Raw genomic sequence first — 144,179 nt, 5'->3', positions numbered from 1 at the left:
TGCAAAGTTCACCTGTTATTACAGTAAATGTCTCTTTTACTTTACTGAATTAAAAGAATAAACTGCATTAATGCATTATACAAAAATAAACATATATATATAATGCTTCTATTCCAAATCTTACAAGTTAAAAATATATTAAAACTGCTATTGTTACCAGTAAGCAATCAAACCTGTATTTAGTCATGCAGGGTGAAAAAACAAACAAATTCTAAGTACTGAGGAAAAACTGTGAGTGTGTTTCATGGCAGATGTGTCAGTAAAGTATTTCTGCTTCTCTGGACTCTAAGTTGACTGCAAGATAATTATTAATTTTTTTTCTCTTTTAAATTGTAACTGAACCATTATAGGTAACTTTGATTGCATTAAATTGAATCAAGTAGAAACATTTTAATGAGAATCAATCCTCGTGCTCACAGCTACCATGACCCAGGTGACTAAGAACCTGCAAAGACATTGAATAAGAGGAAACATGTTTATTTATATTTATAGTGGGAATTTTTTTGTGTGTTTGTTTTTGTGAAGGTTTTTTTTTTTTTTCAAATCTGAAATATAAAAAAAAACATTAACCCCAAACAGCAATAAAACATTTTTCATATCAGTTGCTTTATAATATTTTAACTTTCAGTTATTAAGCTTTTTTTTCTTCTGCCAGGTAACCTAATAATAATTAATAGATAAATGTATAAGTGGTATTAACAGTAAAACATGTATTACAGACTCAGATTTAATCATTTCTATTTCTAAAATAGTTCTAAAGTTCTTGGCAGAATTGGTTACATTGTACACTGGAAAAACAAGTTCTATTTTTGCATATATGGCCACAACACATTGCATGTTTTTAATATTCCTAAAGTTTTGCACTTGCAGTGCACAAGAAGCTGCATTATGTCCAAAAATCCCATTAAAATTACTGTATACTGCTATAAACTAGAGCACAAGAGCTCCGTTCATATTACACTGACAAACCAGCTTAACAATAATCTTTATCATCACACAGCAAATGAATATTGTCTAGCTAAATACATCGCAATGTTGTTGCTGCTGATGTTGAGCAGGCCGTTTAATCCAGCACCAGGGTGTTTCCCTGCTTTACCAATCTGCTGCGTGTTGTTCTGACCGAGGTTGTTAAAACCACCACAGTGCTGCTAAAAATACATCCCCCAAAGGGCTTGCAGAGGTCTTAATGTTAAAGTGGGCCAAAAAGCTGTAAGTATCATTTAATAAAAAATCAGTAACAGTGCAAAGATTTCAGCCTATCCTTTTCATTTTCACAACTTGAAGAACATAACTGCAACAGTGCAGTTCTTCTTTAATAAAACAGCACTATTACAAGACATAACATAGAGCGTGATAAGCCGGATAGACTGTCTATTTAAGGAAATAATTATGTTCTATAAACCATTGACCTATAGTTTACATTATGGGATTTATAAATATATATACAGTTCACTTCTTACTTTTCTGTATTTTTAATATCTATTTATGACACGGCTAAAATACCTCAACAACTATTAATTTATACACTTACAGTAATTTGAGAATTAATTGAAATGGCAATAGTTATCCCCTTGATTTTCCCTCTATCGGCAAGAGCAGGCCAGAAATTTTGGTTTTACAAATAAACATCTCAAAAGATTTTTCCTTATGGTTCCCAGAAAATGAGCACCTCCTTCCTTTAGCATTCATTTTTACCACCACTGGTTTTTAGCTAGTTACCCACAAAATTGACATTTCAATTAAACTTAACTGTACTTTGTTTTTACTACTAATCATTAAATAATCATATACTTGCATATTAGTTGCTGAATATGGTACAGTTATAAACATCACCCTCAAAAGAGCTTAACATTAGAATGTGTTCTCATTGTGAGAAAATAACTTTTAGGTGTTCATGCTTTCAATTTATGCTTTGAGTCCTGAAATTGAGTAGAAAGGCACAATATAAGCACCAGTCCATTTTTCATTTAGCATTTGGCTTAGTGCATGGAGGTATAGCCACACAGAACACGAGTACTTCAGTGGTTTTAGTCTTTTGTTCTGCCTCATTAGAAAATACAAGAGAAATCAGTCAAATCCACGGCACGCTGTTTCGGAGAAGTGCCTGCTGCATTTCACTGACATAAAAAGAAGAAACACTGTCTCCGGATAATTTTCTGAAATCTGTTACTCTCACGAGGCACTGGTAAAACTTCTGCTTGAGTGATGGCTCCTAGTTTTACAGACATTTTCAAAATGACTAGCCAGTGTCTCCATGTGTTTACATTGTGGTTCTGCAGCTCGGAGTCAAGGCAAGAGAGGATCTGCTGAGCACCGTGTTTATACTGCCTGTTTCCTGTGTGGCTGTTTGGGAGCCTGTGAGGGAAGAGACACTGCAGTCACAGACCAATCAAACATAAACACCGAACAATGGATGATGAACGCTGAAGGATCTGCTCCAACGACTGACTTTTAGAGTGTCTCTGTTGATGCCATCCAAGCAAGACTGAGTAATTTTAACTCCTTTGCATGGATACAGAAAAATTTAAAACCTCGGCACAATTTTCTCAGACTGCCTAATTGAGCTCTGCCCATTCCGACTGAATTATAGTCATTAAGAAACAATGTGATGTGCTTTACAACCTGTGGAGATTCAGAAATTCTTTTATTGCTGCCATATAACCTGCATTATTATAATTGCATTAATAACATATTTTACAACATTATTCTATTAGTAATATTTTTTACAGGGTTCATATTGTATTGAAGATGTTTGTCATCACATTGACCTTTTCTATTTACAGCTTTAGTTATGATCAATCTATACACATTGCATATTTGTGCTTATTTGGAGTTGATGTTCCATCCAAAAGGGTATCTGGAGTGAAAGTGACTTTCATGACACAGCTCTTTGACTCTCTGGGGTAATTACACTAACATGTGCTTATGTTAGCTAATAGGCCCCATGATGTTTGCTGACTGATAATTTGAGTTATCAAGCAGATCTCCACACTACCAAAGGACTATCCCTCCTTAGAAAAGGCCTGATTTTCTTATCACAATAAGGACCCTGCATCTGCCTTTCACAAGTGGACCACATCTCCTGGGTGGTCTTGGGGCTCAGCTGCGTAATAACTGTGCCTTGCTCTTCCAAGAAGCTGTAGAAAACAGTGAGAATGCCTCATTTAAGCCAGATAGGAATCACCTCATAACCATGATGGGATTGATAAGGTAAGCGGGCGCAAAAGTTTGGCTGTTCAATATGAAGTTCATCAAATGTTTGCAAGGTGAAGACATGTGAACCAAGTAATCTTCCGTATTACCAAAATTAAGGCAATTTTACAGGCATGAGTGTCAAATCCCATCCCATATCTGAATTTTGTGGATGCTTAAGTGAGTCCCACCCTTAAGCGATAATGGGAAAAGGAGTACAACAGAGGGTGAGGAGGATGTGAAAAAAACAGACTCAAGTGGAGGGTTGAATTTTGTGTTTCCAGAGGCGTCCATTGTGCCACTGCCCCGTGTCTCTGACCTGGACCTGGACCTGGATTCATCTCGGGAGTGGAGGCTAGAAAAAGGAGGTGTGGTCTCCTCTTGTCTACCCCATTTCCTGCCTTCAACACAAGCACTAATTGGAAATTTGGGTGGCCTTGTTTATTTACATGGGTGAAATGTGGCGAGGTTGTATTTATATTTTCATGGCGCGTTCTCAGTGGTGCTGCATTACAAAGCGTTCCCCTGAGATCTCTGTGGGAGAGGCGCATAGAGCTGTAGAGTAGCCCAGTGGTTGACTATGCTATGTGCATGTGTGTGTAGAGGTTTTACAACGAAATTCCATCTCGTGATCAATAAAATCAGACTTATTTGTTTTGTCCTCTACATTTAAAAATAACATTCATGAGAAGAAGAGCATGACAGCATTGATTTGTTTTTATTAAAAACAAAGCGGGATCCTATACTTCTCTGAATGTTAAAAACAGGGAACAAATAGAGGAAAAAAGGCAGTTTTAATGACTTTTCTTGTAAATACCGCATGTAAAATCAACCCTCATGCTCGGAAACTGATGTCGTACTTCTACAGGCTGAGCATAAATGAGAGCAAGCATGTGGGCATCACTTATAAGTGCGTATGTTGTTCTGAAAAATGCATGCATGTATACTACAGACCTTCTAACTTAAAGGTTTCTTAGGCCCCATAAGTATACACACAGAAAAAAAATCCTTAGATGAGCCATGTCAAAGTGGTGGCAGTGTGTGTTTATCTTTCAGACCAGGACTTCGAAGTGGTGGAAGGCCCAGCTTTCTACTCAATCCATGGCTACAGAGAGGCTGGTCCTGACTCTGGATAGTGTAAACATATGAGCGCACACACACAAATGCACACAGATAGAAACTCTACAGGGCTCTCCCGTCCTGCTCCCTGCCTGTCAGCTGGAGACCACACACCCAGACCACACAGAGTCTGAGAACAGTCTGGCTCACTCTCACGCAATAAGGCCTACAGGAGCTGTCACTCTGACCACCTCTGTCTCTCTGTCAGCAGTGGACCTGTTTGTCACTTGACACATAAAACAAAGAGTCTCTGCTCAGAGAGCAAGAACATATAAGTGCCTGAACATCAGTAGTTTGTTTTACAAGTTGGCATCAAATCCAGACAGCAGGATTTATTAATTAATCTAAATATAGTGAGGTATTAGACACTTTTGAAAACGTGTACAGAAAATTAATAATCCTGCATACAAATGCATGTGCATTATAACAGTCTCAGGTCCTATAGCTCTATGCAGACAGCAATTAGACAACCAATGATATATCACTCCCTGCTGGTCATGTATTTTACTACATTGTCTTCAGTGCCCAATCATTTTGGAAGCCCCTGCTTTGTTTCAGCTTGAAAACCTTCAGCTTTTCTGTTTATTCTGTGCCTCCGGAGATTACGTTGAAACTGCAGCATTTCCTACTTTGTCTAGTGACATTTTAGTATGACATCCTTTGTATCCAAAGCCTTTGTAAGTTGCCAGCCAAACTAAATAGACAGCACAGTCTTTGCATCACCGCCAGATGCGCCACATTGTTCTGCTTATCCACACTTATCTGTCTGAAGTCATCAGATGATTGTTTTCCATTACTTTGCTGCTCCTTATCCGACAACTGTTATTGCTTTCCTGCCATCATAATATATTGGGTCAAGTGCGTTGTCTGAAGCGACTCACATAAACACAGGCATCTGAAAACAATTCAAACTGATTAATTGCACTGATACAGATTTTATTGAGTGCCAATTCCCATGCCCTCTGTAGCTCAGATGCAAAAATTATTTTAACTATAATATGCTATAATAATCATAACACAAAGAAAAATAAATGGCATGGTAATAGTAACTAACAGCTATATAATGCTCCCCTAACACAGCTTTTCTTTCTTGAGTTGTTCCATGATAAAAAGTGTAATAATCTGTCAACAATTTATCAAAGTATTTGCTACCAACATCACCTGGTTGTCGGCTTGCGACGGCTGTTTAACCCTTACACGCTTATATCTCAAGACTTCACAGTATCACCCCAAGAATGACCTCATAATAGTATTTGTTTTTGGAGAAAAACATCCGCCCTGTTTTACCTGATATAAATATATAACAGACATAATGATTTAAATAGATTTGACTGAACATTCTGGGTCTGGAACTGGGGTTTATTATACAACCGATGTCTCACCACTAACCACCGGGTTAAACACTGCTATATCATAAAAAACCCCAATATATTATTAATTACTATAATTATCAATATTAATTCACAAATTAATTAACAGACCACAAAACTTGCTTATTCCAAACTAGTCTGTACTTTTAAAGCAGTGGTGGTGGGACTGTGTGGGATTTGTGGGACTGTGTGGGATTTGTGGGACTGTGTGGGGCTTGTACATGTGTTTCCCACACTCACTGAAATGGCAGTTCAGGCACATTTACAGTCTTACAACCACTCTTCTGATTTTGTCTGGATCTGATTCTGAATTTGAGCTGAATTTTAGGTTACTTGATTAACATGATTGCATTCATAAAGCACATTTCTAGATCTTCTGTCCACTCAAAGTGTTTTTAACTAAAAGTCAAGCTTCAGCTGTACATTTCAAGCACTTTATCTACCTCATATCGATAGGCAGTGTACAATCCCCCACTGTGATTAACCTACCTGCTGCACAAAGCCAGAAAAACTGAAACACATGCAGGCCCAGGGAGAATATGCTTGCTCTACATGGGGGGGCCCTGAGATTTGAAGCGGGGACTTTCTTGCTGTGAGGTAAGAACAATAACCACTGAACCAACATATTTCAACACTGTCTGTGTCAAGGCACCACGTCTCTAGACACCCTCTGATTTCTGAATATTCTCTTTTCCTTACGTTCCCCATATATGATGATTGTTATTATTTCACTGTTTTGAGATTCGCCCGCAATCCTTCAAACAGCCAAACGGTGTCAATATCTGTCACCACTGTTCCATAAAAAATACAATTTTACATTTTATAATTTTCCTTGATTTGACCCACATGTAGCTGATCTAAAATCAGTCTTAATATATAAAGGTAAAAATTGACCTAGAACAGTTTTGAGAGTTTAAAAAAAATGTAGCATGTTTACAAAAGTAAATACATTTTTAAAATATGTATTTTTGAAAAAAAAAAACTCAGAATTTCAGACTAAAAAAAATGTTTTTAGCCAAAACACACACACACACAAATAGATAGAGCACGTGTGTGTGTGTGTGTGTGTGTGTGTGTGTGTGTGTGTGTGTGCGTGTGTGTGTGTTCTGACTACAGCAACTCTTGGTGAGTAGCCTCATGTCTGCAGTTTGACAGATGTTTAATAGTTACATAGTAATGGAGTGAGATCAAATTTATTTATTTATTTTTAACTGAACCTGCACCAACCAGCAGATGTCAGCAAAACATTGTTAACTTTTAATGGGAGCGGGCCTATTTATTTGTCTTGACTAAATCATGTCTTTTTTCACATAAATTAATAAATAAACCCCAGACGTTGAGACGCAGCCAAAATTCTGTCACTCTGAATAACAGAATCAAAGGATTTCAGATACACACATGTATCACGGATAAATTCACAACAGTGTTACAGTGATTGCTGTGATGTATTTTGCAATGTCATTTTTTAGTATTAGTTTGTGTATATCATGCTCATATTGCATTATTAGCACAGTCTGATTCGTCAAGTCACTGAGTCAAGACGGAACAAACAGAATCACTCTCTTTTGGAGAAAGTGTTGCAGCTGATGTGCAGCATGTGGTTTCATTTTCCTCTATAAAGTCTTTTAAACAATGTCTTGTGCATTAGCTGACTAAACTGTCAGCTCCAGAGCTTCAAGCTGCGAGTTTAGACAATGTCACTTGGAGTAACGGCTCATAAAGGCGGAAAAACTGAAGCCTGACTACAAATTATGTGGCTTCCTGCAAAGGGGGAAACACCATGGCAAATGTGTGAATGTGTTTTTCTTTTCTTTTTTTTTGTTTTTCTAACCAAATGTGACTTTTATTCATCCACCCTTTTTCTGCAAATGTGGGGAGCTCAAACATGAAACAAGCACAGTACACATGAGTAGTTAAAAAGTTTATTCCAAAATAAATTTGTTCTCATGGCAGTTTTTATATTAAAATAATCTCCATGTTAATATCTGATTCTTATCCTTTTTTAATAAAAAAAATGTTTACAATAATAATTAAAGAAAATCGTGTGGTTTTATCTGTAGTTTGCTTTTACTGTAACTGTAACCTGTGACGCGAAAAGGGTGTGTGTCTGTGTTTGAGTCACTGATGCTGTAGGTGGGGGAGTCACATGTTTTATCCTGAGTCCATAAATGTCACTTCCAGATAAGAGTAATTCTGCAACTGTGTGACACACACGTACCCACCTACACACATGGACACATGTGCTTCTTCACACACACAACGGCACGTTGTACATTAGGCCGTCTGATTCTGATTATGTGACATTTCTGACTGTGAAGTAATGTGAAACAAAATTTCATGCAGTGGACAATCGGGCAGTTTCAGGAGATCGATCTTTAAGAGGGAAAATTATTCAAGATTCTTGAAAAAAACAAAAACATTTTGGTCAGACGTTTGAAGCCGTTGTGAAAGTAATGTGGTTTAAGTGTGAAGGAACTAAATGCAGAGATTGAAACTCTGGATCGCAGAAGAAAAACATAACAAAAACTTTCTCCCTCGTCCTTCAGCATGAACCTCTAGGGCTTCAGCAGCATGAGGAATTCCACTCGACTCATTTTGGCATTATTCATCTCATACTGCCCAGCGATTCACAAAGTGCCATCTCGTGTCATGAATATCACTCGTTGGCTACCTTGTGTGTCAGAATCTACCCTCAGGCATGGGAAACAGAGAACTCCTCTCTGTGTAAACCGGCACTTGGACCACAAAGGTAGTTTTCCTTCCTACTTATTAGGCCACTAGTTTCAGGTCAAGAGGAACAGGTATAGTTTCCCTACAACTTACGGGATGAGTGTGATTTTCCAGTCAGCTTCCGTCAGTTCACTTAGTTCAGCGCTAATCATGACCAGCAGTAGAACAGCATATGGACAACAGCATGGTTTGTAAGCCCCGTAATACAGAATGCTGTATCTCTCTACGTTTCAATAGAGCGTTCAAGCGTTCAAGTGATGTTTTGATAGCTTGAAAAAGAAGACAGCGTCCATTGTTACAAAAAGGCTGTTTTGAAACTTAAAAAAAAATAATTCTATAGAAACTCTAATATCAGTAATGAGCTTTTGACCCCTTAGATTATCTTGCAACATCTTGCAGGGGGGTTGCGTGAGAACCAGATTGAGATTGAGAACCAGTGTTCAAAGCTTTTTGTGCATCTGTATTATAATTTTCTCTCACTTTCTTCCAGCTCTATCAATAAAACTACGAATTTGGGAAATACATTGGACTACACTATCTTATGATTCACTTCCCTATCTAGCAACTGTTATTTACTATGTCAAGTATTGTAGTCGAGTGTAGAAATACGTTGCACTAAGAAGTAGAGCTGGCTATTGTCTTCAGTGCCACTTAACTGCATAAGACCAAGAATGACATTTTCAGCTGTTACCTGTAAATAACTAACTAAATGACTATTCATTCATGTTGTTTTATCGCTTAAACATATCAGTGTTTGTCTTAGGGGCCATTCTTCCTGTGCACCTGTGCTAGTACTTCCTGTCTCAGTTGCCCTCCGCTCTCCTCATCCCCCCACCCACAAACCGCATCCTTCACACTGTCACAATAATATTTGTTGAAAAAAAAAAACCTTACTCCACAGTCACAGACACAAAGACTACGATGCATAGGTGTGCAAGTCAAAACAGGGTCTTCCCCATCTCTACCCCTAGCTAACGTGACAGTTTCTACCGCTTACTGTACACAGGACTGCAGTCACAAGCGATGATAAAAAGTTGAAGCATTACATTCACAGTCCTGTACATTTGTGTGCATGTGTAAATATGTATATATGTCTGTGTGTTTGTGTGTGTTTGTTTTTGTATGCATGTCACTCCTGAATATGCTGCAGAGGTCTCTGGGAAGAGGGATAGTCAATTGTAGGAGAGGTGTTTTGTTCCTGGATGTGTTCATAGCTCCGTAGGTAGTGACCATTGTTCTGCTGGTAATAGTACACGAGTTTCCTGGCAAACAAAGGCTCCACCTAAAAGGAGAACATGACGGTGTGTGAAACATGTATGTTAACGTACCTATACAAGCAAAGACTGTTGCTAAAACAGCCAGTGGAAAAAGGAGACTTCATGGCTTTTATTTCTGATTTTTCCCTCCCAAAAATCATGACTATAAACCCTAATTAATATTAAAAATGCCAAAATAATATATCAGTCTGGTTAGCTAACTAGCTAGCTAGCTTGAAAGAAAATGACATTTTTTCTTTTTTTAAAAAACAAATAATGGGAAATTGGGCCCATTTGTTGTAAAACAAAATTAATGACTTATGAAATTGTTAAATTTTTTTTATATATTAATTTTTAAATGGAATATCGCCTTTTCACCATCCATCCCTCTCTCCAGTGGCCGTTATGAATGTACATCTCTCATGTAAAAACATGCTAATCAATCACCAGTAAAAGCCATTTTCTGTTATTTTACGAGTGACGAATGAAAGCTGCTGACCTTAGTTATACATCTAATGGTATAACTAACATGCAACTTCCAAGAAACAGACAGTTTTCAGTTACAAATAAAATCTAAGAAAGCAAGCGAAATTTAGCTTTAGCTCCAGTATCATAAATGGCACACTGACAGGAGTATTTAACTACATTGATGCCATTAAATGATTTTCGTGCTTTCATTTTTAAGCTGTTTGCACATTTCTGTGGAATAAAAAAGATTTGAGGAAGTCAGACGTGTAATGTCAGTACGTTTTTGACCAAATATGTAGCGATACTGCTAGGATGGTATTCAGATCTCTTGTTTTCTGAAAACATGCATTTTCTAATATTAATACAGACTACTTTGATTGATAATTTAAAATCTATTTTCATCACCTACAGTTATTGTTCTTTTTGATTTGTTTTTTGTTTTATTGGGTAAGGTTTTACAGTTTTAAGCAAGTTTTATGTACCTGTGCTGTGATCATCTTCCTAGGGCGTTGTGGGTCAGGATATTCGTCTCCAAAACATAGCACCACCTGGTGTCTTGGTACATGACGACCATTATGGGCAAAATCTTGAAGTTCTGTTAGAAAAAAGAACAGGAGGTGTAATAAACACAAAACCCAGTATGTGCTCGGCCATGTCATGTTTAGATTTCAGGCTACTAAAAAAGACATTAAAACCCCCTTTTTACTAACGTGACATTTTCCTTAATCATGATGACTTTTCTGGAAACTACTGATGAGGATGACGCAAATTTAACGTAAAATGGCACACCAAGCATTATCTTGCAGTGTGGTGGACCACAGGAGGTGGGTGGGGACTCCACATACTTCGGCCCCCTGCTGAGAATGTGAGTGGCTTCTTTATGCTACCTCAAGACTTAAGAGGGACTTACCCAGACACACCACCTGCAGCTATCTCCACCTTCTTCATTGTTATCTCTATTATCAAAACCATTATCAATATGATCAAAAGCCATCGACATGCTTTAAGTAACTGAAGCTGTTTACATTCACAATGTTAATTATTCAAACGGAGCAGAAGATATATTGGCTTAAATAGACACAAATGTCTATTGAAAACAAGTGTGTGTGTAATCTGTATGATCTGAATTGCTAATTGAATGGAAACTCATGAAATCATTTTGTCCTGCAAGAAATATTGTAAAAGCTTGCAATACAGTTCAGCATAATGGAATAAAAACACCTCAAACTATGAGTTTTAAATAAGAAAAATGACCAGTTCTCAAAAATAACACATTTTACTAATATACTTTGGTACATGTTTATAGCACTTATATTTTAATGGCTGTCAGTTTGTGCTATACGTTACGTCTAAATTGCCAACAGTTATGGGGAAATTCTACAGTATAAGGCAGATTTAGTTACTTATTACTTTGACAATTCAGATTTTAGAACCGTAATATTGCTTCATTATAGATCAAACTCCTAAACTATAGAGAAACCTAGGATTTTACATGGTAACCCTTTTACTTAACCTTACCTATTTGGCATTTAAAAGCAGCTGTACAGCCCAGATCTGGGCATATGTTTGTTAAATGGATTTGTCAGTGGGCAACCAGTGTATAAGTATAGAAAATGTTTTTTCATCATAAAACTCAAGGTATTCTGTGCAAATTCTAAAGACTTTTTTTTCCTGTTTCAAAAAAAAAGACATTAATCAGTGAAAAGATTTTCTGACCTAACTTAAATAAAAGCCCTGAAGAGCACTTTCACCATTGTGGTCCACAAACAGAACAGAAAGTTAACATTTACAGTTTCACAAAAGCAGAAATATTGCATTGGACTGCATCACTTTTCATGGGCGTTTTTGTGTACTATAGGTGGAAACACTGTAGCACAGCAGATATCACTTACCAATAAGGAATTGATGGGTGTCAAACAGTTTGCATGACTGCTCCTTCTCCAACTTGTTGGGTTTATCCATATATGGAGCCAGAGGTCCTTCCCAATATACTCTGCCTTGGCACAGGCGCTTAGCATACAGCCCATCGGCTGCCATCCACAGAAGCACTCCCTTGTCTAGTATGTTAGGAAGCATCTCAGCACCCTGTCTCTGAGATTCAGGGTATGGGAATGGGAAAAGAATGACTTCTGCCCCACTGTGAAACTTGTCCTCTGGGCATGGAGAAGAAGAAGAGGAAGAGGAGGGAGAGGAGGAAGAAGTGATCCGGCATCCTTGCTGGCTGGTGGTGGTAACTTCCTTTACCAAAGTCTCTCTGTAGAATAGGGACACGTGCAGGCTAAAATCTGAAGGAAAGAGGAAAGCATACATCAGGAACATAAAAATTTGAGCCTTACTGTTTGATAAAATGTGGCCCCCGAAAATTGTTAAGCTTAAATAAAACCTTTATTTTCACAGTCTTCGCATATAGAGTATTGCTCATTTCCTTCTAACCTTTCCCCAAATATTCTCAACCCTGAGTTTTTGTCTATTTTAAATAGACATGTTTCATGTTCTGAGATTTAGAAAATGGAAATACTAAATGCTTAGAAAATATTTAGAAACAAGCATATGAGTTAGTAAGAGTATCTATTTAAATGGGCCTGAAACAGTTCTTTACCTGTTATGGCATTGTTATGGTCCACTGCATACATGGGCGGTTGAGACTCTGAAAAGTAGGTGTGGAATGAGAGCTGAATACCTGCATGGAATTAATGAAATAAAATAAATGCGTGCAATGATTAGAAGGGGAGCATGCAAAAATTTAAAAGGGCAGGAAGCTTAATTTTGAACTCTGATTTGTAACAAAGGAAGTATGAAGAATGTATCTCATCTAGCGCACCGTAGCATGAGTGTGGAACTGTGGATAATCACTCTTAAAGCCAGGTTTGCCTACAGGTGGTAACATCAAATATATATCTTAATTTGTAAGGAAGATACTGCAGCTAAATAGTTGTTTACATGTTATTTAAGATTTGCTTTTGATTAATGGTATATCAATACGCTTAAAATATAAGTGAAAGTAATTAAACTACTACAACTACGACTGGATAAAAGCATTACATTACAAAATAAAAAGACATGATTGGAAGTTCCCTTCATACTTTATCTTTTACATCATTCAGTCTTGAACAGAAATCACTGAAACTTGTGAAAAATGCAATACGTTTTAAATAAACATGCAGTTTTAGAGTCTAGCCCATTCTGAATGTTATATCTGCAAAGCGTAACATGTATAGGTGAATATTGTACCGTTTTCTGAGTGTGACCCAGGCCAGGCCCGACTGATTGATGATGGATAGTGGCACTGACTATACTGCAGCTCTGGAAGTGGCCCGTGGTGATGTGGAAGAGGCTGTTGTTCTGGAGGTGCGTGGTAATCTCTCCAGTCCCTTCTCTCCTGAGAAACCATAAAACCAGGTACCTGAAAGATCAAACGAGTGGTCACTCAGAAAGTATGTCATTAAACCGAAACATTTCGTTCTTGTGTATGTGCTAGGCTCAGCCACAAAATCTGCTGACCTGATTGTGCAGGGATGTATATGGAGCAATATAGCTAACGGTATTTGCATGTGGTGGGGTCTCCTCCACACTGGTCATCTTCATTCCTGTAAAAAAACAAAAAAAACAAAAATGGTTTCCCAAATAACCAATAAAAATAAAGGAGAAATAATGTTAAAAGAAAGATTCAGAACAACAATGCTTTATTGCACAGTTGTAAAAAACTGCGAAATATGTGAGGTGCAATATGTCACAAACCACACTAATCAAATTTATTTTGGCAGGGCTGAACTGTGAATACGTTTTGCACACTTGTGAAGCTGTGCTATTTTAATTTGAGTGACAGGGTTATTTTCAAAGTTAGTGCAACAGATGATTGAGTTCATCTGAACCTTGTTTATTTGGAGAATTAAGTGTTAGTACAGATAGCAAGAATTGCTCTGGTGTGACAAAAAGCGTTGTATGATGGCAGAGACTTAGTTATGCAAGGCTGGAGGTCGTCTGGTTGTGTTATGTGCACCCTGCACTTAGTAACCGAAGCCCTCTAAAAAAAGCACTACGGCCTTTTTGGTACATGCTTTGGCTTCCTTTGTGCTTCCTGCCTCATCACAACTGCAGTGGTGCATATGTATGTAAAAAAAAATGCCATTGACTATAAACAATATAAGTTGCTGTGTGAAATGTGGCAGTATTCTGTATGTGCAAGTGAATCAATGGTATGGCTATGGCATGCTTGTAGCCTGTACTATTTGCACAGGAATCCAAATGCAATTATTTTACTCCAAGCTACATGTAACATGTCCTACATGGGTAGCTAAAAGTGGTGCTTCATGTAATTCTATACAGCTTTAGAGTATTTTGCATGAACAATATGTAACCATATGTAACACTTACCTTTTTTGGCTCCCTCTGGAATGATTCTGTACACTTTGTATGGCTCAGAGATGTCCAGTTGGCTTCTTTCAACTATTTCATCAAAGTCATTGCTTTTATTAAGGGCACAGCGTAGTCTGGTTTTCCATGTAGGGGGGTCTGGTTTATCTACACCTTCCTTATATTTTCCCTTGAACATCGCCCATGCCTGCATTAATCAGTGAAGAGATTTTTCTTTAAACTTCCTCTTTAGTCATGCCAAAGCAAGTCAGGAGTTTGGAATGAAATAGCACATGTTTAGTAGCTTACATTTTTCATACTTTTTGCTGCAATAATTCATGCAAAGCATTCAAATTGCAATTGTCAGATGTTTTAGGTGCACTGTGAGGAGAAAGATGGGATGGTCTGACCTTAAAGAGTGCAGCATCCTCCTCTCTGTTATAGTCTTGTTTTCCTGCATGCTTCCACGGAATCCTAAAGATGGTTTTTTCATCGTTCTCCCAAACCAGGCCAGGATATCTCCCGCTGTCAATCTGATCGATGAGCCACTGTCTCAGTTTGCCATTGCCGCAACTGACTGAGTGGCCACTGTCTTCATCCAGGTTCATCTGTGCAAACTGAGAAAAAATGAGATCAAACTCGACACATATAAGACCTGTGGGCGCAGTAAACGTTCTAGCTTATTTATTATTTTTGATTCCAAGTTTTAGTCCTCGCCCCAAATCTGATATTATTAACTTGCCGATTCGACCACTTACAACATTTTTTGTTGTAATTGCAATTTTAAACCGAAAAGTTATCTTTTTTTTTATTAATGAAAGATTTGCCCTGTTAGTGAGCTCAAGCTCGCAGATAATTTCCTCATGCAGTCACGTCGTAAGTAAAGGACGTGATCTGGCTCAAGTGAGTAAATATAACAATCACGTTTGGCACAATTTCCTTTTTCTGTCAGAGAAGTGTGACTTATATGAGACGCGTGCATAAATTAAAAAGAAAGAAAGTGTTATGATTCATCTGCAAGAGTTTAATCCTAGGTTTACAGAGGTGTGTAGCGGGGTTTTTTTTTAAAATGCTGTATTGTTTAGGAGCTATAACTCTAATTTAATGCCAAAATTACACAAACTAGTTCATGTTTTTGCCCATGTAGTTAAATGCTGACATTTTCACCTGACTGAAACTTGTGGGGTCTCATCTGAATATTAAATATTTTCATGTATTTTTATGGTGAAAAAATATATAAAGAGCGAGACAGAGAGATTGTGTGAATTTTCTTTATGAAATGCGCTGATCTGGCTTACCTTTGAATATGTCAGGTCCACCGTTGAAATCTGTTTGGAAGCTTTCGGGTTCCAATTCTTCAACGTTATCACATCTTAATTTGTTAAAAGGGAGGAGCCTATCGGGCTCTGAGAAGTTCAAGAGGAGATGTTAAGCGCTCGGGCGTTCATTTCTGTGAAACTCGGCGCCCACACAGCGCTGCGGTGGGGAATCCCTTTAGAGACACCCTGAGCAGACACCGGGACGGAATGGAACAATTACCTGTAAGCTACGCTCACAAAAATATTTCCCCACCAATTTATTCTTGCAAAAGTCCGCACGTCCAACCTATTTTCCACAAATAAAACTGCTGATGGAAACGCCTTTAAAGTCTTTCATGTGCTATTTGTTAACAGAGGTAGATGATGACAGGGTTTAATTAATTATCGTCAAAAGAAATGTGGTTGAATTCAAAATACGTCTCATTATAGGAGGGCTTTGTTAGTAATACCGCCATCAAGTGGCTGCCCATGCTCCTCCCCAGCTATCTGAAGTGTGTAGGAGACTGCTGCATATCTCATAATGGTAAAAGAAAGTGATGTATTTTAGTTTCTTGTATAGTCTCTACGACACCTGCAAAAAAGATCGATTAAAAGAACTCTATCTTGGTGTTTTTGATGCCACCATGCATGACCTCCCCCAAACACAGACAAACAGGAAGACAACCAGGAAACAGAGCTGTAAACTGAGTACAGAGTGTGTCTTATCACCTTCAGCATGACAGCCCACTGACCAAAAACCTCACAAAACACTTAAATTCATTACTTTTATTTGACAATATGAAATCATAACAGCACACAGTTCAGAACATTTATAAGTTAAGAAAACAGTACCAGGAACATCAAGTAATCAACACTAAAAATGACTGTGGACTGTACACAATAATGAATAGTCTTTTGCGGTATTTTATGTCCATGATATTTAAAGAATCCTTCCATCTGCGATACAAACACAGACTTCCAGATGGGTCTGTAACTTGTCTTTCCATAATCCTCCAAAGACCTCATCAAAACAGCTTATCAGATACCTCCAGGTGGGGTGTTTGCAAGTTCTTCTATTGCTTCAGCCTTGACTTTAGATGCCTGATCAAGCAAGTCACGTATATCAGCTTCATCATTAAAAGGATTCTCCTTGTACTCCGTCCGTAGCCACTCTCTGAACTATAGGAAGAAAAGGTTAAGTCTGTTAAAAGCAACGTAGGCAATTTTACTACATATAAAACAACAATGATGTCAGTTTGAATTGCAAGGGTATACTTCCTGTCTTTTCATGCTTCATTTTCAATATGCTCGCTTTGTTACCACCGACCTGTTCGGCTTGAGTTTTTTCAAATTCCTGGAGCTGCCGCTGGAAGCCCAGGTTTGGGCCAGCGCACGGCCGGACCACCTTCACCGCAGCCAGGGCTTCCTGCCAGCCCAATCCTGTCACCGTCATTATGTAAGCTACAACCAACGTGACACTACGGGACACACCAGCCAAACTGTATGAAGAGCGGGATGGAAAACAAACACTACAAGATTTAGCAATTATGAATACATCATTGTCAGTATTCACCCATGACACATTTACTGTAGACAGCAAATGACTTTCTGTCTAAACTGGCTCGTGTTACATTTGCACAAGCAAGCGCAATGTCCTGGTTTGAGCGATTTGTCCTCATTTAGAAAAATGTAGATGAATATTCAGTGTGCAGTTGTTTATTAATAACACAAGCAAATAAAACTATCATGCAAAGAAGTAGTGGTGGTAATAAGGTGGAATGAAAGTCCAATTCTGACAGTAGTCACTGCATTTAACACGGCGCATCTTGTTTAAAAAGGAAGATAAGTTCGGGAAGTCCAGTCCAGCAACTGGAAAAAAAGATTTGTTACCAGGAATTTTTATAATTCTGTATTCTGTGCACAAAATTTATTGCACAATTATACTGCAAGCAAAGGTAAAGGTGAGATACATAAAATAAATGAATAAGTTTTGGCCTTTGCAATGAACAAGGGGCTAAGAATTCATAATTAGAGAAGACATTGTAAAAGCAGCTCTTAAAAATAGCCACTTGTATTTCTGAGAAGACCCTCTGTCTGGCTAAATATAACTTTACCCTGTGAACACTTGGTCAGCTACCCTAGTACACGAACACAATGCAGTCAGACTTGTTACTGTACTCTGTTTTAGGAAGTTCAAGAATAGGTTTTTATCACTTAATCTTTTCTGCAAAGCAGTCACACATGAGTTCATTTGTGCACTTGTTTGTTGTGATATGGGTTTTTTTTTTTCCAGCTTTAGATGAACTACATTTAAACTTCACCATGTCTGCAACTGTATGAGACAGACGGAGTGAATCTATGTAGGTCCGTTATTCAAATTTCACCTCTCAAGCTTGAGTGAATCTAAATTCTAGCTTGCAGGTAAAGATACAAGTAATCTTGGTCTCACCAGTGAACTAGGCAGCCTTCTCCTTTTAGGCGGGACTCGTGCATGAAAACAATACTTTGTTTGAAGTACTGAGATCTGTGGGGTACAAAAAAAGGAATATAAAAATGGCTCCTGACTACCTAAAAACTGCTATGCCAACACAAAATCGCAGACTATATGCTGTTATTTTATCTTTGTCATGTTTTTGTGCAAGGCGAGGGAATGTTTTTGTAACTGGCATGTGAAACTATTGCTCATTCTCTCCCCATGAGGATCGGGGTGTGTTCACCTCAAGTAGCTGGTGTCATATTTCATGCAACAGGTCTCGAACAGCGAATGTCATGTTCTCAAAACCTTAGAGGTATGAGACATATGGGGGTGTTAAAGATGGCAGGTGCGCATGTGTGCATATTTGTAGCATACCACATGTACAGCTCTGTGAAAAGATTTCCTCCCTTCCTGAGTTCTTTTGTGTGTTTTTGTCATACTTGTGTGTTTCAGATTTTTTGAATTTCACTGGCCACATCTAGCCTGGATTACTGCCAGACATGTTAAATTTGTTACATCTGGTGTAAAATTAACAAAAGCATCTCATAAAAAGAATATCATAGCAACCGTCAAACATGGTGGTGGTAGTGTGATGGTCTGGGGCTGCTTTGGCGCTTCAGGACCTGAGCAACTAGTCATAATTGACAGAACCATGAATTCTGCTCTCTGACAAAAAGTCATGAAGGAGAATCTCTGGCTGTCAGTTCTAGAAGTTTAAGCATTTTTGGGTTATGCACACACCAGCAAGTCCACCTCTGAATGGGTCAAAATGAAGGGTTTGGAGTGGTCTAGTCAAATCAGACTGAGATGCTTTGGTATGACCTTAAACAGGCCTTTCATGCTGGAAAACCCGCCAATATGGCTGAATTAAAAGAATTCTGCAACATTTCTCCACAGTGATGCTAAAGGGTGGCAACACCAGTGATTAGTTTTAGGGGCAATTATTTTTTCAATAGGGCGAGGTCAGTTTGGATAACTTTTTCCCTTAATAAATGAAACTATCATTTATAAAAATAAGAAATCAGGAAGCAGGCAAACACTTTTTCACAGCAATGAACATGTCTAGGCGTGTTTGTGTATATCTATGCCAGCTAGCCAGCATAGCACTTGCCAACAATCGTGCTATAATTCAAGGACTGAGCTGCAAGACATTCGTCATTGCTTTTAATGTGAATATAATTAAAGACAATTGTAACACATGCACCACCCTTGGCCATCTTCTCTAGTTTCACATAAAAATAACTGCGTGTATTTGAACATCACACATACCTACCAAAATAAGTGCCAAGAGCTCAGTCCATTTGTGTTACTGTGCTCTTGTCAGAAAATAAATGTTTAGCTTGGGAAAGCATATCATTTACACTTTATCTTGGAGAAAATGAACCTCAGACGCCCACACAAAGAAGCCTCAAATGGATGTAGTACTCTCTCACTCTGCCTCAGCTTTTCATTGTTCTGTGCCGCGCTGCTGTGCTGCACAATTTGGTACTTACAGGTTTTGTGTGGGAAGGTCAGCTGCTGAAATGCAGAGATAGGTCATCTCCTGGTGGACAGAGTATACTAGTCAAATGTCACGTTCTCCTAAATATTTAACACAGATCAGCTAACAGAATGAAGAATATAATAAATGTCACCATCACACCAACACACTCAGTGATTCACGATGTGTGTTGCTTATGGTGAGGGCAGGCTGTGTAACTAAAGCTGATTAGCCACTATACTAAAAACGCCAGCCTAATTGTTCTGTTGTCCCATTAAATTAGCTCTGAGCTGTCAGGTCATGGACGGGGGACCTCTTTGGTGTCCTGCGGCAACCTCAGGCTATCAGGTTTCTTCCAACTTATCCCGATCTTGGAAGTTTAGAAACCAGGACAAGACCGACCGCGGGCTCTCTGTTGCATTTCTCTCTTTGTAAATGGTTTGTGCTCTCTATCCCTGCTGTTCAGGAGGTACCATTGGCAGGGTGGGGGGTGTCTCTACATGTTAAAGCGTCAAAATTAATAATCCAGAAAAAAATAATAATGAAGAGAGACTGCATAGTCCGAGCTGGTTGAGACAAGAACAACCGCCTACTCTGAAACCCACGCAGGCACACAACTCAGCACACTGATAAACCAACTGCTGTTGACTGGCATTTTACATGATACTCTAAAGAATCACATGAGTAAAAAAAAGTCCCCTGTGTATGTTTTACTCGCACGGAAACGAGAGCTGTTTGCTCAAGGAAAAGAGCCACTGATACACAGTGCTTCCTGAACAACCTGACAGACCGGGTCGACTGTGGAGGGTGTCTGACTGCTCTCAGCCAATCAATCTGCTCCGCTTGTTTGCTTGATGACTCTACTTAAAAATTTATTAGAAATTCAATATGTGTACCTCTATGATTCACCTGGGTGCTGAGACATTATAAGACAAAGAGAGCTTCTCACCTGGAGGATAGGAGCTGCACTGTCATGAATGGACAGGATGTGTGTAATGTTGTTTCTGGCTAACTGTTCTCTGTCCCTTGCATCTGACAGAAACACATAACAGCACAGTCGAACAGCGTTATTATATCTGCACACATATAAGAAGTCAATCAATACTAATAATAATAACAATAACAATAATAATAATAATAATAAAGAGAAAATGAGACACACCTTTGAAATTTCCCAGGTATAAATCAGGAAGGACCTATAAGGAAAAAGAATACTGATTGCTATATCAAAAGTAATCATTGATACTGAGGTGGTGCAAACTGATTAAAGACCAATCAGCTATAAAGATAAATGAAACCCTGGCAATATGAAGGTATAATTACAAACGGTGTCCTTTGACGATCTGAATAGATACATATTCAGCCACTAAATGATAATAACTAAAAAAATAATAATAACTATGCCAAAATAATTCAAGTTTGATCACTGAACTAGGCAATGATTAAGTATTCTAACAGCTATACTACATTTCCTAATACTGCAAAGTTAACGAGCAACCAAACTTTTTATTCTATGAAATATCCTAAAATGATAAACACATTTCCTTAAAACACTGAGGACCACTCACACAACAACTCCAACCTGAGGAGCACGGAAGAGAGGATAATCGTACCTTATTGATGCCATTACCCATGCTGAAAGACCCGCCTCACTGGAGAAGAGTTGAAAGAAATGCCCCACGCCGCAGCCTCGGTGCTGGAAAACGCGTATCCGGCGTCTCGATGCCTTCCCAAACCGGCTGAAGGGGAGCAAACGCAGTTGGTCTGCGTGCGAGCGAGCCGAGCACTGCTGCCCGAGGTTCCCGAGGTGGATGCTGGGAGCTGTAGTTTCCTAACGCAAAGGGCGTTGCAGACCTGTAGTAGATGTGTGTGGAGGAGTTAAACAGCCCCACATAAAAAATATAATTAAAGAGATCAACGAAAGGCTCAGTAATTTAATCAATATCGATCATGTTGCATGAAAAAAATGACATTAAAAAGTAATTTGGTTTTGTCTCTCTTGTTAATAATAAAGGCAGTCACAAAATGTATACATATATATATATATATATATATATATATATATATATACACACACAACAATAACAACACAGCCTTTTTGATGCTTTGCAGCCAGGACAAACAGGAAACAAGGCTATGAGTCAAGTACAGAATGGATCTTCTCACCTTCAACCAAAACCTCACAAAATACCTGACTTTATTTCCTTTGATGTCATAATAATAACACAGTGCAATAACACTGAAGATAGCTGTTTCTAAAAAAGCAAAACACAAAGTATTCACAGGTTTGTTTGTTCTGTTCCATACAGACGACCCAGTCTGGATGCCATCACCACCACCAGCAAAATGATGGCACCTGTGGAAAGGCTTTTCAAGCAGGAGAAAACAGGAAACAGATCTGCAAGCTGAATGTGTCTTATCACCCTCAACCAAGAGAACCTTGACTTTATTCCTTTTATCTAACAGGTTGAAATAACTAAAATAGATTGAAAACACAGCAAAAACCACTGTTTGCAACAAAGTGAGTTATAAAATATTTACTGATTTATTTATGTACTGTTTCCCCTCCTACAGACCAGCCAGTGTGGATGCCCTCTCCACCAACAACACAACTTTTATTGTGACACCTCTGGAAAGGCTCTTTCCAGAGGCTTATCCAAATGATTTTCCAAACAACATATGAAGGCACGTTTTGTTAGAAAAAACAACAACTTTAATCTATGCTGCAGACATAATCAACTAGATGCATTCTGGCAGTTAACCAGTCTGAACAGAAATAGAGTGTGACTGCTAAAGGAGGCACTGAGAAACCAACGACAAGTACGGGACTCTACAGTGCTGCTATTACAGAGAAATGATGGCATATGTCAGATCTCTACTGATAATTACTGTGATAAAGACATCAACAGGAAGTGCTGCTACCCACTGCCCAACATTGACAGCACATTTACACCGCAGACACCAGTTCACTTAACTTCCTGGTAATGCGTTGTTTTGCTATGTGGGGCAGCTTGTGACCGCCAGCCTCTACTCTACAGCTTGAATGGGAGGAAAGCATCTGCGACAGAGATGTGATGCACTTACTACACAGAGTAATGCAAGCTGGTTATCAGTCCACCCATCCGGTTTATGCATGAGGGTATGTATACTTTTCCCCTAGTTTTATTGCTTTTAAGAGCTCTGCACACTGGTGAATGTACTCTAATAGTAATCAATCAATCTAAAATGTTACTTGGATTCACAAGAAAACTGGGCAAGAGACAACATTAGATATTTGTATCACTTCTTGTAGTTTTGCCATAAAGTAACTTGAGTTTATACAGATAGTCAACACACTAATGGACCTAGACCCATTTGTAAACTGCCAAAACTGAATGAGGACGCTGCCCCGATACTGTGCCACTAAACAAGGTCATCTATGTGAATCTCCAAGCAGTCATAAGTAGGTGGAATTTAAGCTTGAATTCAGTAATTTCACTCACCAGTTTGGTTTTTGTCTTTTAATTGTTGGTAAGAGCACTCCATTTCTCATCAACTGCTATATAACCTGAAGGTTACCACCAATAAATGTAATTAACAGAAAAAAAGTAGAAGAAAAAAACTTGCAAGCCAATAAAATGGAGACAATATGAGCCAGGTAAATATGATACTGCTTTGATGTGGCTTTGGTGTGCAAAAGGAGGAATTTATAGTGTGGGCGTTCACAGATAGGCTGCCCAAAATGTAGGCCTACTTGTAGTACATCGCCCACATTGTCAGTGGCTACAATTCAGGTGGTTTCCCGCTCTAGTTTCGCATAAATGTTCAATTTATCAATGAACTTGGGTTTTTTTTCAGTCAGTGCGTCATTTTAATTACTCCATCATATTAACTTGTTTTTTGGATTTTTTTGTTATTACTTTAAAAAACAGAAGCAAACAAACAAAAGAAAACGTCAAAGTCCTCATCTTAACTTAGCTTAGCTTACATCTTAATTTTTTAATTCGATGAGAACGTTTTTTCCCCTCTTATGACAGCTGCCGTTTAGATCCAGCTAGAACGATTCAACTGTGTCACCATCATGAAATATGAACAGGCCTCCCCTGCTAACAGTTTCACCACTAGGTGGCGCCAACGTCATACTCAATGATTTACAGCCATTGGCAGAAATTGCAGAATGTTGCTCAAAAAACAAAACAAAAAAACAATGTGAACACAACAGATAAGACAAGTAAACGCACAAAGATTTATAAGTTTTTTATCCCGTATTTCTGCTTTGTGTTAAAGGCATCTCCGACAGTACATACCTGAATCTACTAGCAGCCCTGGATTGTTTCTGTCATCGATTTATAAGCCTGTTTGTAGTTTTTTTTTTTTTTATCTTGCGCGTTTCACTTTTGAAGTAGGTCGTCGAGGAAATCCCGGAAATAGAAATAAACTGCTTTACTTGGACTTTTCCAGCACATTTTCGGTAACTGTTTTGTTTGATACTGGAAGTGAATGGGGGTGTTCCCCCTACACTTTTGTTTCCCGAGTAATTAATTTAGTTATGGAAGTGAAGTCAGTTAAAGATGCCGACACTTTGGGATAGCCTGTGCTGTTAGCTGACCTCTGTGACAGTGTTGTGATTGTTACGGATGGTTGATTAGCCGATTCAGTCATTAACCTGTGTCCTGTGCGCTTTGTTACGGCTTTGTTTGAGCTGTAGGTTTTTTGGTTTTTCCGATGTGACACTGTGAATTCTTCCCAGGGATGGCCACCGCGCCTGAGTACTCACTTCACATGAGGTCGACGGATCTCATTATAAAAGAACCCCTGGATTACGGAGGTTTTGGAGAAGTTTACTTATGTTATCATGTGACGCTGGGACAGGTGGTGTTAAAGACTATGTACACTGGACGTCTGCGCAACGAGTAAGTTGTTGTTGTTGTAGTTGTTGTAATGTGTTACTGCATGTGCTACCCAAGGGTATTCCCCTTCGTCCAATGATAACTTGAATCATGTGTCCCGCGAAGTTTTCCACGCAACCAAGCGAGACACTTTTAGAGCGTGCAGAAAGTATAATAACACAAATGAATACACACGGATGTAAATGAATGTACTCGTTATTACGGTTGTCTATACCAAGGTAGTGTGCTGTGAAAAGGGACACTACCTTGGTATTAAGTCCAACCACTTCCTTTTTGCACAAGGAAATAGAGACAGGTTGATTCAGCTCAATGCCGATGAAGTCCAGCATCCGTTTTTTATATCCGCATATATGAATTAATTATTCTATTAATTATTGACTATTTAGTTGTTTAAAAGTTGTGAAGAATATCTGTTCACTTTTTATTTTTTGAGACAACATTTCAAATGTAGTGCGTTGTCCCCTTAACAGTCTGAATATAAATAAATGCAAAATGTATTTATAATTGTATTTATGTATTTATAAATACAAAATATTAACAGTGATTATAAAAAAATGTTGCTGATACTTTTACTTTGTTTGACCTCTCAGCTTATTGTTTGTATCTCAGATGCACTGTGAGGCACATGCCAATCCAAAGTCTTGCCTCAGTACTTTCAATCAGCTCCACCAAATACCCAATTTTTTTTTTTTACACATTTTTTAAAAATGTTGTCTTTATCTTAATCCTTATCAGTATAAAATGATATATTGATTTTTGTAGCACTAGAAACAGAATCACTGCTCTGGCTTGTCTGTATGATTATAAATGGTAACAGAAAGACAGAATTAAAGACTATATTTCTTACTTATCTGTTACTGCACGCCCACACATGCATAAATATCAGAATTGGGTTATTGAAGTCGGTAAGAATATGCTCACATTGTCCCTTTTACTATGCAAAAGCTTTCTCTTATTACATTTAACAAACTTTCCAGGGAGAGTAAAAAATCACTACTGGAGGAGGGAAAGATCATGGCGAGCCTGAACCACGAGCGAGTGGTCAAGTTGCTGGGTGTGATTATGGAGGATCGAGATTGCTCTCTTGTCATGGAACTCATCCCCAGAGGCAACCTACTGGACATGCTGGAGACCGTTAGTAGGCTTAAATCAATAAATACCTGTAATAAACACAGCTTTTGTGGTTTTCATCTATAGCGTGTAACCTTAAAGAGTTCCACTTTTGTCAGTTTATCATGAACTGAAGCATTATTACACTATAATCTCTCTGTTCTTCAGGTCAGTGTGCCAGTATCTATCAAGGGAAGAATCATCTTAGAGATTTTGGAGGGAATGATGTACCTCACAGAAAAGAATGTCATACACAAGGACATCAAGCCGGAAAACATCTTAGTGGACAAGGATTTTCACATCAAGGTACATTACACTCTCTGGGTCATGACACATGTAGGATTCTGTCTGCTGGCATTCACAGTCATGGTGAAGGATTTCTTGTAGATTGCAGATCTTGGTCTGGCCACCTGCCAAACGTGGAGTAAACTCACCAAGGAGGAATCTCGAAGGAAGAGCCGTATGAGGCAATCGACTGGTGTGAGAGGAGCTGGCACACTGAGCTACATGGCCCCGGAGCACCTGGAGAGTATTCATAATCCCTCCACTGAGAAGTCTGACGTGTACAGTTTTGCCATCGTGGTGTGGGTCATTCTCACAGGGGAAGAGCCATATGCAAGTGAGCTGTGATGTCATGACATGCCAAAGTTTGCCAAAGATTACCAGATGCAGCATATCCTCTTACAGCATGTCATTGCAGCCATTTAAAAAAAGCATCTTTTTATGCCCAGATGCCAGGAGTGAAGACCAAATCAGCCAGTGTGTTCGTAACGGTGACCGACCGGCAGAGGATCTTATTCCAGAGGACACGCCTTCTGAAATAATTCAGCTCATGAAAAGATGCTGGGATCACAATCCTCAGGAACGACCGACTTTTAAAGGTTTCCTTTTTGTGTATTTTAAGCAAAATAGCACTCATTGATGGAACCACGTACACTCATCAGCCATTTCATTAGGTACATTTCCCAGAAATTTTGGTCCATATCAACACGATAGGATCACACAGTTGCTGCAGATCTGTCAGCAGCACATCCAAGATGCAAATCTCCTGTTCCACCACATCCAACAAATGCTCTGTCTGACAGATCTGGCAGTTTGAGTGCAGTGAACTCTGTCTGTGGTCTTATGCTGCTCTAACACATCTGCCACAAGACTCGACTTGTTGCGCATTCAGATGAGATGCTCTTCTGTAATGAGTGGTTATGTGAATTACTCTTGCTGTTGAGTAATTGTTGCCTTCCTGTCAGCTCAAAGCAGTCTGCCCATTGTCCTCTGAGGTCTAGTATCAATAGTATACAATACAATAACAATATTTTCTCTTTTTTAGATCATGTTCTTATGTAAATCTTTGAGTTGGGCGGGTATGAAAATTCCCGTAGATCAGCAGTTTCTGAAATAAACAGACCAGCCGCTTTGGCACCACCAAACACACTAGATTTAAAGTCACTTAAATCATCCTGAGTCTGAACTTCAGCAGGTCATTTTGACCATGTCTACACATCTAAATGCATCGAGTTGCTTGTTGGTGTTCACGAGCAGTTGAATAGATGTAACTAATAAAATGGCCAGTGAGTGTATAAAGTGAATTTAACACTTTTGTTTAAGTTTTATTGAATCGCTTTTCTTTCCTCCTATTTAATGTCTCGCAGAGGCCTACAACATCTTCCGTCCTTTCTACATGGAAAACCTTGAACCACTTGTAGAGAAAGATTTACTTCACCTGAAGGTTGAATTAATGTTTTCTATATGTGATCATTTTTTTAAAATAATCACAGACATTAAGCAGTATTTTAATAAAAACAAATATTATAAATACAGTATAACATATTTTCCTAATGACAGTGTTATTAAAATTTAAGTTTTTTTAATTCTTTTATTTATTCTTGCAGAATTCATACGAAGGCCCAGAGGATCTTGTTGAAAAGATGAAGTCTTTATCAGTGAGCCCTGAAAGTTTTTCAGGAGGTGAGTGTGCTCCGTAAACCCGGTCGTCAGAATAAACCACACTGTATATTTTCTGATGCCCTCCTTTGCATTCTGTGCTCCATTTAATGCTGTTTAGAAATCCTGAAAACATTTGAGCAGCTTTATTGTTTTACTGTCTCTCCTCAACTTGTAGATTGCCCCGCTCCGTTGATAAGTTCAGACAGAAACGTGTCCGTGCCAGTTGAAGCCAGTATCGAGGATCTGCACGGCAACCAATATGAACAATGTGCAGGGCATCTTCAGACAGATGCTAAGGCAAGTAACAGCCCTTCAGAGTTGCAGGAGAAGCTCGATCGGGAGCTTCAGTACCACAAACACGGCAGTTATAACTGTGAGAACCACTCCGATGCTGGCAACTCCTTCCATACCGCAAATCCTTTCCTGCAAAGCAACGTCAGCATTTCGGATTACTCTGCACGGCAACCAGAGCAAGAAAAATCTTCTGTACTTTCCTGGACAAAAGCTGAGCCGTTGCAGCCCACAAACCAGGAAGAGCCTTGGTATCGTCTCCCTGCAGGTGCCTTTGAGACCTCTTCCACACCTACTCCATTCCACTTACCTATCTCTTCGAGCACACCCTCTCTGTCAGCGTTTAACCAGCAACATCCCCACTCCCACTTGGACCGGCAGCAGTCCTGGCCAACTTACCCAGTGTCTGATACGTCTGCCCCTGACCTCACCTCTGGACATCTTTTGACCACTTCAAAGAGTTGCCAGATGCACGATCAGGGTACTATTAAAACATAAGTGTTTGAAGAAATTCTAAATCTAATCCCTGAGGGGTGTTTGCAGCTTTTTGTGTTATCTCCTTGTTTTTGGATCAGTTTTGTTTATGTGTGTTTGTTTTTGTTTTCTGACCAGGATCCCTTTACATTCAGAACGCCAGCGGGATTCAGATTGGAAGCAACAACACAATGAGCATCAGAGGTTATGACCCCTCTCTTAGCTTGTCATCTGTATCTGCTAACAGCTCAACTAACTCTCCCATCAAAGAAGGCATTCAGAAATATGGTAAACCATAACATTTCTGTCTGTTTATGAACTTTTCATGGACTGAAGATCACAAATGCACTTTTAATTTACTAGAGCTGTAGTTGAACACATTGTTGTTGTGATTTTGATTTTTATTGGATCATCTTTCCAAACCCCAGTGATATGTAGTTTTCGGTCACATATGACCATTAGAAACCCATAAGCTTTAATTTGCCCTTCTAAGTTTTTCTGTGGGCAAAAGAAATATTTACAGTGTTACAGTGTTGTGCAAAAGTCTTCAACCACTCTTCATTTCTTTATGGTTTGCTAGAGAAAAATGGTAAATAGGTGCAGAAATGTATTGAAACGTGCAAACATCAAAGGAAATACAGTATATAAGGTACAGTACAAGGTCAGTATTTGGTATTACCATCTTTATTCTTCTGACTGAGCTCTTTTAGGGAAACTTTCTTTCAGTAGTCTTCAGGAGTAGTTCTCCAGGGTTCTCGAAGGACATTCAAAGCTCTTCTTTGGATGTTTACTGCCTTTTCTTCTGTTCTCAAGATGATCCTACACTGCCTTAATCCATGACAGTGTTTTTCTATCCAGGTAGGCCTATGCTGCAGTAATGCAGTGTTTGGGGTCATTGTCATGCTGAAAAATCAGGCGGTTGCAAATTAAGCTGTTGCTTTCCAGATGGTGTTGAATGGCAGATCAAAATCTGATGGTACTTGTTCTAAAACTTTCACATTTTAATTCATCACTCCATTAGAGTGTTGCCATTGGTTTTCAGTCAGTTCTTGTGTAATTTGGAATACCTCGGCCTCATCTTCTGGTTTCCCTTCATTGAGAATGGCTCTAATATATCTCCCAGGTCCTGTGTCAGGCCTCTACTTCAGGTCTGTTTCTTAAGATACTGTTCAGACACTTTTTTAAGGTGTACCACTTCATATTTTGGCCTCCACTTGCCCGGTGTCCTCAAATTACACTGAACATAATGCCAAGATATGCCAAAGTTTTAGAGAATAGGTCTTTAGGAAACATCTTTTTGTGCAAAAATACTGTTTGTTGGCATTTTTCATCAATTCAACTAGAAAAAATTTGAAAAAATAATTTTTTGGAACAGACTGCTAGTAACAAAGAGCCTAGAGATAAAATTTGAAATAAGCTATGTGGAGACACAACACTGGTTCATTCCTTGAGTTATGCATTTAAAGAAAAAAGATTCCTCTGAAAACGGTCAGGTACAAGGAATGCACTGAAAATCTGAAAAAGCAGCCAGTATCCAAAGAAAAACTTAGAAAGACTGCCAGAAAGCCTGGAAAACTATTGATCAAGACCACTTTTTAAAAATTACAGGAAAGTCTGGCTCCTTGGAAGCAAAATACAAATAAAAGAGTGGTGGCTCAAGACTTTTGCACAGTACTGTATTCACCAAAATGCATTTTGTGTGTCCTTGAGTTCTAACAAACATATTGCATTTCCTTCCTCATGAAACTTTTCTTTCTTTTCCTGGATGCAGCATATCCTGTTGCTGCTGGCACCTCTGTAATATATCTATCTTGTGTTTCCGTTAGAGGATCATGCTGTGACGGAGCAGCACCTGGACGTGCTGAGAGAAAACATCGGGACCAAGTGGAAGCGCTGTGCGCGACGTTTGGGTCTGACCAATGTGGATATAGAGACCATAGAGCATGACTGCTATCGTGATGGTCTGCCAGAAATGGTGCACCAGATGCTGGAACGCTGGAAAATGAAGGAGGGCTGTATTGGGTGTACAGTTGGGAAGCTTTGCCGAGCTCTAGACGGAAACATAAAGGTAGATGTCATCCAGAAAATACTGGACATCTGCAATTCGTCTTCCTCACTGGGATAAAACTTACAGCAACTGACGTGTCTCATTCTCTCTGAATGATTTATCATCTACGGTGGCCACAATTATAAACTCTGCTAATGGCTCTGAGCCTGAAGGATCACTTTAGTAGAGGTGGACACACTGAAAACTTATCACCTCATCTGAAATACATTTTTCTGCTTTTCAAAAATGATAAACATAGAGCTTAATGTCAGTCGTTAGGAAATAGTCTTTGACAAGTTACTAAACACTGTTTCGATGAAACTGAATGCCTTTGTGATGGTGATAAGATCCAATTGCATTTTTAAATGGCTATAGCTTCACCTGCCAAGAAGATATTAACTTGGTCGGGTTCATGAAATTTCAATATTGTGGATTTTTGCATTGCTCTATATGTTGACAAGGCTCTAAATATTCATTTCAGGCTAAGGTTTAAATTTGAATATGAACTGTTTTGAGGTTGTTGGGTTTTGGTTGGTATGAAGAAGCCAGTGGGTTTGTGCACATTAACAGAATAATGAATTCATGTACAGGGACTGTCAAATGGTGTGTGGTAAACATTTATTCCAGTCCAACACAAACATAATGACTACAATCACAGAACAGGTAAGGTCAATGAGCCTGTGACAAGCTGAAAACATCAGCAGTCATAAGGAACAATGAAATGCAATTGAAAACGCGTGCTGTCACCAGTAAGCCAAACTGCTACCATTAATCTAATGACGGTAAAGCAAAAGTATGTGTGGGTTGGTGATTAAATTCTTTTAATGTTAATGAAGTGATTCATTCAAACACAATAAGCATTGTGGATTGAAACGTTACTTTCCCTCCGTCAGGATTATAGCATCTTTGCCAAAGACAGAGAGAAGTGTGTCTGCCTAGTTAGAGACAGTATTGAGGGTTTGCATGTCAAATCTCTTTCTTCATCTTCATACAAACTACATTTCAGCATTACAAAAGAACTTCGTGCATGTATGAAAAGTCCTTATATTCACACGTTTCCAAAGCGTAATGTAGTTTTACTTCCAGAATAAACTGTGTATGTGTGTTTCAACGCGACAGTGTGACCTTGAAAAAATCTTGGTTTTTTACATTTTGCACTAATCAATTAAAAACCTCCTTTTTTTTCAAACTTCGAATAATGTTTTAGTTTAGCAGATTCTTCATCATATTCATTACAGCTGTTATCCTCTGACAAATATGTTGATGAAGTTAGTTACTGATAACTAGTCCCGAGCGGTCACTATATCATATGTTTAAAAACAGCAACAGGCTTTAATTTTTAAGTGTGTCATTCTCCAGTGCAGTACTGTGCAAAATTCTTGAGCCACTCTTCATATTGTGCGTCAAAAGAGCCAGACGTTCATGTAATTTTTAAAAATTTGTCCTGAGCTAAAGTTCTCTGGGCTTTCTGAAAGTCTTATTTTGTGTTTCTTTTGCCACGGGCTACTTTTCACTCATTTTCAGTCCAGTCATTGTACCTGACCACTTTCAGAGGAATGTTTTTCTTGTTTTTTAACTCACCTGACGCTGCAGAATGAATAATTCAAGTATAAGAAATGCACCTAACACAAGGGACACATAACAGACACCCTAGGAAAGAAACTATTTTTAGTTGTATCTTTAGGCACATGTGTGTTTTTTACTAGCTGTTTTTTACTAGTTTTTTATAAAATGTTTTTCACATTTTATCTGGATCTGTGAAAAAGACCAAAGATAAAGCAGTTAGACAGGCATAAAATAGTTTTTTGCACCAACGAGGGGATTTCCAAAGAGCAGTTAGCTGAAAACTTATAATATCTCGGTATGATGTGGCATCTGTCCTTAAAAAAATATGAGCAAACTGGATAAATGGAGGACAAACACTGAAGTGGCACGCCTAAAAAATATACATTTACAGCAGATGAATGGGGACAAAAAGGCTGAGGTATGACAAAAACGCAAGAACTGGGTTGAAAATCAGTGGCTCCAAATTTAAAATTTGTGGCTCAAATCAATATGTACCAAGTGAGATGTTTTACAGATGTTTACAGCAATCTATCTCAGTCATGGTTTTAAGATCATTAGAATTGTATAAACTCTGTTTTTGCCTCCTATACTGTATTTCCATGTTTGCACATTTCAGTAAATCGCTCTACACTGTTCTCTTGTTTCTAGCAAAATGTAAAGAATTGAGGGGTGGCTTGAGACTTTTGCACAACACTTTATGTCACAGAAAAACACATTTTCCTTCCAAGTAAATATTGTGTACCGCAGTGTGTGTTTATTTTTCTGTCAGCTTATGCTAAAACTACCCGGTTACATGGTGAGATGTGAAACACAGGTCACTTTCTTAACAATAAAAAATTGTGAGTCAAAGCATTGGACCTGAGTGATCTCTGAGTGAACTGAGCAATCCAGACTATAAAAAGCTAAAAGAAATTCAAACTCATGTTTTGATGGACTTTCTAATGAATTACCGACATGGTGCTAGTGTACTTTTACGACATCAGTCCCTGAAGTCGATGGTTTAGTGATAATGCTCTGAGCTACAAATGCACATATACATACTTATATTACATATAAATGCAGGTTTAGTTTCAGATTTGAAGATGTTTAAATAGTACTCTCAGGGTCGGTAGACTATCTGATTATGTACTTATGTACACAGGTCATAAAAAAGAAACATATATGGGAGGGAGCAAAAAAAAACCAACAACAATATTTTATTTAGATGAAGTTGTTGTAGATTCTTTGGATGACCTCATGTAAAGGAACATCAGCTATGAATCTAAAAACGAAGCTTTATGTAAATGGTCTGTTTGGTCCTGGGTAACTGTCCAGATTCAGATTCATATTAACTTTACAGAACAGATTCAACCACATCCCAACGGTGCTCTACTGGATTGGGATCTGGTGATTATGGAGGTCATTTGAATACAGTGAATTCACTGTCATGTTCAAGAAACCAGCTTGAGATGATCTGGGCTTTTTAACATGGTGCATTATCCTGCTGGATGCAGCCATCAGGAGATGGGTTCACTGTGCTCATAAAGGGATGCACAGTTTTCCATTTTTTAATTTAGGTAAGTGAATTGTAGCCTTTTTCCTGTTCTTAGCTGAAGTGACACACAGTATGATAAGCCCATCTGCTTCAGTGTTCAGAGATTCTCTTCTGCATACCTTGGTTGTAACAAGAGGTTATTTAAGTCACTGTTGCCATAATGTCAGCTCATAGCAGACTGGCTATTCTCCTCTGACAAGGCCTTTTTTCCCCAGAGGACTGCGGCTCACTGGATCCTTTCTCTTTTTCAGACCATTCTCTGTAAACCCTACAGATGGCACCCATCTCTACCATGACACAGTTAAATCACCTGTCTCTCCTATTCTCAAGCTCAGTTTAAACTTCAGCAGGTTGTCTTGACCATGTATTGAATAGCTCCCATGTAACTGGCTTATTGGGTATTTGCATGACAAAGCAGTTGAATACATATACACCTAATGAAGTGGCTCATATACAAGTAAAAAAAAAATATTGTTGCATAAAATATTTTGAGTATTGAGTATTCTCTACTCAGACTGATTTGAAGTTTGTGTTATTGAGATAGACTGTACAATAACTTAAAAACAGTATTCTGCACAAATATTTCATTTTCTAGATCACATACATAGATAGTTCACAAAGCACCATCCACTATTATAGTACCTGCAAGTGGTCAGTGTAAACACTGTTTGTAATGTTACAGTAAAGGAAGTGCTGACTCTCAGTTTCTATCTATACACAGGGGTGTGCTGCTGTGATAAATAATCAAAGGAAAAACAATTACCTTGCAAATCACAGAATACCTTTTATACACAGAGCCATGATTATAAATAGCTTAACTCAATATAGCTATGGGATAACGATACGTAATACATTCATAATAAATGCTTCCCAAACATACTAAAGTAGTATGTTGGACGTGTCATACATACTGAATTTCCAAAGGTCAAACTAAAGTTTTTCTTCTACCTGGAACAAATGACTAATATTTTAATAGTAAAAGGCTGACAGCTATTTGCATAGCACTTCTCTTAGAGTGCATAATTTCACCTTTAACTGGAGAGCACTGTTAGCCAGAAGAATAGTCAAATATGAACACCAAATTCTAGAGATGTAAAGCCTAGAAAATAGAAATGAATTAATGAGGATTTTAAACATTTACAGAGACATTCCACTTGTATTACCTAGCCAATGTGGAATCAAAATGTAGGTGTGTTTTTTCCATCAGTGCTTGGAGGAGTGTTTGAGGTGGAGGAATATTTTAATGCATTTTACATATTTAGCTGCACTGAAACCCAGAGCAACACCTAAAAAGTGCATCGCTATTGACCGAATACCTTCAAAGTATCTGAAACTAATACATTTCCCTGGGAAGTTATTTCAGTTGGTGGAAACCCCCCAAGTAAAGTCATCTGGGCCATGCAGCTTGGCACATTTTTCATGAATAGGAAGAGAAGTTAAAGAAGCATAAATAAATAAATAAATAAATATATGACATGGTTGTTGCTCAAACACTTCAGGTATGTATCATTAATGCCTGAAAATATTGATACAGTTTGTGAATATGCTCAGAAATATAAACAAATATCAGGGCCAGGCCACTTTTGCATGCCTTTGAACCATCTCCAAATTGATACAGAAATTATCCGTTTCTAAAGTTCTTTTCCCCCATGAGGTGGCTATAAGGGATTTCTCTTTTCGGCACTCACTTTTTGCGTCCTGCACGTGCGTTAGAGGAACTGGAATGCCTCGATCCTGTGATAACTCTCCACTGGCAGCTGGCTTAGTGACACCAAATATTTGAGGGCTGTGTTTGAAGCACTCAAACACATCCTTGCCCTTCTCACAGCTCTGACCCTTTAATGTCACTATTGGTGGTTGAGCAGGGGAGTTGGATGAAGCAAAGTGAATGGTCTGTCTTTGGACTGCACGAAGTCTGACCCTGATCTTTGGCTTTAAGCAGCACTTTACTTGGCACTGGCTGCAGATGCAGCCCTTCATAGAGACCTGGCATAGTGCACCCAGATCGCTGCATACCATCCTGCGGAAGTTTGGTCTTAGCATCAGGTAGATGATCGGGTTGTAGATGGTAGAGGACTTTGCAAACATGGCTGGCATGGCAAATGCCATGGGAGGGATGTTTTCGACGTGTCCAAAGGCAGCCCACATGGATACCACAGCATACGGACTCCATGCCGCAAAGAAACCAATGCAGACAGCCACACTCAGCTAGCAGGAGAAAGAACAAGAACAGAAAGTGTAATTCAACATTTCTTTTCACCAAATCCCAATAAAAATAAAAAAAAACAAAACAAACACGACTGTAACACTTGTCACCTTTCCCAACTATCTGAAAAACCTTACCTTATGTCAGACTACTGAATGAAGAAATCACTTAAATACAGGTTGTATCACTTAAATATAATATGTGGGACAAAGTGAAGCAGGCTCAAAGATCCTGAAAGGGTTACAAAGTTCATGATTTAACAATTAGAAAGAGACTGGGAAAAAATGGCATCAATGGGATAGTTCCAAGTTAAAAACCACTACTGACCAAAAGAACAGAAAGACTGTGGGTTGATGAGACAAAAGCTAAGCTTTCTTGAAGGTTTGAGTCTCATTACTGCATAAGAGTAACACAACATGTCAGAAAAGGAAGATAATAACAACAATAAAATTTGGTGGTGGTAGTGTGACGGTCTGTGGCTGTTTTCCTGGACCTGGATGACTTGTTGAAATAGATGGAACCATGAATTCTACTCTATACCAGAAAATCATGAAGGAGAATGTCCAGCCATCTTAAGCAAACTTAGCTTGTGCAGCAGGACATTGATCCAAAACAGCAAGTCCACCTCTGAAGATTTTGGAGTGGCCTAGTCAATGTAAGACTTGGACCCTTTAGCATGACCTTAAGCAGGCTGTTCATGCTTGAAATCCTTCCTGAATTAAAACAGTTTTGCAAAGAAGATTGCTTCACAGCGATGCCAAAAGGCTCATTGCTGACAAGGGTGGCACAGATACACAGATACACATGACAAGGTACATTTGGATAGCTTTCTTCCTTTAATAAATGAAACCATTCATTTAAAAAACAGCGTTTTGTATTTTTTCTGTATTAAAATCTGGTTGATGATCTAAATTTTAGAACATCTAAGTGTCATGGTCCCGGGTCTCTTGGCCCAGTGTTTGAGTTTTCATTTTATATAATTCTGTGTTATTTTTGAGTTCTCTTGTATCCTATGGTTCCTATGTTATTCTGTACAGTATGGTTTATTAGATTTCCCCTCGCATATTTACCCCCTGTGTCTCCCTCTGTGTATCTGAGTTCTTGTGCCTTGTTCCCCTCCTTGTGTTTTATTCCATGTTTCCCCAGCCCGTCGTGTCTGCGCTCTCCCTCGTGCTCCTCAGTGTTCTCTCTCCCCCTCCAGTCTGCGTCTCTGTGTACTTCCTGTTTTACTTTGATAGTCTCCCGTCAGTGTACATCATGTTGTGTTTGCTCTTGCCCTGTCTTGTTATGATTATCAGTGTCAGCTGTGTTCCCCGTGTTCGCCCACGCCCCTCGTTATCCTTCTGTGTATGTCCGCGTCTCCCTCAGTTCCGTGTCGCGTCCTCCCTCATGGTTGTGTGGAATTCTCTGTGTGTTTCCCGAGTGTTTAGCTAACTAGTTCTTCTCAGTTTAGTTTTGTATTGTTTATTTCCCCTTTCTGTAAATAAAGCAGTTTTTTGAGTTACATCCCATTTCCGTGAGTCTGCTTCTGGGTCCTCTCCTGCCTGCACACAGCCGGTTTCATGACACTAAGTATGACAAATATAATATTTTAAAAAACCCCTACAAAATCATGAAGAGAGCAAATACTATTTCACAGCACTGGAAACAAACAGCTATTTGTTGTAAAGACAAATTTGAATAATGGTGTCCTTGGAAGAAAATGAAGACACACTTTTACATTTTGAGATTTTCTCCAATGTGTTTTGTTAGCCTGTGCAATCACTTTGAAACTGCTGGCCCTCCCTGTATTTAATTTTGTGCTTTTGACACCCCCTGCTATTCTCTCCAGACTGTGACGGGAAAAAAAAAATTTAAGAAAAAAGCTGGGTGAGGAGATCTCTACCCCCACATGAACAGTTTGTATTTAAATGCAGAGGCCACAAAGATTTAAAAAGCATTCTTCTCACTCCTCATGATGAGTTTTTTTTTTTTTTTAAATGAATCTCAGATGTTCTTACAGAGAAGAGAATACGATGGTTAATCAGCAAAGGCAGCAGTATCCATCACAGTGAAACCAGAACTTCTCTCTTAATGAGAAACTGCATCATGAGGAGGATATATTGAGGTCACTGTCAATTTCTACAACAAATCGAGGCGAGGAACTCTAAACAGGACTCTTCTCTCTAAGGCAGTGGTTTTATAAGCTACCCATAAACCCCGGCCTTCCCACCAATAACTGGGTGGTCACACTATGCAAGTTTTTTTGTCTTCCTGCACTTTAATTTAAAACTGAAAGTGCAGGTGAAAAAAAACTGCAGGTGAATAAACTGACTAAAACTTTAATTTTCTTACTTATTACTTAGTGATTGGCGAGTACTGTATAATTAATTCAATATAACATATTTAAACACATAAACACACATGTAGCATATTATGGGGACAACATGGTGAAGGAATCCACAGAAGTGTTTAAGTGAAGTTTACCTTAACCCACCTTAACAATAACTATCTGGATGCTGCTCATGTGAGTCGGCCTCAATGCATGTTCCTCCATAGCTCTGCGAGATGCATGCACTGCGACCAGGATTCCTGTGTAGGATGCTAAAATAGCACAGCATGGAAGGATGTAGCAGAAGATGAACAGTGCCACAGTGTAAGATCGTGCTGTGCTGAGTTGATTGGACAGGCGCCAGTCAATGCAACAGGCAGTGCCGTAAGGCTCTGGTCCATACTCCCCCCAGTGGGCCAGTGGGGAGCATGCAAACAGCAGGGCGTAGACCCAAGCGCAGGCAATAAGCAGACGGCCGTGAACAGAGTTAAACCTGTTTCCTGTAAAAACAGACTGTGTTAATAGTTTATGAGATGAAGGAGAATGTGAGTTATTATTTATTTCACTGACACACAACTGCATCTGTGGATCAGTGCATTTTTATACTTTAAATGATGGCATGGTAAATGATGCTTTACCATGTGAAAAATACTCTGTGTGCTCTAAGATGCTTATACTCCATAATCTAGTTCATATACAGCATAGTGCTGAAGAACTGCATCTGAATTCACAAGTGTTTAGCTTTTCCCAATGGCTTTTTTGGACTTCCAAAAAAGGTGTTTTTATTATGTTGCATTCCTTTGCATTCTGCAACTGGCAGAAAGTGATGGGACTACTGTTAAAAGATAACATAAGGCAACCTGAAAGAGTTCAAATTTTTGCAATTTCTACACAGGCTTGTAAGTCATGTCCCCGTCCTTCATTATGAACAGAGATGGGGCAATCATGCCAAACGAAGAGCAGACTATTAAGTCAAAGAAATCCTGCATAAACTGAACCATGTAATAACCTTGTTAACTAAGGGACTCTACTCAAATCCATGCCTTCAAATCTTAGTAAACAAAGTCGCTGAAAGAGCACCTCACGGGAATGCGAGTTCTCCTTCAGGAGGCTAATTATGGCTATTCTCCTTCATTGGCAATGACTTGTTTCTTAAGAAGGGAAAATGGTTAAACATTTTTCAGAGAGAGCTCAGTCCCCAAAGAAGGCTCTGTGCATATCCACAGCATTTTACAGGTCTTTTTTTTATTTTAGTTTGGTGATAAGTAGGCTGTACCAGTTTCACTGGAGTAGTAAAAGTACATTGGGTAATTATACAGACTGCTAATTTCCACACGAGCTCAGGTAGAACATAAAGAGGTTAGGCGACTCATTAAGCTGCAGCAGAAGACAAAAGATGAGCCCTCTAAAGCAATCTAAGTTAGTTAAATGACGAGTGATGTTACGTCAGCCTCATATACTACGCAGATATTATGTCTGTCAGGGACTGAAAATAAAATAAGCACTTATTTAAATATGCAAGGTTAGATATTACAAGTTTAAAGCAATTAATGTGAATATGTCCATTTGTAGGCTCATACTTTAAAATTACTTTTGTCCTACTTTTTTTTAAGGCACTGAAAGAAATGCACTTTTCTGGGATGAGAACCAAATAGAAAACCCGGTTGCACAGTGTTAACCATCATCACAAGCAGTACTTATTGAGCGCAGCCCTTTGACTTGCCACTTAACAAAGAAAAGCTAATGTGCAGTGCTTTACAGAGGGCTCATTTCTTCCCACAGATAAATCAACAATCAGCCACTTGGGGATCTGAGCAAAAACAGCCTCTTTGAAGACTTACCGTAGAGCGGATAACATACTTTCACAAAGCACACCATGCTTAGCAGGGTGAGAGTGGTCAGACTGCAGATGCCAAACAACATGCCACAAAATGCGTATACGGAGCATACTGTTTTCCCATACAGCCACCTGTGTGGGAGGGCAAGGGGGCGTGAGAAAGAGGACAGCTCAAAGCAAAGACATAGCTCAAAGATCAATGATTGAGAAGGAGTAGGCGCCAAGTTTTGTACCTGTGATAGAAACTTGAAGTTATCGCCATGGGGTAGAGGGACAGAGTCAGGCCCAAGTCACTGACAGCAAGGTTGATAATGAAGTACTCAGCGGGTTTCAGGACGTTCTTTTTCTTGTAAGAGATGTACAACAGTGTGCTGTTGCCAAATAGTGAACATACTCCTGCAAAAATAAATCAGAACAAAAACCCTGAATGTGAATCAAATACTGATGGGATGGTGACAATGGGAGGGATTTTGTTTTGGCTTTTCAGAAATTGCCTCATCAAATTCTCTGTCTGTTTAAAACAAGACAAACATATTGGATAATATGTTTTTTGCCTAGAATACATTAGATATGGCTTTTATATCTGTCCAAAAAACATAAGGCCACAAAATAATGTAAATATATGAAGTGAATTAATACAAACAGGACACAAAGGGTGCTATATAAAGTGTACTACAACGAAGCACCAACATGATGTGCTCAAAGTGAATCCATGATGTGAATCTTCCATTCAATCACATCCCAAAGGTGCTCTACTGGATTGAGATCTGATTACAGTGGAGGATATTTCAGCACAGAAAGCTCAGATCATGTTCAAGAAACCAGTTTGACATGATCTGAGCTTTCTGACATGGCAGTTTATCCTCCTGAAAGCAGCCATCAGGAAATGTGCTCATAAGGGGATGGACATAGTCGGCAACAATACTCAGGTACCCTGTGAAGTTTAAACAATGCTCAGTTGGTACTGAGAGGCCCAAGAACAAAAATCTCCCACCCCATTACACCACCTCCAGTATTTAATACAAGGCAGGATGGATGCATGCTTCATGTTCTTTATGCCAAATTGGGACCCATCCATGCCATCTGAATGTTGCAGCGGAAAGCAAGACTTATCAGATCAGGCAGTGTTCCTGTTCTTAGCTGACAGGAGTGACACCTGGTGTGGTCTTCTGCTTCTGTAGCCTATCTGCTTCAAGGTTCAACATGCCGTGTATTCTCCATAAACCATAGAGGTGGTTGTGTGGGTTGTGTCCCAGTAGATCAGCAGTTTGTGAAACACTCAGACTAGCCTGTCCAGCACCAACAACCATGTGACATTCAAAACCATTTAAAACAACTTTCTTCCTCATTCTGATTCTTGGTTTGAGTTTCAGCCATTCATCTTCATCATGCCTACATGCATGAACAAGCACATGAACAGTATCTAATGAAGTGGCCACAAAGTGTATATGTAACTTTCAAAGTATTATAGTTCTACAGAATAATAAGAAACTCACACTTCTACTGTCTTACAGGCATAACACTGTATACTGCTTTTTCATATTTACCTAGCAACATATACAAATACATAGAGTTGCTGATGATTCTCTAAAAATATTAAATGTAGAGTATCTTCATTAATACCAACAAAATCACTGGTTCTACATATATATATATATATATATATATATATATAAACCACACCATGTATGACATCTGTAATACAAACAGTAAATGCAGATGGATGAGTACACAGTGGGTGTGGGTATATATAGGTGGAATTGGAATGCATAACACACAGCAACACAGTTAAAAATAAAAGTGAACTTGCAAGGCTTCGCTGCAGGATGCCTTGCTTCATGCTGCTATTCATTTCAGCTTGAGCAGAACTCAGAGAAAACTCATTGATAGTATTGTAAACTAGATTTAACTCACCAAAAACAGAGTAGACCACGGCCACAGTTATATCCAGTGGTGCCGGTATGCTAGAGTGGAATGCAATGTCTTCATTTAACAACCCCATCTGTAACCAGATTTTAGAAACTTTTCTGTTAACTGTTCTCACATATTGCATGTGCATGTAAAACCTTCAGGATTTGGAAATTTCAGACCTTCTGATTGTGTCTTATCAAAACCTTATCCAAAACTGTAATGTTTTTGTAGAATTTCACATCAAATAATTCAATCTTTCAACATAATAAGTAGATGGTTTTCACACATCACCTTAAAGTAGCTCTTACACTAACTGCTCAGAGCAGACAGGCCCAGGTAGAAAGAGCCATGTGAACACAGGGGAGCTTTTAGCACATTGGACTATTTACTAGATAGCTCCACAGACCACCAGTGATGGAATGGAATCAGGTACATTTACTGTAATGCCATAATGTGAGGTATTGCAGTTTCATAGCGCCTTATACTTACTACCCTACACAGGCAAGTGTACTTTTTATCTCATTATATTCATCTGATTATTTACATATTTCATTATTTCATTTGAAAATAAAAAAATATTCAATACTTTTTAACTATTTTGAAGTATTTCATTAAAACATTGACAATGATTTATATTATAAATGTAAGGTTAATTATACACATGCAATATTCTTCAACTAGAAAAAAGCAGTTTCATATACACATATGGAAATATGTCTTTCATAAGCTTGTGACATAGGGGACTAATAAAACAATAACAAAATGCATGGCTGTGTAATTCCTTTCAGCATCGTGAAATATTTGGAGGACCTGTATATTTACATGCCTGTATAAACTGCCAGTATCATCAGCACTCCCATTTTTCATGCATCCATTCTGCTTCAGCAACCAAAATCAGATAGTGACCGACAGGTCTAAATCAATAGATGAAATCAGGGTCAATAAACAAGTCGTATCAGGAAAATGCACCTCCAACACACCCGTGAACAACACTGCAGAACTTTGTTCTGCGAACCTTAATATGTGCAATTACAAACAATCTACATCAATAATAATAGTGGTTGTGTTCATGCAATCTTGCACGCAACATCCTGATGTTTACTGTTCATGTCAAGAACAACAGTCTGACGCTAGATGGCAGTTGTGCTACAAAAACCTACAGTGTGTAACGTTTAAGGTTTACATCAGGTTATTCGAAAAATAAAATAAAAATAATTAACGTCCATAAACTATTCATTAATTCTTATTTTAATATGAATGCAGTGTCAATACATAATTTGGCGGGTGTATCTTTCTTTTGTGAAACTGCAAGCGGATGGAACACGTGAAAAGACAAATTTAGCGATGGATCAGCAGAGATTCATCACATCCAAAGTACATCAAAATAACACGCCTCCTGCAGCTCAAGTATTGCTCAAGTGATTATTGTCAGTAACAGATCACAGATGTGCCTGAGGCACGGCCGGATAAAAGCAGTAATTATAATCCAGCTCCGTGCGTAAAGGCGCAAACCTCACAGAGGCGCACCGTTATATACGCTTTATTAGCTCGCACAGCTGCAAACCCGTGTTGTTTATCACTGATTTTTTTGAGAGCTTCAAACGATCAAGTCCCACGCATTTACTCACCTAAGAACAGAGCAGAGTTTGCACTGTTAAACTTCTCCATGCTTCCTCCCTTTTTCTCCTCTCAGAGAGAAGGCAGGTGGTTTGAACAGACACAGTTATCTTCATTTACAAGCACTAAGGGTAGTTAATTAGGGTAAATTAGGTAAGTTTAAAGGGAGTGTAGCCTGTAGAATTATATCCATTCATGTTTTTAACCGCAGGGCGGCGGTGGGATGGAGTATGTCCTAGCCGAAATCGAATAAAAGGAAACTGCACCCCTAACGAGTGATGAAAAGCTGAGTGTTGAAAAATCAGCCAGTCTTTCTGTATGAATGTCACCATTTTTCAGTTTCACTTAAACTTTTGCATGCTATTTAAATGCTATTCAAAGAGCATCTAAAGATCGTTCAGCGTCTGTCTCCCAGCCCCGGAGGTCAACCAGTTGCAAATAAACTTTTACAGGTTTGGTGGTTTTCATAACAAATGGAAGTCAACATTGTCACAATTTAGACTTACATTACTGAGAATTTTGTCTTTCGTTTGAGCTAATTACAATACATTTCGTCTTACCTTGCCGAATAAAATTGCCCAAATGTGTGTCCACTAATGTTTGAGCCAATTAAATTCCCATTAAAAAGTTTCGGGCTTCCTTTCACGCACAGTTGCGGAGGCAAAATAATATAGCAGAGATGCTGACTCGTTTCAGCAGCAGTAAGAGCGTCAGCGGCTACAAAACAGCAGGGAGCGTTATCACACAGGCTGGAAATGAGTAGTCAGTGAAACGAGACCAGCTTTATTCACTACAACAGGCTGCAGCGCCAATCTCCAAAACTGCACCAATCAATGACGTCAATACGGTGGGCCCATCGTCAAGGGGGCAAAGGGGGCCACTGGTGCGTCATTAAAGCTGAGCATCTTCCCATATGCAAAAAATAATTTCTCAGTGTAAAAGAAAAAACACTATACTGAGGCAGGTGATGCATCAGCTGGTTAGGTCCAGAGACCGCAAAGGAAAACAGAGTAAGGGGGTGCTAACAGTTTTGCAGCAATATGTTGGGCCATTATTATTAGAATTATATTATATGTTACATCTCCAGCCAGCACACTCTGCACCTGATCTATACAGCACCTCCTGCAGGTGGTGGGCCTACAGGAGGTTGGGCCCATGTCCCTTTTTCGGGATGTGCCAGGTCGGGCTCTATTGACTAAGGACCGGCCATCATACGCTCATTAATGGGCACCCTCCCTGGGCCTGGCTCCAGGGTGGGGCCCTGGTAACCCTATCCTGGGCCCCTCCCTGGGCCTGGCTCCAGCGTGGGGCCCTGGTAACCCTATCCTGGGCATGGTGAACTGTTCCCTGGACCTTTCATTCCTGGGGATTTGTGAATCGTTCTTTGCCTGGTCCCTCACCCAGGACCAATTTGCTATGGGAGACCCTACCATGTGGCAGTTTGCTTGGGTAGGTATCATAGTATCCCCTCGGTTTGCCGCCTGTACATTGGAGTTTTTCCCAGTGGCCGAGACGTTTTATTCCCTGCACCTTTAGGTCAGGGAATGGGTCCTAACTGCCATCTGTGCTTATGCGCTTAACAACAGTTTTGACCTGGCCTTGTTGGAATCCCTGGGTGGGGTGCTTGAAGGTGCTCCACCTGGGGACTCCATCATCTTACTCAAAGACTTTTGTACAAACCACAGTTTGCCCATAACAAACACCATATTTGAACATAAGGGTGTCCATTAGTGCTCGTGACACGAGACACCCTAGGCCGCAAGTCAATGATTGATTTTGTAATCGTACCATCAGATTTGTGGCCATATGTTCTGGACACTCAGGTGAAGAGAGGTGCTGAGCTGTCAACTGATTACCAAGTGTTGGTGAGATGGATCAGCTGGTGGAGAAGAATGCTGGACAGACAGACCTGATAGTAATGGTGCGCTAGGAATAGCAATAGTATGCTGCTTTTAATTAGAAATCAATATCACATGCCCCCCAGAAAAGGAAACAATAATTTTTTTCCACATCTTAAAGGCAGGAATAAATTACCCTCAAAAGAATTACACTCAGTGAAAATGTTGCCTTGCGTGCCAATTGCTCTTCTTCTTTTTTCTTACATTCTTACATGCATGAATTCTCTCTCTCTCTCTCTCACACACACACACACACACACAAGCTGGAGATGAAAGCCTCATTCAAGGTGTAACTGTGTTATAAAAGAATTAATTGAGATGGCCACTGAAAGTAGGGAGAAATTAATGTCCATGATGGAATAAAACATGCCAACATGGACATCAAAGTGGTCAAGAAAGATTACAGAAGAACCATTTAACACAAACTTTACCTGATCACGTAAAGCCACACTCTGCATGCACATTCGCTGACTGCAGAGGACTGAGTAGAATATATTAGGACATTTTGATGACGATGCTGTGTGACTCAAAATGATAATTTTTTATAGTGAAACAACATTTGAGATGTCGCCCCACATGGATATTTTAATTTGTTATTTCAATCTTTTATTGTCCAGTTTTAGGGAGCCGTGTGATTATACCTTCAGTTTCCTGTTCTTAGCTGAAAGGAGTGGCTGCTGTTACCCATCAGCTTCAAGCTTTGATGCACTGTGTATTCAGAGATGCTCTTCTGCATACCTTGTAACAAGTGGTTATATGAATTACCGTTAGCGTTCCTCTGCTCAAAGCCATTTACCCATTTATCTTTGACCTGAGGCATTTTGAACTTTCTTTGTAAACACCAGTGACGGTCGTGTGGGAAAATCTCAGCAAATCAGCAGTTTCTAAAACAGTCAGAGCAGCCCATCTGACATCAACAACCATGACGCATTCAAAGTAATTTAAGTCACTTATCTTCCTCATTCTCACACTGGGTTTGAACTTCAGCGGGTTGTTTTGGCCATGTCTATACACGTCTAAATGCACTGAGTAACTGCCACCTGATTATATATTTGTTAATGAACAGCTAAACAGGTGCACCAAATAAAGTAGTTGGTGAGTGTATATGCAGCAAATATAGATTCTATTCAAGCTTTACAGATACATTATGTCTGGGCAGAAAGCTTAACTCCATTTTAAATTTATAAACATAGAATCTTCTTTATGACAGACAAGAATTTACCACAAAAGACAACTCATACAGTAAACTTTTTTTTAACAGTGCTGTGTAGATACCACCCACATGCGTGCATACACATGAGCCTTTTCTACACAACCAAGAAGCTGTCCACCTACCATCATTTATTGTCTTAATGTCACAAATTAGGCATTTTCTGAGATATAATACAGTGTTAAAATCTTCTGTGGGACATGGCAGCGCTGCAGAATTCTGTGTTATTATTGTTAATTCTCTGCATCCGGGAATATTTTTTGCATACCAAATATTTCCTCTTTGCTGCCTGTAAGTCACAGGACAAATATGGTCTGAGGAGTCTGAGGTGCATCAGTTCAGCTCCATTAGTTCTATCTAACCCACAAACTCCTCTTTTAAGTAATATAAAGCAGCAGCCAAGAAATATCGATATGTAATCACCATAGCTGAAAATATGACACTACCAAAGCACACAAAGGCTGCATGAATGTGACAGCTTTGTGATTGCTTGGCCCTGTTTGGCCTAGTTCCACTGCAATCAAGGACAGTGAAATGCACTCGAAAAGAAACGACCCTTATCAAGAACACATGAATGTGTATGTCCGTACAGCAGTTTCTTTGCTCAATAGTGGTAAAGAAAAACTTTCATTTGGAACTTGCCAAAGTATGTTTTCTTAATGCAAGGAACCACGGTGATCAGAGCAAGGGGTCTTTAGCTAGCTATATCGCCATCTGCAGGACGGTGCAAGTAAAACACCTGCGTTATCTAGTACAACTTGCATCCTTGATTGAACAAAATAAAGCAATCTTGCAGTTTGACCTGCACATACATTTGTAAATATTCAATTTAAAGGTCATGAAATTAATAATTTCTGCCATTTTCATAACTGTTACAATAACTGTGGCAATAGCATTCATTTTTAGTGGTCTGGAAAAGTAATTTTGCCAAAGAAGTAAGATCTTTATGCTTTCTGATAACAATGCAGCACAAAATGATTGTATAATGAAGGTTAATGTGACTGTACAACTAATGATGTGGCAATACTGGGTTTCAGTCACATATTTTAAGAATTTAACTAAACATATACAAAAGATTTACAGCAGCTATTAGAAAGGGAGAAGAAAAAAAGTACTGCATTTGTGACGGTTATTTCAAACAAGTTGCACATTACTGCTTTAAATGTTACCAGTGTTTGCATTTATCACTATAATTTCCCTTTTTAAAAGGGAAAGTGAAAACTATTCATGATTAAACAGTTTGATCTGGTGCAGAAAACACAGCTCGCCGAATATGAAAGAGTGGGCTTATCACTGGTTGCAGCCGGTTACGTGAGGTTTGGTGCATCTTGCTTCTTCACAGCAAAAGCTGCAGACTTTGATCATGACATGACAATAGCTTGCCTGTTCTTACTGGGTCTTTGCGGCTTTTCTTTAGGCTGGTCCGGTTTCCATTCTTGCGAATGGGAAACTTTCAGCGCTTGCAAATGTTTGTCTGTTTAGTCTTGAGATAGGCTGATGATCTGCAGAGGATGTCAGCTATCACTGATACACAATGTAGTTGGGTTTTCCTTGACTATGAACAGGAAAAATTGTGTAGCGTATGAACGAATGCCTATTTATTGTTGAACAGTGGACAAATTATGGAGGTTACTGTTGTTTGAATTGGTCTAACCAGTGTGTACTCATCCCATAATAAGGGTTTAGATTTTGCCACCACACCTAAGAATGAATATATATATGATGTATCAGCTTAAAGGGATTGGTCTCTTAGACTAATTATAGTTTTGAACCACAACACTTGCTTCAGTTCATTCAGTGGATGATAATACGTATTAGGTGCAGACAGTCCACACTGGTTTATATCTATGGGGCTAATTACTGTTGACAACATCCATTCAATGGACTGATAACATCAAAATTGGGTGACCAGATTGTGTAATGAATCAACAGACTGTTAATGTTAAGTTGATTCATTACACAATGTTAAGGTTTCAAGACAGCTGTAGTGTAATCATTATGGCAACCATGCTGTGGTTTGTCCTTAACTGCTGTGTTTGTAAGATGTAGTTTTCAGTGTTTTTCTTTAAATGTACTGTTGCTGTACTGTTCTGATGTAGAGCCTTTGTGTTTCTCTGAAAGTTTACAAGAACAAGAGCCTGCAGTTCTACATTGCTATTCTCAGTGACAATAAAAACCTCAAGACTATTAAGCATTGAGTGTACTAGTATATGTTTAAAACTAGAAGTCTTTTATCACAAAGCTGGAACTTTTTAATGGCAAAGCATGTTAGAAATTTTTAGAAATGCTTTTTTCCTTTGTTTTCTTATGTTTGTTGGTGTGCGTATGTGCATGTGTATGCATATGTGTGTGTATTTTATCCATCAATTTATCACCCATCCATTTTCTGCTTATCCGGGGCCAGTTCGCGGGGGCAGCAGCTCAAGCAGTGAAGCTCAGACCTCCCCAGCCACCTCCTCCAGTTTGTCCGGGAGAACAGGCCAGCCACCCTTCGCAGAAAGCTCATTTCTGAGCTTGTATCCACAATCTCATTCTTTCGGTCACTGCCTAGAGCTCATGACCACTCGTCATGAGTGGTCATGACGAGTGAACAAGACTCGTGAACAAGACCCTGAGATACTTAAACTCCTCAACTCGGGGCAATACCTTCTTCCTGACACGGAGTGGGCACTCCACCCTTTTCCAGCTGAGGACCATGGCCCCAGACTTGGAAGTGCTAATTCACTTGGCTGCAAACCGCTCACGTGCAAGCTGGAGGCCACCACCCAATGAAGCCAACAGAACCACATCATCTGCAAAAAGCAGAGACAATGTCCTGAGACCACTCTGGTGGAAATGTTTTGCAACTTGGCTATGCCCTGAAATTCTGTCCATAAAAATTATGAACAGAAACTGTGGCAAAGGGCAGCCCTGGCAAAGTCCATCACCCACTGGGAATGAGTCTGACTTATTGCCGTCTATGTGAATCAAGCTCTTGCAACAATTGTATAAGTATCAAATGGCTCGTAACAACAAGCCTATACTCCCCGGAACACCTCCCACAGATTACTCTTAGGGACACGGTTGAATGCATTCTCCACAAAAGTCCACAAAACACAAGTAGAGTGGTTGGGTGAATTCCCATGCATCCACAAATATTTTTGAGAGGGTAACGAACTGGTCCTGTCTTCCACAACCGGGACGAAAGCTGCATTGTTCCTCCTGTATCCATCCCAGGGGCCCTGTATCCATCCCAGGGGCCCTGCCACCAAGGAGTTGCTTAATTGCGCTGTGACCTCGCCCTCTGTAATGCATGAGTCAGAACACTTGTCTTCCCACTGACACGTCTTCCTCTATAGAAGACGTGTCAGTGGAATTAAGGAGATCCTCAAAGTATTCCTTCTATCACCCAACAATATCCTCAGTTTAAGTCAGCAGCACTCCACAGTTGCTGACTTTAATGCAGTGCAGATAGAAATCGAGAATAACGGTACATGTCCTGAAAACAGAAATGTACACATAGATCAGGAGGTTGCTATAAATTTCAGCATGTCTTATATCAGGCCTGCTGCTCGCAAATGTGCAAAGATTTATTGGCTGATACCAGAGTGGATTGAAGTTGTAGTTTAACTTGAGCCCATTATAGCTCTGTCAGTTATTGACTTGTGAACACATTTTTTTTTCTCCACCCCAAATGCACTTTTCTGATTTCTTCTTCCTGAATGCCCGTCAGAGCTCAGCACGTCTTACTTGCACACTCTTGTAGAGGGAGATTCTATGGCATGGCAGGAAGGGAACCTACAGGTGTGCTCATCCTTTACATTGCATGGCTCCTTTGTGGTACCACACTCTGCTTGGTGAGAAATCGTCATTTTGTTTAATTTTTATTATCAGACGTGGTCTTAGGAGAACTTGAAAGTTGACTTTTATACACTTGAAAATCAGTAACAATGATTCCTTTTTCATTTATTTTAATATTTAGCCAGCAGCAAAATTATTAGGTAAGTTTTTTTTTCTCAAACAAGCAAAGGCTACTTTAACTGTTTTTGGTACTTTTTTTTTTTTTTTTTTTACTAATTTTCATGTTAAATTACTACTTTGTTTTTACACAGACTATGATGTGGATGGTGGACGGGACCTTGACATTTTTGATATCAATGAAGGTATTTTAGAAAAGGGAAAAAAAGCAGTTTTCTTTTTCATTAGAATAAAATGTTCTCTTTTTCTTCCAAATTCCAAGTTCAGTGCTCTTAAACTTTCTTTGTGCTTTAATCTGATCAGAGGCAGGGTTGAACCTTGCAGAAGGGGACATAGTTCTTGATGAGGTAACTTAATTGAACTTCTTTCCCCAACAACAAAAATAAATGGATTAGATTAAAGTTCAACGTTGGTTCAATATTTTGTTCTTTTGTTTGTGGTTTGTTCTTTGTGGCTGTGGCAGAAGCAACCCCGAAATTCTATAATAGGGGAAGAGCACAGGTGGCCAAAGACGATCCCATACTACATGGAAGATGACTTGGGTAAAAGCGAGTTTGTTCTTTTTCTTTTGTTTGTTTTTTTACAATTTGAAAGCTTCCAGAGTATTTAGCTTCATACTTAAGCCTCTACAGTATATTTGCATATACAGTCATGTGGCATAAATGGAGAAAAATAAATGAGAAAATGTGCATAATTTTTATTAGCTCTGTGTTTACAAGTATTTAATGTTTTTATTTTAATTTTAAAATGAATCTTGTTCCTGTTATTTGTTTTCAAGCACTTGAAAAAAAAAAAAACCATAATCTTTTTAGATTATATTATTGTATTACTTAACAACCCAATGGGATCTGAAGCAGTTAGAATAGAGTAAATAGAATAAAGAATAAAATCTTTTTGACTAAATGCAATGTTATTAATGGCTTTTGGAAACAATATCATTGATAAAATTTAGATTAAAAAAAACAAATGTCATAAATTGGATATTTAAACACATTTTATTATCAATATTTTTGTGCTTTCACAAAAATATATGGGTATGGGTGTCATCTGTAATCATAATTCAGCAGGGGCTTACAGTTGTTCTTAAAAAAAGTACCGTAAAGAACTTTTTTCAACTATAATAAAACAGATTTTTCATTTTGTACACAGAGATCAATGCAAAAGGTGTGATTCTGAAGGCCTTTGAGCAGTACCGGCTCAAGACCTGCATCGACTTTAAGCCGTGGAGCGGAGAAGCAAACTACATTTCTGTCTTTAAAGGGGATGGGTAAGGCAAGAAGAATGTATTCTTCTAAAATTACTTTTAGATGACAGAACCTTTTGAAGTATATACACTCACTGGACACTCTATTAAGTATACGTTGCTTGTACCATGTTGGATCCGCTTTGGCCTTCAGTAGTGCCTTAATTCTTTATTACATAGATTCAATAAGGTTCTAGAAATATTCCTGGCTTTCTAAGTGCAATAAAGACTCATCATACCAGCCAATGTTTTGCCTAGTTTTTTCTATTTTCATGTCCTCTGCTGACAGCAGCGATACTCGGCGTGCTACTGCTGTAGCTCATCTGCTTAAAAGTTCAACATGTTGTCAATTCAGAGATAATTTGATTGTTTAATTGAGTGACCGTTGCCTTTCTCTCAAGTCGAAGATGTCGGGCCATTCTCCTCTGACCTCTGACATCATGGAGGCATTTTTGCCAATCACTGGGTATTTCTCTTTTTTGGATACTTCTCTCTAAACTCTAGAGATGGTTGTGTGGGAAAATCCCAGTAGATCAGCAGTTTCTGGAACACTCATACCAGCCCATCCGGCACCAACTACCACAGGACACTCAAAATCATTTAAATTACCTTTCTACTTTATCCGAATGTTTAGTTCAACTTCAGCTGGTTGACTTGACCATGCATAACTGCACCGAGTTGATACCATTTGATTGGCTGATTAGATATTTGCATTAAGAAGCAGATGATTAGATGTACCTAACAGAGAGGCCAGTGAGTGTATTTATTCTGTACTTTTAGTACAGAAAAGTATTGGAGAGAAGACACTGGGAGTTTATCTGATCTTCACAAAAGCCTCATTTCCTTTCTATAAGCTGTTTCTCCTCTGTTGGCAATCGGCATGTTGGGAAGCAGAGACTGTCTATAGGAACAAACTGTGACCGCATTGCCACCATTGAACATGAGTTCCTTCATGCGCTGGGTTTCTGGCACGAGCAGTCCAGGGCAGACCGTGATGATTATGTCGAAATCATGTGGGACCGCATTACAGAGGGTATTGCTACTGCTATTCATCCAACCAAATTACAGTGTTCAAACACTGGCTGTTCATCCTCTCATGAAGTTTTATCTCTTTATGTGGTGATTTCCTCATGACTTACCTGTTTACCCAAGTATTGTTATATGAGTACTTTGATAAGCAGCATTTATGGTCTGAGTCCTACAGATGATACAGATCAGTAATGCAATGTCACAATAGCTGAAACTACAATGGCACCTTTATTTATGTCCAATTTGCAGGCAAAGGCCACAACTTTAACACCTATGATGACACCACCTCCAGCTCTTTGGGCGTCCCCTACGACTACAGCTCCATGATGCACTACAGTAAAACTGCTTTTCGGAATGGCACCGAGCCCACCATCGTCACCAAGATCCCTGCTTTCAGTGACATCATTGGCCAGCGTATGGAGTTCAGCGACAGTGACCTGCTCAAGCTGAACCGCCTCTATAACTGCAGTAAGATTCAGCAATCAGTGCACAAGTATTATTTTATTTTCTCCAATATAAAAGTCAACTTGTCCTGCACCTGCAGTACTGATCTGTTCAACTTCATGTTTTGCTACATTCATCAATAATGATGTTCATGACATGGCTCGTCCCTTGATTTTTTTCTAGTTTATTGCGGTTCAAAGTGCTGCAACACCTGTTTATGTGTGTTTGTGAAATCTGCTCTGCAGCTCAAGGTTCCACCTTTCTGGACTCATGTGACTTTGAACGTGAAAACATCTGTGGTATGATACAGGGACAAGGGGATCAGGCAGATTGGGACAGGGTTACAACAGCTACTGGAGGGCCTGACACTGATTACTCCCACATGGGCAAATGCAATGGTGAGAACAATCTTACAGTGAATCTACTATGAAATGCATGAAAGGATAGGTTCATATTTTTACAATTCTTTCTAAAAACAATATTCAGATACTTGTTAGTGTGCCAAAATCTCCTCTGCATAGAAGATTTGAAAAAATATCTTCATAGGAACTTGTGAACATATTTAGTGTGGTCTCTTGTTTATGAGATCACACTAAACATTTTTTATGACAGACTTGCAAAATGTGAAACTAGTTTATCTTTCAGTTTTAGCTTTGGATTGGCTTGAGTACTCTTATGTCTTATTATCCACTGTGCAAACATGCTTAGGTACCGGACCTATTAATGAAGTGAAATTTATATCTTTAGGCTCTGGGTATTTTATGCACTTCAGCACCAGCAGAGCCAATACCGGGGACAAAGCTCTGCTGGAAAGTAGATTGCTTTACCCCAAAAGAGGCTACCAATGTCTGCAGTTCTTCTATTACAACAGTGCTGGGTCCAGTGACACACTGAAGGTCTATGTCAGAGAGTATGACAAAGCTAACCCCAATGGAAGTCTGCGCCTTATAAAGACCATAGAAGGTGACTTTTTTGGAAATCTTCCTTCTGTTCACAATCTACTGTCAGAATATTGCTTGAAATATAAGGTTTGTACACTTGCTTTTTAATACATTCAGTGCATTTACCTCATGTGCCATAACAGGGTTCCCTCAGGAGCTTTGGCAACTGCACCACGTCAGTCTAGATGCTAAAATGAAATTCCGCGTAGTCTTTGAAGGGACCAAAGTGGAAGCTGGGCCCCCATCAGGTGGACTGTCTTTGGATGACATCAACGTTTCAGAGACCGCCTGCCCAGAGTTTATTTGGCGAGTTAAAAACTTCAGTCATGTTATGGAAAACACCCCAATAAGCACACCTATATTTAGCCCCCTATTCACCTCTAAAGAAGGTTATACCTTCCAAATGAAGCTTTACCCCAGCGGTGAAGAGGGCTACCAGGGGCAGTTGTCAGCCTATGCTCATCTGGTGGCCCGTGAAGGGGACACAGGACAGATATGGCCATGTCCTTGGAAACAGATAACCATGATGCTAATGGACCAGCACCCACACATTCAAAAGCGCATGTCCAACCAGCGCAGCATCACCACTGACCCCAACATGAAGGCAGCAGGTTCAGTCATTTTAACCTTTTTCAAAAAGAGTCACAGAAATTGTTTGCAAATTACAAACAAATCATGAAATCATGGCTTTTTGCTGTATTACAATTTTTGCACTCTTTTAATATTCTTTTTAACAGGCTCTGATGAATTTTTCTGGGATGATCCTCGTAAGGTCGGCGATGAGGTCACAGATACAGACGGATCAAAGTATTTCCGAGGGCCAGGCTCTGGAACTGCAGCGTATCTCACCCATCTCAGAGCTAAAAGCAGGGATTTTATCAAGGGAGGAGATGCCATCTTCCTCCTCACCATGGAGGGTAAAAGCACCAGATGTACCAGATGCATTTTAATTTTGTAAATGTAACATTTTTTGTAAATCCGAACATATTCTGTAATTTATATTATTATACTTATTAAGTATATCATATTTAGTTATGCTAATTCAGCAAGCAGCACAAGTAGGACTATGTAATTCAGCATACATGATCACATTTAGGATTGATTAACCCTCAGGTCAGGTCACAGCAGGTAATCCAAACAATTAGCTCTTTCACGTGGGTTTCTTTAACCTGCTGTCTCATTTGCTCCTCTTCTTCAGATGTGTCCCATTTAACTGTGAGCCAGCCCCTGCCTTCTACAACTTCACAGCCCATCAGCACCACACCTTCTGAAGTTTGCTACAATGTGCAATGCCAGAATGGCGGTGTCTGTGTCGTGGATGAAGGCAAACCTGCTTGCAGGTGAGCATTTTTGATGTCATCCACTATGCTGAGTAACTTCACGGCATTTATGAAAAAATGTCTGATTAAAATGTTGCACAATTGCTTTTCAAGTATGGACGCTAACACACTTTAATATCATATCAATGTGTCGTCCATTTTTGGCAACAGTTGAACACTTGTTTTAAAAACAGCTTCCAGGCTACTTACTTAAGTGACTGTGGTAACAAAATTTACCTACAGCACCTATTTAAAAAAAAGATTGAGAGGTCCTACTGAACCTCTCATATTGTGTTTTATGTTACTGTGAACTAATTATGTCCTGTCAGTAAGCACATTAAGTGTCAAGCGCTTGATTAGTTTGGAGAGTCAAACAACCTGCTACACATCAAATCAAAATTATATGTCATGCCAGATTTCAGGTTTTATACTGTTTGTTTGCTAGTTCTACTTGTTAACCTTGTTACCTTTGGACAGAGCTCAGGAAGATGTCACTCATTGTTTCTTTGATTCTAGTTACATATTTACAATATGGTCATGAAAGTGGGACCAGATTCATGTAACTCCCTGTAAATGTATGAGCGTATTTCACAAAATGTCTATTTGTATTCCCTTGAAGACCTAATGGTATTCAACATTTAAAATACAAATAACACACAAATGTTTCAGTTGTACCTTTAGCCTTCTCTAATTTCCACCATCAGGATCAGCTATGTGGTGAATACTAGGTAAACCTTCAAGTATGTTTTCTGTCCCTCATGTTCATCCTTTTCCTCTGGTGTCCAGGTGTGACGTGGGTGACGACTGGTGGTACTACGGGGACAGATGTCAGCACAGAGGGTCCAACAGTGACAAAACCACCCTTGCACTTGCCTCTTCTCTATCTGTACTGGGAGTAATGTTGGTGGTTACAGTAGTCAGTGTCATCTGCGTGAAGAAAAAGTATAAAAAACGCATGAATAATAATAATAACGTCGTCATCCTGAACTCACATGCTAGTTAGAGACTTCAAGAGGCAGACCCTAAACTTCACAATGACAACTTGGTGAACAGAAGAACAAAAAAAACTCGCAAAAACCAAAAAAAACCTTTGAGTAAAATAGTTAAAAATGTTTAAAAGTTTTTTTCCCTGCTAAATACTGTATAAACAAGGCTATTGATGATATAGAAATAAGACTTGTATTCTGTACTGGATCAAAGTATTACATTAGACTGCCCCTTACTGGTTGTTCAGTGGAAAAACAGCAGAGCAATGTATCATTATTAGTGTATCAAAAAAATTATTAAAAAATCATAATAATATGGTTTTATGCATGAATTCATTTGTTAAAGAACAGTCCTAGACAACATGAGGTATATTCACAAATTTAAAATTTATTATACCAAAGACAGGAACATTTGTGTTGTTTCTTTTCCATGTGGATATATTTGTTTGTATTACTGAACTTGACACAGTCATGCCGGTGATAACAGTTACTGTAGGAGGGAGGTGGGACTAATATTAACCAAGTGTCTGTGTATGTGTGCATGTCATGTCTGCATGGGTGTGTGTGTGTGCATGCAAAGATCTGTCTATTAGTGTTCAGTAGATGCAGTGATGACTACAGGACATCACAATTGGAGTGGAGCAAACCAGAGCCACTTAGTGTAGTTATACTGCATGGAATGTTGGGTTTTCTGACCTGCTACTGCACATTTACATTTGTGTTTGTGTATCTCTGTGTGTGTATGTGTGTGAGGGCTTACACTGTAAGATAAAGGGGAAAGGGAGGGTGACACCTCCATAACTGCAAAGAAACGCATCCTCCCCGCCACTAAAATCTTCACCGACATACAGGTGCGCAGTTCCTTTAAAAGCCTCAGTATACAACATTTCTCTTATTTACAATCATTGGAGAAAAAAAAATCACCATTTCTCTCAGAGAAGATTAGTAAAAGTGACTGAGTCACCATAAAGAGTATGCAACTCCTAGGAGTTAGTATTGAAAATTTCTACAAAAAAATTTCTATGCCATTTTACAGGCCAAGAGCCATGATTTACTGAAGAAATACAGTATTGTAAGTGCCCTATCTACAACAGTTAGATGTGGTATTATTGGTGTACCATTCAACATAGTTCACTGATAATAAAAAGATTATGTGTCTCTGCTTTTAAAAAGTTCTTCCAGAAACTTCACTGCTTTCACATTAAAAGATATGGTAAGTTCTTTAAAAAACAAACAAACAAACCATTGAATTGTTATTTATATTAACAAGTGTTGTGGCAAGCTAATGCTATAGCAAAGAGACTAGTGTTGATTACATACTCAGCTGGTTGTCTAATGTAAAAATAAATGTTCCACAGTCTGTGAGAAGGGCACGACCATGGACACCTGGAGCTGCGTCCATAGGCTTTTCAAGAGGATTGAGTATCATTAAAGGGCTCATTTGCTTGTTTTATTCTATAAGTGGAGCGGGTTACAGTGCATGTCTCTCCAATGACAGGGCTGCTTGGAGAAGAGAGACTACACAGAAAAAGCTTGATGAAACTTTTCAGTGTGCATTTTACAGCCTCTCGCCGAATCTCATTTGTTTGTGTCTATGTGTAGGAAAATCAGACCAGTTTAGTCCATGTAAAGAAGATGAGGCCAAAGTTGGCACTGCTGTTCAGAGAGGGGTGTCGTAGTAGTCTGTGGGTTGATCTGTCCCAGGAGGCTTCTGCTGTTTCTGCTGATGCTGCTTCATGATTTCCTTCACCTCTTCCTCCAGCTCGGGTGGGATGATGAACTGGTCGTCCGGGTCAGGTTGGGCTGGAGCTGTGAAGTAACCCCCGGACTTCTTGGAGGGAGCATCAGCAGCCACTTCAATAAGGTTGTGGCTCTTTTCCTGCTGTGCCACGGACCCATTAACCCTTCTCTTGCCTGCTAGCTTCCCTCCATCCCCGCATCCCACTCCAGCTCCCGGCCATGACTCATCCCTTTCAAGCCCGTTCTCAGTCTCTCCTTGGCTAATGTCAATCCCTTCCTCTAGGGGCTCTGGGGTGCACGGTGGTGGAGGTGGTGGGGGAAGTGTAAGCAGGTTGCGTTCCTGACTGGAGGATAAGGGTACCGGTGTTTTGGGTGATGAGGACAAGCAGGACTGTGCTTTCAGGCAGTGAACATCTGCCTCTACCTCCACACGGCTACCGTTAGAGAAAACCCCAGCGATGGGCTCTTCATCCTCGCTGTCCAGCCCGTTGTCAGACAGGGCGCTGGAGAAAGTGGCACTAGAGAGCTGCCTCTGAAAGGAGTGTGCTAAGCAGGCAGGGTGGAGAGCACAGCAGCTTCGGGATGAAGGCAGCTCTGAACCCGGGAAAAGATAGTGGCAGGGCTGGGTACTTGTGTGAGCCTGCTGGTGCTGTAGAGGCAGCAGGTGGGCCGGATGGTGCAAGTGAAGGTGAGGGTGGTGGGACTGCTCCTGCAGTAGGACCAAGGAGCTCTGTGGAGGTTCGTCCGATGAGGCGGTAGAGCCCACCTCGCTGCTCATCTCACTGGTGCTAATCTCACTGCTAATTTCACTACAGGAGGAGGGAGGAACAGGTAGGGAGCCATCTGAGGGTCTCTCCTTGATGGCAGAGGACGACGGAGGATAAGGACCCAAGCCTGGACTGGGTGGTGGCTGGGGAGGGTCAGAACAACAGCAGGAACAGCAGTCTTCACTCACATTGAGCTGCACAACGACGGCGCTGAGGCTGTCGGTGCAGCCGTAGCCCTGCGCCAATGTGCAAAGCTTTTTAGCAGCAGCCAGGCCATCTGGGACGTTCCGAACAGCCTCCACAGCCTCTGTGGGGGACACAGCATCCCACAGGCCACGGCTACCGAGAATGAAGAACTCATCCTGAGGGGTGAGAGTGACTGTCTGCACATAGGGACAAGGGATGACAGAAGGGTAGAGGAAGGAGTAGCCCATGATTCGTGTAGAATCAGTTACACCGTTCACTTTGTTGTCCTGTGGAGAAAAGAAAAAAAGAAAAAAATACAAATCAATACAGTGTTCAGGCAGGATGCAAGTAATACTTCATTTACATGAATGTACTTCACACCAATTTTTAAGTACTCTGAAAAAAAAAGATCTCTACCTCAGTGATGATAGCTTTGTGCTGCCTGATCCTGCGGTATTCCTCCTCCAGCCCTACATTGTGAAGGAGTGACAGGGACAACGGCTTTCCATCACGGCACAGAATGGCCTGGCACTTTCCCACATTAGCAGCCGTGAGGGTGAAGCAGCCACCAGGGTCAGTGGGGTCATGGCGAATGTGACACAGAGCTGCCGAGCCACCCAGTTTCTGTCCTGCAGTTCCAAGCTTCCTGCAAGGGCAGAAGAGGGAAAAACGTGAAGAGGATGAGGTTTTTGTGGCATAAAGGAGAAATTTGCTACATACAGTGAAGATGAGGCATGTAGAATCTATTGCAAACCTTTGCATGACAAGGAAGGTGTTGGTCATGTAGTCCTCTTCGCTCTTCGTCTTGTGAATTTCTTCCGCCAGCACATCATTCATTGTGCACTGCAGAAGGTAGGGCACTTCCACATTCCTGTCTCCATCAAACACACCATACAGAGCTTCACGACTCCCACAAAAGCTGTTTACCGAAAGGGCAGCAACACAGAGTCTGAAAGAGGAAAGAATGAGAGCTCTGAGGACCACAACTCCCCTGTGCAACTACTTATCATGTCACTCCATATGCTATGCATAAGCAATGCCTTAAATGACTCCTTTGACTGTAAAGCAGAACCTTGATACAGAAGAACTGCCATCAGAACGCACTTTCAAATGCTGAATTAGCAATTTAGTCCACACAGGATGTGAATGTACACGGTTCTTGCTTTCAACGAGCACCGCTTTAACATTTCCTTCATTTGAGTCGCACGGCTTTAACGATGTGCACTCTCAAGAGCTTGCGATTAGTGCGGCTTCAACGGGCGAGTGTGGTGGTGCTGGTTGTGGTTTCATCATTGATTGAATTGTGCTTACTTGTTCTTGACGCCCGAGGCCTCTGTGTAACCATGACTCCACACAGCGGGCCCACCAGACGCCTCACTCGATGAAAAGGTCGGAGGTGGATCGATACGGAAGCAGCGAATATTGCTGAAAAACAAGAAAACACAAACAAGGTCAAATTCACCGCACTGTTTCGGGGGCATAAAGAAACGAAAACCACTTGAAGTATTTCTAACAGCCATACGTGAAATAAAATGCTAAACATACATCATGTGGTAACTCAGATTCCCTCTCTGCAAAGTACAAATTGAAGCCACATTAATGGGGCTATGATGGCGCATATAAAAAAAAAAAAAAAAAAATACTGCAGGAATAAAAAAACAAACAAAAAAACACCCCCAGACATACTTGAGCTGCTCGAGGGTCTTGTGGTCAAGGTTTAGTCGAGGGTTTCCAGTGAGGTCCAGCTCCTGGAGCTTTGGGGGCAGATTCTCTGGTAGAGTGATCTCACTCAGCTCATTACAGCTCAGGTCCACACACTGACAACAACAAAGAGCAGATGTCAATACTCGGACAAATGCACATGCATTACAAAGTCAGGGCATCAAAGATATGCATTATTGCCACTGACTTACTTTCATCTCCATCAGCTGCATGACCTCAGGAAATACTTCAATGGCATTAGAGTGGGCAATGAGTGTGTGCATTCGCCGGCAGTTCATAATGGTGGTGGGGACAGTCTTCAGCATGTTGCCACTCAGATCCACCTCCTCCAGCTCCTCCAGCTTAGCCATTTTACTGAAAGATCAGAGAGAGCAGTAGGTGAAGTCAAGTGTGTAAAATAGTACTGAAACAATCAATTGCTTAGTCAAAAGACAAAAAAACTTCACAGTACAAATGGCATATTGATCCCGGTTGTGGCAGTCATCTGACCTTCACCTTGCATGTGTTAAGTTAGTGACATCATACAGATCCCAGAGCAGAAATGGTACATGTGAAAACATTGAGCCACACGTCTTAATCTCCGAATTCAGGTGTTTTCGGTTCCAGTGCCACAGGTGTATAACATCAAGCACGTAAGTCATGCAGTCTGACTTGACAGAAAATTTCATTGAGAATGGGTCGTTCTAAAGAGATCACTGAATTCAAGCAAGGTACTGGCAATAGGATGTTTAATTGCAAAAAGTCAGTTGGTGAAATTTCTTTGTTCCTATATCATTACCTGATACTTACTCAACTGTAAGTGGTGTTATTGCAAAGTGCAAGTGTTTAGGAACAACAACAACTAAGTTAACTGTTAGTTGTTGTTTGGGGTGTGGATTGGGGTGCATAAAAATCTTTAAAAATGTTGTGCTGACTCAATGACTGCAGAGTCCCCAACTTCCTCTGGCATTAGCATCAGCCCAAAAACTGTCATGCATCATTATAGCATGGGCATATATGGGTGAGCGGTTTCTGTAGGTGTGTAGGTAGGTGTCACATTGCTTTTGTGCATATAGTATATATGACAGAGATTAAGGAAAAGCATAAGTCCCCTTTAACACATGACTTTTTTACCTGGCCGGGAAGGTCTGGAGATGGTTGTAGGCCATGTGCAAAACTCGTAGGTGTGTATGGCCTGTTAGCATGGGTACACACTTGTCTGTTAGTCGGTTATTGGTCAGGTAGAATTCCTGCAGAATGCTGTGGCTTTCCTCTGACAGACTGGATGGTGGCAGGTGCTCCAGCTTATTAGCTGATGCATTTACGCATCGTAAGCTGAAAGGACAAAAAAAATCTCCTTCAGAGAGGGACGGACAACACTGAGATGATTCATTTTAATTGCAAACTACTCCATAAATTCTTACTTAACACTTCACTGCAAAAAACATGTCCTTCTACAGACTGATTGTTTTTTATTTGCCTGTCATACTTGCCCTTGGTGGTCTTGTCCTTCACAGGAAACTCCTAATTAGAATTTCTGTGCTTTATCTTCATTTACCTGCACTGTCCCTACATTTAATCTTCTTGTCAGGTGAACATTAGTCAAAGAAAAATCACTTTCAGCTGAAAATGAATGCTACCTGTCAGATTTGAGGAACAGGTTGCAGGGCAACTCAACCAGTTGATTGTGCTGTACATCCAAAACCTCCAGCAGAGGGCGCTCAACTCTTTCAGGCAGCTTCTGCAGCTGGTTATGTCCAGCACTGAGCTTCCTCAGACTGTTGCTGCACAACAACCTGCAGCAAGAAGAACATATAGATGGTTAGGTCACAGCTAGAAGATTAAAGACAGACAGGAAGGCCCTTGTAAAAACTTGTAAAAGAGTGTTATACACAGAGATAGCAGGATGGCTATATAGATGAAGATAGATGGATAGATTGGTTGGCGAATAGATAAGGTGACACTTTTTTCCACACTTGTTCTTGAACACCACCACTGTAACCAGGGAAGCCTGAAACAGTATTAAAAATGACAATAGTGCAGAAGGATGATGACAGTATGGATGAGAATGGGGGGAAAAAAAAAAAATCAAAAAATAGCAGTGCCTCTAGTGGAGCCCGCGGCTGAAATTCATCATCCTGACACTTATTGGGTAAAAAATAAATCTACAGACAATGAGGGGGCCAGAGGTAGAGAGAAAGAGGAAGAAAGAGAAAAGGAGCGGAGCAAGTTTGACACAGCCGATGTAAGACATAGAAAAGACGAAGAGGTGCATCTAAACTGACCTTCTAAAAGGGTACGTAAAGGAGAAGAGAATGGATGGATGCTGCAGAGGTTATAGGCTATCTGTGTGATTTATGAGGCCTTTTGGGGGATAAATGACAGGCCAGCAAAGGGCAGGGGGAATAATGCAGCACTGTACAGCATTTACAGGTTTTGCTGTGTGAGACACTCACCGTGCTGGTAGCTCAGCAATGAGGTTGTGGCTCGCGTCCAGGACTTCCAGTTTCTTAGCTTCACATAGCCAGTCTGGCAAGGACTCCATATGGTTCCTGAGGGAAGAGAAGGACAGATGATGATGATGAATCCTAGTAGTCTGCAACGCTCCATATATTAAACTTCAGCTTTGGTTTGTTTGTTTACATTTTACTATCTTTCAGATTCAGTTTACCGAAAGATAAACAGCTAAACAAAAGATTAAAAGAAAAAAGATAAATACAACTTTTAAAAGATGTGATCTTTCCTAAGTGTGACAGTGTCGTAGACACTGACCTTTTAAAAAGTTAAAGACAAAGTGAATGGAAGAGGTTTTAAGCTCTGTGTGATTTATGGGTAAATTCTTTAAGACTAGCATTTTGATTTAAAGGTATTTTAACAAGCAGTGATTAGTTCATGCGTTTATATTGACTACAGCTACGGTAAGTACAGAAGGTCAGGGTTAGCATGGTTAAAAATGACCTCTCTAAGTTTCACTCCACTTGACCGTGTATTTCCTAATTTCGTGTAGTTGCACAATCTTCTAAAGCATCACACTGACCAACTGCTGCCCTTCTGCTCTTGTAGGGCAGATGTTCTGTAAGTGAGCTGTATTTACTTTCAGACGGGACTTCCAAATATTTCTGTTTTATTTATTTATTTATTCATTTTTTAAATTCAGGTACATTTCTGGAATTTCTCTCACCTCGAGATATCCATGTAACTCAGATTGGAGGGCACAGGGCTGACATCCAGCTGTCGGAGCTCTGTAGGGAGAAATCCAAACACATTAACTTACAGCAAGGACAGACAAGGTCTCCTACAAAGGTCTATTATAAATGCAGGTAAATGGAAAATGGGGGAAGCATTAGGCAGGGGGAGGATGGTGATGACATGTTAGAGAGGAATGATGGGAGACTGCTGCACTGATGAGAATTAAGGGTGTATGCAGACAGACATGGAAGTGATATATATAAAAACATGGTGATGTCTGTGAGGTGTTACTTATCCACACATACACACACATACATTATGCGTTGAAATTCAGACAAGAGACATACAAATCAGTGATTTCAGTTTAGAAATGTGTGAGGTCACAGCAAAGCCAAACTCACCATTGTTGGAGGCGTAGATGCCTTTGAGCAAGGAGCCCTTAGCCTTCAGGCTGGTGATGTGGTTCCTCTCGCAGTGAAGCACCTCCAGCCTGGGGAAGACCGAGGCGTCCAGCTCCGTCAGCCTGTTATCCCTCACGTCCAGCTGGGTCACGTGCCTCAGTAGGTCAGGCTCGTCCGGCACCATGATGGAGATTTTATTCAACCTGACAAGAGGAGGCATGAAGGAGGCAAAGGTTCATCCAAATGCACAGGCTTTGGCCTTTACAGCAGGGAACATGCCTAGGGTGACTGCTGATATATTGTGCAGTTTCATCAGTTTGTTTAGTAGTCTGGTCCTGAGAGTCAACGGTTTATCTTGAATTGTTCAAGCGCTCAATCGATAAGAACCCAAGAATGAATAAGAGATAAAACAAACATAAATATGTAACTTTGGTCCAGAACTGGCTCTGCTCAGTTTAACTGGATTAGAAAGTTTACAAAATTTTCCAGCCTTATGAACAACTCAAAATCCACCAAAAGGAGCTTTTTAAATTTATTAAACAGAAATTCCTTTCAGCCAAAGAACATCAAATCATTCATAACTGCACTCCTTTGTTAAGAAAGCAGTTTCACAATGTTGTATGAAATGTAAACTCATCAGTGACACCGAGTGATCTTTGTCCAAAAATGTGTTAATGCTGGACAGAAAACAACTAATTTACAAACCCCGGTCAAGCAAAGTAAGAAAAGGTAAAGTATTAACTGTAAAATAGTGCAAGTCACACTAGCTCTGCACTTTTACAGACGACGGGAGACACGGTAGGCAAATGATTTCCCTGTTTCGTGCTTTCTGGCAGTCTGCTTGTGTTTTGGCTTCCTCCTTGTATTTTTGTTTTCTATTATTTACGCATGTGTGCATGTTCTCACTGTCACATGTGACCCTGCGACAAAGTCTTAGGACATGCTGGTCTGGGAACTTTCCATGGCTCTAGTCATCAAAGTGAACAAATGCGTAATAATTAGGACACCATGTCATACCTTAGATCGATGTGTTTGACATGGAGCAGTCTGAAATTCTGCAGGGTAAGAGTTTCTAGGTGGTTGCCAGCCATGCAGAGCTTCTCCATGGAGGACAGCCGCTCCAGCACCTGGGGCACGTGGTTGAACTGGTTGAAGGAAAGGCCCAAGTAACTCAGCCTCTGCAAGGAACCCAGCTCATTGGGCAGTTCATTTAAGCTGTTTCCATCCAGTAGGAATGTCTGCAAACTGAGACAAATACATGTGATTAGACAGTTGGCATAATTAATGAAAGATCACACAGAAAGACCACAATTGTCTTTCTATATATAGTTAGTGTGCTTGTTGTGACATGTTGTATCAAGTAGGACTAAAAAAAACAATTGCCATTTCCAAAACTCAGTGAACTTGATGCCCAGTAGATGGCAGTAGCTGCATAAATGCACTACAGGCCACTTCAGGAATTTACAGGTATGCTAGATAATTTCCAGAGATTAATTTCTTATGAGCAAACATACCTGTATGTTTTGAAGAAAGGCTGAGCTTAAAGGACCTCTATTATTACCCAGACTGCAAGTTGTGCCCTAGTTACTAGACTGATTCCCGTAATCCCTAAATTCAAAGTGGAGTAAAATCGACCAAACGTGCAAGGATTTTAAAGGTCAAAGTCCTGACTTTATTTTTTAAGTACATGTTTTGTCACCGCTTTAAAGAGCTGGTAATGGGGCTTTTTCTACAGTGAAGGACTAGTAATGGAAAGAAAAGGGGAAAAAAGTGCCATTGAGCTAACAACACTACCTATGTTCCATCCTTTTCAAAATGCTGGCTCAGAATTATGAAATTTTGTACAGCCAAAAAAAGTATTTCTTAGAAACGTAAGTAGCTTGGAATTTTTTAAAAAAACCTAAGGTGTTCACCAAAACAAGAGACGGACAAAACGGCATTCATAATGACAAATCTGCTCAATAATATAGTAAAAGACTCTGGGAACACTTGAGAACTACAGCAAAAATCACAGAATCACATGTACAGCTTATGGTGTTTTCTTACATGTTGGAAGTAGCAATGTATACATCATTGTGGTTGCCATGTCACGTGATTGTTGCCAGGTAACTTTCATATTTGACTATGTAAATGCTTAAAGAGGCAAAAATGTGGTTGGTCTACGAAAAGGTTCATTAGTTAAACTCAAATGGCATCTATGCAAGTAAGCTTTGCCCTAAGTCAGAAACTTCGGTTCTATACAGGACAGAGCTGGGCAAGTCCCAAGGACTCCCAAGAATGCATTGCCACTGCTGTGCATATAGATAACAGGCAAGGTAAACACCAAAAGCAAAACCAAAAGTAAAAAAATCCTTCTGAACTAAAACTCAGGTATATTCATGTTCTGACTCTATGAAATATTTTGATTTTACAGTCATAACTACCCTTGGTTTTCAAAGTTTTGGTAAAAAAACCAAACCAAAACTTCTGTGTTCACAGTATGTTCTTCTCTTTACTTACTTGGTCATGGCACCCACAGAGCTGGGGACAGAGGCCAAGTAGTTACAGCTGAGGTTGACCTCTGTCAGAGTGGGTATGTCACAGATAGCCAGGGGGAACTGGCCAAGGTGGTTGTTGGACAGATTGAGGCTCCGAAGACGAGAAAATCTAGAGACAGTGAATAAAAGTATTAACAAAAAGACAAGGGTGATTGAAGAGTGTGGTTTCATCCTGTTAGTTTTGCAAGAGAGAAAAATCTATACATCTCAACTAAGTGTAGTTTACCCATGCTTTTTAATTAAAGTGAGCACAGAGTGAGATTCAACACACCCATAAACAAACCCTTCCTTCATAGTACAGCTAAACCTTCACGTTTGAATGTTTAGCAAACAAACACAGCAAAGACGCCTGTTGTTCGTTTAAACACCAGTGACCAGTGGCTTTCAGCGTGCTGGCCCTTTGGCAGATCAGTGACCTTCACAGGAGTTGGCTCGCTCTGTCTTTATTTATCCATTTACACACATACCGACACACGCATGCGACCTGTTATCATCTATCACGGAGAGCTCAGCTAGGCATCTGGAGATGAGAAGCGTGCCATATTAGCACCGCACGTTGGAGCAGCTGCTAACAGTGGCACTTGATTTTCCGCGCTATACACATACAGGTTACACACACATACACACAGTATATCACAGTGATATGGGGGGGCAGCCAGCCTAGACGTCGGGCTATTGATTAGAGTGACGGAGAATTTCCAGCTGAGGGTGACTCCTGCAGGCAGGGGATGCGGAGCATGTGGGAAAATGTCATTCCACCATTAAATCAGCCCCTGCAATCTGCTGAGTAACGCTCACACCCCCTCCTCACAGTCCCTACACGTCTTTGTCATGCTGTGACATTGTCTTCTCATGTTACTCTGCTTTGACCTTACTTACATTCTTATTTATTTAAAGCAGCGCTAATTATTTTTAAAAAGCCAGTGAAGCAACTGTTTGCAATATGTTTTTGCTAGAAGTCGCGTCCTCAAAGAGAATGATCAGTTTATACAGTTAGCTATTTATACGTTTAATTATATGTTTGCTACTCATCAACAGAAGTGCACCAGTTGGAACTTTAATCCGGTCACTTGGCCTTCATCGCTTCATTTCAATGACTTTAATGTCCTTCATAACTCGATAAGCTATCATACATATGTAAATAAAAAAGGCCAAAGGTTCAATGAAATTCATGGAACATCAGCCATTCCCCTCAGTGAGTGGTAACCTCTGTCTCAAAAAGAGATGCATGCTGGGAAGGCAGTCCCATGCCAGAGGAGAGCGCTAGTATCCGAGACAACTGATTATGCATATCTGATTGGCAAATCACCCACCAGTTAGTATTTGGCCAGAAAGAAAATAGAAAGGGGCGGAGGGGGGAGCCATGTGGCAGGTTCACGTTCCATTGCTCTTGGAAAAATACAAGACACTATAATATAACCCCACGTCAGATGTCAGAGGAAAGCTAGTGTTTATACAGAAACCAAAACAGACTCTCACACAACAGTCCACACAAAAACATACACACACCCACATTCACAGAGGCTGCATACAGAGTATTATTGTTCTTGAGTCCAGCTTTTTGGACTTCAGTCTCTCTGGGGAAAGTGAGTACTCAAGTAACTCTGCTGCGCGGTTCTGTTAGAACCTCGCTATTTTCAGCTAACTATTCATCTCTTTCTCATTACTGACCTCATTTTCTGTCATGCTGGGTCAAATGCGGATGAGCCTACTTAGATTTGGCAGGGCTAAATTGATGTCTCTCACTTGACCAGTGAGGGGAGCTGTGTTTCACTCAGATATTAAAACTAGCTATTTTCCCTTCACATCATCTTTTTTTAAATATTAGTCATTATGCCAGGGACTGAAGAAAAAAAAAGATGACTCAAAAAAATGACTGTGGTAGGAAAACATAAAATCCTGACCTCATTCATTCACAATATTCTATCAAGAAGACCATGTGTGTGTGTGTGTAGCTGTGCATGTATGATCTTGCTCACTTTTGTGATTCCTTTAGTGCAGCCATGTTAAAATGAAGGAACACGCCATACTATATCAAGACTCTGTATGCGCTGACCCCAAATCAGTAGCCTGCAGCCACTATTTCTGTTGCATGCAACACGCAAGCAGCTCTCACGTACACTGACACTCCACACAGCTAACACATAGCTGTGGCACCAGATTCACACTATTCAAATGGTAAAAATTTTATGGTAATCTCCACAGAGAGACGTTGAAACAAGTGTGCAAATATATTAATTTGTAAATGCATAAGTGCACATACACACGTGAAGACACATATACAGCATCTTGGCTGTGGTCTTTAATCTGCGACCATGATAAGCATGCAGCAGATGGTGCCCACAGAGAGAAAGAGCGAGGGAGGCCAGGCACATTAAAAGCTTCCCTGCAGACACTTCTACCCTTCTGGGCTCTGGGCTGATTTGGCCTAGCCTGGTATAGCCCTGGCTAGCCTCTTTGGTCCCTGTGTGCCAATGGCCCCAGTCCTAGACTGCTCAGGTCGATGGCTTGCAAATTGCAGGCAAAAGCTAAAGCTTTCCAAAACCAGCCAGCCGTGACTTGCTGTTCCCATTGAAGCCTCACTGTGTCGGTGTCTTGTCTCCCCCACATTGTACAAAAGCCTATCTCGACTCCAGCTGTTGTCAAGTTACGCTAAGCTTTTGTAAACCATATCTTTCTTTAGGTTTCATCTTGCCCGAGCCGGCCCATCCAGACCACCTCCTCGACCTATTGTGAATCTTCAGGTCTGTTCTTTCATTCACAGGTGTGTTTACCGTAGTCTTATAATGGCACTGTACCTCTGCAGCTGCTGCAGCCGCTGATCTGCAGGCAGGAAGTTGTGTTTTAGGTTGAGGTGGGTCAGGTCGTGGCTATAAAAGAGATTGGGAGGAAGATGCTCCAGACTGCAGCAGGACAAATCAACTGAGTGGATTCTCTGGGACACCATCTAAAAAAGAGGTGGAGTGGAAAGCAAAGAAGAGAGGAGAGCAGAGGTAACAGGGAGAGAAAAAGAATGTGGAGTTAAAAAGGATTACCCCGACCACATAAGACTGTACTGGTTCATGATGTCTTTGTAGCCTGCTGATAGGGGCTCAAATGTCATTCAGAGGCAATCTTCTTAGGATTAGAGAGTCAGAAGAAGTCAAGGGACAGTCCAACAGCTTGGTAACCTGACATCACGAGTTATAACATTGGGTAATCTAGTTAACTGCAGGTGTAGAGAGTAGTTAGCCTGTGTCCATTTGATAAGTCGGTTTCAAAGAAACGTGGATGATATAAACCGAAACGACATCTGTCATCTTGGAGGAGAAAGTCCACCGTCTGTGAACGGCAGCCTTTCAGAGTTGACTTAGCTAGAGGCTCAGCAGTCGTCACTGCAGCACGTGCTGCTTCTATCCAGGCTTCTATTCTGAGTGGCCCTCAGGGCGCTGGTGACATGCATGTCCCTGTTAATATTTAGAAAAGAGGTTTTCTGGCTATGGCCTACTTGAGTTCAAATGAGAGAGAGGAGAGAGCCATCAGTGGTGTTTATGTGTGTGAGAGCACCCAGACAGGTTATAGAGTACAGACTGCACAGCAGTGAAATATGTGCAGTTTTAACTCCACCGGGCTCATACGACAGCGGGATTGTGGTGGGTGTAGTGCAGTTGAGCATGTTGTAACGTACAGTGCAGCTGACCCGAAAGTAGTGCCCAGGGAGCATATGCTCCTCCTTTTCTTTCTCTAACTCTTTTGCCCACACAATACCTTGGCAGCGTGTCTTTGCCAGCGCAGGTGCTCCGTGAAGCTGTCAAAGCTGACATAGTAGGTTTGACTCTGAGGCCCTGCTGAGCTGAAGGCCAAACAATGATTGTGCTTCTTCACCTCCTCCACCTGGAGACAGACACACACGAGAATGTCACTGGAGTGTAAAATACTGACATCTCTTATCCACCTCTGAATATAAATTAAAAAGCTCATCTTTAGGCATCAGAAAAGAAAAGTGAAAGGAAAACATGAAACACGGAGGTCTACATAGGTTAGTTCTCATGTATATAAAAAAAAGGACTTCAGTTGAAACAAATAACATGCTAAATGTCTGCAGGCTACTCAGATTCAGTCACTTGTAAAAAAGAGAAAAAGCACGCACGTTCGTACAATGAAATAACCAACACACGTGACTGACATTAGAAACAAAACGTGTGTATGTGAAATTGCTTTTCAGTCATGCACAGTCACATACTCCAGCAGGCTCGGTGAATGGCTGACTAGTTATGTTGTTTGAACAGAATACTAGCAGGCGTACACACAAACTCACTATAGACAAACACAGAGGAACAGAAAAGAGGGTTGACTCGAGGTCAATGTGTTGTGTGTGAAATGTTTAAAAATTGGGCGTGGTGACACACTGTGTTCTTTGTATCAGGCAGACAAGCAGATAAGGCTTTTCAGAAGAGCCCTTAGAGCTTGTTTAGCAGATACACACATGCGCACATAAAGCAATAAATGGATAAAGGTCGCTTTTGGGGAGGCAATTTAAAACGCTACAGTGACATAAAGCTGCTTTAATGCCATACTGATCCATTACACTAAATATTAAAGCGTGTCTCGACTCCAAATTAGAAAAGGTGGGAAAAAAAAATACATCAGTGCTTTAGACCTGGCTTGCACACTTTCTGTCTGACCTTGAGAGCTAAAATGAACAAAGCAAGAAGCAGCATTTGATGTCAAACTAAAGGTGACATTTCATCAAGGACAAACTTCCCTGCACAGGGAGGCATTTGCAGAGGGTAATAACACTGACTTTATCAGGTCATTCTCTGATGATATCATGTTATGGGTTTATGATCCAAGGCATAAATTATATAACATCACCATAAAAAGACCAGGGTAAAAGGGAGAGAGAGAAAAGAAAATGATTATGTGACAACAGTAACGCCCTGTCATGGTGTGACTTTTACATACTTTTCCTCCAATGAGGGGCAGGATGTGCATCTTCCCTGTCTGGCTCTCCTTCACAGAGGAGACGATGAGGCAAGTGCCGCACAGGATGACCTGGCGTCTGGTCCAGCGGTTGACTGGTAGTTGAAGCTTCCCTTTCCGAACGTTGTAGGTTCCAGACAGCTGGACCCTCTCTGAGCTCTCAATGCTCTGGGGCTTCCCTGAAACAGAGAAAGAAATGTTTTGTCCAGTTAGCACTGCAGACTTGACGTGAATACAGATTAGACAGAATCAGTTACTGCTGCAGTTAGAATCCACATGAAACCACTGAAGAAACTTTTAGAAAATCAGAGAAAGTTAGGGTAGTGAAGACAGCTATACAAAACCACTCAAAAGCATATATTTCATGGGTCACTTTGTTTGGTACACCATGCATTTAAGCATGCAGACATAGTCAAAATGACATGTCCAAGCTCACACTAAGAATTGGTAAGAAAGGTGATTTAATTGACTATGAACATAGCGAGGTTGCTGGTGCCAGATGGACTAGTCTGAGTATTTCAGGAACTTCTGATCTACTGGGATTTTCCCACACAGCCATCTGTAGGGTTTACAGAAAATGGTCCAAAAGAGAGAAAATATCCAGGAAGCAGCAGTTCTTTGGGCCTCGTTCATGCCAGAGGTCAGAATAGCTTGGCCTGAACTCTTTAAGCTGAAAGGAACGAGAAGTAGCTTAAAGAGAAGTAACTTAAATAACCAACCGAGGTATGCAGAAGAGCATCAATGAATGCACAATGCGTCAAACCTTGAAGCAGCAGAAGACTCTACTGGGTGCCACTAAGAAAATTAAACTGAGGCTACAATTCGCACAGGCTGACCTATGATAACAGAAGGCTGGAAAACATCGCCTGGTCTGATAAGCCTTGATTTTTGTTGCAACATTTGGATTGTAGGGTCAGAGTTGTCTGGTACTAGCAAGGCATAGTGAAAGTTTCCCATGAATATAAAGCACAAGTCAAACCCAGCAAACATGCTATAACCATTCTATTGCTTATTTGAGGCTATATTTTGGTATGACAGTGCTCTGTGCTAAAAGCTCACAATGACACTGGACTCTGTGGACAAGTCACCGCCTGTTGCAGGGCTAATACAGTGAGACATTCATGTTCGCAAGTTTACACCTACGGTCATCGGACTCGAACCACTGTGCCACCAAGCTGTCAAGATGTCACTCAAAAACCAAGCAACCAAACGAAAAACAAACAAACAAAAAACAGCAACTTTTTTTAAGCATTTCATCTTGATGAACATTCAGGCAGCTCAAAATTTACAATATTTATCTGGCTCATCAGAGCTAACATCCCGATGCAGGCTTAGCATGAAGTCTAAATTAGAGATGGCACGATACCACTTTTTTATATCCGATACCGATACCATAAATTTGGATATCTGCCGATACCGATATGAATCCGATACAGTGTGTTTTTTAATCAATAAAACTGTTTTTTTAATATCTTGCTGCATTTTGTATAAGTTCATACTCAAGTTTAAATAAACAACAACACTAAAGCTATTCTGTTATACCTGTATGTAAAAAATACATACAGTAATGGACTTCTATACATTTGACATCAGATTAAAACTTTGGGTGTAAGATTCAGATAATTATTTATTAAAAGCTAGACATTTTAAATGAGAATAAGACAGAAAAGTATGTCTTTGTGCCCTCCTTTTCCCTGTTAATGCCCTATCGGCCCCCCTGGCTAAACTTTGCTAGATCCGCCCCTGCACAGTTACCAGCCGTCAGTTACGTAGAAAAGGATCCTGGTCTAGAAAGTAATATTAAATAAATTCTAACAACAGCTTATCAAGGTTAAACGTGCTGCTGTTGTTCAGCCGCTGGTTTCCTCTTTCTGGTGCAAAGTGGGCCAAAAACAAAGAAGAGAGACGGACTCGCGACAGAAAAGCCGATCAGCTGATCATTAAGCAGTTTCACGATGGAAGTAGCAGCAGGAAGGTGAGGGAGAGAAAGAGGCAGTCGCTCCATATATCCAGTGGCGGTCCTAGCCTGTTTGGTGCCCTGGGCGAACACTCCCTCTGGCGCCCCCCCCACACACACATATGAAGAGAGAGAGAGAGAGAGTATGCATAGTGTGCAAACCGCTACCAAACAGCCATTGGTGGTGTGTGAGAGGCAGATGTTGTCCAAGATAAGGACAATGTTGGATAATACCTCCCACCCACTCCATGACACGCTGGCTAGTCACAGGAGCGTTCAGTGAGAAACTGAGACCAAAAAGCACCACTGACCGACACAGGAAATCATTCCTGCCTGTGGCCATCTCCCTGTACAACTCCATCTAACACACTGTGAACACTGCAATAGTTACACCCTTTTTACACACACTCTTTTCTATTCTGTAATATGCTTGTCAATTTTCTTGATATTTATTTATAATCACCTCTGTTAATCCTTGATATTTAGAACTGAGTGATCTGTATATATTAGTGCTATTTCTTAAATGTGTAAAATCTGTAACATATTGTATTGTTTGGAGTTTAGTCTGTTACTGTTACTATTTTTAGAATTTCATCCTGGAGCAACTGTAACCCACATAATTTCCTTAGGGATTAATAAAGTATTCTGATTCTGATTGTTTCAGGATGACCTGCCATTATCCAATGACACATCTGCTTACCTGTATCTTTTGCTCGTTTCTCCTCCTCTTCTTTTCTATTTTTTCTAAACTGAGCACCTGATGGCTTTGAACTTTTCTTGTCCATCTTCCATTGGTTTTAATTTTGCACTCCAGTATGAACACCCATCCCTCAACCCGAGGATCACCACAACATAACCTAACAGACCTACACCTTAGTTCACAGATTCACTTTGTCTATAGGGTTTATTTCTGGGATTTTGCACAACACAGGATTCAAATCATGAATACATAACGGGCTTGGATTTACAACATTATGAATGAAATGTGCTCTATTTGGAAGAAGCAGGCCCCCCTCCCCTTTCGACGGGTTGTGTGTGAGACTTTAAATCATCAAACTGTAAAATATACATTTTAAATTGTTATTGATCCCTTTACCCCTAGTCCTAAAGTGTATATTTATTTTCTTACTCTTCTTATATTTATTGTTTGTTTACTTGCACTGCTGTAACTGGAGCCTCGTCGTCTCTCTATATACTGGACTGTATGTAGCAATAAAGTTTACTTTGACTTCAGCAGCAAGCAGGCACACCGAGGGCTCTCGCGCTCACTTTTCGCGTATAGAATTTCGAAAAAACATCGGTGCAAATTATAAGTCTGTATCATAATGTCTGGTGGTTTCGTGTTTGTTGTTTTGTTTTTATTTTCTTTTATTTTGCGAGTTGGTTATTAGATGCTGCTCCAGAAAGCCAGAGAATCCCCCGCTGCCCCGGCCTCTCCTCTGTGCCGCAAGCAGCAGGCGCACCTCGCAAACGAGGGCGCCCTTACTCCGAGCAAATGGGCGATAGAAAACCGATTGATGCCTATGACATTCCCAATATGCACTGGCTGACGTCGGGGAAGCATGAGTACGAGCAAAAAAAATTATTTATTTTTTTTGCCAATGTCCGCGATGCCGCCCCCCACCACGATGCCGCCCCGGGCAACCGCCCGTGTCGCCCATATCAAAAATTGCTACTGCATATATCGGTTGTTAAGCTTAACATGGGAACGCTTTACAAACATTCAGAGATGAACTTACACACTTGCTTTACTTCTCTCTGGGATAACTTCCTCGGAGATGAAATGCTGGTTTGGTAGCGAGGCTACAAATACATGCAGCCGCTCTATCACGTGAGCACACTGCTCCGACGTGCTACGGTTATGAGCCGAGTTACGCCATGTCGCAAGTTTTGTGAGGTGTTTTTTTTTTTATATTTAATGGATCGGATTACATTTTTTATTTCTCGCCGATATCCGATCCAGTAATTTAGGTCAGTATCGGACCGATACCGATACGTAATATCGGATCGGTCCATCTCTAGTCTAAATTTATTAGGCACAACTGTCACCATTGGAGGCTTTGCTTTAGACTCAGAATTGAACAGTCCAGATTTACATTCAAAACAGTGCAGCCCACATAATTAGAGTCCCAAATTCAACACCAGGTAAACCTCTTTCAAAATGATGCTTTTACAATATCTGGGTCTCATTTATTCAGTTTTATTCAACTGTCTGCCTTTCCCCCTTGCATGGATCTCTCACTTCACTGCTAGCCTGCCAAACCTGACAGTCAGGCTGCTTATCAGGCGTTCTGTCAGCCAGGCTGTGTTATCGTTCTGTCTAAACATCCACCTGCTTTCTGTCTACCTCCACCTCCGCAAAAATCTCCCTGGGCTGGCGTGTGCTGTCCTCCTCCCCTCTATCATCTCCCCTTTCTATCTGTCCAACTTGCCTGCCTTTGGATTTCCCCCTTCCTATCTGCAGCTTCAATGTTTTGCTTTCGCAGCATGTTTAACCTCATTGTTTTCTAATTTGGCTAAGAGATTTGTGGCATGGCGCAAGAAGTTTTCCTTTCCAAGCGACAGATGGTCATAGAAAAATGTCTTTCGTCCTGTGGCTTGCTGTAAACTATGCACATCTTTCTTGTGGCGTCTCCTTCACACATTATTCACTTCCTTCTAAACACTAAGCAAAGCAGAGGCTGGGGAGGGGCAGTGGAGAGTTTATGGAAGAAAGAGTCAGTAGGGTAAGCAAGTGAGAACTTGCACACACTCTCATGGCTTTAAATAATTCAGGTCTTTCACATGCAGACTGTATCTAGTGTGGCACGGTAGGGTACTGCACACTGTGTTCATCAGCAGGCATTAAAAACATTTTAACCAGAAGTGGCACTGCATGAGCTGGCGTGGTTAAGACGGCGGTCACGAGAATACATACACATTTTAATCTGATGATTATCAGATTATCTTGCGAGAGACGCAGAGTTTCAAACCGACCCAGGATATTTATTTATTTTTTGAAATTAGCAAAGCGCCTGAGCCCTAACATCTCCTCAGTGGTGCAAGCTAATCTTGTGCTCGCAGCAGAATCAATAGTCTCGGTTTGCAAAAGGATATTTGCTCTGACAGAACGCTGAGTATGTAACACAAAACACTGTTGTTAAATGTCAATTACGAGTCGTGCATAACTATAATGGAGAGCTGTATCGGTATTCTTAAAACTACAGGGCTGCTGAGAGAGGGCAAGCCTCTAAAGAAGTTTAAGATAAGAAATGAATCAGCTTGATTTTAAAGAGATGATACACATGATACACTTCTGTGAGCAAAATATGAAGTGAAACATGGTAAACACACGCCACGTTTGCAACTTAACACACTTGACACACACTTCAGAAATGACAGAAATATGTATCAAGCAGAAAAAAAATCTATTTATGTGCATATTATGAGTCATATCTGGTCTGTGGTTCTAGGCAAAAAAGATGACTCTTACTGTTTTAAATGAAGGACTATTTATGTGAAGATCTGCAAAGACAGCTTATTAAACACGGTTTATACTGTGCACAAAGCTCATTATGATCAAAAGAATTTGTTTGTTTATTGTCCAGTGTAGATGACAATATGTTTAACATTTCTTTCAGAATTTCTCTCAGTGCTCTGGCAGCCAGTTTTGACTTCACAGTAGGCATTAAAAGCTGACAGCCTATTGGTGCGAATAAATATGCTTTAATGAGCTTAAAAGATATGAAAAGATATATGTAACATTCTTTTTCTGTTTTCTTACTTTACGTTAAAGCATAAATCCAATTAGATAATTACCAATATTTTCCAAATATGTGAATAAGAGATTAGCTATCTCTGTATGTTTTAAATTATTCAAATCCTCACAGGCATTTTTTTTTTAACCAAATATCTAATATCATGAGTCTGGCATCTGTACTACGTCTCACTCAGCCTGAGATAGTGAATTCGAAATTCAAGGAGCTAAAGATATCCTCTTTTGTGTTAAGTGTAGTGCTTAAATTTATTAGACCAACTGTCATAAAAACAAGAAACACACAAATGTACTTTGTATTTTAAAAAAATAATAATGTGCTTTACTTTTTTAAAAATGTTTTGGGTTCATATTTTTGCGTTAAAAGTCACTCGGATTAAATAGCTTGCACATACTGGTGAGATCCATTATAGAAACACAAAAAAATGATTATGTCAATGAGCAATACTGTTAATTTAGGGCAGCTGTAGCAAAGATCTTACATTGGTGGTGGTCAATAGATTTATTAAGCACTGTAGGTGTTGTTGAAATAATATATATCTGTTAAAAACAAAAACTCAACAAACTGTCTTTGTGACATTTCATGATTGAGAATAAGGCATAAGTGAACATCACTGGATGTTCTGTTTTTGTCATTCATGCTGCCTCCAAAAAGAAAAGAAAAACACAAACTGTTCCCTCTGTGCAACCACCCCACTCCCCCACAACCCCCACTGTTGATCTCCACACTCATTTAATTGTACTTCTGAAACAAGTGGAGTGTGAAAGGAGCAAATGAAACTGAAGGTTTTATCTCTCTTTAAAGAGACATTATTACCATCCACTTTGCAGGAAACGCCATTAATGATTTGTATTATTGTGACTACGTGTAAAAAGTATTTTAGGTACAGACAAGAAAATGCCAGATACTAGGAAAGCGTTCCCTTTCCCTTTTTATTCTTTTCACAGATTTGGAACATCATTCCTGTTGCATATAATTGCAAATAATGATATTGCATGCACAACTTCAAATAAGTCAACAAGTCCTCTTGGTAAGACAAGACACGACAAGCCAAACACTTGTTTATACCTTGATCGCATTTCTAAATCCTAATGCCTCATTCGCATATCTGAGAGGGAAAAAAAGTCTATTACATTTTGCAAAGTTGGTTTCCAATTTAACTTCAGTCCAGTGCATCGAGTGGCACACACAAATAGATTCACAAGGCAACGGACAAACATAACAGGTGTCTACTTTCAATTTCAGCTTGTAATAAATGGTTCGGATAAGCGAGGTAAACTGTAAATACGTGTTTCCTTTAAGAGGAAACGTGGGGAAGGGGAAGATTAGATAAGGAACTGAACTGATAATGTAAAGATATATTTAAAAACTTAAAAGACTGAAAATATAAGTTAAACTAAGACTAGTACATAGTTACTATCAGGTTGGTATCTGTGTTTACTTAACTCGACTACTGTACCTGCTTGACACATATAAAAATGATCTAAATGCCATCCATGAACAGACAGAAAACCCAACTGAGGTACTGAAACAGGCTGGATACAACTTTCCCTTCCAGCCTGCTGGCTGGCAGAGGTTACTAGCAGGAACATGTTTTCATGACAGAGCTTAGGAGGAGAATGTGTTGCATTAGGCAAATTATTCACAAGCTTTTAGCCTCAATATGTCACATGAGCATATTCTTACTATTTTTAGGTCTTTTGTTGGAACATGCTCTCTCCCACACAAGCATATGTGCACACATGCACTCATACACCCCACTCCTCCTCCTACTCTTATCCTCGCTGACATAAACACACACACACACACACACACACACACACACACATGCAGTGTGACAGTGACAGTGATTAACCATCTTCATGCGTGCATCCATCCAATTCTGACCCAAAATCAGAAAGTGTGGTTTTTTTTTTTTCCCTCATAAGGAGAAGACTACAGTCAGCTTGAGTGGGCTGGTTTTGTGCTAAGTTTGATAGCTACTCCTGTACTGACAATGCCGTTTACAACCATCTCACACGGACGTGGGATGACTGGATGGAAGTACATTTCAGTCTAGCCATGGGAATGCACAACATAGGAAACAGAGAAATGGGTGCGACTCTGACGTGAGCATCCTGTTTACAGAGGTAGATCAGAGAAAACCAGGGTCTTTTCCTGGTTTTTGTAGGGGAAGGAACTTATAGGAGGCATCTGTCATTATTCCAAATGCATGAACCACATCCCACTTGCAGTGAAAACATGATAAACAACGATGGTGTTACTCACGGTGGTCAGCTATCCCACATTATATGGGCAATGCATAAGACTGTGAATTTGAAAAATAATAGTCAGGCTCTTTAAGGTGGGTGTGCTCATGTTCAGAAGTCGGTCTATTCCTAGCCCTACTGTATGTAGGAGCTGGAGTAGTACAGTTTGTGTGTGTGTGTTTTTGTGTGTGTGTGTGTGTGTGTGTGTGTGTGTGTGTGTGTGTGTGTGTGTGTGTGTGTGTGTGTGTTGGTATCTAAAGATGGTTTCCTTCCTTTTCCCCAGGCTCAGGAAATAACAGTTTCCCTTCCACATTAGGCTCAAATATCCAAGTGTTTGCACCACTACTGCTTTAACACAAACATAAATATGCACACACTCAACAAACGGCACTATTAGAAACCTGACTTTCTCTCAATGTTGAAAATCTTACTTCTGCAAGAGCTTATAGGTACACTCTGAAATCCGCAACTCAATTAGATCTTTCACTAGAAGCTACTCAATTCATCGGTTTCTGAGACGGCCATATATTTATTTATGTGGTATACGATGCAATGGAAAGAAATAGCACAGCTTATCCAATTTTGCATACTGTGCTAAGCATTTGCATACTTCCCCATAGTTTTATTGCTTCTCTATGTAAGAATAACTTTCTTCCTGTAAGCCCTTGTGGGCTCGGCACCTCTGAGTATAGTTAAAAAAAATTAATCATTAGTAAAAATACTTGTTCTGTTTTTACTGTACATACAAATGAGTCCCTAGAATGCAATCGCAATACTGGGAAAAAAATAACAATAAGACCACAAAAACACATATAAAAACACCACTGGTTAATTTGCAAACTTCTCTTAAAGAACACTTCTCTCTATTTTTGACTGCACAATCTTCCAGTAAATTCCAGCTCTAAGAAGCCTTTGAAAATCCTGTACATCCTAAACATACTGAGACAATCAGAGTTAGCCTGCAAAGGCAAATTTTGGTCAAATAATGGTCCCACTTGCGTCCCGATGATTTGAAATGCAATCGCTGATAAGAGAGAGAAAATATCCAAAGACCATTTTAGTCTACTGCTATGGTAGCACTTCCACTTCTTTAGTTCATTTCAGGACTTCAGCCCTGTGAAACACACATTAATGTTTAATTTAAGATTAAGCACGAAGATGTAACAGCTACTACTGACACTGAGGACCTAGCCCTCTCTGAATACAGACATCTATATTGTATGATATCTACCAGCAAAGAATATAGTGAGTTTTTTGGGCAATAACGTCCAGTGACATGAAATAAAGAGCCCTGAGCTGACTCTGGCACACTAGAAAATCTGACTACCGATGCCCTGATCTCCCCGTCATCTGTCATTGTTAGCAATCAGTCAACTAGGCCAGCCTCTCTACATCCATCTCCTATTTAACAGATCAACACTTCTTTCTTGTGGATCCTCTCGGTAATAATAAGAATACAACCTGACATCAGCACACTATCTGTAAAGGACTGGGCATGCCATACCGTAGGGCATCAATGACCCACATAAGTCACAACTGAGCATGAGCTTGTAAAGACACACTTGTTTATTATAAGCAATGACTAATCCAATTTCATGACTGGCAAGACTCTGGTGATATATAAATGCTTCCAAGTCAGTGCTAGGTACAGTAAGTATATATATATTTTTTTTACTTCTTTGATGAGATGTCTTACACATTTACCAAAAGGAAACTGGAGTTAAGAGGAGTTGTTGGAGAAAGTACATGGAGATGTAAAACAGAAAAGTCAGCTGTTACTCTCCAACACAAATAGATGCTTCTGCTTCAAACATATATAAACACAATAAGTCAAAATATACCTACTCAAAGGTGACTTGTCTCAGGCAAGAGAGTGATATTTGTCCTACATTTTATTTGCTGCGTCTCTCAGTCTGAGTCTTGCTATTCCTTTCTTTATTTCTTCAGCAGTACTTCTTCTCTGTGGAAGACTTGAGGTGATTACTCAGATGAAAAGTGACAGGCAGTGGTTGATGAGCCATGCTCGAAGGTGGCAAAAGCCATCGCGGGTGACAGACTGCTTGCTGTATTCATGTTAAAACTCCACATTTTCCCTTACATTACATTTTTACCTCTCTGTACCTTTCAGAGATATACACAGGGTGAACTGTGAATGCGCGGCAGTGATAAAAAAAACATAGTGCACAATGGAAATTTTTAGGAAGGTCTCAAGCTCGTTTAAACCGCACAGTTTCATCGTTTTTGTAATGAGTAACCCTTAATTTGTAACTTCGTAATCCTACAAACCGCTCTTTAAAACTTTCCAGATGTTACTGCACAAACCGGTCCAAACAGACAGAAGGGGCTGCCTTGGCCTCAGGGACTAAAGAGGTGTTGATGTGTGAAATGTGTCAAGCTGTCCGTTGTGTAAAAAGTGATAAGGAGATGAGGTGGATGTTTGCATGGGAAATAAGTGTTCCTGCATTATCACTGCGTGACACTAAATTTGCACAAGTGCTTAGAGTTGGGCAAATACAGCATCTGTGTATTCTTACTTTAGTTTGTGCTGAGCATGAATGTTCTGCATTTCCCTGTTGTCTTAGGGCTCAAGTTTGAATAATTTTTACTTTTAAAGGGAGGCAAATTTTAATAAAATGTTCAAGAGTCAAAATATGAAACTGTTAAGAATTTAGTTGTTGTTAGATGATCCATTCTTTGATCAAGAGAAGAAAAAAAAAGACCCTCCCTCAGCATCATGTACATTATGCAAATGTTACCAGCATAACATGCTAAACTGATAGGATAAACCTTAAAAATATTACACATTCTCAATATTAACATGTTAGCGTTGTGAGCCTGTTGGGATATGAGGCCAGTGTCTTGTAAATTATGTATGATAACATGTTGGCATACATCAAGTGTTATCGTGCAATGTTATCGTGCTAAGCATATTAACTTAGCATGATAACATGGTGAGCTAATGTGATGATGAGATGAATGTAAAAAACACGAAAATATATACATTAACATATGTGAGCCTATTATGGGAACACTATTGTCTACTTTATGAAAATGTTAGTGTGACAACATACTATACTAATACGATTAACCTGAAAAACATTAAGCCAATATTAACTTGTTAGCATCTCTTATGCTTTATGTAAATAGTAAAATGGCAACATGCTAAGCTAAGCTAACTGGAAAAAGTTCGAGTTAAAAAGTCAAGAGAAAATGCATTTTTAAAATAATATTGTTCTAGTCTAGTTTAAAGTTCGTTTATGAATGCATCAAAAAATTAAAAGCCTAAAATTAATGGGCTATAATGTAAAAGATCGACCTACTGTGGCTAGCATAAAGCTATATTTTTCTAACATTCTGAATTATTCAGATACCTAGTAATACCTTATAAATCAGAGAACAAGAGCCTGCTATAAGTATAAAATTGTCATTTTGATGAGTACTCTGTTATAAGGATATAGGATATGATAGGTAGTCTACTGACTGTGTTCACTTTTTTTCAGTGCTTTAATTACTGGCTCCAATTTGAGTTACATTCAGCTTTGTGCTCCTGTCTGCTGTCAGTGGACATCCTTCAGTCTTAACAGCACAGCCGAGGTGATGCCCCCTCCCCCCAACAGTAGCACAGCAGAGCCAGAGAGACGAGAACTGAGAGTCTAGGGTATTGTAGTGACCCAGGTCCCCATGTGACATCACTCTATCACAACAGAGAGGATGAGGTGGACAATAATTACTGTGAAGGATGCCGTAAAATTCTAAAAGCTCATCTCTTTTAAACTTGTCACCAAGGAGGGCAACATGCACACACACGCAGACACTACACAAAATATCACTCTCTCAAACTCTCAGTCCAGTGAAACACATCCTGAATCCAAATGAGGTCACAGCCTGCGATATCTTCTCCATCAAACCATTATTACCCTTTGCCCCTGGGAAGAAGGGAACTAAACAGTCCTCTGCTATTAAAGGCATTGTACAACTCCAGTTATCAGGTCATTGCATTACCACCCACCACCTGCAGGGATAATGCCGGGATTCAGAGCAGCACTGGGATAAAGGAAGGGTTGTCTTATCTGCAGATGAATTTGTCTTTAACGCTGCCTTTTTTGTCACTTCGATTTTGCCCATTTGCACATTCACTTGCATTTCTGCATTTTTAATTTCTAACGTTAGTTAATGCATGCTGGAAGAAAGAAAAAAAAACTCAGTCCACGTAATATCATTCCATATCAGAACATATTAACCTGATGTAAATCGGTACTGAAAGGCAGACGCAATTGCAAATAATGTATGAATGTGTAACATGTGCCTGACTGTTGGCACGAGGAGTTATAAAGGCTCAATAACTGTTTAGCCAATCATCCTGTGCTGCTATTTAAATGTTAAATATCTAATTTTTGTCCCTTTAAATAAAAGTAAGACAGTCCTTCAAGCCACCCATTACACTGGTAACATGCTTCATCACGTTATTTAAAAAACACTAAACACCACTTAGGTGTGGTGGATAGAATTGTATTATGAATGCTTCAAATTCAGGTGCTGGCATCAGGGTGTGAAAAAAAAGATGTTCCCCAGTGATTTCCTGCCAGTGAAAGGGTTGGATACTGACGTACATGTGTGCTCCCCCTCTCTCTTCCCAGCTCCACTCCTGCTGCTGTTATGTAATGAGTGTGTGTTATGAAACCTTACATTGAAATACACAGGCCTCCCGATCAGCTAGCTCACACATTCATACACAGACACACAAGGGCTGTGGGGATTTTTTCATTTATTAGCTTTTCTATTGTATTCAAGTGAATGCATACAGTTTTTTGCATGGGAGCGTGTACTACAAATGAACAGAAAGCATGGGTGTTATGAGTATATGAGTATAATTTCAAGGCTGTGGAAGTTGGAAGTTTGTTGGACTCCCAAATCAATTATTAGTATGTTTGTGTGCATCATCCTTTTCTACAAATGCAGAAAAAAAATGATGGCCAAAAGGGATGTTAAAAGTATGAATAGTGGAAGCATGGCTGTCTAGTATAAGGCAACAGAGAGAACGATGGAAATAAATGGAGCTTTATGGAGGGAAAGAAAAGTCGACGCTAACAAGGTCAAGATAAAAATTGGCTAAGATGAAGAAGTGAAACGATAATAGATGTAAAGACAAACAGATGCACAATATAAACAGATGGGATGAATTGGCTAGTGGCATGTTCTGTCACCTCAGGCAGAAAGATTCACAAGAGGAAAGTGCAATGAAAATGTTATGGGAGTAAATCTCAGTCAGCAGTAAACCTGAAAATACACAAAATACTGTCGTTTCCAGCTGACAGGTTTAGAAACTGAGCGATAATATAAAATCAGTGAGCTGGGTTTTGGAGTTCGGATGAGTTATGTCTGTAAATTACAGTGGATGATTACCGCTGACGATGAGTATTTATGTTGTTGATCATATTTTGCTTAAAATACTCAAAAAAAGTTTTTGAATAACAAAATAAGTAACAGTAGCTCCAAAAAAACTGTCACTGTGATCTTTTAACTGTAATAAACATCTCACGAAAAACATAACTGAAATGTCACGGTGACTGTTCATCATCTGTTCTGTAAATGATCAGTTCAAGTTATCATTATTATTATTATTATTATTATTATTATTATTATTATTGTTGTTGTTATTATCATTGTTATTATTATGTTAGTAACACAAATGACCCCCCAAAAATGGTCTTTTTTTTAAAGAAATGAGGTGAGAGGAATCAAGAGTCAGTCACTGTCTACTATCTTGCCAGCTAAAAGTCAGATGTAATTCCTGTCAAACCCTTCTTCTAGCCTTTATATAATGTCAATAACATAATGCTGTTTCATGTGGAGCTGGACTGCATGATGAATTTGTCCTCTGGTGTGGAAGAGGTTGGCTAAGTAGGGAAATCATAAATTACCAGCAGGTCATGAACGCGTGAGAAACAAACGGGAGGTTGCTAAGCTTTCACACACAAAATAAAGCAAGCCTGCACACGTGTGAACTGAGTTACTGCTGTGTGATAGTAAACTGGCAGGAAAGCCATGGTGTCCAGTTATGTAATGCGTCTCTGTCTTACTTGCCTTCTCTCTCGCACACACACACACACACACACACACAGGTTTCAGCTCTGTGTGTGCGCTTGCGCGTGCATATGAAATATGTTATAGGACAAGAAGGCCTCAGCAGGACCAAAATTCCTCCTTTTTCCTACACATCTTCCTTCATAAACCATTCCCTTGTATATATAATGTCAGGTTTCAGTATCTCCAGCTGTTATTCACACTCTGTTTTTTCCTCACTTTCCTCTGTCCAGTGGTTCAGTGGCTGTTCATGTGGGCAGGGAATGATTTCTAGCCCAGGTTACTCACAGCCTGACCCCTCTCTTGCTCTCTCTCGCTCTCTCTCATTTTTTGCAAACCTATAAAAACCTTAGCCATCTTTTGAAACATACTAGTACAGGCAGTACCCGAAAGCAAAAAAGAGAATTAAAACAAAAAGAAAGAAATGACTGCATTTATATTAGTGCCTTATTCAGCGCTTCTCTTCATTTACAACTTCCATTTACAACCCCAACTGGCCCACCCATCCCCTGGCCCCACCCACAGACCTCCACATGCCAGTGGTCCCTGCAGTGTGTCCTCAGCACAACCTGTGCCATTATGTTCAAGGATACACTGTTGACAGCTATGGGTCACTGCAGTCTGGGCACAGGGTGGCACACACTCATGAATGATGCAGCACTCGCCTTTGGTCTTAACAGCTCTTTGACAAACACATGAGGAAAGCTAGCACACAGGAAATGCATGCACAATGTAACAAAGGCTGACTGCAGTGTATTATGAAGTTGCAATTAAAGAAAATCCCAAATCAAAGAAAGAATGCCGTGTTAACAGCATCTGCCTCGAGGAGTTTTTACTTAAACCCAATATGAAATCAAGCATACATTCACAAGCTCCTTTATTATGTTGGCTATAATGTTTTTTATAATTACCATAAGAACTCAGTAAATGAGGGGTACGTTAAAATGTGAGACAATATGCTCTTCGGGCTGTGCCAAAAAGTCTACCAAACAAAGGTTTTCTGTCCTAAAAATATAGGGCTGTTTTTAATCCAGTTCAATTCGATTTTATTTAAATAGCGCCAAATCACAACAACAGTTGCCTCAAGGCGCTTTATAGTGTAAGGTAAAGACGCCACAATAATACAAAGAAAACAGTGGGAAGGAAAAACTCCCTTTTAACAGGAAGAAACTCCAGCAGAACGAGGCTCAGGGAGGGCGGACATCTGCCACGACTGGTTGGGGGGAGCAGATGAAGACAGGACAAAGATATGTTGTGGAAGAGAGTCAGAGATTAACAATACCTAATAATTACATGGAGAGAGGTGTGTAAACACATAATGAGTGAAAAAAGTGACTGAAGAAGAAACACTCAATGCATCATGGGAATCCCCCAGCAGCCTAGATTTATTGGAGCATAACTAAGGAGGACTCAGGGTCACCTGATCCAACCCTAGCCATAGACCTTATCAAAAAGGAAAGTTTTAAGCCTAATCTTAAAAGTAGAGAGGGCGTCTGTCTCCCGAATCCAGATTTTTATTTTTTTTTAAACCACAGGAAAGTCTCTCCAAAGCTGCTATAACTGTTTTCACAAGCTGAGAGAGCACTATGTCTCATTAATGACACATCGGGAAAAAAGCCAAGCATTTGCTGGTTTCTGGCTTCTCAAATAGGTGGTGCATCTTCATTTTACTTTACAAATTATACTCAAGAGGCAAGATGTTTACTGTGGCTACAGTTATGCATGTACAAAAGCAAACAAACCTTACAAAGATATTGACCAGGCCTCTAGAAAACTTTTGAGTGCCAATTTTCTCGTCACTGAATCAGAAAAAAATGCTCTCCTTTAGGAGCATTATTTTTAAGATTTACCCAAATCATGCAAGAGCTTTCACAGACACACATATTATGTTATCGTTCGCAACACTGGTTGCTCATCAGCGCTAACACTGTGTCACTTCAGCCTCCGCATTCTGTCACTCAGCAGTTGCTAATGGCCTGCATACAGCAGCAGCAGCCTGTTTCTGCTGCACTCTATACAGCCTTGATAAAGTGCAGTGCCTTATACTGTATGTGGGGCTTAAAGAAAGTGAGGTATGGGTGGGGAGGTGGGTACTGTCATCTTAAGCACAGTACAATAACACCCATCCAAACAGAGAGGTTTAGGCTTACCCACCTCACACTCAACCCCCCTGGGAAGTGCATCAAGGGAGGGTGAAATACGAGAGCTAGGGATGAAGAGACGGCGGCGATAAGGAGCAGGCTGACAACACCTCCTGCTGATACAGAGGCTAAAGAGGCGAGATGAGTATAGTAATTGGTAAGCGAGCGAAGGTTTGATGTTGAGCAAAAGGTTAAAACTGATAGCGGTGGGTTGCACAAGCAAGAAGACACACACTCACACATTTGTGTTTACGTCGGTGACTAATTAGCATACAGGGACTCCCATGTGTTTGTCACCTTGGGCTTCCCTGTTCATTTGTAACACAGCATTAATAATGTAGTTGCTGACAGTAATTAAGATGGGACATTTCACATACACTCTCAGACGCTCCACCCTTCTCTTCTCATCATCATGCCACTGCCCTTTTCAGCAAAACTAATATTTCTTCCTTTCAAATGGCGAGAAACAAGAAAATAATGGTAATGCGTGGATGACAAACTTGACATTTGGGATATTTACACACACACACACACACACACACAGTCAAACAGTACGTGGTATAGGCGCAGAGCACCACGGCTCTAAAAAGAAAAAAAAAAAAATCACTTTAATAACAGCAGAATGAGCCATCAAAGTCAACTGCAGAGTCGAAATCCCCCTCTGCATTTCAGCACGGTCCTCCCGTATTAATGATAATAATAATAATCTTACTTCATATCAGTAAGCCACCAATTTAATTAAATTAACAATCTAAAATAGAGGCTTTTAATTGAGACACCAGAACTTCACTACCACAGCCTGAAGGCCGACACGGACGCCCATTAGAAGGAGAAAATTTAAAGGTCACAAAAGAGCAAAACTGCTACAGATAATCAGGTGGATTGTTTGAGTCATGGCAACACTGGTGACTGCAATTCCATGACATTTGGAGATTTTTAAAAAGGCATAAACAACCTACTTGTTAATTTATGGACAGTGTTCATAATGAAGCTCCAAAGGCCTTAAAAAGTTAATGTGATAATAAGTAAAAATCATAATTACAGGAGCAGGAGGATCGACAACTCTCGGTACATTTATGTATATATTTCACTGTTAACTCCTGCACGGCAGCTAAATCCCTTTTCTTCATATTTTGTTATGATCGAGGCTTTGTGTGTGTAGCTGTCAGCCACTCGCACATGATGCCTTTAAAACTCAAAGGCTGAAGGCATAATAAAGTGAGCAAATGGATTAATGCCTCTAGTGTATGTCAGTTTACAGCCATGTATAATGTTGTTAGCTGCATTATTGGCTTAAACAACATGGCAATGCAGCTTAACAAGTAAGTATAGATCGTTGTGCCTTAAAATGCTGCACAAAATGCTTTGAGGACAACAGCGATGATCACCATCAACAGATGTGATATTATCGACTGTGTGCACTGAGCATGTGCTACAAATCAAAGTGTAGACAGATTCCTGCTTAGAAAAAAGAGGCAGATTTAAGTGGGCGGCAGCAACATTTTCATACGTGCAGAACTAGAATAGCACTGGAGTGAGCTAGAGACTGGGTGAATACCAGAGCAGTGTACAAAATCATGAGGAAAGCGTGTGTGATTGGTGGGGATTAATATTATGCTCGGCAGACTGAAAACTGCAGGCTGCTTGAGGCTCCTGTCTGAACTTGTTTTTCCTCATATGCAACGACATGAAAATATTTGTGCCATTCGATAGCAGAGATACACTGAGCTGACGTGTTTTGACCGTTACTGCAAGAGAACTGTAAATCAAGCTCAGTTAGCCCTGTCTTTATATGAGCAGTGCATAGTGACAAAGACAACTTTTTCATTTCTGATTGATTAGCTGTTAAGCCAAGATGAAACACAATCAAATCACTTTCAGTTCCAAGCATTACCAGCGGGTAAATCAGACATACAGATAACAAGATCACTTCTTATAGTATGTACTTAACCTTTACCGCCATTCATTATCAGAAGCTATAAATGACCCTCACAGCTTGGTTAAATCTGGCACATATCCACCGAGGTACTGCAGGCATTCAAGTTATTCTGGGATAAAATACATTAAGGGTTGCCATGTTGGCAGCATGGATGTGTGGCGTCACAGTAGGAAGGTGCTGGATTTGAATCCACTGGCTGGCTGGGACCCTTCTGTATGGCGTTCTCATGGTTCGGGTCCTCGGGTACTTTCACCCAAAGTCCAACACTATGTCCAACAGTATGCTGCTTGGTAATTATACATTAGCTGTAGGTGTGAATGGTTGTCTGTGTTAGAGCCACAACAGATTGGTGACCTGCACGTGATTTTAAAATAATATAAACATTACATGATTATGACAAAAATATATAAAATGTTGAAACTAAGAAATAGTATTGTTTTGTTGTTTTAAATAAACATTTGGTATTTAATATAAGCGAGCAGACCCTTTCTGTACTCTCTGTATGGCTGCTGTTACAGCTCACTTGGTTGAGCAGGAAAACCACATGCTGAAAGGCTGCAGGTGCAGGTCATTCTCACTACCCTCCTGTCTACTCTCTACTGTGGCTGTCTAAAAATGACCAAGAAATCAAAAACTCTGTATATAAGGGACAACATTTAAAAAGAATAAAGCTTAGCACAGTCTGCGTGGCTTCTTTTTGAAAATCCCGGACTATACATCCTCCTATAGAGAAGATAGATCCAATATAGTTCAAAAGCCAGCACCTGCCACTGTATCATAGTATGACATGGATTACTTGCACAGCTGTGAAGGCACCATTAACACTAAACAACATAGTGTAAATACAGAGAGAGGATCTACATGATGACTTTTTTAGTGAAGTCTTTTTTTTTTTTAATTATCTGTTGGGGGTTTCAGCTTTATTAGATAGTGGAGTAAAGATTAGACAGTGAAGCAGGGAGTGAGAGAGTGTGAGGAAGGCATGGGTCAGGCTGCTGTATTTAGCCTTGCAGTACACAACGCCCTGCTCATATAAGGAAGACCACACTCTGCACGTATCCCAGCAGTATGACTCTCTAGTTACACAATTTGCTGATAAACTGGCCTGACCAGGCCAGGCATCAAAGGAGGCCCAGAACTGCTAATCAGCTGAAACCCCATATCATTCATTAGCTATCAAAACTGCAGCAACTGCTCTTCTTATTTCCCAAACACAGAAGTGGTGATGCAACACAGTAGTAAACATACCCCTGTCCCAACTTTTCAGACATTGTCTGCAAGTCACTGCATTTCACAAAGCTGTGCTCAGGCACTAATAAACCAGTGATTTCTGCTTTTTCTCATCCATATTTATACCTATTTCTATTAAAAAGCCTACTTTTTTAGATAGGCTACTGAAGCTTGTCCATGAAGACTGCAAGTCAGCAAAGCCAGCTGTTCTTTAATACCAAAGAAGGACAGTCCATGAAGTAATCAGACTCCAGATCTTTGGTTGAAGCTACAACTAGTCCGACCCAGAGCAGAGAGAGAGAGGACAGCGACAAGAGAAAGCCTTTCACACCAGTAAATGGACAGAGGGCAAGAATTAAAGGGCTGTGCTCTTGTGATGATGCAGAGGGACAGAACGAGTGAATGAATGAAATTGTGATGTTGTTGCACATTCCCCTGGCCCCACGTGCTCACTTTTCTCTTTCTTCTCATTCTCCCTCCTCCCTCCTTCCCCTGTCCTTTTGTTTTGTTTAAAATTTAACAAGGTCTGGAACAGCGGAGGGCTGAAGCGGGCATCCGGGGTGTTTTGGCTCAGCTTCATGTCACATGCAGGGGCCATGTGAACACAGTGGCACTGAGGGAGAGGGAGGAGGGGTGAGGGGGTGCCAGGGTGGGAGGGCAGTGAGGGAGAGAGAGAGAGCGAGAGAGAAGGGGGAGTAGTGAGAAAACAAAAGAGGGAAAGTCTTTAATCAGAGGAGCTGGGAAAAATAGAAAAGTAAGTGGAGGCCAAGTGAGAGTTGATAAAAGACACCAAGTGTTTATGTGAAAGAAACCACAAATGAAACAGGAACTACTGACAGAATGACACTGGGCAGAATAAGCATGCGCAAGAGAGTAAAATCCACAGGGGAAGGACACGAGAGAAAAGTGAAGGATAACTTCCTGGTGCAGCAGGTGACGCCTTCACTTTTTTCCAGGACCTGGGTAATTATCAAACTGCACAGCTAACAGAAAGAGACTAGCAAATTGCCCTGCTGATGACTGAGATAGGCTGCACACAGGCCACAGTTTCAACTGTCCATTCTCTAAAGGCTGATGTTGAGCCTTCACCTATACAGCTCTCAGACTGTATAGGTGAAGGCTATACAGTTAGGCCCAGAAATAATTGGAGGGTATACCTATACTGTATGGTTGGACACAATAATATTTAAAATTCTTATTTTAAATACTTGAAACCCATGGACTTAAACAAAAAAATAAAATAAAATAAAGGATTTCCTCTTTTGTGATGCTCTACCAATCCTTTAACGCGGCTGTCTTCAGTTGCTGTTTGTTGGCCCCTTTTCTTTGTGCCAGCAGCTAAAATGCATGCTCAAACATTTGCATTTGCTAATGTATGTCTCTCTGATGCATTCCTTATTTGCATGTATTGCTTCCTCAACAGCATGCAGTGGGTTCACAGCAGTGATTTCAAAAGGCAAATGCTACAGCTAGAATCATGGAACAGACCACACCTGTCTATAAAAGGGTTCTGAGACAAGCAGTCACTTGAGAAAGAGTTGTGATTCCTGGATTTCGATGTAATCCCATTCAATTAAAGATGAAATATACCCTTTATACCCTAGGGATGGGTACCGGTGTCTGGTGCCATGATGGCACCGGTTCTGACATAAACGGTAGTAACCAGACCGAAAAGCAGCGCACATTTCGGTGCTTTATTTTGGTGCTTTTGTTTTCCTGAGCCAATTCTAGCCAATCATTTTACGTTTCCGAGGATAGTAGGCGGGGCCAGGTACGTACGTTCTTTTAGAGCAGAGCTACAGATTAAAAATGCCCAAGGCGAAGCGATCAAAAGTCTGGCTGTACTTCACAGCAAAAGATGCAAACTCAGCAGCCTGCAACAAGTGCTTTAAGCTGATACTGTGATACTGTCAAAGGAGGTAACACCTCGAATCTGATGAAACACCTGGCGACGCATAGCGTTTTTTTTAAAGCCGAGAAATGCGCCGTGTTTGATAGCTTGCTGCGAGACCTCACACCGTGCACATCTACTGCCTGTTATCGGACCCGGAGTTAGCAACATCCCCCAAAAACCCGAAGAGGAGAGTCCTGGCCCCTAGCCCTGTCAGCGTAGCAGAAATGATGACGGATGATGATGGCAGCAGCAGCCGTTCTCCTCTGCGTGAGTAGCTTCATGTTGTTCGTGTGTAATTAACGTTGAGTAGGCTAACCACATTATTACATTAATGCATGTAAGGTGAACTAGCAAACACCATCGTAGTTACATGCGGCTGTCTTCTTGTTTGATGGCAGATACTCCCTTCACCCTGGCCAAAAAGGCTAAAATGACCAAAGAAAAAGTGGAAAACAGTTAAACATGAGAGGTTTTTGGACAAAGTTTGTGTTTTTTCCATTGTTTAAGCACTGCTTCCAGCCAAGAGTGATGCCATATATGCCCTATAGCTGCAGAAAAGGCTAACATTGTTATCTTTTTACAAAAAAACAGCTGAACATGAGAGGTTTTTGGACAAAGTTTGTGTTCTCCATTCTTTAAGCACCGGTTTGAGCACCGTTTAAGCACCGGCACCGTTTCAAAAGTACCGGTTTGGCACCGGTATCGGATAAAACCTAAACAATACCCATCCCTAAATGTCACTAACATATATTTTGATAAACAGTTGAAATGCCAAAAATACAAATGAACCTAACTGTTAACACCCACTTGGCAGTTTAGGGTGCCTATAACAAATCTTGCCTGTATACATTTTTGGTAGCTGCTGATGAATCTGTTCAGTTTTGGGAAATGTAACGCATCTGTAATAATCCAATTGGGACAAACTCAAATTGTTACACTACTTATTTTGATATTCTAAACACCAAATAGTGAAAGAATAGACGGTAACCTGTTCTATTAACTCTTAGTTGTGTTTCTGGCCAATTAATGAATGCCAGTAAAATATTCACTTTCCTCTAAGTTTTTGTTAACTATCCAATTTGATCAAATAGTCACAATTTTTTTCTTTCTGTCTGGTGTTTGGTGACAGGCAGGTGGCACTGAGTGGGTTTTTGGTGTATCCCACCTGGATACAGGGACTGCTTTGGAGCAAACAGCGCAATTAAAGCTATAAGAATAAATTAAAAACACTATAGCCAAATGTGATCAGATTAAAAGAAGAATGGAGCGCTATGGATATAACATTTTAGAATTTGAAGTATAATATCTGTGCACGTGTCTTGCGCAGTAATCATGCAAATCTGTTCCAGTAAATCACTGGTGTGTGGTGGCATCCTTCTTGTTTTTTAATAACCCTTCTTCTTTCATTTGCTCACCAATGAGGAAGTACTGTCATTGTGCTTCAGCATTTTTTTGAGAGAGATGAACTTCAAAATAGGTCATTTCGTATCAACAACATATCTGTTGTTGATATGAAATGACAACTCTGCCCACTTTCTATTAGAGCAGAGTCCAAAGAAATGAGCTCGGCTCCACCCAAACGCACCTTATCTGACACACACAAAGATTCAGAGACCGCCTGGTAACATTCTTTTCACAATAATGTTTGCAAAACATTCTACCTCCTTAGCTTTTTCTGTTCAGTTTCTGCAAAGCAGGAAAATGTATCTGTAAAAACAAACAAAAAAAAGAAATACAGAGCCACCCCAAAAAGCAAAGTGATCCTATCTTTTCTTCTAGTGAAAACAAAAAGCTAAGAAACTGGATTTTCAAACACAAAGCAAGCTACCCTGTCTGGAGACGTGGGCTTTGTAAAACAAATCAGTCTAAGCACCACTGGAGTGATGGTATTTAAAAAACAAAAAAAACCTCCCATCCAGAAATTGACACAGTTCTGTCCAGTAGACTAGCAGGCAAGCAGGCCGCTTGTTCCCTAATAGGAATTTTTGGGCCTCTTTAATGCTGAGAGTTGCAGATGTTGTCGGGTATTAGGCTATGCTGCTGCTGATCAAAGCTGCATAAAGTGAGCCCCTGCTGGCCGGCTTCTAATCCCCCGCTCATGGATGTGGTCGGGGCCAGGGGCTGGTGCTCAGCTCGGGGACAGTCAGCCGAGCCCGTGACCCTGCCGAAGGGGGAACCCTTTCATTGCTTTTTGTTTGGTGAACATCGACTACTCCAAACCTCAGAGATTTCCAGGGAGCATTTGGCAAGGGCAGCTTGACAGACAGCTAAGAGGATGGGCTTCTCCCACAGGGCAGGAAAAGCCGCTGCCCTTCCCAACCCCCTTTCCCAATTCCCTATCTAAGATGTGCCGGCTGGCAGACAACAGTGACATATCAGCATGACATTGCTCAGCCTAGATTCAACTGTTTACAAAGGCACTTTCGCATACAACCCTGTTTCTTTTTTACTTACAGTGTTTACACAGTGGGCATGCTATATACCCAAGCAAGCAAATCCACACACACACACAGACAGAGCAATCAGACAGAAGCTTTTAAGCGCGCAAGACCTCTAAAAGCAATGATGTTAGCTGTTGCTTTTTGTCATTTATTAATAAGACAACCAGGAGGGTGACCATAATTGTCAGAATGAAAAGCAATAAGCAATGGAAGGATAGAGATATGGGAAGATAAATGCAAACTGTCAGATGGTGTGAGGGAGGAGGAGATGCGAGAAAAGATAGCGAGAGGAAAGGGAGGAGGATCGATCATGAGAGAAATTGAGAGAGGGAGGATGATTCGGCGTGAGAGGAGAGAAGGGGAGGGTGGTAGGATGTCAGCCAAGAAGGCAATCTATATTAGACAGAACACAGTTCCCCTGGCTTTAACTGCTACAAGCTGACACCACCATCCTCTCCAAGTCTGCCTCAGCAGACACACACGTGAATCCTCCGAGATACTAACATCCAGCTCAGCGCTGAGACTCTATGGTCACTATTCGTTTAAGTGCGCACGTGCGGCTCGCATGTGAACAAAAGTAAAATGCATACAGTAAATCTATTCTTTGATCGCTCAGTTTTCTCTTGGGCACACGGATACACTAGCGAAAGCCAGAAAAACCTCAGCGCACACCAACACATGCGTATTGGATTTGAGCTCTGGAACGTGTGAAATCTGGTTACACAATTACATAATGACTCAGCAATGGGCCATTTAGAAAGACCATTAGCTGTCAGGCGAGAACGTGAATGTGAGGAAGGATGAGGCAGCCCCAGTGCCTCCCTTATGCAGAGATGATGCAGGAGTCTTTACACACACAGAGATGCTTTGGTTCGGCTGCGTTTTACAGGTTTAACTGAAAGCGACACTTGAATATTGCAAATGATCAAAATCGTTGAGCACCAATAAAACATTATTTGAATAACAAAATTCACCCAAAGTAAACCGCTGGAAGGCATCCTCCTACTGTTATTATGATAACCAGTAATCGTTCATAAAAACAAAAAAACAAAACAATGACAAGAATCGCGCAGACTGTCCTCCTTCTGCCTTTGAAAATGTTTTCATAGAAATGCAAGTGTGAGTGTGGGAGCAATCTGGCGCGCTGACTGTATGAAGGGAGCAACGTGGCACTGACAAGACAGAGTGAGTGGTTTTCTGCTTGATAGCTGCCACAGAGCCTGCTGGAGAAAGCTGGGAGCTTCATTAAGCCTTTAAACCCTGCACAGTCCTTTAAGTCATCACGTCACTAGCCGCTGCCTCCTCAGAGAGGCCCCTGAGGTAACAGTGGAAATATACTGTCCTGAAATCAGATTTCACAAAGCTTTGAGAGTAGTCAAACTATTGCAATCTTCATGAAATGTTAACATTTTCCTCACACCGTAGGCAACAACCTACTCAAGATTCCACCGAGACTTTATTATCATATGATGAATATAATAATAGAAAGCCACAAATCTTTTAAAGATGTGTAAGAAGAGTGACAAATTCAAGGGCGCCTGAGCGTGAACATTTGCCCCACACACACACCTCTACAACAAGAGGATCTGGTGGCTCTGCTTTGCTATAGGAGGCCATGGATCATTTGAGTCCACTTGTATCAGAAGGGAAAAAAAGTTGTTCTAAGTGATCAATTTCAACTTTTTTCATCAAGAACAGGAGTGGTCTCTTACAGGATGACAGTGCCCACATACAAACCACATGAGGGGTCACTGAAGAGTTTGATGAGCATGAAAATTATATGATTAATATGCTATGCATACCAGCTGAAAATTCACGAGAGACTTTGGACCAGCGTGTTAACTTTCTTCACCTCCTTCACTAAAACACTCTACATCAGAATATCTTTTGAAAGAAATTGGTGATAAGTGCCAAGGTTCTGGTGGCATGCAGGGGTCCAACACATCTGCGTACCAAAGTGAAAAGAGTTGACGACCTGATAACAACTATCAAAATTTGGAGAAATGACATATAACAGTTCAACCTGATCTCACAGCACATTTTTTAATGTTTGTAATGACAAATTTCCCAACATTATTTGGTGTCCCTGAACATGACTGGTGGTGGAGGAATAAGTCATTCTTGACTTTCACACCAGAGACCCATACATTTCTTCAGACACCATTTGTAGGGTATGTGTTACAGATATGTCATATGGGTATGTTTAGGTTTAGCTATTAAAAACTACTTGGTTAAGGTTAGGCATTACTAAAAAAAAAAAAGTGGTTTGGGCTGAAATACAACAGTTGCCGCAGCTTTTAGAACTTTGTTTTCCTGGTTGCCATGGTGTCACATGCTCTTTCTGTACAAAAAAAAAGAAAAAAAAAAAATGCGAATCTGACACAAAATATATTTCATATTGAAATGCATTACTTACAGAATTTGTGTCCATGAACAAACACACACACACAGACAAAGACATTTTCCCGACTATTACACACGTTACCAAGAGACTGAGCAGGATTTTCCTTTACAATGCAAAGACGTCTCTTTAGGAAAATGTATGGCGGCAAAAGAAGTGGGCTCAATTAATCTGACACTTTGTTCATATATTGTTTGTTATTTTAGGCACTAAAGCTCCTTGGCTAGGTAAAAGAAAAAAATGATAGGAGTTTGGGGTAAGGGAAACCTTTTTACAACAGGCCGCCTGCTTATACTCTACATTTAATTTTTTCCTATGTGCTTTAGTTAGTAAAATTACATTTATAGTTCTCAGATTGTCTATTACACATCTCTCAGCATGAACAGGACACACAAACACAGAGGGAAAACTTAAAAATAAATAGTTGTGGAACTTAGAAGGCTTATGTTGAAAAGGTACGGATAAGTGCAGAAAACCCCCCTCCCCCCTTTAAACAAAGCTTTCTGTAAGACGCTGAAGGAATATTACTGCCATTTTTAGATGCAGTGGAATTAACCCAGGTGATGACAAAAATGCAGAATATGTGCAGTGTTAGCCTCGGCCTTGTAGCTAGATCCCAAAGCAATAAAGTAGTCAAGTTATTGCCCGAATGTTGCAAGTAAACACCTATATCAGTGAGGCCATGTTTCAGTTGGTCTTGAGGGTTTGCAAAAATAAACTGAAATAAAAAGTAAAAATGTTACATTTCATTAAAATTGTGCACTATAAAATGCCATTGTGAAAAACAAATATTACTCAGATTACAAACTTAATGGCTACCATAAACCTGCAAAGCTACAAACATTTTTAATCAGCAAGATATTGTGTTTCATAAAACCAGAGTCATTACTGGCATTATCTCTGCTTTTATTAGTTCTTCATGGCTGATTCTTCCTGCCAATTTCACCTTCCTGGCGCACAATGACGACATGGGAATTACCTGAAAATTGGGTGCAGTGTGCTGAAACGGCTACCAAAACTGACTTCCACAGAAGCTTGAGCTATGAACCTGCATGGAACTGAAAGGAATTAATACCTTGATAGTTTCTAGGCCTGTGGTCATTAATTTCACTCGTAAAGCACACCAAATCTTCCCACTTTAGACCTACAGGAAACTGCTTTTCAAACATTTCAACTTTAATAGAGTACGAAGGCAGAGCTCACAAAAAGTAGCTGGTATGCTTAAGTGCATAGATGAGAGTGTTTGCGACGCCGAGTAGGCTAATGAATCTAAATAATTTAGCATGCTGCTTTGGTTTAGTTAAGAACTTCAGGCTCTTTGCCTCTAGAGAGACCCTGTGCCAGTCTGTGCATGTTAGGGTTCAGTATGCCATTTCTCTTTAAAACAAGTCTACACACACACACACACACACACACACACACACACACACACATATATATATAGAGAGAGACAAACACTACTACCTCTGGGTAAGGGAAAAGAAGCATCCCAGTAGGGGGTAGGTAACTTCATTAGCTTGTTGGACTGGAGATTTGCAGTCATCAGAGAAGAAACTGGGTTACAGAGTAACACTGAAAAAATATAATGTTTTAATCTGCAATATTACAATTTTTACTAAACTGCACCATCGATTAACAGAGAACTTCTGTTTGCTTGCTAAGCGATGATGCATCACCCCTGTTTCCAGGTCAAAGCATCTACTGCATTGACTGAGGCTGTTGTCTTTTCAACATGTTGTAATGCTTTGCGCCTTGTTTTATTTAATAAAACAAAATAATAAGTGATCATTCTCTGGATCTCCAGCTTTCAGACAGCACTACTTATATGCTATCTGAAAGCTTTAACGTGCCTTTTTTTTAAAGCTTGCAGTCTCCTGAACACCAAATATTTAAATGCTTAAATATTTAAGATGGGCTCATCTGAAATGTTATCTTGGCTTATGTTTGGTCCTTTTTCAGCACCTTCTTTCTGCCATATGATGGTGTTTGTCTCCTCCCATCAGGGACCCTCAACATGAAATTTACTGAGAGGATATGTCAAGTAGTCCGACTTCACTAACCCTCCAAATGTCACTGTTATTTAGTTTCCATCTTTCTTTATGTCCAAAGTGATAGCAGTGCTGTCTGTTTTAGTTTTTCTTTAGAAACAAGAATAAAGTCAGAATGTAGTTTATCATCTTCAGATGAATACTAGATAGCTAACACTGGTAACTTGTATAACCAACTACTTTACATTTAGAAAGTTAGACCACCAAAAAGCATGACTGGTACAGCCTGTTTTGCTACATGGCTAACAGCTAGGAAAGTATCCATCACTAGCATTTTCAAGAACAATAATTAAAGAATAAAAATTAATGTATTCTTTATTGAAAACGTTTCAAGAATGTCAATCCAAGAAGAAAGATAAATAGATAGATCAGGGATCCACCAAACGTGCTCCAGGGAGGCACTGCCTCTCCAGTTCAAAGGATTTTATTCTCAAAAAGATGAGACACTTTGCTATCTGTGATAGAGTTTTACAGTAGTTGGGGCTCAGACAGCTCTCTCTCTCTCTCACACATGCGCGCACACACACACACACACACACACACACACACACACAGAAGTGACAATAACATGCAAACCAAAGCAGATACATATTTTTCTTGATTCCACTAAACTTTAATTTAATAATAAGTCCAAGTGGCCTTTAAATTGTGTGTACTTTTTGTATTTTTTAAAAAAAACTTTTTTCCCCCTTGTACTCAAATTCTAATAAAGCTGGCTTGGCATTACAAGAGACTCCTGTGTGGGCAGCTCTGAAAGGATCACTCATCAGCCTGCCAAAGAGGACAGCGGCCCTTTGATCTAGTCAGCCTATATGTGTGTGCTTGTGTGTCTAGTAGGGCAAAGTGAGTTTTCTCATCTGACCACTGCAGAGTCTGTGTTCTCAAAGCATGACCTGACCCCTTCAAAGTCAAACTGGTTTCTGGATTGTCCAAAGGATCTGTCGAGATGCTCCATGGCAACTCCTCGACTTAACAGCCCCTTCCCATCATTCTCCTGCTTTCCTAATCATGCAGAGTTGCTGAGTACTTCATATGTCATTCTTATTAAAAATATAGTGCAGCATAGCAGCTGCTCTCATACTTAATATCTAGATTAAGATTAAAATTGCATAGAGCTTGTACGGTGCAACAGCGTGAGAAAACATAGTTTAGATACTAAACTTCCTGTATCAAAGGCCACTCTGCATGACCAGACACATAAAACAAAAAGGTCTTCAGTGTGACTGAGGCCTACAGCTGTGGCAGCTGTGGCTGAGATTCAGCCAACAAGTCAGCTGGGGCTAGTCCGATCGCCGCTATCTGAGAAAAAAAAAAAAACCATTCGAAGACAGCTCAACATGTGTCAGCGCAGAATTCCTTCATACGTCCCATCCCCCTCAGCCCTCTCATTCCCTTCTGTAGAAGACGTGCCTGACATTCTAGAGGAGCCAGCGTACATTCCTCACGTGCTTCAGTGCAGTAAGGAAACAGTGGAAGAGCGGGCTAGTAAAGTCCCAAGGGCATCAGCACTGCTCTCTCTTTACAGTACATGCCTCTGTGTGTGTGTGTGTGTGTGTGTGTGTGTGTGTGTGTGTGAAGTGCTCTTCAATGTTGCTCTACATGTGGCTGGACAAGAGGCAAGCCTCATTTGCAGACTGCAGCCTGGGTGTTGTTGAGTGGCACTTTGTGTGGTGGTGGTGGGGGCGTGCCGGAGGAGAGCTCAGGTGATCGTAGTTAAGCTGTCTCACATGAGATGTGGAGGCGTCACCATCAGAGGGCCGTGAGGGCTTCCTCTGCCGGCAGTTAACAGCTGCTGTTTGCTACTGGCTCATCTCAGATGACTGCACAGGCTCATGTAGGATTTGATTTGTTATTTTCTCTAAATGGGCATTGATTAAGGAGTCCCAGTATGCACGCTTGTACAGCCTTCCATGTAATTAAATAATCCTAGCAATCGGAAACAATTGGTTCTATGGCCGTTTTCAGCTTCTTATTAAATAACTTCTATTTCAGCAGCCTCCAGGGACAGGAAGCTACAGAGCATTAGAGTCTGCACACTTCAGACCAGTTTCCTCAACTGTCCTCATTCAACTCACATTATCACCCCTCAACCACCACCGCCACCCACGCACTCGACTTCCCACAGCAGCAAACAGCAATAGCAGCGGTGGTGGAGGCAGTGGCATGGTGAAGAAAAGGGCTTCCTGAGCTTTGGAGAAGCACGTTAACCCAGCTTGGCAAGCAGTTAGTTAGTGTGACAGTAGCTGTGCTGGATGCCAATAGGACAGGCAGTGTGCAGCATCTCAATGACCAGAATTCACAGAGTCCACAGAGAGGGTTTATGGTCTTCCCAGCCATACTGCTCCCACCCCTATTCTCCATCCAACCAAAAAGGAATTCAGGCTTTTCATTAGGATGATAATGGGGCAAAAGCCGGAAAGGGCCCCCATGTCTGAGCACCATAAGTTGTGGTGATGGCTTTGTAGCGATTGGCATGTGTGTCCATGGGAGCAAAGTGTGCTGCTACAGGCCAACAAAGATAGCTGAAGCCGGAAGAAGCAAAAAAAACAAAGACTGTAATGCAAGGTAGATCTGTAAAATCAACATCCTTTTGGAACGTGACCTCACTTTGACCCATTAATGCAAGCACACGGATAACCTGAACATAGCAACCCATCACTGGGAAACAGGCTTAGTCTATCAGACCTTTAATAATGACCCTCTAAACTGTTGTCGCAGTTATCAGGTTTTGTGCTGCACTCATACTGCACAAGCTCATCCTGTGAAAATATTATCCTACCTCTGCAAAACGGATATGGTGTCATACCATACAAATGTCTGAATCCACCAGATTCATTCTTTCACAGGTTAACAACCTGTTCCAAGCACTACAACATTACGGATCTCTACTCCAAACAACACAGGCTTCATATAAAGGCCTCAGTAAGTATCAGCATGAGCAAAACACACATGGATCGCGATGGTATGATATTATAATGATATTAGTCATATTATACATGTATACACAGACACGTAGTTTCATTTACCTGCATAAAAACGTAACAAGGAGCCAATTTCTGTGTTAAGCCCCTCCTCTTGAACTCTCCACGGGTTCTTAAATCCAAGCTTAAAGAGAAAGTCATTCTGGATCTGCAGAGGCCTCTCATCTGGGCTAAGCCTCCTAACAGCTTCACCATGCAGCTGAACATACAGTGTGGGGCTGGAATTATAAGAATCTCCATTCTGGTGTGCTGTGAGCCCTGTTTTTACGGCCCCCTGGCTACAGTCCGGATCTTGGATGTCAGGTGTGTTACCTGTAGAACCAGCTCTTGACAATGAGCCGGAACTACTGCTGGGTGGGAGGCTGCCCAGACTGTGTGGGCTGAGTCTGCTATCTGGCCCCACGTCGCTTAAATGTCCCACGTTGCACTGCTTGTAGTTGGCAGTGACAGCAGTGATGCCATTAGTATGATGCTGGGAGATGGGGTCCATGCTTGAGCTCGATGCTGGGCAGTCGAGTTCCAGTTCGTCTGAGGAGCTCCCGTACATGTCATGGCCCTCTGTGGCACTATCAAAGGAGGGACTGAGGATGGATGCTTCAGTTCCCAGGATCATGTCATCACTCAGGGAGTCCCTGTGTTCACTGAGCCGGGCCCCGGAGCTCAGGTCGTCAAATGCACTGCTTTCTACATCTGAGCCAGAGTTTAATCCATAACTGTCCACACCGTTCCTGTGCTCCGAATCATCGTCATTGGGGGTATCCATGTTAGAGTTAGAATTCAAGTCTGACAGCGAACAGGTTATGTTGTCTTCTGACTCCGGGGTGAAAAGTTTTCCATCAACGTCCTGTTGCTTTTGCCTGACATCTGCGTTCTCCATGAGGAGCAGTCTCAACCTGTCATTTGGACGGGTCCTTAAATCTGTGGTTTCCAGTGGGGTCAGGTGGCTGCATTTTATACTCGAGTCTTCTTTTACCTTGCCCTGATTATCATTATATTCATAATTCACGTTACAGTTCCCATTTTGGTCCGTCTTGGAGGCGTCTTTACAAAAAATACGCATTACAGAGCTCGACTTGCTGGAGAGTTTACTCAGTCGGAGGGCCACCTCGCCGGCTGTGGTGTCCATAGTGCAAAGCACCGGCCTGGGATACGAGGGCGTCAGTCTGTCGTGGACATGTATGGCGCCCCGGTGGAGATCTGCTCTCACCCACTCGCGATCTGCGGACTGCAGCTGCATGTTCTGTCGGTGCTTCATCAGAGTCTTCCTATCCAGACTTCGAGTATGTAAAGACGCAGAGGACAGGGCCGAGTTCATCTTCGCGCCGCAAGCGGCTGTGACAGCTGAGGTGGTAGTGGTGGCTGCAGCTGCGGCTGAGAGGTTCCTCTTCAAGCGCCTCCGTCTCAACAAGAGCGAGCTGGAGTTGCTGGATGAGCTCCGGTCATTAGACGCCACGGCTCGGTTTGACGCACTAGTCCCCGCTGTAGAGGCGGAATGAGAAAGGCTATTCCCGTTCTTTGCCTCAGCGCGGGAGGGTGCCAAACGTCCACCGCCATCATCCGCTGGAGTCCCCGGGCGACAGACAGTCCGCTGGGCTTCTTCATTAACTTGGTCGCGCCTCCATCTGACGCGCCATCCTCAGCGACAGCCTGTACACTTTCCATCCCTGCCAATGAAAAGTCCCCCGCTCTAAATAAATAACGGTGCGCACTTGGTTATGCCTAAAAGCTCTACATTTAAAAGCCCGAATACGTGCCCGCCGCGCTAAATGTCCGCCAACTGGGCGGTGTTGCCGAGTTATTCCACTAGTAGTCATTCACTCCTCGCCTTCCTTTCCCTGTCGGAGTCTCCTCCGCTGCTCCCCAAAAACATCTTACTGATTAAATTCGCTGGGAAAGAGGCTGGACGAGCAGGGACAGATCAGGGCGGAGACGTGACTGTGCGTCCCATTTGGACCAAAACACAGCGCTAGAATATGAAATGAACGTCGGCCGACCTCCTACGCAAATACCGACTAATATATATTCATGAGGAGGACACAAGATGGGGGTCGCTAACAACAACGCGGTGCATTGTGGGAAGAGTATTGCGCTAGCTAGCGTCTTGTAGTCGCCGCTGGCGGGACGAAACTGTTAAAAAAATACATTTCCCAGCAAGCCTTTCTGCACTTTCAGTCAAGTGAGGCGGTGAACAGTTGAGAGGCGTAAACATAGCGCCTATAAAATGTTTGGTGTTGCGTTACAGATGCCCGTCCTGTGTTTACTGTGGCGAACTCACCTTTTGCTACTTGTACGCTAACAGCGAGTAAAACTGTAAGACGCAGTCACACAGTGAGTTATCGATGTCAACTGTTGAATATGTGAGGAAACTTTCAACTGTTATCGAGGATTCCTTACACATTAGCTAGCTTACACGGCGGTTATTTATTTTAAAAATAAAAGAGAAAGTTTTTGTTATGCTACAGGGTTAAGTTAAGCCTCGCTGTAGGTCTAAATGTTTTAGACAAGTGGTGACGAAGCAAATAACTTCGGCACCATCTCATCAGGACGCCATTTCACAAGGCCATACAGTCCGGCACAGTGTACGTCGACTTATTCTGTTGTATTTTCCGCCATCTAGTGGAGCGTTGAGGCCACAGCGAGCCTTACTGTACCAGACAGACTTGTTCGCATTCTGCCGCATATATTACAGCAGTATAAACCCACACAATGTAATTTGGTTTAAAAAAAAGTACGTTTTACCTGTGTGGAATTAAAAATCCTGCAAAAAAAGACCAAAAATATTATGTCATTAACGTCTACTGCTTAGGAGGAGTGGTTATTCATTTGAATATCCATACATATTCAAATGAAAAACGTTATTTTTGTATATCGGAAGTCTCAATGCGTAAAGGATTATAGTTTATTTAAACTGTCAACTTTGTTAGGATCAGCTAATCACATGGCAGTAATTCAGTGCATTCAGGCATGTTGACATGGTCAAGATGACCTGCTGAAGTTGAAACAGAGCGTCAGGATGGGGAAGAAAGGTGATTTAAGCAGCTTTGAAAAAGGCATGGTTGTTGGTGCTAGATGGGCTGATCTGAGTCTTTCAGAGACTGTTTATCTAAACTGTGTCTGTCTCTATGTGTTTGCCTTGTAACAGATTGGCGACTTGTCCAGGATGTAACCTGCCTCTCTTTGCATGATAGCTGGGATAGGGACCGGCCCCCTATGACCCTGAATTTCTGTAAGGAGAAGAAGATGGATGGATTATCTACTAAGATGTTCCCTCATAATCATCTCCAGGGTTTGTTGATGCCAGAGAAGAATACCAAGGCTGGTCTGAACTAACAGGAAGGCAGGAGTAACTCAAACACTTGTTGCAACCAACATATTCAGAAAAGCATCTCTGAATGTGCACATGTAGAACAGGGGTCCCCAATCCCAGTCCACGAGGGCCGGTGTCCCTGCAGGTTTTAGATGTGTTCTTGATCCATCACAGCTGATTTAAATGGATAAATTACCTTCTCAACATGTCTTGAAGTTCTCCAGAGGCCTGGTAATGAACTAATCATGTGATTCAGGTGTGTTGACCCAGGGTGAGATCTAAAACCCGCAGGGACACCGGCCCTCACGGACTGTGATTGGGGAACCCTGCCCTATATACATGTGCCTCAAAGTATCATAAGGAATTACCTAATGGTCCAAACCTGATTTGTAATATTCTAAACTGAGGTACATTTTACACCTGAATTGAGACTGTAAATTACAGTCTTCATGGGAAAGTTTACTGGACCATAAGAAGAAGGCTCTGAAATGTAAATACTGTTAGTAAACATTTCTATCAATAAAACATAAGCACAATTTTTACTGTATATACTCTATAAGTTAGTAACAGCCCAAGAAGAGTGTGTTTTAGTGATCTTAGACTGTAATTACTACAAGGATAAAAGAACAAGCCTAAAATATGTACAAAAATAATGCATACAAAGTAAATGCATTCAGAAATGGAGTTTAATTGGCATGATGTATCCTTTACATAGTATTCTGTAGATTAAAAATGGGGGGAAAAAAGAGGACTGCATTCAGTTTTTGTTCAGTTGCTCCACAGACATGTAAAAGGAATCAGATTATTGCTGACATCATGTTCCTTGATTCCAGCAAAATGGAAAAACCTCATGCTCAGCCCGTTGGCTCAGGTTGTTACTAAAGAGCTGAAAATGAGAACTGGAGTTTATTTTTAATATAAATTCCTCCCTATTCCTACTATGCTTGTACTGAACCTCTGGACTTAAAAAAATGAAAGAACATGTTGAGATGGCTGAATTATACAGAAGCTGCTCCCAACACGAAATACCACATATATTAAAGTGTCTGCAATTAGATGACCCATTGAAATTTTGATATTTAAAAAAAAAAAAGAAGAAGAAGAAGAAGGGGGGTTGACAAGAAAAATACTTGTGTATTGATTCTGATCTGAAATTCAGCAAACCCCTATCCATTCACATTCAAACCATGCAGTGCAAAACTTTTTTTTTTTGTCGTCAATTCCCTGATTTCATTAGGTCATCTATCACCGCGAAAACCCTGTTAATTTGCAGACAGATGTATTGTAAAAGGCGAGCGGCAGCCGTTCAACTCCACTGTTTCTTCATCTGACAATTTCATATTGCAACTTTAAAAGCAATACAGTAGAAAATAATGAAAATATTCTGTGCACATAAAGCTCGTGAGCACTGGACTACTGGTGAAGGGTCGGTGATCAGGTAACAAAGACCACTGAAGTGAAGAGACACACTGGTTACACCTCAGAAATCCAACAATATTTTACACATTTGGACTTTACCTTGAAACAACGGCCACTTTAAAGCCACACTCTTAACAGTGCAAACTATATTTAGGAATAAAAATATTTAAAAATCCTGACTCAGTGAATACACTAAAATCAGTGCTCAAATCTTTTGAAATAGAGAATGCGTCCTTTTTTGTTGAGAGTTCCATCAAATCTTGTCCGAATGTGTCGGTAAAGCTGTCAAAGAGGCAGATTTTCAGGTGGCTCAGTCAAGAAAATTGCTGAAAAAAGTCCCCCAGAATAAAGCCTTTTTTTTCCTTTTTTTTAAAAGTAAGGTATAAAAGAAAACTTTAAACCCTGAAGTGTAGGCATAGTATGTACGCACAGTAAAAAACAATGGTGTGTGTGTGTGTGTGTTTGTGTGTGTGTGTGGGGGGGTACACCTGCAGTTTAACCTTTTCTCTATAAACGCTGGGTATTGCTTCGTCAAAAGCTTGGGTGACACAAGTATAAAAGTAAAGTGTATAATACAATGCACGTTATGAGCAAAGATCATTTCACACACTTCTGCAAAAGAAAAAAGACAATGTGGTGAGTCATCTCTTGATATAAATCACACACATCAAAGCACTGACATGTAAAGACGTAAATTGTTTATGAGCCGAGCGCCTCTATAAAAAACAAAAAAAACCAGTTAACACTGTCAAAATAATACAAAACAGGTCATTCTTGCACACACTGGAAACCAGAAAATATCTGCCAGCTGCCAATTTTGACAGTAAATTTATAAGACCGACATGAATAAAATGTAGTTAAACGAGATTCTTCTTTAAATTTGACCTTCTTCAGTATAAACAAAATATACATTTAAAGAGAGAGAGAGTACAGGCGTTAGGCCCAACTCTTAAATTCACAGTTAGCAATTAAATGTCAGCATTTTCGGTACAGTGAGAAGTGCATGAAAGAAGTCAGGACTACATAGTAATGACATAGAGGAAACTCCAGGGGGTGCTATAGTCTAAGAAAAGCAGAAGGAAAAAAAACCGTATTGCACATGATTTTTAATGTTGGACGCCTCCTTCCCTCCCGCCCTTCCTCCTGTTTCTCTAAGCTGTTTCCAAAGTCCCAGCAGGTGTAGTAATGATGGAGCTTCTGCTGACATAATGAGCTCAGAACAATCAACCCTGCATCCTGGCACAAAAGCTGTCCGTAAGGGCTAAAGGAGTCTGGTGTGACAGCATAATAAAGAAGAGGAATAAAAACATCTCCACTGAGACAAGTCTACTGGTGTTATTGACATACCAAGGTACAGTTGCCCTCAGTAGATGACACAAGCGTGCCAATCAAACGAAAAAACTGGTCTGCTATCCAATCGCCACAGAACTGAGTGCCTGCCTGAGAGCTCAGCAGAGAGGTTTAGAGATAGTCGAGCAAATTCCACACGGGGCGGGGGCAATGTGAATCGGCTGGAGTCTTTGTGTGCTACTACATGGATGGAGTAGTGGGTGTCTGCGTCTTGTGGCGTAGTACCGACTCAGTTGTGTGGGACTTGAAAAGGCATTTCAGAAGACATGGCCTTATTGTAGAAACGGGCACCATTTTGCTGTCCAGCACTTAAGGTTCTCAGTGGAGGAGAGCGCCGGTTGGGCACTGCTCGAGACAGTGGTGGTCTACTATGGTCTGTGAAACCTAGAAAGATATTTTTTTTTAAAAAGAGAGAGAGGTTTTGAAGTTTCAAGAAGAAGTCGGCACGTGCGTGCCAATATTTTTGGCTGCATTTGAAGTGATAGCAATCATGCAAGCTGGTAGTTTGTACCTGGTTAAATGGCGACTTGATTCGTGCACTTCCATCTCGTTGCTCTTGAAATCGTTGAGTTCCTTCCTTATAGCTGCCTGCAGAGGACAAAGAGGAAGAAGACTGAGCGAAGCTGCAAAGGCTTAGCTCACAAACGGCAGCCTTTAAGCCCTGACTCCTTTTAGTATGCTTCATGCATTATTTATGCTCATCTCAAAGCCATGAATGAGTCTTCTGAATTCTTTTCTCACATCACAGGAAACTTCAATTTCCCCCTCTTGAGACTTCTAACAGCCCTAACATAATTTACAATCTGTTAATGATCTACTTGGATAGATTCCTCTTTAAATAACATAAAGTTTTGATAGCATTGATTTATATAGGACACATAAAGAGAATGCCGTTAAATGGAATTTTTAGATTTGACCATGACAGATCTATTTTTAGAACATTAAAGCTATATCTACTTTTTTATATTCTTTGGATCCAAAGCTCCAAATAAAGCAGATTTCAGAGTGGGAAAAAAAGCCTGCAGTGATCTGAATGCGTCAGCAGGGGACACTGTGGTGTAATTTCACCAATTAGGCCTCACCAAAGCAAGCTTTTGAGTCCAAACCAGTGGGTAGTGAATCATGGCTTCTGTATATAAAAATGGTACGATACAATCTTTTTTAATGACCTTACGTCCCCTCTACAATGTCACAGCATGTAACAGAACCCCAGTCAGGTGACTGCTTCTCCTGCCTCAGGGAGGATGCGTCCACGGCAGGAGAACAAACAAAATTCTGTGTTGGACGGCAGAAGTAGCAAACGAAAAAACAACAAAATAAAACATCAGCACAGCAGTGTTGGGGGGCTTCTTGAGGCACTGCTTGTCCAATTACACTCTTATGTAAGTGGAGACGTTGCATAACCAAACTGCTGAATCCTTATGATTTCTCACATTTTCACATGAGTGGACCTCAGGTGTGACCCGTAGTGTTTAGGACGATGCAGAATATCTGCTCAGCAAACTCTAGAGCTCATTAAAAGTCTTAGATCACTGGACAGTGACCAGCAGGACTGCTTCAGGGTGTTTCACAAAGGCAAACCAAACAACAGAGTTGGACTTTTCATTATGAAAGAGGAGGAACACACCCTTCTGCTAATATGAGCCGTGTCATAAGAAGCACAGAAGCAGAGCTTAAGAGTGACAAATCAAATTAGGGAAGGAATCTTGAGAATATCAGAAGATTATCTAATTTTAACAGTAAGATTAGTAAACTGACCTTATCAGCTGCAGTGAGCCGGGTCCAGGGCTTATCTGCCCGCCTGTCGTAGTCCTGGGCATCTGACACCTCCACATAGTCACTGAATCGAATGAGGATTTTGGCCTGTCTCAGTTCCTCTACAGTGGGCCTCTGGCTCAGCTGGAGCAAAATAAGAAAAATTAAAAACATAGATTACATTTCTCATAGAAAGTCTTCAGCCTGCATTTTTTTTTTTTCTTATGCAGGAGGAAGAGTGAGGAGGTAAAGAAACCAGTCCTGATATTTTATTGTGTTGAAAAAGTCTCCAATTAACATTTCAGTTTCTGCTTGACACTGATCACTTTACTCAGATACTGATCATAATTCTCATAAACAAAGAAAGTGGGGTTATAAAGGAAACCCAGAACACTTTATTTTAGTTTAAGAAGCAATAAGCAAAAACTAACAAACAATGGATTAGATTAGAGTACCTGCATGTGTCTCTTCAGCTGCACAGGGTGCTTTTCATTACTCTAACCTCTCTCCTCTCAGGTACACCCAGCAAAAAATAAGAAAGATGCAAGGGCAGACATACTAAAGCTGTCAAATTGGAAATCTGTGGTTTTATACAGTTAGTCTTCAGCAAAGTAAGTTATTTATAACATGCTGCACACACATAGTGATGCATGAATATTTCAGGGACATGGAAGCATAAGAGCATAATGAAAAGCTCCCACTGCCTCATGTAGAATCTCATATATAACCTTTAAAATGGGTGCTATGGCTCTACGCCTGAGTGTAGATCTATTTTTTTGTGAGGTAATATCTCCCTTACTTATGAGGTCTCTCTTGGAGCAGCTAGACTCAGGTCCTTGCCCGATGAAGTGATGAAGTATTACAACACCCTGCTGTTTAAAAAGCCTGGTTCTTCCATTACTTGGTTTACACATTTGCATAACAAGTGAAAAATCCCCAGTTTGATCCTGGAAGGAGACACAAATCCCTTTGAGGTTGTGTCAGAAAGGGCATCTGGTGTAAAAATCTGCCAAATCAAACATGAGGAGCTACCCACTGTGGCGACTCCTTGTGAGTAAGGGAGCAGCCGGAAGTAGATTTAGATTAATTCCCTTTAATAGCGCTGAAGCAGAAGGGATGGAATGACATTTTATTTTACAGTTTTTCCTCCTCGTTCATGTGTTCTAGGGAGTCATGGTTAGAGTACATATCTTTTACTTGATTTCTTGAGAATTGGGTAGCACTACTTTTTGAGAAAATAGCTCTGTTATGTTGGTTATTTTGACCTTGGCTCACCTTGGAGTAAATTGCTTTCAGTTACAGCCATGTTTCTGATTACAACCTTCTCTCTATTCTTGCATTTTTAAAAACTCACATATTTAAAAGTATATATCATCATCGGTATTTGTCCCACAGCTGAGAGGTTTTGTTTTGAGAAGTATGTCTGCAGGTGAGCAGAAAGTGTTATTCTTTAATTTGACAGGGATGGGAACATGCTCAACACCTCCCTATGGGGTCTAAGAGTTTGGCATCCAACATGTTGAAGGGACAAGGGCAACAAGGGCATCGGTGTCTCCTGAGGGAAACCTGAGAAGTACCAACACCAGGCCCACACATACACACACACTCCATTTCATCAGATGACTCACTGTCACAGTGTTTGTTTATCCTGGCCAACAACTTACCCCCTCCAAGTGCCAAAAAGAGCAAGTGTGGGTTCACACTTTTGGAGCTATTTTGGACTCACCTTTCGCGTGAGCCTTCGTTTTTATCTCCCTTTTCTCCTCCATTTCCTCCTGCTCATTGCGAGCTGCAAAGAATGAAAGGATGAAGTGTTAACCTTTGAATACAGGCATCCGTACAGTGGGGCTCTTTGTGAAATAAGTACAAGCGCGCCACTTGCTAAAAATGCCTCATTTGTTCCACACTTAACTGGATAAGTCCCTTAAAGCTTAAAATAGCTTCCATCATTGGCTGTTTTATGCTTTTAGGAGAGGTTAAGCATCAGGAGTGACTGATTGCTCTCTTTCTTTCACATTATCCCAGAGCTTTCAAAATGTATATAGTTCTCTTTTGCTGATTACATCAAGTTCTTATTCCTCCCTAAATTCCTGTATGTGTTGTCCTGCAGCTTCCAACTGAATCACAATGACAAACATAACAAAAAGGTAAGTTAAAACGAGAGACAAGAGTAAACAAGAAGCACACTGGGACACTGCTGTTTGCAAAAAGCTTCACCAGTTAGTCTGTATTTATGCTTGTACTAAACACACACTCAATTTCCAGTACTACTTGCAGTTTGGGATTTTAGATGTTGCTTCATTACAAAATAAAGTCCCGTTTGTTTAACCTTGGTTTTGTATGTGTGTGAGTGACAGGGAGGACATGACTTGTCAGTCATAAATTGTTACTTTGTCTTTTTCCCCCCTGTACTGTTGCCAATCATCCAAGAGCCTCTGGGAAAGCAGGAACTGCTGGTAAATCAGCCTTTGATGTGAGAGCCGCAGAGTCCCAGGAAACAGAACTGCTTCTCTCTGATACTGCATGTGTTTGAGCTAAGAAAGCAGTCTCTGTGGACATGACTCCTCGGGGAACCCTGCTACCTTGCATGACTTTCATGAAAAGGCAGATCGAGGAGGAACAAAAGAAACAGTTGCATGTCCATGAGCACTCACATAACAGGGTCTCATAATAATAATTTTAAAAATGTAAAAAACAAAACAAAAAAAACAAATTACCACGCTGCACTTCATGAAGTCAGCATGCACAAGTAGGCAGCTACAAATGTGGGCCATATGTTGCTAAAACGCAATGTTTGAGGGACGTTTTTGCACATTTTAACTATGTAATGTTAAATCCACAAGTTTAAGATACTCACGTTTGAGGATGTTCCTTTGCTCTAGCTCCTCAGCTGTGGGTCTCTGACTCAAGCGTCTGATGAGAAACAGAAATCCACAGTCAGCACACAATCAGAGAAAGGAGGTCAGCGAGGAAAGTCTGAACCAATATGGGAGCAGTTTTGAGATGATCACATTTAAAAAAAGAAAATACATCCAAATATTTTACAGGTTTTTCTTATTAAAATGACTTTAACAGTCACGGGGTTCAATTAATGTTCACATCAAACATCTGAATGACTTTGAAAACATGACTTTGTTAGTGCCAGACAAGCTGGTTTGTGGATCTCTTGGGATTTTCAGCCACGAATGTCTCTGGAGTTCAGAACAGTATGGGGGGAAAAATCCAGTGAGGAGCAGTTCTACAGAGGGGAAACATCTTGGTGATGAGAGGCCACAGAACAGCTAGCCTGGTACAGAAAATCCAGTCCCAGCAAGTGCAGCTGAGAGCAGCAAAGCACCTCAGAATGCAATTTCAAACTTTGAGGCGAACAGGCTACAATAGAAATCTGAGGGTGCAGTGGGCAGAGGCTCACAAAAACTTAAGCACAAACTCAAAGACAGTTAAGAAATAAATGTAATCAGAATTTCCGATCCACATCATCAAACCGTGGACCAACCTTACTTTGTGGATTGTGGAGATGTGATTGTTTGGGGAAAAAAAAAAAAAAATTGGCAAATCTTGGATTCCTTAAACTATCACTGTTTGACTGCCATTGTGTGTATTAGTATCACTGCTGACTGAGTTGATCTTTTCTTCCTACAAATTACTGATGGCTACTTACAGCTTAATGATGCACCTTGTTACAAAGCTAAAGTCACCGCTAACTGGGGACATCAGCATGGCAGTGAGTACAGTCACCTCAATAACCTCAGTAGATCTGAATCCACAACACCTTTGGGATGTTTTATAAGGGGAGATCCGCAATGTGAATGTGCAGCTGCCAAATTTGCAGAACTGATGTGATGCAGTCATGTTACACACGAAAATTCAGGGTGTTTTGAGAGGACAAGGAGTGTTCCAAAACATATAGTTCAGGAAAAAGCTGCTTAGCTCATTTTTTTCTCCCCTACATTCTGCAGAGCATTCACTTCCCAGCTTGGACATCAACTCCTGACAAGTTTATCTTATTGACACATTGGCTCACAGAACGAGCACTTTTATATAGTGCTGAGAAGAAGTTGCGTAGAGTAAGTTTAGAGTAAAATGCATTCTTAAACTGAACTGAATACAAATGATCTCAATTCTAATTCTTCCTTGTGTCCTGTAGAAATTATTTATGAGCAACAGAGTTGTATATTGTTTTAGTTGAAAGGCTTTTATCTTATTTAAGCTCTTGCCTCATGACAGCTTGACAGGTGAAAATCCAAAAACTTCACTCATTCATGATCACCAATCCCCACAATGACTCAATGATAAAGCAGTGATGCAATGCAGGAATAAGGCTAAAAGCAAAGCCAGATACCCCAAACCACCAAACTCTTATCTGATGCTGTATCAGGAAAATATGACTGTGACACCTTCAGCTGCTGAGTAAAAAGGTCATTATAAATTTACTGCATACAGCATCTACACAGCAAAAAACTGAACAGCCAGATATGCTTTTTTTTTTTATTTTATGCAACTTCAGAGTAGATATGCTGTGTATAGGTTATCTCCAGTTTATATGATTATTAAGTGGCTGGAAGTACTAAGATACACAAAGGCAGTCACTCAAAATACTTTCAGCTGGAGACTCTTATAATAGCAATCTATCCAAAACAAGTGGTGGTAGATCTGTCTTTGAGCACTGGATCAATGATTGACTCAGTTTCTTTAGAGCTGACCTGTTACTGCTCATCCAAATAAGATACTGTAGCCAGTATCTAGTTCTGTGCAAAGAAAAGTCCAGACACTAAATCCCAGACTGGGTTTTTGGATATCTCAGCATGGATTGAAAATTATGTAGTAAGCTCCATTTACTTTCGAACCTTTTACCAGTTTAATTGATGCAAAGAATAGAGATGGTGAAGGTAGATGAGTTTAAATACCTGGGGTCAACCATGTAAAGAAAATGCAGATAGTGAGGTGCATAAGAGAGGTGAAGAAGAGTCTGCAGGCGGGGTGGAGTGGATGGAGACGAGTGACATTAAAATATATACAGGGTGGGCCATTTATATGGATACACCGTAATAAAATGGGAATGGTTGGTGATATTAAAGTCCTGTTTGTGGCACATTAGTATATGTGAGGGGGCAAACTCCTCAAGATGGGTGGTGACCACGGTGGCCATTTAGAAGTCGGCCATCTTGGATACAACTTTTGTTTTTTTCAATAGGAAGAGGGCCATGTGACACATCAAACTTATTGGTAATGTCACAAGAAAAACAATGGTGTGCTTGGTTTCAATGTAACTTTATTCTTTCATGAGTTATTTACAAGTTTCTCTTTGTTCACAGCCATTGACATGTCGAAGAGGTTAACACGTGAGGAGCGGATGGAAATTGTGTTGATAGCTGGTGAACGCAGTAACCGGGTCATTGCAGCAGATTTCAATGCAAGACACCCTACGAGACCACGCATCTCCCATGCTACAGTTAGCAAACTGCTTGCTAAGTTTCGTGAAACTGGTTCAGTGTTGGATTTGCTAAAATGTGGACGCAAGAAAACTGTCACTAATGAAGAAACATCAGTGGCTGTCCTAGCTTCATTCAACAAGAGCTCACAGCGTAGCACTCGCCGCATGTCACTGGAGAGTGGCATTAGTCGAACATCCCTTCGGCGGATAGTAGCTACTCACAAATGGCACTCTTGCAAACTGCAGCTACTGCGGCATCTCAACGAGGATGACCCAGATCGGTGCACAGAATTTGCAGAATGGGCAAAACAAAAATTGGAACAGGACCCTCAGTTGACGCAGAAGATTTTGTTCAGTGATGAGGCAAACTTTTATGTGAATGGTGACGTTAACAAACAAAACCACCGCCATTGGTCTGACACTAACCCACATTGGATGGATCCCTCCAAGACTGTTGGAACAACAAAAGTGATGGTTTGGTGTGGTATATGGGGTACAACGATAGTGGGTCCATTCTTCATCAATGGAAACCTCAAGGCCACTGGATATTTGAAATTGTTACATGATGATGTGTTTCCCTCTTTATGCACTGAAGCTGGCACGTTCCCTGAGTTTTTCCAGCAAGATGGTGCACCACCACATTATGGGTGCCAGGTCCGAGCATTCCTAGATGAACAGTTTCCTGGAAAGTGGATTGGTCATCGTGGGCCAGTTGAATGGCCCCCAAGGTCTCCCGATCTGACCCCCTTAGACTTTTATCTTTGGGGTCATCTGAAGGCAATTGTCTATGGTGTGAAGATACGAGATGTGCAGCACCTGAAACTACGGATACTGGATGCCTGTGCTGGCATTTCTCCTGCGGTGTTGCTATCAGTGTGTGAAGAGTGGGAGAAGAGGGTTGCATTGGCAATCCAACACAATGGGCAGCACATTGGACACATTTTATAAGTGGTCAGAAACTTGTAAATAACTCATGAAAGAATAAAGTTACATTGAAACCAAGCACACCATTGTTTTTCTTGTGACATTACCAATAAGTTTGATGTGTCACATGGCCCTCTTCCTATTGAAAAAACAAAAGTTGTATCCACGATGGCCGACTTCTAAATGGCCACCATGGTCACCACCCATCTTGAGGAGTTTGCCCCCTCACATATACTAATGTGCCACAAACAGGACTTTAATATCACCAACCATTCCCATTTTATTACGGTGTATCCATATAAATGGCCCACCCTGTAGTTAGTGCTATATTTTTGTTTAACCACTCAAATTAAACCCAAGTCTTTGCTTGAGGCTCTTTATTCTTTACAGCTGAATGTTTTGATACATGGGTAGAATAGCAAAAGTTGTCAGTTTCAGACAATCCCCAAAAAATCTTTTTAAACATTTCAGCCTTATTAATATTTTAAAAAGTGCCTGTTTCTGAACCCTGTGCAAGTATTGCAGAGAATACAAATTTCTTCTGAACAAGTAAAATTCGTAACCCTTCCAGATATCAATGATGTGTGGAAGTGAGACTTTTTGAAAGTAAAATCCCTTAATCATTGATTTAGTTTCTTTCTCTCTGAGCTGCTGATGATTTATACCAAACAATTATTTAGCAGCATTTAGAAGGACAAACATCATTGTAATTACATCCAGAAATTCAATACACACACAAATAAGATATATAAGAATGCCTAAGAAATCTGCCTAAGAAAAAAAAGGAATAAAATACATGTTACAATGAAATATGAATACAGTCATTAAATCCAGCAGAGAAAGAAAAAAAAAAACAGGATAAAACCATGCGTTTATTAACTTTATGAAGGGTAAAAGCACTTCATTTTACTTTCCATACTTTTCCCAGTGAATCAGGTCAGCAGAACTAAGCTGAGGTCAGCGTGTCCTAGATCAGCATTATCATAATCAATTCTAACTGGCCTGGCACAAGCAATTACTTTAAAGGACACAATGCCGCTGGTAATAAAGAGTGAAATGGGAAAGTGTTTGTTAGGTGACACTGTATAAAAGACGCTGTTACAGAGCTGTTTGGGAACATGAGAACTAAGCAGATAGTATGTTTGAGAACATGTACTGTGCTGCCATCACAGTGGGGAATAGTGCCAGTGTCTCTAGGTAATACTCAGTCAGTGCCGCATCTCATATTGAATTGCACTATTCAGATTTTTACCAAGTAGCAGGTGGTTTCTTTGCCCCCTTACCACATCATTACATCCGCTTTATTTAGTCGCGCATGTTCATAAAGCCCAGTGAAATCAAATGAGACCCATCATCCGTTGGGAAAAAAAAATCCAAACATTACATTGTTTGATCTGCTCAGTTACTAGAATTCACATTCATGACCTCAACATATGTATATACATTCCTACGACTTGCACACACGGCATCACTGCAGTGTGTGTAAACTGCTGATATGAAGCGGCTTGCGTGGTGCTGCTGTGTGGAGGAGTCGGGTGGAGATAGCTTGGCACATGCATCACTGTGGTGATTCAGTGAGCGAGGCAGGGAGTCAGGCAGGAGAGGAAGAAAGTGAGAGAGAGACAGGGTTAGAGAGAGAAATGGAGAGAGAGAGCGAGCACTCGAGAGAGAAGACAAGAGCAGGAAAAAAAGGAGGAGGGGGGAGTTTGATGCATCACTGAAATTAGGTCAGCTCCATTTTCAGGGACTCGTTTTAACGAAATAAAGCGTTTATCCTTATCGGATATTGGGAAGGAAAAAACTGAAAGGATATAAAAGACTGAATAAAAATAAGACTCACATGGGCTTTGGACTGAGTCACAATACTGTTAAGCCAGGGCATTAGGAATTGTCAGCCCAAAGTAAAACAAATGCTTGCGATGGCTGAGAAAAGCCAGTGCTGTTGCCCAACAGCTGTTATCAGGCTGGTTACAGCAACATCAGCCAGGCCTGCTGGAAATATCTGTCCCAGAAATTGTAGCTGTATTGTAATTGTATTCAGGCTAAGAAGAAAAGCATGTGCGTATGATTCTGACCTTGTGAGTTTGGTGCCTATCTGCTGCCTAGATTCCAGTCTCTCTTCATCTGTCTGCATGGGCAGGATGTTTTTCTCCTCCAGTTCCCTCTTAGATGGACGGTTACTCAGCTTGATGGCCAAAGAGTCTTTTCTTAGTACCTTCTGAGCCAGTGTACCTAAATTTGAAATGCAAAATGTTAAAATAGTTATAGTAAATAGGTGATGGTATGGTAAGTGTGGTAAAAATAAGTAAGCGAAATTGGGGTTTAATGTACTGATCTTTGCTATTTGGCCTCAGAGAGGAGTTTTAAATATTTTATACCAAGAGAATATGCATCAAAGTTTTGGCTGATAATTTAATTCTAGATACATTTCTGTGAATCTTTTGGCCCTACTTTGAAGGTTAGTTTAAATCTAAGTTCCAAGAGCCTTCATGTGAAATAGGAGCCCTGACGATTATGATCAGTCAAACAAACAGTCTCTATATCTGCAAACATGAGCTGTCCAAACAAAAACAGAGAAAGACACTTCTGCTGCTAAGGCACCCTGTTACTCAAATGCCCTACCTTCGACTTTAATTTGACTTACAACTAGTGCAGAACAAAATGTACATGTTTGGAGAGGTCACACTGCAGCTCGAGTGAGCAATTCACAGAAAGAATGGGGTGTGTTAACAAAATATGCAGCTCATGCACACCACCAACAGCACTTAGCTTCAATAACTGCACAGAATTGGTCCTATGCTTATGCATGAACAATGCTACATAAAACCATAGTATAATTTAATTTATATGTCCAGAAAAGTTTCATTATACATGACATATTATGATATCATGTTGCCTAACAAGCATCTGACAACAACTAAAAATCACAGACCAAGCAATACTGTAGCACAGGTATGTTCTAGTTATCTCAACTGACATTAATCCTTTGCTTAACATTTACTGTTATTTTTGGTATTTTATATAACACACACTAACTGAACCAGGCATGCCCCAGTGTGTGTGTGTCTGTCACAGTTAATTATCACAAAAAAAGCCTGAAGTGAGCTACATAATCAAACTAGATCCCCAGCTTTATACCTGCCAAGTATAAAACATATCACATTTTATAGTTAAATTAATTCATATTTTTAAATGAAATTGTTTGGGTGCATAGTTAACAAACAACAACAAAACAACAACCGTACTTTATAAACTAAATCAAAATAACATCCTCAAAAGTCAGACAGCAATAGCTTAAGGGACAGATCAGGCATCTGCTGATGAGCATAGTGCAGTAGTGCAATTTCACTGCTCTGTGTTACCATGACAGCTGCCACTTACTTGTAAATATTGAGTCGTCATCTTCATCATCGTCTTCATCGTCATCCACATCATCATCCTCATCCTTATACATGCTGGGTAGATCTTCATAGTCAGATTCATTAGGCAAGTTCTCCTTATCATCCTCGTAGTCGATGATCACAGATGGCACTTCTCTTCTTTCTAAGGGGGCACACTGACCACCGCCGTGCAGAGCGGAGCTAGAGGAGCGAAAGGGAGATAAGTTATGATGGTTCTGAGCCAAGTATGAATATTAATAGACAGAACAATTTCCAAGAAAAACCGAATGTTAAACAAATAACAAAAAGATGATATTTTATGTGCGTATCACAAACATTGGGTCGTTGTGTAATGCCTAAAAAAAATTTGGGAACATACTACTTTCAGAAATAAACATGAGGATGGCGTCACTATTCTGTGAAAGACTACCAATAGCTAATAAGTTCAACAAGTTAAAGTCACTTCTCAATACAAATAAAAAAATCAACAGGGCATCATTAAAAGTCTTACTGAATACAGAGAAATGTCTCTGCACAAGGTATAAGGCCAAAAATTAAGACTGAATGGCTTTTACAGCACCTTTAGCCCCTGAGATAGGATTGCAAAAAATAGATAAATATTAATGAAATAAAATTATTAATATTTAAAAAAAACAAAACAAAACAGATAAATAATGCTCAGCAGCATTTCTAAAACCACTGTTAGAAAGCATGGTTCATCACTGCAAACATCACTTCAAGAATGTCATTTCCACCATGTAAAAGACAAAATGTTCATTTAATGGGAAGTAAGGTAAAGTGAAATACTACCCTGTTGTCTGACCAATTAAAATAAGAAATACTTTGTCAACCTCACCATGCAATTCAAAAGCCAACTCCAATTTGGAGAAATATGTGCTGCCAAATACAGATATCTTTTTGAGGAAAGGCTTGGCTTATTTTAGCAAGACAATGCCATATCACAACATATACACATACAAAACCACAGCTCAGTAGCTAAAGAGTCCATGTGGTAACCTGCTGTTTAGACCTATCACACACTGAAAACAGCTGGCAGGTTATGAAATGGGAAAAAAATATGACACTGAAATGCTGAAATCCCTAACAAACAAGACAGACCTTAAAACTGTAAAAAAAAAATGGTCTCCTTAAATATATATTTTTAAAAAAAAAACCCAAAAATGTACATAATTCAACTTCTGGAAAATGTTATATTAGAACCATTGTAAAATAGATCATTTGGAAGTCATTGCACTGTGTGCTTGTTTACATTTTACACAGCATGCCAACTTTTCTTGGAACAGGGTTGTGACAGATTAGGAGGACGGCCATATTATTTGGCCTTGCTAAAAGGGTGAATTTATGAAAACCCTGAGCCAGAAAATCCAGTTTAAATGGGGAAGATCATCATATTTCATCTCCATTATCTTTCAGCATTTTTTTTCTTAAATTCATACAGTATTATTAAAACAATAGCCCGCACAAAACCCAGAAAATGAAAATGGCTCAAAAACAATAAATTGGCTTTGGGCTTCTGGTGCAGAACATAATGATAGCTTAGTGGGTTTTTAATCCAAGTATAAAGCGAGGGGAGATAGACTGTAACTGGAGCTGAAAGAAAACTTCAGTACAAAAAGCCTGAATACCAACTAACTGCATTTCTGCGAAGCCCTACGCAATGCCATGCAATTCTCTGAACTGCACAGAAGGAAAAAAAAAGAGTAACAGATTATACAACTTGCATTATTAACAACAGCCTGACGGGAATAAACTTCACTTTCGCAAGCAGTCACCGGTTGGCACTAGCAAGCAGCAGTGACATATTTGACAGATTCATTAATAACGGCCTAGCTGAAGGTTGTTATGATGGGACACTGTGATGTAACCACGTCAAGCTTTCAGACTAATTGTGAGCAACATCAGGGCCATTACTTCCTTATCCCTGCTCAAATAGCTTTGGTGAAAAAGAGATCCTAATGTAAGAGGTTACATAATGTGCAATCCGCTATCATGTCCCTTTTCTCCAAACATGAAGAAATGCAGCTCTTGTAAAGAGCAGCTGGTCATGTTATGTCAGGCCAACTGCTGGAGGGACGCCTACTCCATGCGCCTGTGCCCACACATACACACATTTACTTCAAAATTAGGCCATGCTGCCCTGTGAGGCAGTGTGCCGATTTAGACCTGTATGGTAGTGCTACAGAGCTGGCAGGATGCGACCTCAATAACACAAGAGCATATCTGAAAGTAGCAGACACAGTGCCACAAAAACAAATACTAATAAAAGAGGACACTCTATGCTAATGACATTTTTCAGTGATTACTCTGATTAGACCTGTTCTAGGGACAGCTTTTAGTAACAAGACATTCATTACTCCATAATGACCAGAAAAGAAATCAATTCTTTGTAGAAGAAAAATGTCACTAGCAAACGCAAGGGAAAATCTGCATTAAACGCTACACTTATATTAGCCATGTAACTGTAAATCTACCTGCCTAAAACTGTGCAGATCCCCTTTTTGCTGCTAATATAGAAGCTCTTTTCTGGGGCACAGACTACATAAGACCTCTGGGAAAATGTCCTCTCCTATCAGACACAAGGACTTGAGCATCAGATGCATTAAGTTCTACAAATTGTGATGCAGGGCCTGAATGGATGAGACTTTTTTAACAAATACCACTGATGTGTAATTGGACTGAAATCTAGAGGCCAAGTAAAAAAGTTCAGATCTGTGTGATGCTACTGCACCATTTCCAAGCAACTCGAGAGACAGCTGCCATCAGGAAATATTGCTTTAGTAATGGGGTCTGCAGCATTGGTTATGTAGTTAAACTCTCTGTCATTTCTAACGTTTTATATATAAGGACATAATAAAAAGTTATCAAGTATTGCCAGGTTTTAAAATTAGGTAAATACCACCTTTAGCAGCAATAACTTGAAGTTATCATTTTCTGCTTGACTTTATCAGTCTTTCACATTGTTGCTGAATGAATTTTGGACCATTTTTCTTTACAATTTTGCTTCAGTTCAATGAAGCTTGCGGGCATTTGTTTATGCACAGCTCTCTGAAGATACACTTCAGTCAGGCTGAGGTCTGGACTTTGACTGGGCCTTGATTATTTTCTTTTTAAGTCATTCTGTGGGTTTTCTGCTGTGCTTGGGGTCATTGTCCTGCTTGACCCAATTTCAGCCAAGCTTTAGCTGTTGGACAGATGGCCTCACATCTGACTCTTAAATTTCAGAGGAGTTTATGGTCAACTCAGTGACTGCAAGGTAGCCAGATCCTGTGGCTGCAAAAGAAGCCCAAATCATCACCCCTCCACCACCTTGCCTTACATGAGGTATTTGTCCTGATATGCTGTTTGGTTTTCATCAAACAAGGCACTGTGCATTATGGCCAAGCATCTCTATTTTGGTCTTGTTTGTCCAAAAGACATTTTTTAAGAAGTCTTCTTAATGCAACACTGCAAACCTAAGCTCTGCTCTCATATTTTATTTTATTTTTTAGATAGAAAGAGGCTTTCTACTGGCAGCCGTTCCAAATAAACCACATTCGTTAAGTCTTTTTCTAATTGAACTGTCATGAACTTTAACATTTAGCAGCCAACTGAGGCCAGTAAAGTCTGAAATTTATCCCTCTGTTTTGTTTTTTTTTGCTGACCACTGCATGGTCTGACCTTGGGATGAATGTGATAGGACACCCACTCCTGGAAACGCTGGCAGCTCTCTTGAATATTTCATACTCTATACACTGTCGAATGATGAACTTCAAATTAGGAATGGCCTCATAACCCTTCCCAGATTGATGCAGCAATAAGTGCTCCTTTAAGATTCATTACCACCAAAATTGCTGTTTTTATAGAGGTCCTCACACTTGCTGCCGATCAATTCATCAATTGCATTTGATTTGCAGCACCTAGCTGCTACTTACCCTCTTAATTCCCATGGAATCAGTAAGGCTGTACTTTGTTTTTTACTTACTGCTTTTGCATTTTTGCTGGCTTTTTTTTAAATAAATAGTGAAATGTTGTACTATGTCTTTTATTACTGTTCATCTGAGGTTACCTAATTTTAAGACCTGCTAAGGGCTCGCTTATTATTATTATTATTTTATTACATTCTAAAACCTTGGGTTTGGGTGTACTTTGTTTTTACCATGATATATAATATGTGTATGCAATTCTGGCATAACATTCCCTGAGAATCACCTCATCTTCTTCCCAGTGCATCTTGCACTCATGTCTTCTATGGATAACCAATTCTCACACACCCAGGCGTCAACATGATGTAAAAGAAAATGTGACTCATCAGACCAGGCAGCCTTTCTGTATTGCTCCCCGGGAAGGTTTGGGTGCTATATTCATGCATGTGAAGGTTCCGAGTCATCCAGGTCATGGTACACTAAGGAACTTGGAAAGAAAAATGACTGGACTCCTTTAAGTTTTTTTGAGGATGTTTCACCTCTCATCAAAAAGCTTCTTCAGTTCTAAGACCAAATGGTGGAGAGTCCCAGATATATTCAACATGTTCACTCTGATAGGTGTTGGTCAGCATCACAATTTACATCTGTAATTTGGCCCTTGTCAGATTTGCTCAGTTTATTACATTTGTCCATTTTTTTCTATGTTTTCTGTAATTTAATGTTCTCCTGCTGCCTATCGTGGCCCTCCCCATGTTGTGACTGATGAGTGTAGTTCTGTTACATAAGATCCATCTGTGTCATTTTTAAACATACACACGCAGCATTGTTTAAGTTTACTTAAGATATTATATGTGATTTACGGACAGAAACTGAGCCATAATCCTTCCCTGCCTTCCCACAATCAGATTTAATGACCAGAACTGAGAGCTGCTAACCTTTCAAACCTCTGCATGGAGAGTGCCAGGGTTTTATTGAGCTCCTCGATGATCCGGCTGGGGGCGTGTAAGCTGCCGTACTGAAGCTGGAGCGGGTGACCGTGGCTCTGGTGTAGACCGGCTAGACCGGCAAGCTGGGAGGGCAGTAAGGTGCCATGTAGGGAAGGCATGCCCTGGGGAGGGGCAGACTTTTGTGGGAGAGTGTTGAGGGGGTTGGGGGATGGAGAAGGGGAGGATGAGGAGGAGTCCAGCCCCCCTGGAGGCACGCAAATCATCACTTTCTTGGGTGGCAGAGGTGGAGAGTGCTTTCCCCCGGGCATGCAGGGCAACTTCATTGGCTGGCAAGAATCTAGGGAATTGTTTATAAAAAAAAAAAAGAACAAAAAGAAGGTTCATTCGACTTATTATATGAATGTCATGCATGGCATAGCTACTGCAGTTTATGGTGCAGATAGTTAAACAAAGAACACAGATGAGTGGAAATGGCTCAGACATCAGCCCAGAGTGGGGGAATTACACCAGAGTAATGCCACTTCCCTCTCCTGACAGATTGACAATGACAGATAAAGCCAGCTGACCCAACCAGAGAAGGATTTAATGAGACTAGTATAATCCTATGAGCATGTGTGGCAGTACAGGTACAGTTTAAAGCCAAAGCAGTTATCAACACAAGTACCTGGTATTTACTTTAAAAATTAATCATTTCTGATAGTTAAAGCTAATGAAGCAAAACCCAACAATATGCACTTTAAGAAAAAATATTAAATCAAGTGTATATTACATTTTATTTATTCTGCTTGGATTAAAGAAAAGTTCTAGAAAAAAACCATATTGCCTGGAGTGATTAAAGCTGCACAGGCATGGAGCTGACCATAATCTAGGACAACTGACCTGTGCTGTGGTTTGGGATCCTAGAGAAAGGCTTTGGGGGGAGAGCAGGAGGCTGTTTATGGTAAAGCGGTGGTTTGGCAGGGTTGTCCTGATGGTCACCTGGATAGCCGACAGATTTCTTAGTGGGCAAGACCATCGACGATTTCATAGAGGGCTCCTGAGTGCAGACGCTGCCATCCATTGAGGATCGGAATTCAACGGTTGCTAAAACAGAAGGAAGAAACTATAAATCTGTAAACAGTCAAAAATGCATTTGACTACACAAGAAAGGCACTTTCTAAAAAGACTGCATAAACTAAGTTTAAAATGAACTTGAGGTGTTTTTGAGACACTGGGGGCTTGGACTGTTTACAAACCCAAGAGCTTTTTCATCAGCACACAGCAGACCGTGGAACAGCAGCAGACAAGCAGTTTGACAGAACTTTTGAATTTTAATTCTTTTATATAGTTCTCAACCGTTTGATGTTTTTTTTTTTGCATGATCACACTTAAAGGCTGACAGTGCAAGTCACAGTGCTGCTCACATATTTTCTGACTGCCAGTGCATTTTTACAGCATGCCTCCCATATTCCTAAATAGAAAACCACAACAACGTTTAACTCCTCTAATCTTTTTAACATTCAAAAAATTCCTCAAGGGGACTTGTTATTTTTTTTATCATTACCTAAAGATAACAAAGTAATAATTTGTTGTAGTTTATCAAGCTCTTTATTCAGGGATCATTTCTAGGCTTTCATTTTGAGGCAAGTGCTTTAGGAAGGATCTATGATCAATAAGTAGCTTTCATCACTGTGATGGGAGACACTGAACCATTTAACATGTTCCATGTTTGGAGATGCTTTTCTGCATACCTTGGCTGTAATGAGTGGTTGTATTAGTCACCACTGCTTAGCAGCTTAAACCTGTCTCGTCTTTCTTCTGTTTTCCATGAGCTGTTGAGTTTATGCAATGTGTATTCATTCACTGTCACAGCATACAGTGTTTTCACATTTAGCTATTAAACTCAGTTTTTCAAAAAAATAATGAAAGCCAAAATTTTCCATAAACTGTATACAAAAGATGGATGTAGCTATTGTGACATCAGTCATTGGTTGCTGGGTTTGAGAATGGGTAAACCTGAGGCCTACCATGTAAGCATAGACCCAAAAATCATACAGTGTTTTATTGCTCTGTAATGAATATCATGTTGTATTTAATAACACATGAAACTAGCAATTATGATCTTGAACTCGTCAAAAAACTGTTTACTATACTCACAGATCAAGTGATCAGTAGCACTGTTTTCCCACACTCTTGTGTACAATTTTTTTTTCCCCCAGAAACAAAGGAGCAACCCACCCCCTTTTGGCCATTAGAAAGAAAGAAGGTTCAATGCATTGGCTTCACCTTTAAGGTCCAGAAGCTGTGTTTATCTTTTATATACAGGCTATCATTTTTCCTCACATCTTGGCAAGAGTCAGCCGAGTTTCTCTGACTTTGTTTTTGATATCCTGCGGCATCAAGCCCCCTGTTGTCTGATTCAAACATAATAAAATATATATTTAGGTTGTGTAAAGCACATCAAATCAAGATCAAACGGGTTTTTTTTAAAAAGCCACAAATTTTCTATAATGAAAGATTATATCTCTTGAAGCTCTGTGCCAAATCTTGAAGAGTGCACATCAGAGGCTACTGATTAATAAGAAGATGAATAACTGAGGACCTTTCAGTTTGATACGTCACCGCTACCCTTCTTGTAATTTCTACTTAAATCTGAAACAGTTTCCATCTGTTAAATCAGAGAGCAACAGCAGAAAATCAGCTCACCTTTTTCAAAGATCTCCTTCAGCACTCCTCTCTTGATAAGCTCATCTCTGCTCTGTCGCATTGACATCTTCCTCTCCAAAGCTGACGTTGTAAAGAAAAGGAGTTTGATAAAGAGGTTTTAACACTGTAACTTGTCATTCAAAAAACTATGACCATTATTTCTTTGTTTAACCCAGGCTAAACAATTCACAACATGGATGTGGTCATGCGTTTCACAGCAGTTTTTTTTTAAAGAAGCATTCACATCAACCACTTTTCAATGTAACATTTCCAAATGCCTAGAAATGTAATAAATAAGTAACAAACATCAAAATTAATAGCAATATGCTAACAAAGGTACAATGATGCTAAAGTAACTCAGTTTCTGGTTTGCATCACAAGTCAAAGAAATATTTATTTATTCATTTATTCATGGACAAATCTAGGCAACTTCATTTAAGAAAACAGCAGAACTGAACCCTAGATTTTGCTTTAAAGATAATCAGTCGTCTCTGCTGAACAATTAGAACAGTTAGAAACTGTTCCCCGATTAACATAGATAAAGGATAAAAAAGATATTCCAGCAATGCTTCTCATAGTAATTCATTATGCAAAAGATGCCATGTCCCATAGCTACTGTTTGCTTCTATTTTTAGGCTTTGCTAGTTGAGGCCAGTGTTGGTCAAGTTACTTGAAAAAAGTAATCAGTTACTAATTACTGATTACTTCCCCCAAAAAGTAATCCCGTTACTTTACTGATTACTTATTTTCAAAAGTAATCAATTACTTAGTTACTTAGTTACTTAGTTACTTTTTAAAAACACGATTTACAACCTGAATAGGTGATAAAGCGATAGATCTTTCAGCCCAATTCTACTTTTTCTGCATAATTCATCATACAAAATGTAATCAAATGGAAAAGTCTCTTTTTAAAACTTGTTTTATTAGTTTTAATCTTTTAACTTTATGCATCAAGCAAAAATTAAATTATATGCAACATTCTCTGACTGGAAGAAATTTGTTTAACATTTAAACCTATTTTCTGCACATTCCAGCACATAAAATATTTTTTTGTGTTTACACTCACTCTTTCAAATAGATGCAAGTAAAACACAGCAGAAAATAAATAAAATCAAAGACTAGCGGTCCTGTTGCTCTATTTTCACCTGTAAAGCAGGACTGGGGTAGGCGGAGGAGGTTTACCCTGGTGCAGGTGTGCTGCAGCGGTCAGTGGAAGAATCCGCGAGTTTCTCTGTGAATTTCACATTACGTCGTAGTACACTCGGTGCTTGCTTGGAAGTTTAGGGGTTTTTTCGCTGTAAAAAGAAGTTTTCTTCCCACGCACAACGGACACTAATGTTTTTGTCACTTTTTATGGACTCAAACTCAAAATAAGGTCAGTACTTCCACGCTTTAAACGCTGCATGCTACACTCTGTCCCGCACTCGATATATTATGATCTGCAGACAGCTGTTGTCACGAACGTCGCACTCGCTTACGTCACTGTCATGAGACGTTCTCGCAAAAAATCACGGTTTTAGTAACGCAGTAACGCAGCGTTCCTACGTGAAAGTAACGGTAATCTAATTACCGTTTTTGCAATAGTAATCCCTTACATTACTCGTTACTTGAAAAAAGTAATCAGATTACAGTAACGCGTTACAAGTAACGCGTTACTGCCCATCTCTGGTTGAGGCACTTAAGATCTTCTATCAGTAGGCTGAACGAAAGCAGTAAAATACTAAAAAAAAAAGTGTAAAAAAAAGTGCTTGACATGTCAGAAGCCCTGACTTCTGAAATCAGAAATGTTCAGTGCTACTACATATTCAGAGCACATTGGACAAAAATACATTGGCATCTTGACCTCTCTATTCCTTGCACATTACATTTTAAACCCACTGCTCAAAATGAGTCAAAATCACTACGCTTCATTATGAGTTTCTCTATGGTACCAGATGTTCATCATCAATGCTTACTTCAAAAGCTTTCCAAAGCTTTTTGATCAGCCCTGAGCAAGGAATTAGTTAAAAAGTTAAACATATTTTTTGGGGAGCGAGCATACATGACCAAATATTCCCCAATATGCCACACTCTTTTGCTTCAGCTGCCAAGTTGGCATATTGCAGTTTTTATCCTTTCATATGCTTAGTCCATAGCCTCGCCACGTGGGAATGTCAGCTCAACAATGAATGCAGGACTTGGAACAGAAGACTGGATGAGGCCACAGGTTGTTAATTGGATTTTGGATGGGAATGTGAGTCCCTGGTTTATGCTCACATAGGCAGTACATTAGCCATGAGTCAGGAGGTGATGGTCCACTGTTTCTTCCATTCTCAGATTAAGGAGAAAAGCAGCAGGATGGTGGTCTGAGCTATTTGGGGGGTGACATTGGTTGATACCATCTTGTGCTCTCCTGTTCTTTCAGCCTACTAGTATGTTTTTAAGGCTTGCTGGGGCTGCACACTGGTGACAGGACAGCACAGCACATCATGTGTGGCACTGACAATGATCAAATATGTAATAGATGTAGTAATTCTTAGCCTTTCCTTAATTTAAAAACATCCGTATTTTGGGGTTTCTATCAATCATCTCTAGCTGTTGAGTAACATGTGGCTAATGAGCAGAGTACTCTACAAATTTAACCAAAAATAAAATATTTGCACATTACCAAGCAATTTCCATAAAACTCCCACAACCAACTTTAAGTTAGTGGTAACAACTGTACTGTGAAGTATTTAGATTTAAAAAATATATATACTGGAATGTTAATATCTTTGCCAGACCTTTGCCTCTTCCAGATCTAATAATAAAAGATAATAGGCTGTACAATGCAGTCTCTAAAAGCTTTTCTCCTTAAAACTTTCAACTTTCAAAACTCTTGCATTGCAGTTAACTTAGACTTTGAAATCCCTGTCACGAGTCATTATTCTTTACTCTTTTGTTTAACAGAGCAAACATTCAAATGAAACTCTAACCCTAACCCTTCTAAAGAAGTACAGCATCAATTTGTTGCCAGAGTGGGGAAACCTGGGGTTAAAGGTCATTACTACGCCAGTTGTTTCATCCAAAACGAACAGTAATTACTCAGAGCTTTATGACATAAGTGCTCTTCCGTGGGATGCACATAGTTATGCAATACCATTAACTCAAAAGCCTTAATGAGGATATTATGTCTTCAGACTTGACAGGCGGCGAATGTTTGCAAAACAAAAGTGGAAGCTGGTAAAATTAAAGTGGACACGTGCAGAACGTGTGCTGAGCATGAAGTAACGAGATGAAACTCTGGCCAGCCTCGCATAACCCCCTAAAAAAAAAACTAAAAACAAAAACACTCTGTTTAATATTTAATGAGCACATTATTAGTGTGCAAGAAGTGGAATTTCATGTTCATTTCATCAGGAAGGTCCTAGGGGACACACACACACACACACACACACACACACACACACACACACACACACACACACACACACTTCTGTTTAGTGGGAAAAAAATGCCACTCCCTCAAAAATACCTGACTTTGATACAGAGTGCTATTGACTTGGACACCAGAGTAGTTGTCATCACTTGTCAGTTTGTAACAATGTTTATTATGTAAGTTTAGTGTGCAGCTGAGGTACTCAAGATAAAAGCATCAAACAGGATGCACTCTTATCACTACCAAAGGGTACAAAGCAAACCTCCATATCAGTATATTAGAATCTGCAGTAGCCTTCAAAATCACCTTGAATATCAACCAAGTTCTATTTTAAAGTCTACCATAGCCCAAAGTGTTATCATGGCCCAACACTCCAACCACTCAATCTGTACCAAGATGAGAAGATTAGACACTCATTGGGGAGACTCAGCTGAGAGCATATTAAATGAAACTGGCATATCTAAGTTCAGCCTCTACTGATCTGAGAACACTACATTTAGTTTTTTAGAAAAAAAAAAAAGAAAAGAAAAAAATAAGTAAATTCCACTGCGAAGTGACCCAGATAGTCAGAACACATCCTACAAACCCTGAGGCACAGTAGCTTAAAGTGGAGTCTTTTACTGAGGCGTTTCTCTCAGTCTGACTCTCACAAAAAACTGTAATAAAACTTTGATGGCGTCTTCTATCAATGAGGAACTCAAGCGTTAAACCTCAGACCTCAGAAGCTTGAGCATGGCTAAAATAGACTTTAACACCTATAAAGGACACAACAGGCATGCAATAGGCAATCAACTTCTCCCTTCATACAGTGTACAATGGACACGTATGTAATATGTCCTTTTTGTTAAAAATCATGCGAACATCCAGCATGAGTAGTGCAATTGGATGACTGCTGTTCATAGGGAAATGTGCTAATTAGATTAAAAATAGACTCCTGATAACATCAGACTACAGCATGCATGTTCTTTTGATAAATCTCTTCTCGCTAGATCTCTTCCTGATAAAAGCTGGCTGTAAAAATTTACCAAGCACAATAAGACAGCATGATAAGACATCCAGCTGTCAGATGCTTCTCCTCCCTCATTCCTTCCTGAGGTAAAGAGTGCAGCCTCCCAGAGCTGGCCTTCATCTGCTTAAGATCACAACACGTTCATAATCCTCTACTGTGCTCAGTGTCCAATTATCCATGACAACATCTGCCTGCCCAGTGGCTGGTCTACTCCCTATTGATACAGGAGTTGTAATCAACAATAAGGTAAGCACAGACTACCGCAGACGCAAAAGACAAACAAGGACCATCTAAGGCCAAGATCATAGCAATGCAACTATAACCATTGCACATTTTTGCTGATTGCTTAAGCAACAGATAAATACTCTAATACTCTTGCAGACAAATGCAGTTTTCAGCTATTAATGATAGTGTACTGAAACAAGTCAATAGCTGGTCGTAGCATGCGGCAGCAGTGTTCTTATACCTGTTGACAACAGGTCAGTAATAAAATGCTGTCATGTTGGCACAGACTTTATCCCGGGAAAATGCTAATGATTATACTGCACACAGTCTTTCTGGGAATCGGTCTGAAAAGAGCAAACTATTAAAAAAGTGATCAGTTTCACTTAGGTTTTACTGACTTTTTATTGTTTCTGCCCAAATTTGAAATAAACTTCATGCCATACTTGTTCAGTCTTCTTCTAATTGTACAGCAGTGAACTTTAGCATTTCCCATGCCAACTAAGAGCTGTACAGGCTAAGATGTAGCTCTCGAGTTTTTTGCCGTTTTTCTAAGCATGGTCTGACCTTGGGGTGAATTTCCTGGGACATCCACTCCTTGGAAGATTGTGGCACTGTGTGAACTCACACCTGCTCCAGTTGTGCAAACTACCAAAACCCATGTTTTTATATAGGTGCTCACACTTACTGATAATCAGCTAATCAAGAGCATTAGATTAGAAGAACCTGGCTGCTACTCAACCACTTAATTCCAATGGAAGCTCTAACGTTTCATACGACTGCATAAAGGCTTATAAAAAAATGTTTTTTCACTTTCCTCACATAACTGTACTTCACAGTTACGGCTGAAGTTCAATACATGGCTGGCCACCAGCAAAACGTTTGTGTGCAGCAAGCCATAGGAAATAATACAGAGCAGAGTGGTGCCATTGTCATGTTGTATGTGAAGCGCTTTAAGGGTTCACCAAGAAAAGTTACCTTTTCTAAATAAAACTTTTTTTCTTGGATGAATATTTTTTATTTCTCAATGAAGCAATAATCCATTTTCAGTAATCAAAGGATTCCTTTGTTAACCTACTTTCCTCAAGCTTAGCAGAATTTTGTATTTCTCATCTAGTGACTATACTAAGACAAAATACCAGCCATTGGGCCTTCTCTAAAATACATCTAAGCACTTATTAATCATTCTCTGACCATAAGATTGATGCTTTGTGGACACCTGGTGCAAACTTGCACCACGATGTGCCACTGGAACACATTGTTATTGTCATTAAAAATCTTTAATGATTCATGGTGTATAATTCTTTTCATGAATGTTAACCTGGAAACACTTGTAATTACCTTAATACAAACCAAATGTGTATTTCAATAATAAGGACGTGACCCTGTGAGTTTTCTTAGACGCTCTCTTGCTACAGTTAAAAATCCTTCTGCCAGCTCCTGTCATTTCAATTTATTGCACAATCGCACGCTTGTGGCTTCAATTCTACCACTGCCAGTTGCATAAGTTATTCCACATTCCACTTATTTGGAACTTTCAGAGTTAGTTTCACGCTAAAAATGGATGAGACAGAGCAGTGGTCTCTCTGAGGCCAATGTGCCTGCCTGAGCATCGAAGTCTCTTGTGAGACTGCGTACCACCTGTAACTTAACAAGGTGATCATCAGTGATATGGCAGCTCAAAAATGCCCATCAAAAAGGATTGAATAGAACAATAGTAGCAACAGCATTATTTGGGGACAGAAGCATTATGCACACAAAACAAGTGGATAACAAAAGCAATGAAAAGCGTCGTTTCTCTCAGCTCCACTCAGCATTACCACCATTGAAACAGAAATCATCTTTTGTTGGCTCAGCTTTTGATTACTGTCCTTAACCACAACAAGAGAGATGCTATTATCACAGGGCTGACATGACTGTACCAGTGAACAGACAGAATCTCTGTGCCTGTGTTATCAAGTACACACTTCAAAAATACAGTTTTTTTTCTAAGTATTAAACAACTCAAAGGTAGCTACAGTTAAAAAAAAAGTCAAGTACACATCTTGTACTTCTGACAAATGATGGAGCTGACAAAAAGACGTCGCAAAAATCCTTCTGATTAAAACCATCAAGACTTAATCAGCAGCCAAAGAAACCATGAGCAAACCCGACAGAGACTGAATCATTCAGCAAACTCACACCAGAAAATGTTAATTGAATAATGTTACTAAATGAGAACATCCTGTTCTGTTCACACTGGATTTAGCTCCCGTCCATAAAAGCAGGGACGCTTCTTCGAGCCTGGGAGCTACAGTCTGACAAAGTGCCTCCTCCTTTCCAAGAGGCTGACAGAAAAATTCAGGATGTGTCAGTCGAGGAAAATAAATACAGCCGCATCTGAAGAGACCACGTCCTTCACTCGACCCTGACAGCACTGGGCTGAAAGATCAAAGCAACTCTAAAGAGACCTCAAAACATGAAACTCCAGCGCTACACTGAATCAATTCGCTGCATTGTGACTCACCCTGGAGACTGAAAAACTTAATCAATTTTTCTTTTGACCAAAGGATATGCATTGATCCCCCCCCCCAAAAAGAAGAATCCACACAGGGCACCATCTTTACAAGTATCAGAGTTATTATACTTGTGTCGCTATTATGCGGATAAATTATGAAAAGATGTGACGTACCAGCTGATGTCTGCTTGAACTTCTCGCTCTTCTTCTTTCTCCATTTCCAGGGCTTGAGGAGCCGCCCCAGAGTTGCAAACTTGCTCCGCCGACGGATGGGTGGAGTGTGGGTACCAGAGACCAAGGACTCCGAGCGCATGGCGGCAAGCCTCTCTACTTCCTCCGCTATAAGGGGAAGAGAAATAAAAAAACAAAACAGATTTAGTTTAGGTGAGGATCCAGAGGAGGTGATGGATAGTCTGGATGATAACTAAAGGCAGCAAACACTTTAGTTTTTTAATATCCAAGCAGAAATAATCTGTGCCAAGCAGCCTCCAGAATTCAGCACTAACTAGATGAGGCTGAACAAGAGCGTAAACAAACCTGCACATCATATGGCATTATGCAGGATTTGCTCTGGGTCTAAACAGTTCTAGGCTGTAGACTGACTGACGAGCACCTCATTAAGGGGGAATCTTTCAGCTCTTCATCAAATATTCACAAGGCCCGGCCCTTTAATCTTTTAAGTACTGTTTGACTTCAGAAGCAAAGAATGTTAAGTAATTTGCTCAAACACAAAATATTACATGAAGAAATAACTGCGAATGCAAACGGCTACAAACAGCACTTAAAATGCAACACCGAGAGGAAAGCTGGCTGCTGGATCAGAATACAAAAGGCGGATGATTAATAATGAAGGGGAATCGAGCTGAAAATCTGACTTAAACCTACTTGGCAGCTTGTGAGATTGAAAAAAAAGAAAAGAAAAAAGAATTATGCAATGCCAAAAAGCTCTTCTCTCTTCTCCTTACTTTAAAACTTAATCTTTAAACTTAGTCTTTTATGTAGTCAAAAAAACATTTCATCAGAATAGCAAAATATCTCAAATGCAACTGCGTGCAAGAACAGCTGATTAGTCAGGACAACATATGTTTTTTAAACTGCATTTTTTCTACTAAGCAGCCAGTGAGTTCCATTACTTTCCATACTTTCGAGATCAGCTCGCCTCAGTTGTTTAAATTAATCATCTCTCCATTTATAATTGCCAAAATACATCATTACTGAATGATAAATGTGCAGACTTTTCAAATCAGTTTGCACATGCACCCATACAGAAACTACACAATCTTGCAGTGAGAGCGATTAAGACAAACAATAAACAGACATTTTTTTATTAGAATGAATAGCATGGCTTGGGAATGTCTTAGAATTCTCTCAAAACTCTTGGAAGCCTAGACATTTGGAAGCTATTAAAAAGATGACACAACTCACCTTTAAAGTATCTTATGAGCACGCAGCAGAAGCAAATAGAAAAACTCAAAACCCACCAAAGAAACCCCCTAAATTCAGCAGTGTTAAAAGTCCAGAGCCTGGATGCACGAGGTGACCCTCTAGCACATTGTGTCACATCTGTTGTCAATGTCACCCCGTTGCATCAGATCATCACCCATGACATGCAGCCAGGAAATCTGGGGGTGTTTGTTTGTTTGTTTATTCTTTTAATAATTGCATCACTTTTGCAATGTTTGCCAACACAGAATACCGCTTAACAGGACAGCCGCCTCCCTGGGGCAATGAGACAGTAAATAAATGTGGCGATAATGCAGTGCTGAAATCAGTCCCACGGACCATTATTTGAATGCTCTGCAGCATCCTTGGAAATCCTGCCACCACAGCACTCTATAAATAACCCAGCAGTCAGTGTTAATTGAATCCAGGAGAGATTCAAATGGTTTCATTAGCGGCCTAAAGGCCAGATAGAGACAGGAAGACAACGAGCTCTAAGTTGAGCCACATCCAGGAGCCAAGTAACAAGCTGCTGTACTGTATGACAGAGAGAGTGGCAGTAATGACTCACTATTAGCAACTTCAGTGCTTAGGGCATTGCTTCATAACATTAAACACTACTTAGTGTTAAGTAACACAACCTTAACTCGAAAAGGAGTATGGGTTTGAAAATATATATTTGAATATATATACTTTATTTTTATTATAGTTATTTTTAAATGCACACAATAGAAACTGCAGTAACGCAGATGGGCCTTCCTGTGAAGATGAAACCTCTGGATACTATCTCCCCACAGGTGTGGGTATCTCAGTGTGTACTCAAAAGCCCTCTTATCCCAAAATACAGTGTTTACTACCAGATATAGTTCTTTTTTTTATGTTGTTGTGCTGAACTATTTAAAACCAGTACACACAGAATCAAGGTCTATACTGTAAATGTGTGATGATGCAATTGTAATTGTGAAAAAATCCTAAAATCCTCTTCCAAGTGTCCAAATTCATTGGAATTTTCCTCTTTTCTTCCTCTTCTTGACATCAGTCTGACTGCACGGCAAATCCTTATAACCTACATTCTCCACCACTGTAATACGAGCAACTGATGCTGCTGGTTTTAATTAACACTTTTTTGCATGCCAAGATGGCTGAGTGATGATGTAATGACACCTAAGTGGGGGGAAAAAAATAGGCTTTGTGAAAACAGCCTGCACAGCTTCATGCGAGAGGTTAATAGTGAGATCTAATGACAATTAAAAAACAAAAGATGCAGCGTATTTTTGCGGTCAAACGACAATTAACAGTTCAAAATATGATATAGCCCAACCCTGTAAGAAGTTCTGATCCAGTCAGAGGCAGTTTCCACAGCAGCAACAGTGATTCACTCTCCTTCAGGAGAGTGGTGTCATTTCAATACACATCGACACTAAAATAATATAATCTATCCCTCGAGGGGAAAAAAACACTATATCCTCAACTGTATCCTCACACAGCCTGCTTGTCAAATCGCATATTAAAAAACCCCCCAAAACAAAACAAAAAACAGAAGCAACGTAGCCATCTTCAGAGGTGTGCATCCTGGATGGTAACAGCTACCGCAAACCTACTATGGGCGAAACCACACAAGGTTTGAGCCTACTCACCGTCCTGCGTGTCGTTTCCGCGGCTGCAATTGCTGCAAATGTGCTTTATCTCTTTCCCGATATGACAGTGGATCGTAAAAGGCATGGTGTTGTTGTTGTTATTGTGCGGATGCTGGCCGTGCCCCTTCTTGTTGTTCAGAGACATTATTTTGACCAAGCTGAACGCCTTTTTCTTAGGTTTCTCCACCGCCACGGGCGTGTTTTCTCGGCATCCCGTGGTAAACCAAGTGCCGTGCATGATGGTGGGCGCAGGATCCACGCTCGGGTAATTGGCCGTCTTGAACATCGGGAAGCGAAAACTGAGCGGTGCTTTAAACGCGCGGCGTTACTACGTTGTGGGTTTAAATTAAAGGGCCATCGATCGAGTCCTACCTGACCTACTATAGCAGCTTCTAAGTATTTGGTCGCTTCTCTCTTCGGTAATCCCGCACCTTTACCTGAGATCACAAAATGTGCAGCCTACTTGGTTGCGCAACGCAGAAGTCGCTGCTGCTGAGAGAGAGAGAAAGAGAGAGGGGAAAAAACCTGCTGCCAAATCCAAGAGAGCTAATAATAAAACCGAGGCTGAATGGCAGTGACTACCTTTCACTCGCAGAGCTGTAGACTGCAGTCGGTTGTGGCTAATCCACGATTAGAGGAGCTGAGGAGTGAGTGCCTGTGATTGGCTGCTAGGTACGCGCTTCTAATAGGCCAGCGTGGACGCAGGAAAAGTTGCTCCTCCATCCACAAGATCACAGTTAACTGTTTCTTCTGTTATTAAGCTGCCTAATATGACAGTGCCATTTGAAGCAGCCGCAAAAACCACAACACAAACTAAGTAACACATCTAAGCACATTAAGTATAAAACAGTTTGTTGTGCTGTGTGTTTGGGTGAGATGGACATATTGATTTCATACTGAGAAGATCTCAAACATATTTGATCCAAATATCATTAGAATTACTTCACAAACTGAGATGACTGGAATAGTAATGGGTCCAAACACTTAGACGGGTGAGTGAATGTTAGACACACTGATTCAAAGGTGTGACAATGATAACAATGCTACTGATTCCCATAGTCAGTGCACCCCACAGCTATGGAGAACTCTGTAAAACACAACAATATATATACACACAGTAGATGATGTCATCAAATCTAATAGCTTAAAATCCATGCTGACATCATTCAGCTTAGAGAGCTTCCGATACTAAATACATCGTGAAACAATGGAACGCAACAGACCAGGCAATTTAAGCACTTTAAGGCCTCTTCCATCACACCTATCTGCACACTTACTGTTTATAAGTGCCAAACATGGAGAAAAATAGATGTAGAAAGTCAAGTTTATTTGAAGGTCAGCAAAGATGATTGTAGAAGAAAAACCAACACCTATCTAATGCGGGCATAATACCAGACAAGTGCTGAGAGGTCAAATTAAAGAAACAAACAAAGGGAGTTTAATCAGTGATCTGAAAGCAGAATGAGAGGGCTCAACCTGAAGAAAAGAGGCATTATGATACCCTTTCTTCAAATCACAAATTCCAAATAGCTACGCCCTTGATCCCCAAAGTTACTGTTCACATTCTGGAATAACTGATAGTATTAACAGGCGGTTAATAAGCCTTTAATCGTGGAAAAGATAACGGGAACCCCACGGCATTTCCAAACATGTTTCAGAGCAGCGCATGGTTGTGAAGCTGGGGTGGGGTGGGGGGTGTCTTTGATGTTCCTTCAATGAGCTGCAGCTTATTCCACTGACATCAAAGCGCTCTCTGAAATGAGGGACAGAGTCACGCAGATTTACTCACACCACGGTGCAATGCAGTAGTTGCTCTTAGTTGCCTCTCTTTGGTGCAAAGTTTGTTTGCACTGATATGTGTTAAACTTTAGGACCCCGTGAAGCAGAGTTTTTTTTTTTTTTTTATGTACAAAACATTTTGCAACAAAGAGTCAGGGTTTAGCAGATGACAGGGACAAAATTATCTCCCTTACTATGCAAGGAAGATAACATTGCACCAAAGTGTGACTCTGTACAGTACATGTGTGCTCGCTATAGAACGAGGAGCAACAGCCCTGATAGACACAAGAAACCTGCGTTGCTTTCTTCCTGTGCTGGCCTGATAACAGCACTCACTCTGTTTACTGCCGCCCAGCCAAATAATTCTGATAGAGGAAAACAAAATGCGCTTAAATCAATAGTGATGTGTGCCAAGACTCATACATGCTAGCCTGTGTAATTCATCCTCAGCTTTTGTCTTACAAGAAACAAATCAAAGGCAGGCTATATGTCGGCTGCAAGGAAAGAATAATAACGTGTGTCAGTGTTGTTATGTAACTACTGTGTGACGCAGTGTTGGTCAGGGCTTCACATGACTCACTTTTAATCAGCTGACCACAGTTCATGCCTTTTGTGAGGGGGTAAAATGTTGTCTTTTTGCTATCTTTCATGAGTTTTTGTTGTTTAAATCTTTGATTTTTTTCACTTGTTTCATTTCACTGGTCACTGTCTGTGATAACTCTAGTTATGGATCTTGGGTATACATTGGCTCCATAGTGATATTCAGCTTATTGGGACTTGTTCTTGCATAACCCCACTAGTGTTAGCAGTGACATTAATTAAAAATAGCACACCACGTTGCTTACTGTTCATTACTTTACCTGATCCACAACCATAGGGTTTTAATTTTTTTTTTTAAATTTGGCTTCCATCCATCCATCCATCCATCCATCCATCCATCCATCCATCCATCCATTCTCTTCCGCTTATCCAGTTCAGGGGCACCGAGGAGCTGCCATAGGGCACTAACACAGTGTTCCATGCATTTCAGCATAAATCCCCAAGATGACTGCGAGTCTTAAAAGAAACAGACTTTCATGTTGATGACAACATACCTGACACTTGTCACAAACTCTCACAATAAACTTCAACTGTCAGAATAAGCTCGGGTACAGCTGCTGAGAAGTGTCTGCCAGTCTATTCTGACTCATGCTCCTTCTGATAGAAATGCTGGCTCACAGCACTGTTGCCAAGGAGTTTCAGTAAATTTTAGTTAGCTGCTTTTTCCCCCAAAAAACTTGTGAGGCTGTGTAAAATGTAAACAACATCAGAATGCAATGTTTTGGAAATCATTGAAACTCTTTTTATAACTGACAATGCAAGGTACAAAACCAAAATATCAGATGTTTAAAGTGAAAAATGTCATTGTTTTTGGGGAAGAATATGAGCTCATTTTGAATTTAATGCTAGCAACCCTAAAAAAAATGGTACAGTGGCAGCCAAACACTAACAAGATCTACGTTGAGTAGATCTTGTGTAATTTGGCATAGCACGGCCTTTTCTCCCTGTTTCCCTTTCTCAAGAATGGTTTCTTGACAGCGATCCTTTCACTGAGACCATTTCTGAGCAGCTTCAGTGAACAGTAGATGGATCAGCTGAAGGTCCAGATGTATCTCTCAGATCCTGTGCCAGGTATTTGCTGGATTTATTCCTGTTTCTTACAATATGACTTTTTGATACTGTTCATCTATAAATAGTTTTCAGGCCTTCCAATTCTTCTTTTGTCCTCCACGTGTCCAGTTTTTGCCAATTTGAAAAAAAAATAATAATTTAAAGACACACTGCACACCACACATGCTGAGCTATGGCAGGTTTTCAGCTAATATGTCTTTGGGAGTCACCTTGTTGGTACAAGTTTTTTTGTGTATGTGGAAATCACAGCTAATGCTTCATCAGGGTTGAAGGGGAGAGGGCCAATCTGGCTTGTTAAAAAAGCCAGTATCTGTGAATGTATGGACAAAATGGCAGGGATAAGGTGCGCATCATGAATGCTAAACAGCTAAACAAGTCCTTCTTATTGCAGCTGGACACAACCTGTCCTGCAGTCCTGACCTCTGAGCCACTGAAAAAGCTTCGGCCCAAAGAACACAACAAAGGATATCCTGAAGCGTTAAGCAGCTGAAACCCTACTTCAAGCAAGAATAGGAACATTTTGCTTTCTAAACATCAGCGGTCTCCTCGGTTCTTTCATGCTTACAGAGCTTTTGTTTCATTTTGTTTTAAAGAAGAAGGAATGCAGCACAGAGATAAACATACCCCAAAGTTTTTTTTTTACCATATTGCTGGTATTAATTTCACATTGATTTAATATTTTTCAGGACTCTAAAATTTCAAAATATAATAGAGCAAAAACACAGTATTTTTGCACTCCTAACTTTAAAAAAAAAAGGTACAACCTAACTAAAAAAAACATAAATTAAATGATGTTTCTATAACACTTTCTACAAGATGTATAAATTGTTAAGTTGCTGTTTTTTTTCCTCAAGGCATAGTTTTGTGACTCTGTTTATTTCATATTTTGGATTCTGGTTCAAACTGGTTTCCATGGCTGCTTTGCAGATTTTAGGCTAAACAATCTTACAACTTCCGACTGAGCAGCCTGTCACTACAAATCTGCTGTTCCCATTCTCTGCGTATCTCTCCGTCTCTTCCCATCTGTCATTCTCTCACTGCATTATTATCTGCCTCGCTCACTCATAGTAAGACGGCACCACATTTCCTTGACACAATCTAAAGATAAGATGGTAAAAGTGCAGCGCTTTGCCTTTTGCACATTTTTTTTTAAATTTGCCATGGGGAAAATGTGAAGGATTTTATGCAACCGAATCTCAACTCTTTTATGAAGTTCCTGGCTCCACCTTCAGAATTAAGCCTTATCTTTTTTTTTCTCGCAGGCAACAGAGTAATGTGACATGATTATGTAAAAATCAACAGACTGCAACACGTGTGAAACAATGTTAATTTATTTAAAACACGAGCACTTGTTATTTTGTTTGTTTTTGTAATAATTGTGCAGATCCGCACACATACTAACCGTCTCAGCCACTTAAGCCGACAGAAGTGTTCATAGAAGTGGTCACTAAGTGTCAGGGATTGTGATAACATGCCTGTAACTACACTCTAGTAAACTGAAAATAAAAAGCTGCTCACTTCTCATTTCTGTCATATTTCACCCCATGAGTCCCTTCTTGTCTTGTTTATCATGCAATGTCTCCATAAGCTTTCTTTATTGTTAATTAAACTGATAAGTTCTGAATGAAAGGTGCTGCCAGGATATGGTACATGTGGTAGGTGAAGTTAAATATAATTTACTCACTTGCATAAACTTAACAAAAGCAGCTTGGTAATTGCTTAAATATGAGTATTACTCACAGTAAAAAGACTTTAGAAAAGTACATGCAGGTGTTACATTCTGCACTGTGTTGACACTGCGATCTGCTAGAAAACAAAAACAGAAGAACCTAAAATGAAATCATTGCAGTAGGAGGCATCCACTGCAGAGCTGCCCAGCTTTTTCCATGCAATAGTCTTTGCAATGCTGCCATCTAGTGGGGCCAGTTGGCATTTTGCCAACTCTAAATTCAAAGCACAAGAAATATTCAGTTTCGTCACCAAACATTTACACTGTGCAGCGACATTTATGGACTCCAAATGTTAAAATATCACGAACGCTGTCTGTCATTTGGGGAAATATGATGATTTAACCCTCTCGCGTGCACGTTTGTGCGCCAAGACGCAGTGCGCAGAGTTACTTCCAAAGGAGAAGCGATGTGTTTCTGACTCGGCTTCCATATTTCAGTTTTGCCATAGCTACGATGTTATTAGCAAGCAGCCATCTTCATTGCTAAATCAGGTTTTGTTAATTTAATTTTGTCCACTACAGCGCAATGAGCGAGATATTAATGGTGAGTGTTCAACACCCAACT

The 144,179-nt window shown here is 40.3% G+C and overlaps 7 protein-coding genes and 1 long non-coding RNA gene across 11 annotated transcripts; 3 read left to right on the top strand and 5 right to left on the bottom strand.

Annotated features, from left to right (window-relative positions):
* Positions 1 to 7,589: 7,589 nt before the first annotated feature.
* On the bottom strand, positions 7,590 to 15,918 carry irf4a (interferon regulatory factor 4a). Of its 2 annotated transcripts, none has more exons than XM_003437882.5 (9): positions 15,787 to 15,918; positions 14,899 to 15,105; positions 14,510 to 14,696; positions 13,637 to 13,722; positions 13,367 to 13,538; positions 12,735 to 12,815; positions 12,028 to 12,420; positions 10,618 to 10,730; positions 7,590 to 9,693 (listed from the first exon to the last, which is right to left on the bottom strand). In XM_003437882.5, exons 2-9 carry the CDS (start codon positions 15,094 to 15,096, stop codon positions 9,541 to 9,543), a joined length of 1,383 nt encoding a protein of 460 aa, XP_003437930.1. In that variant the 5' UTR covers positions 15,097 to 15,105; positions 15,787 to 15,918; the 3' UTR covers positions 7,590 to 9,540. The 2 variants fall into 2 exon arrangements, with proteins under 2 accessions (XP_003437930.1, XP_005476429.1); XM_005476372.4 differs by having other exon boundaries at positions 12,735 to 12,782.
* Positions 15,919 to 16,557: 639 nt separating this feature from the next.
* On the bottom strand, positions 16,558 to 21,565 carry dusp22b (dual specificity phosphatase 22b). Of its 2 annotated transcripts, XM_013270709.3 has the most exons (7): positions 21,356 to 21,563; positions 20,905 to 20,938; positions 20,692 to 20,774; positions 19,756 to 19,805; positions 18,236 to 18,310; positions 17,114 to 17,285; positions 16,558 to 16,965 (listed from the first exon to the last, which is right to left on the bottom strand). In XM_013270709.3, exons 1-7 carry the CDS (start codon positions 21,374 to 21,376, stop codon positions 16,825 to 16,827), a joined length of 576 nt encoding a protein of 191 aa, XP_013126163.1. In that variant the 5' UTR covers positions 21,377 to 21,563; the 3' UTR covers positions 16,558 to 16,824. The 2 variants fall into 2 exon arrangements, with proteins under 2 accessions (XP_013126163.1, XP_019203491.1); XM_019347946.2 differs by lacking the exon at positions 18,236 to 18,310 and having other exon boundaries at positions 21,356 to 21,565.
* Positions 21,566 to 24,034: 2,469 nt separating this feature from the next.
* On the top strand, positions 24,035 to 31,613 carry ripk1l (receptor (TNFRSF)-interacting serine-threonine kinase 1, like). Of its 2 annotated transcripts, none has more exons than XM_013270708.3 (11): positions 24,035 to 24,192; positions 24,472 to 24,634; positions 25,609 to 25,765; positions 25,910 to 26,047; positions 26,129 to 26,360; positions 26,473 to 26,622; positions 27,391 to 27,467; positions 27,631 to 27,706; positions 27,861 to 28,457; positions 28,589 to 28,654; positions 30,277 to 31,613. In XM_013270708.3, the coding sequence occupies exons 2-11, from the start codon at positions 24,474 to 24,476 to the stop codon at positions 30,573 to 30,575; spliced, it is 1,953 nt and encodes a 650-aa protein (XP_013126162.1). In that variant the 5' UTR covers positions 24,035 to 24,192; positions 24,472 to 24,473; the 3' UTR covers positions 30,576 to 31,613. The 2 variants fall into 2 exon arrangements, with proteins under 2 accessions (XP_013126162.1, XP_005476427.1); XM_005476370.4 differs by having other exon boundaries at positions 28,589 to 28,738.
* On the bottom strand, positions 31,471 to 44,217 carry opn7a (opsin 7, group member a). Its single transcript, XM_003437884.4, has 6 exons — positions 44,040 to 44,217; positions 41,866 to 41,953; positions 40,185 to 40,347; positions 39,956 to 40,083; positions 38,280 to 38,614; positions 31,471 to 35,805 (listed from the first exon to the last, which is right to left on the bottom strand). Exons 2-6 carry the CDS (start codon positions 41,951 to 41,953, stop codon positions 35,164 to 35,166), a joined length of 1,356 nt encoding a protein of 451 aa, XP_003437932.1. The 5' UTR covers positions 44,040 to 44,217; the 3' UTR covers positions 31,471 to 35,163.
* Positions 44,218 to 50,282: 6,065 nt separating this feature from the next.
* mep1bb (meprin A subunit beta b) lies at positions 50,283 to 57,385 on the top strand. Its single transcript, XM_005476368.4, has 14 exons — positions 50,283 to 50,423; positions 50,549 to 50,567; positions 50,679 to 50,729; positions 50,848 to 50,891; positions 51,008 to 51,086; positions 51,694 to 51,811; positions 52,642 to 52,820; positions 53,066 to 53,284; positions 53,506 to 53,658; positions 54,008 to 54,223; positions 54,345 to 54,812; positions 54,939 to 55,118; positions 55,400 to 55,541; positions 56,307 to 57,385. The coding sequence occupies exons 1-14, from the start codon at positions 50,289 to 50,291 to the stop codon at positions 56,521 to 56,523; spliced, it is 2,220 nt and encodes a 739-aa protein (XP_005476425.3). The 5' UTR covers positions 50,283 to 50,288; the 3' UTR covers positions 56,524 to 57,385.
* Positions 56,875 to 105,779, bottom strand: phlpp1 (PH domain and leucine rich repeat protein phosphatase 1). The gene is made up of 18 exons (XM_005476369.4): positions 105,761 to 105,779; positions 103,155 to 104,744; positions 71,972 to 72,168; positions 70,775 to 70,900; positions 69,826 to 69,974; positions 66,990 to 67,136; positions 65,508 to 65,735; positions 64,491 to 64,693; positions 64,082 to 64,142; positions 63,357 to 63,452; positions 62,541 to 62,696; positions 62,035 to 62,235; positions 61,113 to 61,275; positions 60,886 to 61,016; positions 60,511 to 60,624; positions 59,954 to 60,148; positions 59,617 to 59,845; positions 56,875 to 59,486 (listed from the first exon to the last, which is right to left on the bottom strand). The coding sequence occupies exons 1-18, from the start codon at positions 105,777 to 105,779 to the stop codon at positions 58,167 to 58,169; spliced, it is 5,325 nt and encodes a 1,774-aa protein (XP_005476426.3). The 3' UTR covers positions 56,875 to 58,166.
* A 1,504-nt stretch (positions 105,780 to 107,283) lies between these two features.
* LOC100706175 (phosphatase and actin regulator 1) lies at positions 107,284 to 139,064 on the bottom strand. Its single transcript, XM_005476366.4, is given in 13 exon segments — positions 107,284 to 109,569; positions 109,697 to 109,773; positions 110,944 to 111,084; positions 112,667 to 112,687; positions 112,689 to 112,729; positions 113,798 to 113,853; positions 119,374 to 119,530; positions 120,680 to 120,879; positions 125,537 to 125,885; positions 126,428 to 126,631; positions 128,234 to 128,314; positions 135,533 to 135,697; positions 138,436 to 139,064. Coding segments are annotated over 13 exon segments (1,794 nt in total). The 5' UTR covers positions 138,722 to 139,064; the 3' UTR covers positions 107,284 to 109,553.
* Positions 135,627 to 143,691, top strand: LOC112842912 (uncharacterized). Its single transcript, XR_003214953.1, has 3 exons — positions 135,627 to 135,742; positions 141,777 to 141,885; positions 142,277 to 143,691. It is a non-coding gene; the product is annotated as an uncharacterized LOC112842912 (long non-coding RNA).
* Positions 143,692 to 144,179: the final 488 nt, after the last annotated feature.

Source organism: Oreochromis niloticus, linkage group LG18 (assembly GCF_001858045.2).
Source record: "Oreochromis niloticus isolate F11D_XX linkage group LG18, O_niloticus_UMD_NMBU, whole genome shotgun sequence".
NCBI lineage: Eukaryota > Metazoa > Chordata > Actinopteri > Cichliformes > Cichlidae > Oreochromis > Oreochromis niloticus.
Note: the sequence above shows the minus strand (reverse complement) of the source record. Positions and strands in the feature narration are given on the sequence as shown.

Excerpts from the sequence above, each read along its gene's own strand:
- opn7a (XM_003437884.4), bottom strand. The coding sequence starts at position 41,953 with ATGGGGTTGTTAAATGAAGACATTGCATTCCACTCTAGCATACCGGCA. Across the intron at positions 40,084-40,184 it reads ACTTCAAGTTTCTATCACAG|GTGGCTGTATGGGAAAACAG; the intron begins GTACAAAACTTG and ends CCTCCCACACAG. Across the intron at positions 35,806-38,279 it reads TCCAGATAGTTATTGTTAAG|CTGAGTGTGGCTGTCTGCAT; the intron begins GTGGGTTAAGGT and ends TTCTCCTGCTAG.
- ripk1l (XM_005476370.4), top strand. The coding sequence starts at position 24,474 with ATGGCCACCGCGCCTGAGTACTCACTTCACATGAGGTCGACGGATCTC. Across the intron at positions 27,707-27,860 it reads CCCTGAAAGTTTTTCAGGAG|ATTGCCCCGCTCCGTTGATA; the intron begins GTGAGTGTGCTC and ends CTCAACTTGTAG. Across the intron at positions 28,739-30,276 it reads AGAAGGCATTCAGAAATATG|AGGATCATGCTGTGACGGAG; the intron begins GTAAACCATAAC and ends TGTTTCCGTTAG.
- phlpp1 (XM_005476369.4), bottom strand. Across the intron at positions 70,901-71,971 it reads TGCCCCTCATTGGAGGAAAA|GTGGAGGAGGTGAAGAAGCA; the intron begins GTATGTAAAAGT and ends GTCTGTCTCCAG. Across the intron at positions 62,236-62,540 it reads CTGTTCCTCAAATCTGACAG|CTTACGATGCGTAAATGCAT; the intron begins GTAGCATTCATT and ends TTGTCCTTTCAG.
- irf4a (XM_003437882.5), bottom strand. The coding sequence starts at position 15,096 with ATGAACCTGGATGAAGACAGTGGCCACTCAGTCAGTTGCGGCAATGGC. Across the intron at positions 14,697-14,898 it reads AGGATGCTGCACTCTTTAAG|GCATGGGCGATGTTCAAGGG; the intron begins GTCAGACCATCC and ends TGATTAATGCAG. Across the intron at positions 10,731-12,027 it reads CACCCATCAATTCCTTATTG|AACTTCAAGATTTTGCCCAT; the intron begins GTAAGTGATATC and ends TTTTTCTAACAG.
- mep1bb (XM_005476368.4), top strand. The coding sequence starts at position 50,289 with ATGCCCGTCAGAGCTCAGCACGTCTTACTTGCACACTCTTGTAGAGGG. Across the intron at positions 53,285-53,505 it reads GAACCGCCTCTATAACTGCA|CTCAAGGTTCCACCTTTCTG; the intron begins GTAAGATTCAGC and ends TCTGCTCTGCAG. Across the intron at positions 54,813-54,938 it reads CCCCAACATGAAGGCAGCAG|GCTCTGATGAATTTTTCTGG; the intron begins GTTCAGTCATTT and ends TCTTTTTAACAG.
- dusp22b (XM_013270709.3), bottom strand. The coding sequence starts at position 21,376 with ATGGGTAATGGCATCAATAAG. Across the intron at positions 20,775-20,904 it reads ATACCTGGGAAATTTCAAAG|ATGCAAGGGACAGAGAACAG; the intron begins GTGTGTCTCATT and ends TGTTTCTGTCAG. Across the intron at positions 18,311-19,755 it reads GACCTTCCCACACAAAACCT|ATCTCAGTACTTCAAACAAA; the intron begins GTAAGTACCAAA and ends TGTACCCCACAG.